Consider the following 126,712-nt stretch of genomic DNA (forward strand, 5'->3'; position numbering starts at 1 on the left):
TCATATACCCTTTTGATACCCAAATGGTAAATTGCATATAATGGTTGATAACCAATAACCAATGATCAGTGGCGTCATTACGGGAGGGGCATGTAGGACGGGGCACCTACCTCCCATAGGATCCATGCCCCTGAGTATCACCACCTAGCAAGCCGCAAGGTGTGTCAAGCTTTACCAACTTCAAATGTTTGTGGCGTCTACCAGGAGCTATGGTATTTTACAATCGTGGCCGTCAAATAGGGTCCAAAGCCCTACAACGCTGTTGCTGATAGAGAGTTTGACTGATGGAGAGTCAAAGATGTAGTGTGCATTAGGCCGATAGATATGAAATTCATGAGCAAATGGCAGACACCTAGTTGGGTAACTTGCCGTGAGTTTAATGGCTCTAGCATTTCCTGTAGGTGCTTATTAACAGTATGATATACGGATCGAAAACAGCGGAGTGTCACGATGTCGGACCACCGCCCTATGAAAGTTGTCTTGGTGACAGTTTCTTCAACCTCACTGATAAGTACGATCACGACAGTGTCAATGTGAAGGTTCTCGAAGGTCCGTGACTGGAAGGGGGAGGACAGGTGTCGGTTCGGAAGTTACGATTACCTAAAAATTAATATACAAATTACATCCGTAAACATCGAAATCTGCAAACTTGGTAAGTGTGGAGACCGATTTTTGGGCCGGTATCACTAACTATTACGAGACAACATCTGAAATATTCCAAACTACGTTTAGATAGTATCGTTGATGGTCGGGCATTATCGGCTGTGAATACGTACTGATTCGTGATGTGTGTGCGTTTAAAATGTACGTGTATTAAGTCATAATGGATGTATCAACGACGGTGGATCTTGGAATTCTTGAGTTTGCGCTTAAATAGAAGCTCTCATTGGCTTGTTTTGTATTCAAAGATAGGCACCGCACTAAAACAGTAAATGCAAAGTGACAGACATGACCGAAAAAGTTTGCGTCTAAAATGTTTCTTTCGGGTAATCTGTTTCAAACTGGGGCCAATTTCATAGAGTTGCACAAAATATGCCTAAGCATGCCTGAAAAAGAAAAAACTTTGCTTAAAAACGATGGTTATCAGCTCATACTCTTTCTAATTGTCATTCTAACCAAAAGACAGCTAAATACGATCCCAAAACGATATACAACACATGGAGTTCTGGCTGTTTACCGGTACCTGATTCATCAAGCAAGGTTTTCTCGTGCTTAAGCAAATTGGCCTCTGATTGTGGAGCTGAAAGACGGAGACAAGGAACCAGTTCTTTTTAGATCCCTATTTGCCCGTCTGAGACATGGCAGACGCAATAGGGGGGCGCTATTCGGTATGGGTAAATTAATGTTCTGTGTCCACTCCTTTTATCTACTTCAAATGGCGCCCTCCTATTGTGTCCACCAAGCCTCAAACAGGGTAATTACTCTGCACTAACCTGCTTACTTGATCACATACAGTGTAATAACAATTCTTGGCTCTGGCCGTTTTATGGAATATTAGCTCTTTGCAAGCCAGACCTAAGTTGAAGCTACCCCGGTCTTTTCACCAGGGACGTAGTGTTGCATCCGTCCGCACAGGAAAAGGGTGACTCAGGCAGGCCGCGTGATCAGCTAGTCCCGCTAAATGAACAGCCAATGAGAGATGTTGTTGCCTACACAAAAGTTGAAACCCTGAAAATGACTCTAACTGAACTTGAGGTAAAAGACTTGACTGGAGTGATTAAAATCAATAAGGGTGAGATGAACTTTGCTAAAAGACCTGTTACCGTAGAATTGTAAGGCTTTGTGTGTCTGAATTTGTATGGAATATAATTGTAATTATAATTACAATTAAACATATAACAATATTACATTATAATTATATTATAATATAATTACCTTAAAAAGGTAATTGAAAATAGGTGAAAGGGTTAGACGAATATGAATTTCGAACAAGAAGGGAAATCCCACTGAGGGGTAAACTCTTCATGTACACGAGAAGGCAGACTGGGAGACGTGAGAGATGATTGTCTTAGAGAAAGAATTGATTATAACTTAACGTCGCAACCATTTTGCAAGATTTTTCTCCTGCATGCCACATATAAGCAGGATGAAGCTCAGTCAACCTTTGAAGCGAATAATATGAAAGATGTGTTGGTTTGCATCTGCCACGGTGACAAGAAGATCATTAAAACTATTGTTGTGGGCATCAAAGAAGATTCACAGCAGTTTTTGGCTGCACATCCCAGATATGGCAATGATGGAAATCACCATAATGCTGGCTCCCACGTAAAAGTTTTTGACGATTTGGAGACAAACTGTGAACTAAGCTATTGTAACGTCTGTATTACATTTCATGTTGATCGTGCCGACCTGACACCAACTGATGTGGTGGGATCTTGTGAGAAGGAACTCGAAGAAGGAATCGGTGAGAATTTCTGCAGCGAACAACATTCATTATGAAACAGCCGTGTTGAAAGGTGACAGTGAACTCTTGTCGTCTTAGTCACCTCGGGCGATTCCTGAAAAGCAGGAGCTTAGCTTCAAGCTAGACTGGATTGCTGCATTATTTGTTTAATATCGACAATTCATTAACTCTTCAATATGAACAGAGGGTGCTGCTGATATGACGCGATAATAGTAAAACTGTATTGCATATCACGTTGATATCCGTTGGTTATGCCTACGTGAACCAAAACAAACGCGCGCAATGACCTTGCACCAACCTCGTCCCCATGGGTACGATCTTGCTGCGATATGTTTGTTCCCACCATGATATGCCTTGTGCTAAGGACGCGCACCCAGCCCATGGAGTTGAAGTTGCCCTTCACAGATTTTAGTGAAGGAAACTAAGTACGTCACGCAAGGTAACAGCAATAACGACGCGCAGAGCATTGTGGGTAAATTATTGCTAGGCGCGCAAACTCGCTCAATAGGGCGGTTATCAATTGGACATTTTTCCCCCTCATTGCTGAATATATTCTCACTACTTTATTACTTCAACCAAAATTGATTAAGATAACTAATGATTTGAAATATATCGCCAAAAGACACGTGATCAGTTAAACTTAGTAAGAAGGTTAATTACCGTAATTGTACAAAGGCCATATTTTTTTTATCATATAAGCCGACACTTTGACTGCATCGAAGCATAGCCATTGGCTAACCAAAAACTTAAAAGAACGCTTCGCTAACAGGAAGTTGTAACCTCGCGGTCGAAGGTCGTGCATGAAATAGCCAATCACAGTGCAAACCCATCAGCCCTTCCTAGTACCCTGCTAGGCGGATTTTTGGACCATTTTCCCTGATGGGTGTCTTCCTGCTGGCGCACTGGAAAATATGGTTATACAGAAAGTCTGCACCTACAACTGTTTCATTCGATCAATTCCAAGTATATGCGACTTAATGACGGCTTTCTATGTCAGCAGACTCAGTGCTTGCTTCTTCCGCTTCGGTGGCGTTTGCACATCAAAGTAGCTAATTTCTAAACACAACAAAAATTTAATTACAATGTTAAATATAATTATTGTTCAAACCTGAATATTAATTGTTCAAACCTCGCCAGTTGAAGGCAAACCATTTTCTAAACTTTGCAACCTCCGTGCGGATGTGAATTTATGTACTTTCTCAGAATTAACTCCCTTTCAAACAAAGTAAAAACAGGAACTGACAGGAAACTCCACCGTGACCTCAGGCAGAGCTTTTAAAGTTTACAGGAATGCAGACGAAACTGATAACATGAATTTCAGCCAAGAAAATTTCGGTTTGCTGGCACAAATCGAGTATATTTAAGACCTTTTCATATAGTAAAAAATTGAAATAAACATGGACATTAACAGAAGTGAAAGATTTTTCCTTCTATACCGGGAAAGTGCCAACCTCACTCGCAATGTTTTCCTTTCTACGAAACTTCAGAGAACACCGAGGCAGACTCTAAGGTCACTTTCGATATATGAAATGGATATGTCAAACCCTGGAATTTGTCAGAATACTGTCACGTGATGACGCGAAACATAACACTGAGCATCCGGCACGACAAGCCTAAAAAGAAATATCTTGATTTCATTTTTGTACCACCAGTGTATAACGGATATGCCGAGGCATATTTTTACAGTTTTACAGTGATTTTTGAATTAATACAGTGTGCCTGTTGTCAAAAGGCTATAATGCTAAAAAAAGGGGTAAAAAAGGAAATCATGAAGTGACACTTTAGTTTATCTAATTAGACATCCACATTTATTTAGTTTGATACTATCTAGCCGAGACGGTCAATTCTTGTTGCCAAACTTTCTCGGCGTAGGCCTATAAGGTTTTTAGTTGACTCGATGCGTACGGGATCTCAAATCCCTTACCTGAAAAGATGATTTACAAAGAGAAAATGCATTTGAAATTTGCTTAAAATCCCATTTAAAGAGCATCACTAAAGTGGATATAAAATGAGCAAATAATGCAAAAACAGGGTTTGTCCACGGCTTGGAATTTTGCACGACCTCGGTTTAGTCACTTTAAAGACCACGGTCTCGTGAGGGCGCTTTGAAAGCTGGCGCGTTTTTCCAAATTCATCATGGCGCACATTTCCAATGTTGTCGACAATTCAGCTCAAGTCAGTTTTCATGAAAGTATATATGACTGTAGAATGAAGGTAATGAACAGTATTTGTCCAAATATTGTAGAGTATATAGGGGTGAGCAGAATCGTGCAAAGAGGGCTTTAATGGATAATTTTGGACCCAATTTAATGACTGTTGTCGTGTTGACACCCACAACAAACGTACACTGCAGCACAAGTTATACTGGGCCACAAACTTTCCACTGGGGGGCGTGTAGAGGTTTTTCACATAACATAACATGGAAAGAATTCCATATACGAAGTTCACTTTTTAGGAGAAATTTTTGCTCCAGGACAGATTTAAAAAGGGGCGACATTTATTTTTGGGGGATAGAGATGTGAAAGGGGGTTCAGTAACTTAGGGGGACAGGTTTAAAAAGAAGGGGCCCCACGCAATAAAACGGCAAAAAAGTGAGTCCTTTTGCCGTTCTTTTTTTCCCTACTATATCCTCTACTGTTTCCTCTTTCCTTCACTATCCCGTCCTATTATTTCTCCACAGTTTTCCTGTCATTAGTACAAGGATTATTACAGTTAGTATACACATTTAAGACATTTAATCCAAATTGTGTCGTAAAGGGGAAGCGAACCTGCAATGAAGAGAACTGTTAGGTATAGAAATACAGCAGTCTAACTGACCACGCCACACGAGCGCTTGTTGCCGGAGAAAGTCGATATGTTCCATATAAAGTTACGGTTGAATTAAGGAGAGGTCAAGATGAGGTCAAGATGAATATTTAAAAAAATTAAATATTTATGAAACTGAATATGTAATTATTCACGAATATTTGTATAAATTAGAATATTTAAATATTAATAAATGTGGCTATCCGTTGTTAATATAAGTAGGTTGTGCCAAAGGAAATCAACTAGGTAAGGTACATGTCTGAGCACAATTGACTGTATGACGTGAGTTATCTCCGTACGTCGTATTATGTAAACCAAGAGAGAAAGAACAAGTAGAAATGCAGTCGGCCGTACGAAAGAAGGAATTTCAGTCCAATGCTGTATAAGAACTCAGGCTAGGTGGAGTGTTGCTTCATCCATTAGCAATACATGCACTATGAGCGAGAATTGGAGTCGCGCAATTGGTGAGAGAGGTGACTATCCACACCATACAGTGGAAGCGACCAGTTTGGGTTCTACCCGGCCGAATACATGTGGCGCTGCCGACATGCAGGAGTAGACCACTTCAATCAAATCCTTAAGGATGTTCTTCTCCTGTACAAGCCTACCCTCACATTTTAGAGCGCAGATAGCCACACAATAATCTAAAGACAGGTTTCAGCTCCCTTTTCCCCTTCCCTCTGTATAAATATAGAAAAAAACTCCTCCAACTGACAAGCACTCTCTAAAAGACTGAAATTTGCCCCTTTTTTCCTTCTAAACAAATTGTCCAACTTACAAACTGTCTGTAAAAGAAATTGGGCCCATTTTTCCTTCTAACCAAATCCTCCAACTTAAAAATTGTCGCAAAACACGCACTATTTTCCCCCAAGTAAAAATTGTACATGTACAGTAGGGCACATTGCGCGGCACCTCGTGAACTGTGTAGATCCATCCAGACAGATGACGGCCCTCTGCACTCCTTGTGTTGCGGATTCATGCATAAAATTACCTCAATGCTTGTGGCAGCCCAACCCCTTCCGGATATGATTCGGTTCATGCGCACACGTCGTGCGCATTCGCCATGTTCTTCAGAAGCAAAGATGGCCGCCTGTCGATGTAAACCTGGTCCATGTGTAGCTCCAAAAGTGTGCCCAAAACTCCACATTTCTGTCCTATGATGTTCAGCTCTTCAATGCCTATTGGAATCGTCTTCATTCAGCGATCAAAGTAAGGATACTTTTGTAGTAATTACGCGATATTACAGTGGACTTCGTATATGGAATTCTTCCCCATAACATGATGGGCAAAGGCATTTCAGGAAGTGTACCGTGTGTTTGGAGGCACATGCATTTTTCGAATCTGTATTTCTATAGGCCTACACTAGAATGTTGAGAGACTTCGAAGGCACACACGTTTCATTCTGTGCACATAGGCCTAGGCCTATGTACACTTTGTACAGGCCTAAATTAAGTGTCTTACTGTTACAATCATGTGACCGAAAATCCTCTATAGTGTGGATGGATGCAACTTTATGCATTTATCTTGAGCTTTGCATTAAGGTCACAGGGAAGTGAAAACACTGTTGACTTCTTGTTATGTAGCGGTTTGTTTTCACTGTAAAGGGTCATCAAGTTCCCGACTATCATCAAAACTTGCCTCTTCCAACAGGGCCTTCTGGTTATGTAGTTGTTTGCATTTACATGAAGCATAATCAATATGACAACTTTGTGTTTTATAATAATTAGTGAACTTAAGTTCCGCTTTGGCTCCCTTGTATTAAATTCCAATTTTGAAGGCTATTTTTAGAGGCATTTTATTTACCATATAAGTTAAGGTACCTTTCAAGGGAAAAACTGAATGTTTGTTTTTTGGTTCAACAGTTTAAAAGAAAAGGCACATGGCCTTCTGGCTAGTTTACAGTTGTACATTGTAAGTCGAGACCCTTAAGACTATTATGAGACCCCACAAATCTTTACAAGACTAACACAAGACCTCCAGTCTGATTTGAAATCACAAGGCAAGGTACTCTTGTGAACTGCCACAAACCCATTCATGGAAAGAATTCCATTTTTGGACACCACTTGACTCCCTGTGCGTAAACTCTATGAGACTAGTCTGAGAAAATCTATTTTCTAACTAAATACGTGTACCTCAATATTTTCACCACTAGATTTGATTGTTTGGCACATTTTGTTCCCTTCTAGTTAGATTTTTTTCGCATTTGCATTGTTCATGATGTTAGTTAAACCTATGAGTAAGGATCTCTGCTACATCTTTGCAATGCATCAGTGTCACTGTTTTAGTGGTTACTGTGAATTGCTCAAGCATATCCATGCTCATTTTGATCTTAACATCAACATTCTTGGTAGTGAGCATATGTGTGTAAATTCTGGGGGAAGGAGGGGGGTATGCATTCCCCTCCTGTGTTTTTTTACTGGGAAGACTGCCCGTCTTATCAGTCTCACTTTTTTGTGGTGGGGCTACTGTGAGAAATTGAAGATGCAAACACTTTGAATGCCCCATTTTGACATTTATGGCATGACTGCTTACAGTACAGTGCCTGTATGGGGGGCATGTGGCCTAGTGGTTAGGGTTCGTAGCTTTCATAGGGTCGTGGTTCTAATCCAGCCGATGGCAACATGTTGTGATCTTGGACAAGTCACTTTACCCCAACGTGGTTCTCTCCACCCAGGGGTAAATGGGTATCTGTGAGGGTAGATAAGGTTAAATGTAGCCATTTGCCCCTGTATGGCAGCATTGCAGGCTACCACATGTATACTGCAAAGGGGGGCTGATTGGATTTCAGGAATGTGCAGATATTGTGAGTCTATTGAGCGGGAATAACAACAATAGATTGGCATTTTTGAATTAAAGATACTGTGAGATACTGGTCGCCATATAAATGCTTTGATGTAACAAGGGGGGAATAAACACAAGCAGTAAGTAAACAGGTTTGGCCATATCCACTCCATCTGTCGCTGACACAGACTTTTCCCACTGTCAACTTGGTCTTTTTGAATGCCCTGTTTATCTGTTAACCTTTCTCCCTCAACCTGCAGATACCGTTTTGCGTATTCTTGAATCCCACGATTGCACCTCCGTCTTCCATGTACGAGTTTACTGCTCATCAAGGCTCATTACTGACCACCTCAAGCAACCTGCTGGTAAGTTTCTTAATTAGATTTGTGGTTACAATTACATGTTAGTCATTTTGTAAGCAATAAATGTTTCCGCATCGTATTATGAGGAGAAAGTGTTCACCAACATAGTGGTAGCCTGGCAGCACACTAAGTCTTGATGTCTCCAACCATGTTTGAAATCTGACCACTAATGTAATGGCAATTTCATGAGCTGCAAAATGAATTATTAGTAATAAACACTTTATTTCTGGGAAGCCTTTGTGAGAATATGCTGTTTTTTGTCTCACAAGGACTGTTGGGATCTCCAAAATATTTCACAGTTCTATGCATTTCTGTCTACAAATTCACATGGGACTAAAGCACAAGATGCAGAGTCTCATTCACAGTTTCTGGGCTTTGCAGTTGATGAGATATTAAAATAAATGTCAGGTGAACCACTCTGTTTTGTAAAGAAATTGAAGAATTTGTATATCTGAAAAGCATGTGTATCAAATTTCATTTAGATTTTGTTTATTATGCTGTTTTAAGTGATATGTTGGTCGGTTGTAATTTTTTTTCAAAATGTCCTTTCCTGAATATCATATTTTTTCCGAGACTAAAAAGAGAGGAATCACAACCTATTGCTTATCGAAATAGCACTACATGTTCCAGTAATCAAGTATAAATAGATTGGAATTGGGAGATCAGATAAATTCATTACAGAAGTCGAGTATGCCATGCAAATGGTAGTTGTCCTTTCCTGAAGATACATACTCTTTTACAGGAAGTCAGAGATAATTTGTTGAACATAACCGTGTACCATACATAGGGGTATAAACATGATGTTGTACTAACAGTGCTTTTCTTATCAGTGTTGGACAGTGAGCGTATTTTGTCCATAGAGTTGGTTTTAAAATTCACACCAACAACATGGCAAGGGGGGGGGCTAGTGTTTTGTTCTCACAGGCCATTGTGGACTCACAATCTGAGAAAACATGGGGCACATACATTTATCTATCCAAGTCACATTGCAATATCATGTTTGTCTGGAAATGGATGATTTACAGTTTGATGTAAAATACATGTATATGGGTTGAGTCAGTTTGATTAAAAGTTACAGTTTCAGTCTAGCTTCGGTATATGACAGTGTTCAAGAAAGGACACTTCAACATGCCTATCTACCAACATCTGTTATGTATTGTTTTAATATTTCTTTGCGTGTACAAAGCCATTTCATTAGCACAGGTATGAAAACTGAAAGAGTCGAGCTTAATCATTCACTGATCATGCTCATGTGGCTGTGCATAGAAGACCAGTAAAATGTTTGCTTGAAAGGTTAACTTATGTGGACAACAATATTGTTTAAAGAATTGTGGAAACGAGTACAAAAGATTACTGATTATTTTCTTGGAATAAACTTGGAAGTTCCCTGATAGAAATTATTTGAACAGTAATTTATAGTGGCAAAGAACTTGTGACACATGGAGGGACTGTTTACTAAATATTTGACCACAGACTTTAAAAGAATAGAGTACTCAAAATTAAGGGTGTGCTGCATTTCAAAGGATGGCACTTCCATGTGAGGCCATCAATAAAAAGGGGCGTGGCAAAGACCAGGGGAATTCCCCAGCTGGGAGTGCTGTCGTTACTTCCCAAAATAACCAACGTTTGGTGATGCTTGGCGTTTGTTAAATCTTCATCTTCATACAGCATAACCGCTGACCTAAGACTGAAGCCTGCAACTGAATATCGACCCGAAAAGAAAAGAAATGAGATCGGATCTTTTCCATTAAACCCTTTCAATCTTTTTTCTTTTTTTCAAATTTCTTTATTTTCCTGGAGTACGCTAAAACAGAGTGTGTTAGATTTCAAGCTGATGTGTTTTATTTCGTTGAATTGATAATGTTAATACATATCCCACATGGTCTTGGCCCGTTTTCTTTATTTCTGTGAACGTGGGTTTACAATTCTGCAACTTTTCAAGTTCTCTATTATCACTTGACTCCCGCTCTTTACCTTATAGACATTGTTATTGTAGACTCTTCTCCAGCAGTTACTACCCTCCAATACCCCTCGATTCAAGTCTAGTGCTTAACCTCAGTCATAAACCTCTGACTTCCCGCATCCTGTTAGTGGTGGATGTAAGGGTCTCTAAGCAAGCAATACAAAGGAACTGAGATCGGAGTAACACTTCCGTCAAATTTAATTACTCTTTTTGCTAATCCGGGACACTCAGTCTCGCTTGTAATAGTTATGTAAGTTTGCCAGTCTGGTTTTACTCGGTGAGGGGTGCGTGTTAAGTGTTCCTTGGGGACGTAGGGGCAATAGAATTAATGAGTTATTGTCTCTTCTGCTGCCTAGTTTCAGAGATTCAAATTTTTAAGTAACTGTGAAAAAATTCCTATCCTTGACAGTAGAGAAATGCCCTGAGTTGGCTGAGACAAAACAACCAAATATGTATTTGAAATAGAAATACTTAGTGAATTTAGTTAAGTGCTCTGCTGAATAGGGACGTCCAAATTTGATGTAAAAGTTCAAACCCAATAAAATAAGTCTGATTTTATCCACGATTTTGAGTTGCATCACCGACAATAGCCAAGGCAAGCCTGAGACATTTTGCCGTTTAGGGATAGAACGGTGGCCCGCTGAAGTTTAGAGTTTGTCCCTGGCGATCTTACGTGGGAACTGTATTTTAAATGAATTTTCTGTGGAACTCTGTTGAGAATAAAGTAACCATGCACCTAAGGAAACGCTCCAATCTTGTGGAGCAACAGATTCTGGAAAATTTAATGCAGGATTTCCTTTTGATTAGACCGTGACCTCTTTTGTCTGTGCATTGTAATGCAAAGAGAAGCGGAAGCACGCCACTATACACGTGGTTTCGCAGCTGACCTCAGACAGTGCAAAACGGAAAGCAAAACAGATAATTGATTGGCATTGTAAAGTCAACAAGTCTTTGTCTGAAAGCTGACAGTTAAAGTCAGCCAATAGTCATTGAGAAAGTAGACAAACAAGCTTCTTACTTTAATAAAAACTTCGATTTTATTCATTGGTTGAGCAGAACTCGTTCGACGGGGAATATAAGGAGGGAAAAATACTACGAGCATGGTGTGGTACGGCGGTGTTGTCTTTGTGACCGCGTTCTTGTCCTTGGCGGCAGCGGTGAATTTCCTCAGTGGGCCGAGTAACACGGTTGTACCAGTCGGCGGCACAGCTCGGCTGAAATGCGTCACCGATCTGCGTACCGTCCGCGGAACAGTCACGCTGTACTGGTATAAAGCGCAAGATGGCGGCGGTTACTACATTACGGGTGGGTCGGACATTTACTCCCGGAATCTTGGCGCCGAAAGATACTCACTTGAGACAAGCAGCGTCAATGGTGAGTATTCGTACACCTTAAAAATCACCTCAGTGGAAGCTGTTGACTCCGGACAGTACCAGTGTATGGGCGTGGATTCTAGTGGGCATACTCGCTCTCCACGGGGAAGCCTAAGTGTTGTACAGGCTGCGACGGACGAGCCTCTTACCTGCAGTTTCTACCCGCAGTCTCCCACCGTAGGCCAGACTGTAACGTTCTCCTGCATCGCGCCCAGGGGCATTGCTCCTGAGATGCTGTCCTGGTGGATGGCACACTCAGTCAGGATCCAGCCGTCAGCACACCTGTCCAACAACCACGGTATCTCGTTCGTCAAGACACTAAGCAACGCCGACAACTTTGCTGAATTCACCTGCCTTGTGGGCTCGTCGTTCGACACCACGAACAACATGAACTGTAGCGTGACGCCTCTCGCCGTACCTATACGGGCCGAAGTCACGGCCGAGACCGCCTTTGTTGTTGCAGACAGAACTGCTACCTTCCGATGTCGAGGGACAGCCATTCCACCAGTAACAAGATATCGCTGGATCTACGGCTCAGGCAGGAACACCATCAAGATTTCGACAAGCAGAGGAAGGTACACAGTTATTAACAATGGAGACTCCTCTACCCTAACTATTGCAGGAATAACAATACAGGACAATGGCCAGACCGTTCGCTGTGTTGTCTTGAATGAAGTCACTAAGACCATTGGTTCTTCTACTCTACGAGTTACGAATCGCATCCAGACAACACAGAAAACCACAATTCTTACCTCATCATCGACCTCACCGATGTACAGCACAGTCCTCACAGAAACACCAACAGCATCCTTGGACCCATCCCAACCCACAACTTCAGTCAGAGTCACTGGGGACATTTTGGTTAGCACCAACCAACAGATCCACACGACCAACGACCACGGTGACGTCATCAATATCGTAGGTTGTAAGGACTGTGGTGGCAAGATCTCACCTCAGCAGAATCCTGGTGATGAGGAGAAATCTAGTAACAGCACCCTCGCTGTAGCACTTGGCATACTCGCTATTTGCGCCCTAGTCGCTGGAATCATTGCCTACATTGTTTACACCAAGAGAGGGCGCACCAGCGGTCGGGTCATCAAGAGGAAATGGAAGAACAAGCCACTGCAACGTCTGAGATCGCTACGACAGTCTGTGAGCAGCTCTAACCAAGATGTCGTCAATCCTAACTCTGTCCGGCTAAAGACCATCGAAGTAATTGTCAACCAACCACCTCCAGAATGGCAACTTCGCGTCAAAGACGTGGCAGGTGAAGAGAAAGAACCAAGGGAACAAGACCTCCCCAAGCTTGGAAATGACCAATCACCAGTAATACAGGTGACGCCAGACTGCGCCCTCCCCGAGAACTGTGATGCCTTGTACGCCAAACCGGATAAGATGAAGAAGAAAAAGCGCCATCATGGGGATGAGGATGGTAATGACCCCCGCCCAGTGACCGCTTCTCCTACCGTCCCCGGACAGTATCTCACCGCAGATGCCGACGACTGTTTCTCGGATGGTGTCTCTGATGCTTCGACTTGGGATATGAGCAGCGTGGACTCTGGCTGTGAAGAGGAAATGGATGAAATACGCCAAGATGCCACGGCCTACGCCGAGCTTGACCTGACTGTAGTGGCTGAAAGGAGCAAAGAATGCACACCACCAACTGAAACTGTTGAATATGCAAATACCACGGTTACCAAGACCTCCCTCCCCCGCAGTTAATACATTCAGACTTAGCTAGAAATGCTATGTGTTGCTACGCACATAAGGCTGAACACACTAGTGATGACTAATATGTTATGATGCACATGTATGTTCCAAAGTAGTGTCAAAAAGTGTCATACAAAAATTCCGTGGGTCCTTGGTCATCAACATCTTATAGTGTACTCAATAGTAGTAGATTATCCTTGTGACAAATTCTTCTTGAGATATGGTTGTAAACTCTCAATGTTGTTTATAAACTAATATTCCACTGTCAATATCTGAAGGTTACCAAGACAACCAGGAAACCACTCACAGGAGGGCGGTCAGTTTCAGGCTTCAACTTCCCCTTTTTTGTTTCCTCCGCAGTCAGATCCAATCGGATTTGATGGATTACCAAGGACAACTCAGAAATGCCAACCGAAATTTCCTGACAGTTGGTTTCATAACAAGGGTTAAAGCAAGGTCTGTGATAGAAATCATGGGCAAGTTCGGGTATTCTAGGTGAGATAAGCAGAGGTGAAAAATACAACTATATAGGACTTAATTAATTTGAAAAAGTAGAAAGTAGCATCAAAGGGAAAGGAAACTTTGCGAAGATTGTATCAGAAGGGGCCCAAATTGTGAAAATATTGAGAACAGTTTTTCTATAAATACATGTACATTAGCGCTGCATACTTATGTTAATCATAAAATGTAAATATATCATATAATAAAAAGCATGAAAATTGCTTAGGCAATAAAAAAGGTTTACGGCTTTTGGAGTTGTCGAACTGCGAATAGTTCTTTCCCTCGAATGCCACACATTGTTAATGCGTAATACTGGCATTACTAAAATATGTCTGCAGAGGGCGCTGTAACATTAAGTCAAGGAACTGCAACTCTCCGTTGGTGGCGCTGTTTGGTCTTTCAAAAATTTAATCAATGCCCTATTCGAGCACGGACGTATGTAAAAAAATCTGCACTGCTTCTGCTTTTCGGAGATCCTTATACATTAAAATCATATCTCATGGTTTGGGCATATTAACCCCTTTCCTCAGGGTTTGGTTTTTTCTGGGACACCCTGTAGAGATCGATGGTCGAGTTCGGGCGGCCTGTTCTTGACACGGGTTTCTTGTTCTCGCGCTCGAACGGCGGGAACACGACTCAAGAACACTGTTTTCGGAACAGGATCACGCACCACCTCCTCGTCAGGGTTTTACAGGAACACACGGAAAAACTCGTGAGATTTTGATTTTTCAACAGCTACAAAAATTAGAGAGATTGTTTCCAAAGCCATAGACCATGTAGACAATGGGAAGTTTTGCAAAATAAGCATTAATTATTTTCCGAAACTCAGAAATGAATGTTCCTGTTTATATAAAAAAGAATTCAGCCCATCCAAACCTTAAGTCTCGAATAACGTACATGGACGCCGCCATGTTGCATGTTGTCTGTGATAACCGGTTGTTTGGCGTTCGAGCGGCCGACCCACGAACAACAAATCGAGCTGTTCGTGAACATACTGGAACAAGCCGCCCGAACTCAGCCATTGAATCCACTAGCAAGCCGAATACGTGTACAAAGCTTGCCCAGCAATGACTGCCTTTGTTCTCCCTGGCTTCAATAAAAGCGAGCCAACCTGCGCATTTGTATTCGGCTCGGTAAATGGCCGCTGGTTGGCTTCTGTTTCATATACAAAGGCGTTGCAAGTGCAGGTTTTTTTTTATTTACGTCCGTGTATTCATGCCCAAAGAAAATAATACTTTTGATTTTTACCGCAAGAGGGCGATATATAATAAAATAAATGAGCATTTTTTTTACAGTCATGCAAAATTAAAACTAATGCTACTTTTCTCAGTTCTGTGTTTGTTTTAATACAGACCCGATAAAAAAGTAAAACGAGCTCTAGAATATTTTTCGTTTCTTTTCTTTTTTGTTTTACATTTTGGGGTTTGGGTTTTGTTTTTTCCTGTAGCCTAATTTCTAACCATTGAGAACTTGTTCGTATTCCTAACCAAGGGAAGTATTAAACCTGGCCGCCTGCCGTGTTTTGCTTGGTTCCCACCATGTTTAAAAGTAGCCACCAAACCTTAAAATCTGGCTGGCACGTTTCAAATTGTGGCTACTCCATTTATCATAATCATAGCATAATCGTAATGAAAAAAGCTATCAGAATAGCTGTGATTTGCAACTTAATTACTATTAAATGGTTTATTATATCAGTCTTCTTGCCACAAAAGCGGAATTGTGTAAGACTTCAACAATAAATAAAAGTACATTACATGTAATTAAAAAGGACATACAAAATAATCTTGACAAATACTATTATAAAAGAAGATACACAATTATACTTAAACTCGAAAATATAATTAAGTTAGATTTAATAAAAATAAATCATCGATTACGTACGTTTAACACACAAAAAGGTTAAACATGGGAAATAATACATGTGAAGGAAATAAAACTGGGCAGGATTGAAAAGGTAAATATTGGGGCATTGTGGGACGGGGTGTAAAATATATGGGAAGGGGATGGAGTCGAGGTAAGTAGGGTTGGATTTGGTGGGGTGGGGTAGGGAACATAGTGTTGGTTAGGATGGGAATTGAATCAACAGAAATATATATAAATGTATATGAGACAATACATATAACCACAGTTTAAAATACACACATATCCAACGATGCAAAGATCCTCTACACAGTCATATGGATCGATTCATAGAGTTAATTAATCGAGATAAATAGGGGATAACACTGTTCCTAAATCTGTTTGTTTTGCGTCTTGGTTCGGATACTAATTTAGACTGACGTAATCTGCTTTCTTCTGGCTGTGGAATGACTGTAACCCGTGCACTGTAACCCAGTCAGACGTGAGACCCCCGTAGCGCACATACCGTTTGCGGTTCGTGCGGACGTTTTAAGTCCATTGATGTCCAATGATGGGTTCACATTCAGATTGATCAGTTTCTGTATGGCAATGTTGTGATCGATTCTGTCGAATGCCTTACTGTAATCAGTCAAAACCAAAGTGGATGTTGCTTTCCTGGTTTCGGCATGTTTGTACAAAGTATGCAATAAATCTATCAAGCAATGTGTAGTAGATAAACCCTTTCTATTTCCGAACTGTTGATCATCCATATAAGTTTTTAAGTCTTCCAGTCCATTTACCATCAAAACCCTCAAGAATTTTAGCAAAATGGTCTGCGCATCCTATTGGTCTTAACTTGTCAACCACTGCAGGAGAGCTTGTGGGGATGGGGACGATAATAGCTCGTTTCCAAACATAAGGGACAATACCAAGTTGAAGTGAAGTATTGAAAATATGAGATAGGGGGTGGTCAACTCACAAGCAAATTCTCGAATGATATGGACTGGAATATTATCTTCAGTTGCAAAGATGGCAAACGTTACGGAAAATAAAGAGGAACTAGATTTTCACGAGGTCCTCAAGTGAACTATTACCCCAGTTTTACCCGCTTAGTCTTGGTTCCAAGACCTTCGTTTTCCTCCTTTTAGATTGACAATTCTTTTAGTGGTGGTTCGTATCGCGGAGGCTGGAAGGTCCTGGAATTAAGACTAATCCCCAAGTTCAAGATTCGGACTTTAGAGATTATTGCGTTAGTTAAAACATGCAGAAGTCAGGTTAAATAAATAAACACGAGTGAAGGAAAAGGTTTCCGCAGAAACAAAAGTAACAAAAACCTGGAAGAGGAACTTGACCGTGCCTTTTACCAGCACGTCTCTTCCGCTTTACGGGATGACAGACCACAAACAAGGAAATGATTTCACTGCCAAATGTATGCTGATTGAATCAATGGTAGGGCATTTTGAACACACTAGCATTGAATCAAAACTTTTTCAGTACATTTTGTCGAGGAAACATAACTCATTCTGAAAGTTTGATCCCTGTCCTATGAGGCTGTTTAAACCCTAAACTGAACAATAAAGAGCGTTGCAGTATTTTGAAATTACAATTTGAATTGGCACATTTAAATGCTAACAAAAGTGTTTTGGACACTCAGCAATAGTTAATAGGCCAGTAAGTAGCCAAGAACGGTTTTAAATAGTGAAAGATATGGTAGTCCACCACGAATCATTCACACCAGAAGCTATTCAAATATACTTGGACAAAATCATTCAAGTATCATTAGTCACCCCTTTACTTATAACAGGCCCTTTGAAAGGGCTTATTGCTGGACTTGTGAAGATTTCGATCAGAACACTAATGGTAAATATATACTTAATAACCTATTGCTTGGAATCTTCAGCGAGGTGTTTAAACAACTTTTCGAGTTTTTAAAATTAATTTCTGAGCTTGATTAATAATATTGAATACTTTGACTTAGTATTTTCTATGTACCCCACGTTATAAGTTTTAAGATGCCTACTGCCAAGCATTATTTTGACGCCCCCGGCTCAACGTAATAGTTTTAACACACTATGACCTTTTACACCATCTCTAGCTAGATAAACTTCGGGGAAATAAATTCCCTGAGAAATCTTCAGCAAATTCATTTCTGTGTTAGTTTCTAAGCATCGCTTTAAGTGTTGACGAAAATGAACGTAAAGAGTCCAGCTCAATTTGCGTATGATTCAAGAACTAGGCCTGTGCAAGTTGTGTATGATTGACCAGTCAGTAAAACGCCAATACATGTATAGGTGAATTTGCTTTTTCCTATGGATCATTGTGTATTTCAGCGTAAACTGTGTCTGCAGATGTTTCAGGTACAGCAGTAGTACCTCCTTGTTGGCTAGCTCTAGTCTTTGAGGAGGTATCTAGGTCTAGATCAGCATAATGCATTCCCCTGGCGCTGTCAGTGTCTTTGCCATCTGTAGCCTGTGCTGTTCCAATACTCTCCAACGGGTCGTGGCTACCCCGGGCTTCCGATCTCGACGTTGTGGGGGTTTCGTCGTCTCCGAAGGGCATGGCGTAGATCACCTGCTCGCTGGCAACTTGATTTGACGCTGAGTCGTGTTCATCGACTGGCGTTAGGTCGGCCGCCTTGTCATTGGCTGAAGTCGGTACCAGGTATCTTCGGATCCTGCCGCTCCCTGTGTGACCCGGAAGGGTATACATGACCCCTGCTGCCTCAGCGGGGTCATCCGTCGATGCATTTGTGCTCAGAGGGTGGGAAGATTGTCGGCTGTCCTCTAAGATATTTTCGTATGTGGGGGCATTACCAGTGTCGTTGGTGTAGTCATTAAGCCCGTCCTTTCTTCCTCGCATCTTGATCAGATTGTCTGCTCCCTCCAGCGGCGGTTGTTTGAGTTTTTGCTTATTCTTAACCCAGTAAATGACAAGAAGAGCCATACCAACCAGGGACAGGACGACAGCAAGGGCACCACCAATTATTGCCCCTGCTGATGATCCCTGTGTCGTGTCGTCGTCTGGTGGCGTAGCTGTTGACGATAGAACTGTCAAAAAAGAGTCATTGACACTCTGGAATTGAGCCCCGTTCACAATTGCGGAACATCTCACCCTAGACTCATCGAAGTCTTCGATTGTGAGTTTAGGGATCTCAAGAGTTTGTCCCTGGGGTGTCAACTCAAAGCGGTAGTCATTGTCCTCTGGACTTATATTCACCTTCCATTCATCCTCTCGGTACACCATCCACCGAAACTCGTCCACATCTGCTGGTGGAACTGTCTCCAAATTGCAGGTGAACACCGCCCTTTCACCTTCGTAGCGAGTTAGGAAGGAAGGCGAGACGGTAACAAAGGGATTAATTTGTAGAGGGAAGAGGGAGCAACTAGGACCAGTCGTATGAGGTCCTGCCGTACAGGTGAACTCCAGCATGTTGTCAGTCGGTTCCAGTACCTGCTGGATCGTATAGCCCTGCCCCGGTTGGGTTTTCCTCGATTTTGAAATTGCAACCTGTTCGTTATTTGAGTCAGCCTTGTACCAAGTCAGGAAACTGACTGGGTCACGTTCAGAGAGAGTACAGGTTAAGGATATTTCTGTGCCGATAGAGGGTTCTTCTGGCTGTACCTCGCACGAGGGAGAGAATCTTGGGAGAAGTGGGTTCACAGTCAACCAAGCTTTGGCCGATAATCGGTTGTGGATACTGCCCGGTTTAAAATACAGTTGGCACCAATATTGTCCACTGTCTTTTGGCTGAACAGTGGGGAAATCAAGGCAATACTGTGTTCTTTCAACGCCCGCCGTAATCATGCGCTGATTAAAAGGATAATACACCTCGTTACAATCAGCGACTCGCATCGAGGGACTTGCCTCGTCTTGTCTGTGAATCCAAGATAGCCTGTAAGAATCGGGGCATGTGTTCACCGTGGCATAGGGTGAGCTGCAGGTGAACCGTGCACTGCCACCTTCAAACGCGGTCGTGTTCCTCGGGTCGCTTGTAAAATCCTGACAGTGTCCAACAATAAACAGGCTGGCAAGATGTAACACGGTTAATGGTGATATATCTATCGCACTCCGTCTTGCAGGAAACGCCATTCCGTTCTCGCAAATTGTTATGATCTTGTCCTTGTTTTACAACAGAAAAGCTTAATCAGTGTTGTAACTCAAGTGTCAATGTCAGTCCCTAGCTACCTACACCACTGTACAGGAGAGTGCAGCGCTGTACAAAGTCTCGTGCGGTGAATCTTAGTGGGTACTGATCATGACGATGTTGCAGTTGAAGGGAATTTCATCAGTCAGTGTGCAAAGGTCGTGGTTTTTTCTTCTGCGTGTTGTTCTCTATACCAATGCATCCGGTGTTCAAGGTAACTAGAGAGGATTAGAGGAATGAACATCCTGCCCTCAGAACATAAATCTCGTTCTTTCTTATGATAACGTTGACTGAATGACTCGTATTGACAGACGTTTTGTAGAGGACTTTGGACGCATTGCGGCTTTACAGGGGTGGATGACCTATGCAATAAAGGGTAACTGCAGTGTTTTTTCAACAATAAAAACCTTCAAAATTCATCTTTGTGTCTCAGTTAACCTCAGTTTTCAATGTTTCGTTTCACTATTTCAAAGGGTAGTTTAATGCCTTTTTGTTTTTTAAGCCAGTTGTTTTCCATATTCATGAGCAAAACCGTGATGTCATTCCAGCAAGAAATCCTCATTGTTCCAAAAATTCCAGCGTTTTGAAGGATTTCGCTGGAAAGTAAATTTTCTGTTCTTTGGTGATTTTTTGCTAAGTATAGCACTAACCAAGTAATCAGCCCTTTCAAAGAAAAGAAATGTTTTCAGTGAGTAAATTCTGGGTTCACATTTCGAGCAGAAAAATGTTTTTTGCTGAACTGCCGTCCCTGGATGCCATCACAGCAACAGCGCCATCAGTTGTCCAGGGAACCATGGAGTTAAAAGCTTAAAAAGGAAACTTTTTATGGTTTGTAACCAAGCACAGAAGTGAACTTAATGTATTGAAGAAAGGTATACTGTTACAGAAAAATTGTGTCCAAGATAAATTTGTTGCACTACACTCTAAGAATAATCAGGCTTTGTCATCGACATCCTTTATGCTGAAATGCGCAACAAACATTTTGCGAACAGCGAGTTGTTAATGGCAGGAAATAGAAAGAGTAACGCCAGTTTCAGACTGTGGAACCAAAATGGCTGTTCACCACGTGCTGCGACACGTGATAACTTCCATTTTGTTTCCACATTTGGGGCACTCTGATTGATGGGCCTTCATAGCGCCCCCATAGCAGTGGTTAGCTTCGAGTGGAGATATTTGCAAGGGTAGGACAGTGGTTGTTAGTTTGGTTGAGTCCGCTCATTCATGCCACATTTCCGAGGGGAAGGGGTAAAGCACTGGTAAGTTAAAAGCTAAAAAAATATTTGAAAAAGGCATAAGGGGTCAATTTTAAAGTTCTGTTAAGTATAATAGACTGTATTCGCGGCGTCCCCAATTTGAGTCGTATTCCTGAACGTACAGTATAAATTTTAAACCCGTAATGGGATAGTACCAGGTGATTTTTTTGGGGGGGGTGTACCACAACAAATAAATTCCCATAGACAGCAATGATAAATCCCCATACTTCACAATTATTTTAAAAATACTCACAACTCTCACAGGTGTCCAGGCTGCGCAGAAAAGCGATGATCGACATGTCCCCTTTCATTTTCCTTTCAATTTTCAGGGGGTTGACCAATGAATTTTTCAGAATTTTTCACCAGAAGCAGACCACCCCTAAATTGAAGAAAATGTCCCTGCCCAGAAAAGTAGCCATTTTGAAAAACCCTCCTCTGCAAAACGGCCAAATAGTACCACTTTCGAACCCGATTGCACCCAAATTGCTCAGAATTGAAAGCCCAAAGTCCGGGCCAGAGGTTCAGTGCCATATTTCTCCAATTCGTCAATTTCATGGTTCTCAGGACTCTCTAATATAGAATGTTTTGAGAGTATAACTTTTATTAATGAGCTCGGCGGACATATTTCGGGCCTTTTTGCGAGGGTGCACCCTTTATGCGGGTCGGAATGAAATTGTAGAATATAGTCTGGTTCTTTGAATTTAACGTTTTCCAATAAATACACTACGTTGGGGAATATGACCGAAATTGTGTTTGATTCAAGGCCAAGTGCCAGAGTTCACGCATTATAATACCTGTGGCAGTTTTTTTATTTAATGACTGGTTTATCATTCCAATAAGGATCTAAAAACTCCAGAGTGTGCCTAATTTTACACCTTGGAAGAAGCAGAGGTTGTTCAGATGATACAGACATACAAGCCACTTTCCAACGCATAATGAGGAAGAAGAGCACTCGGTCCCGGATACAATACATTCATGCTCGATAAAGAAAAAAACAATGATAAAATGCCCAATTTTAATGGTGAAATGCTATTCCATACCACCTAATTAAAATTTCAATCTAAAATAATGCTGTTTAATACATTCATCTAATTATCGTGCCGATTTTCTTTCCTTTATTGTGCTTGCTTTATAAGCTTTAAGGTAATTATGTTGAACATGCAAAGTGTCTTTCTAGTCATAGCTCACCTTAGGCATTTATACAAACGCTGTTACTACAAAATTACAAATATTAATTACAATAAACATGAGGCCAATATAATCCAACGATCCACATATGTTCACAGCTAACGGAACTGACCATCTTCTCACAATTAATAACCAACATTTGCCTTGCTGTGTTTGTATCGAAGGTTGACTGTAATTCAATCTGTTTCATGTTCCTGGCAACACTAATGACAAACATGAGCATTTTGTTTCTGTTATATCCAGGGTTATCGACTCGGGGATGATGCCAATCCTGTAGCCCATCGCTTAGCCGATTATGAGGGGTAGGAGTAGGATTGGCAAACGGATTGAACATCACAAGATGCTGGAGAGAAGATTGTGGCAGACAAGAGGAGACTTGACCCAGATTTAGACGGAATTGGAAAAAAGTGTGACAAATGCGAGGAGTTCACGATGATTGCCTCGTGTCCTGTGCTTATCGCTGACAAGGGACCTAAAAGAGTAAGTTTCCTTCTTGGAACTGATTTCCTGTTTAAGACGTAGCAACATAACAATATACAATAGTGAAATGATTTTGCCACCTTCAATATTGTATTGTGAGCTTTTTAACAGAGATCTGCAATACCAAATTACATTTAAGCTAAGGCCACCCCTAGAACGGGTTTCTAGATCTACAGCTACGTCTGCATGCACGTGGCTATGCAATCACGACAAGCAAAGATCACGTGTTTGGTCAACTGAAAACCGGTACTACATTCATAAATAAGTGATATTACATGTACATGTACTTGCAATGCACAAAGCAAAAATTCTGGATCGTGAATAACTTTTGAACTAGGCATTATAGGTCTAGATCTTTGCTTGTCGCGAATGCACAGCCACAGTCATGCTGACATGGTCAGGGTATATGCCTCGCCCCATGAAAAATCTTTGTTCCCGTCACCCCACTGAAAATTTTGAAAAGAAAAGAATTAAGTTATAACAAACGGTTCCGCCCCCTCTGTGATGCCCAGCCTGCCCACCCACTCTTTTCTGGCTACGCTGCTGGTTTTGCCATAAGCTTTTTACATGCAAGCAAGCAGGATAACTTGGCAGAGTAAAACTTAGCCACAAAATATTCAGCATTTAATGAGCCCCCTGTGACAGTCTCTGATCATTATATTCTTGGACTGATTATTTAGTACTGCACTGACGTGATATGGATGGCAATTACGGATCCAATCGCCCAGGCTAAAATGTCCATATTACCGTCTTCTGCCTGCCCTGGGCTGGCTGGCTAGTTGTTTCCTTTACGCGGCTTGGCGTAGATTGGTTCACTGTTGGAGCTGACTCCTTTGGCAGATGTTTTTCGATTCATTGCAGGACGTGGAGAGGGTGTTGTCACCGACATATCGCTGCAACTGTTTGTGCTGTCGGTCGATGGTGCCGTGTATATGTAATGACGGGTCACGCCGTCATTGTTTTTTTCAGGTATGGCGTATAAGGGTCCAGTCCACTAATTCAAGCCCCATTGAAAACAGTACAAAATCAGCACCGTTCAGGGCTCAATAGCATGCACGCCAACATCCCTGAGATTTCTGAAACACAAATGAAATTCTTGTCTGGTCACTTATCTTTCAATTTCTTTTCAATTTTTTGTGGGTTAACCAATTACATTTTTAATTATTCCCACAAAACAAAATCACCCCCCAAAAAGTGATTTTTCCGAAGTCTGATTGCAGCCATTTTTCAAGTGGCAACCCTCAACTTTCTCGGGCACTTAGGACCATTTTTCAACCGTAGTTTTCAGCCCTTCTGCCCTCATATGAAAGCTCAAAGACCCAGGGAGTTGATCCTGGCAACGATTTACACAATCTCACCATTTTGGGGGCCAAACAATCTCCTTTTTCAAAAGATACTGTGGGGGCACTTTTAATGCTAATGAGCTGGTCAGAAATTCTCACTTGAATTAGTGGTCTGCACCCATAACACTTCTTGACCTGCCTCATCAGGTGGCGTGAGGGTTGCGTCTTGTGGGTCAGGTTGGTTCCCTGTGTCCTGGGCGAGACCCTCGTAGATGGGATTGACTATTAAGACGGACGAGATGGCAGTCTCTTCGTCAGCGGTTGGGTTACGTACCTCTTCCTCCTCCGATTTACTTGATCTCTTGACCCTTCGAGTCTTTATTGCTATAATTTGGGCACAGGAAACCGAGGCAATTAAGAGGACGGCGAGGCTGAGGGAGCATCCGACGATGACCCATAGTAGGTACTGCTGAAAACCATTGCTGCCATTGTCATCGTGGGGGTTGGCATGTTTTTCGTTAGTGGTGCTGGGTTGAGTCATATTGGGGCTCGAGAAGTTTGTGGGTGCTGTGCTGATGTGGGATTCTTGGACTAGTCTTGAATCTTCGTTGCTTTTTGCAGTTCGTGTTGATGTCACTGTTTCTGCAGGTGATGGGTTCGTGTTTGTCGTAACATGGTCTCCCGGATCACGTCTTGTGTTGAAAATGGTGGAGTGATCTGGTTGTATGTACACGCTTTGTCTTACAGTGCTTGTGGTGTTGGTCTCTTCTGAGATTTGAGTAAGTGATGCACTACCAGTGGATAAGATGTCAGTCTCCTGAGTCGAGCTGTCTGTGCTGGGAAGTTCGTCCGTCTCCGTCAAATTGAAGACAGACAGATTGTCCATGGTTGTGCCACCTTGCATGCTTTTGGTTGAGCGAGGTGGCTCTGTGGAATGACTTTTTGATGAAAACCTCGGTTGATTAGGTTCTACTGCCAACCGGGCGCGGTTAGACTTGTAGTTAGCTGTGTCATCGTAGAACAGGTAACACCAATATTCCCCACCGTCTTCTATCCGCACATTGTTGATATCAAGCCGATACGTTCCATTCTCGAAATCAAGCTCAACTGTCATCCGCCTCTCCGATTCCAAGTTGGGTTCTACAGTGGCACATTTTGTAACAGAGTCCAATCTTTGAATGTACCTCTTCCACTCTATGCCTTTTCCTTCTTGACAATTAATCACAGAAGTGGTGCCGCAAATTAATGTTACGTTACTTCCCTCCACCACGTTCTTGCTTTGTGGGTGGAGGAAAAAGTGATTGGCGTTAGCAGCTGCGAAAAGCTGATAGGCAACAAGCAGTAATAATGTAAGGAGGCACATGTCGGTTTGCTTCATAATTACAGCTACAAGCACTAATTATTCCCGAAAAGGTCCTCTTTATTTGTATAGAATGGAGCAGTTTGTGTGTCAGACTTAAATAGAGATAGGAGTGGACCCACTGCGTCAGTGCGTCAACTGTTTCCAGCCAGCTCTTCACCATAAATGTGGCGTTAATTGAAAACAGATTATCTGACGCACGATCGAGTACTGATCAGTGTTGTTTCAATCAGATTGTGGAGCTCGTCATAGAAAAACAAATGGGTTCCCTGTCAACTTCCGTGACATGTATCTGGCACAAAATAACTAATTCCCTTTGGATAACAAGTTAATATATGGGGCGGGCATGTTACCTGCTATTTCGAATGCGTTCAATGACTCGAGGAATGGTATCACCGTATAGATTCACAATTGAATACCTACTTGAATGATTTAAGTTTCGTGTTTTGTGTCTGTTCTGATTTTTATATCCAGGGTAATCGACTTGGGGATGACAACAATCCAATAGCCCATCGTTTAGCCGATTATGAGGAGTAGGAGTGGGCTTGGCAAACGGTTGGAACATCACAAAATGCTAGACAGAAAATAGTGGCAGAAAAGAGGGACCTAAAAGACTAAGTTTCCTTCTTGGAATTGATTTCCTGTTTAAGACGTAGCAACATAACAATATACAAACAGTGGAATGATTTTGCCACCTGCAATATTGTGTTGTGAGCTTTTTAACACAGATCTGCAATACCAATTACGTGTACAAGGTTAAGCCCCTAAAACGGGTTTCTAGATCTACAGCTACGTCAGCATGCACGTAGCTATGGAATCACGACAAGCAAAGATCACGTGATAAGTCAAATGACAAACCGGTACTACATTCACAAATGAAGTGATATTACATGTACTTGCACAAAGCAAAAAATCCGGATAACGAAAAGCTTTTGAACTAGGCATTTATAGGTCTAAATCTTTGCTTGTCGCGAATGCATAGCCACAGGCATGCTGGCATGGTCGGGATATGTGCCTGGCCCCATGAAAAATCTTCGTTCCCGTCACCCTACTGAACATTCTGAAAAGAAAAGTAAAGAATTAAGTTGTAACAAACTGTCCCCTATCCGTGGCACCCAGCCTGCCCACTCACTCTGTTTTAGCTACGCTGCTCAGTGCAGGCTTTGTGATAATCTTTTTACATGCAAGCATTCAGGATAACTTGGCCGATTAAAACTTAGCCAATAAGTATTTAGCATTTAATGAGCCCCCTGTGATTATTATGTTATTGCACTGATTACTGTACTGTACTGGATATGGATGGCAATTACGGATCCAATCGGCAAGGCTAAAATGTCCATAATACCGTCTCCTGCCTGCCCTGGGCTGGCTGGCTAGTTACTTCCTTTACGCGGCTTGGCGTAGATTGGTTCACTGTTGGAGTTGACTCCTTTGGCAGATGTTTTGGATTCATTGCAGGATGTGAAGACGTATCGCTGTACCTGCTTGTGTTGTCGGTCGATGATACTGTGTAATGATAGGTCACGCCGTCATTGGTTTTGTCAGGTGTGGCGTATAACTCTTCCTGACCTGCCTCATCAGGTGGCGCAATGGTTGCGTCTTGTGGGGCAGGTTGGTTCCCCAAGTCTTGGGCGAGACCCTCGTAGATGGGATTAGCTACTAAGATGAACGAGGTAGCAGCCTCTTCATCGGTGGTTGGCTGTCGTTCAGTTTCCTACTCAGCCCCAGTTGATCTCGAAATCTTTCTTGTTTTTTTTCACAAAGACTCTTGTGTAATAAACGACAGCAACTAAGAGTAAGGCGAAACCCAAGGAGCAACCTAGAATAACCCATACTGGATAGTGCCGATCAATACCTCCCTGGCCTTTGTCATCGTCTGGCACTGATGTGATGCTGGGTTGAGATTGATCAGGATCTTGCATGCTTGGGGTCTCTTTACTGGTGGGATATTTTTAGTCTAGGTCTCGATAATCTTTGTTGTTTGTGGCACTTTGATGTAGTGGCACTGTTGCTGCCTATGAATACTTTCTATTTGTACTGATATTGCCCTGCACATCGCGTACGGTTGTGTTTGATGTGAGTGGCGTCAGAGGCGCGGTCGTACGCGGTGACATAGTATCAATGATCTCGTCTTTCACTCTTTTACGTGATGTACTTTCTGTGGATAAGATGACATAGTTCTGATCTTAAATGTTTGTACCAGGGAAGTCATCTTCCGCTGTCAATGTAGAATTAGATGAAGAATGGCCAGTTGGCGGCACTAAAAAAGTAATAAAATCCAAAGTTAACTGCTTGCGGCGAAAGATGTCGTACACAATTTGTCATCGTTTTCACGATGTGTAACACAGACACTGTGTGTGGTAACTCTGAGAAACTGCGTACCGTAAATAACAGTTTTGATGAAAGGAACTGATACAGGGGTATCCGCTCGCATTGCGATTCCTGACGATCATTGTCATTGACATAGGCCTATCTTCTGGAGGAGGGGCTCGGCCCAAATTCACAGAATGTTTCATTGATTTCTTCGTATTGGTTCAAAAACCTCATACTTTAAACCTTTTGACTTAGGAAATTAAAAGTTACCTTAGAACAGAAGTTCGCTCATGAATCCACTTATTTTTCATCTTGAAACTTTCTGCCTTCACACTGACAGAAAGGAAATCACGTAACATAATATTGCAGGAAAAGTAAGCATTAGTTTTATTTAAATATACGCTAATTTGCACCGCACCGGCATATTCGCTTTTCCAGTAATACGACTGATGCCGTCACTATACAGTAAGACACGCCCTTACGTAGTAGTCTCAGACTCGTGTTCCGAGGCATGACTACTACCGGCTACCAGTGAACAGCTTGCTAGCCACCTTGGCTACAGCCAGGAAAAGATCATGGGTCTCAAATGGAAGAAGAACGAAGAGGAAAGATGTTCGTACTTGCTTTTTAAACTTGATCCGAGCAATTCTACTCCAGTCATGTTTTTTCTCAAAACTGATAGGCATATGAACAGCGGCCACGCGGAATAAAGTATCGAAAGTGAAACACAGGTGAGAGAAAGAAAGCAATAAATGGCCTTTTTAACTTGGGTCTATTCATATTTTATGAAAAAGATATCCTAGTTTATTAAATAAACAAAATAGTTTACAGTGTACCATTTCTTTTAGTTGAAATTATGGCTTTTCTTTGCATGAAAGTATAAAACAGAGTTACAATTAAGTTGTGTAAGTAATGTAAACATTTTAAAAGCTTTCAACGTTAAATTACCAAAGACCTAGATAGTAGAGGTTATATTTAGAAAAATCCATTTCCATTTTTAAGCACGTGAACTGGAGCTGCTTTATAGAGTACTGCTTTAATCTACGTGACTTCCAAAACATTGGTGTATCTCTAGAAAACGGGAATTTATCATGTACTGTCATTTGATTGTCAAAATAGCTATTACGAAAGAGTGAGCCCGTTGAATAACATTGGAACTCATGAAAAGACACGTTGTAACAGTTGTTCTCTTTTATAAAATAGTTATGGGAGTGAAACTCTTCAAGATGACTCAGGTTTTGCTTTAACTTTGTGGTACATTGTGCTAGTCATGATTACGATGCCATCTTTACCGAATAGCTAACATAGTACAGATTGCTATCAACACAGTTGCCCGAGATTTCTTTAGCATTGAAACTCTTGAAGCTTGCAACAAATGTTATACAACTTTATTTCAATAACAAATTAGCTGCTGTGACTCACGGTGAAATGAGAACATCTCTAAAAATTACAAAAAAGACGAGTTTCATAGTGGGACTTTTCGTTACCGTTAGTGATATGACAAAGGCCCAGATTTACAGTCGCCATGGAAAATTATTTAATTGTTTCACTAAAATTCACTTTCATTTCCAGAGTTGCCATGTCATACATACCTATATATGATGCATACACAAATATTTAACTCAAATTAAGAAAGATACGCATTCACCTTACCCTTCCCAATAATCAGTTGGAAACCTCTTGACCACTTCGATTGAACATATATGATCGATATGATACATCCAAATACTTCTTCAATGTGAACAAGAGGCCCTCCTTGACATTTGCGTGCCTTGTCAATTACATGTACTGTATATCATGTGTTATTTATCGTCTATTCTCTGTTCAACAAACCTCTGATTTCTACCATGTCACCACGGATGGAGGCGTAATTGATCGAATCATCTTCTCGCTCGTTCTCTTCTTCTGTCGCTTGAGGGCGCTGCAGATCCAAATCGGCATAGACCAATCCCTCCACGTTTTTCAGTTTTGGGTCTTCCTTGTGTTCAGAAGACTCGGAGGCCCCACCGACCGGCTCTGGCCGAGATGTTTCCCGCTTGTCTGGCACGGCGTAGGGTGATATGCCGTTGGAGACTCTCTTCTCCTCGCTGGCAGGTCGAGGGAGGTTAACATAACCCGAACTGTTGGCGTACGTCGGTGATGATGTGCCAACCTCAGTCTCCTCATGCCTAGCCTTGTCAGGAGTTGCGTACAAACTCGACTGTGCATTGACCGTGTCATCAGCTGACTGCGCTTCTCCTGCTTGTTCATCATGTCCACTCAAGTCTTGTGGGACTTCTTCGTACGTAGGGGACGCCTGTACCACCGTTAGGCCTACCCTCTCGTGGCCTGGTGAGTTTTGGAACCGGGCCCCAACAACCCCCTGCTTGTGCTTGTTCTTTATGATGTAAAAACCCAGGCCAGCAATGACAATCAGTAAGAATATCACACCTAAGACGCTCCCTACGATGATGCCTGTACTAGGGCTAGCGCCACCGGAAGTGTTGTCTGTTTGTCCTTTTTCAAACGTAGTAATCATTACCTCTGTTGTCACAGTGGTTGTTTCCAAGGGGACGACGATCAACAAAGTCACCTCGCTGCTCACTGATTCTAACGGGTCGACTGCAATACATCTGACCTCAGTGTTGTTGAATGTAGCAGTTGTTACGCTCACAATCTCCAAGTCTTGTCCAAGATCACTTAAACGGTATGTACCTTGCAGCTGTTGAATGGTGTTCATATTGACCTTTATGTCCTCCTCGTCTCTGCGCAAGCGCCATCTGAATTCCTGAGCTGCTGGAATGGACTGGGAAGAACACCTGAAGGACGCCACCTCGCCCTCTGACACAGCCAGCGAAGGACTTGGCGTGAGTGTGACATTCGTCGGTATTTGTAGCGGGCTTATGGTGCACCTGGGTCCGTTAGCAAGATCCTGGCCGACTACACAGCTGAACTCCCCGTTATTGTCATATTCTGTGATCTGAAAGTTCACGCTAAAGTAATCTCCGGGATTGATTCGTCTCGTTGGTTCTGAAGGGACTGTTTCATTTGATTGTAACTTGAGCCAGGTCAGCAGGCTTGGTGGATCGAGTATTGAGAGTCTGCATCGGAGCTCAACCGTTGTTCCAACATTGGGCACTAGAGGGTAAAATTCACACCAGGGTTCATGTCTTGGTAAGGCATTAACAGTCAAAAGGGCATTTTCTGACGTGTAAATGTAATCACGGTTGTAATATATGTAACATTCATAGTAGCCCGTATCTTCAGGGCGAGTTGGATCAATAGTGAGAGTGTAACGACCATTCCATTTTGAAACTGTCATTCGGTCACTGAAGTCTCTGTAAACATTTGTACAGCGAGTGAGGTATTCCCGATGTCCAGTTGAACGGGTGCTCCTCCGCCAATAGAAATCATAAGAAGAACAGGATGTTCTGTAGTTATAGTGGTATGATTCTTCGCATGTCAGTGTCACACTTCCTCCCTCATTCACTGTCGCTGCTTCGGGATTTTGTATGAATTCCGCTCTGGCCATCAAACAAATGGCAGTTAGAATAGTAACAGATAGCATGATGAAAACCCAATGCTAAAAAGTCTGTCTTCACATCATGTTCGTCCTGGTCGTGAATTCGAACAACAACTCACACCTCGGGAATCAGATTCCGTGGGCTTTCATCCACGGCCAGCAGTTAAATATGAATAATTGGATATCTACACCGTGTGATGTATCATAAATATTGGTTACGTTTTCCAGAACGACGAGATCGAAAGTTGGCTGTTTATAATTCTGAGACAAAAGAAGAGGAGGTCATTTAAGCGATGTCGAACACGGGCTTCCCAGAGCACGAGGGCTATATCCTTTGAAAATGCTCTACACATCAACAACCAGGAAGATTCTGTGGAGTAATTTAAATGAAATGCAATGTCCATGCGTACACACAGTAAAAACGTACCTCAAAAGTGTCCTGCGCAGTGGGTATATCCACCATCAAATCGCGACCAGTTTCTATATGCTGTTTAATTGTGTGTTCACTTGATAAGATCTCCTGGTGCTACCATTTCCGGGAATGCATTGTGGTCTGACTTGATTGCTCTGTTGCATCAGCACAAAAGGAAATCATATGAATTGGTAGCACAGGAAAAGGTCAACTTTTATTTGTTGTTACTTAAAGCGACAGTTAATTCCCACCGCTCCGCTGAACGATATTTAGTGAAATTTGAAACTCGAATAAAAACAAATCGTTGATTATAAAGCCCATGCCGTATAACCGTAGTAACACAACAACACACGTAGACTTTGAGATGATGGAAAGTCAACAACGTCATTTTGGCTGTCTCAGATGTCAACGAAAGTGAACAACTTTCCATTCTAACTCTTTTCCATAGAGTGTGTGAAATGGTGTTTTAAAATAAAAAAGTGCACTTAATTTCAACGAACCAGGTGTTTGAGTAAATTATATACATTATCAAATATTTTGAAAGAGATTTTAGGAAGACATATGGTAGAGTTGTTATGTAGGCCATTCGGGCCATTGTTATCCTGTGTTGCCGAATACGGATAAATCATGAGATTTACATTAAATCAGCTGTCTTCCGTCGATTGTTGTGTGCTAGGGCAACTAGGATCGATGGCTGAACAGTCTCGAGTCTTAGAGAAATGGTTAAAGTGCCAGTAGGTCGCAGGAAAATAAATGTACACCATCCTTCAAGCCGAGGTGCATGCTTTCTGATTTCCTCCCTAGGCTATGACTAAATGCCCATTTCGTTGTCCTTGGGTAAACTTTTGGTCCAGGGGTGCTCTTATCATAGACTTATCGTTTGCTACGTCACAGTTACAAGGGTAAATTTTGCCAACCATGGCAAACTCCGACTGGCCGTTAGTGCAAAATCGAAATAACTGCACTCATGAAACTTTTGCAAAATCTGATACAAAGCCATGTACCTTGACTAATACTTCTGCCATACCAAATGAAAATGCCTCCAAGCCTTGGCCATCCATGTAATCAAAAATAGCGGTTATTGAGCAAGGTCTAGCTAAATTCAGCGACTACACGCCTAACCTAAGTTTGGGACCCTTTCGTGGCAGTTTGGCTGGTACTGTGGTGCTGGTTTACCTCGCTCTGTAGAGTGGATTTTATTTCTAACGTCTCTCCTGATCCCTGCACGCATCATCAATGAGCAGCGTTCGTGAACCTCATGTCCTGCGACGTTTTCATATTGGGTGAGTTGAAGCGCTCTCTTTAGTTCGCTTCACGTAAGTTCACCCTTCCACTTAGTTTGTACGCATGCGCTAAAATTCGGCAAAGTCGTAGTCTTTTTCTGTGCTTGTTAAAATGGCGACGCCAGCCAGCAAACGACTATACCAAAGTTCATCTGCGGAGATCTTCTTCAGTGTTTAAAAGTTTGCTGAATTTATACATGAGAAATATAATCAGGCTTTAGATTTCATTTTATGGTGTGTTTCTTGTTATTCATAAGTTACATTTCGGAGAAAATGGGGTGAAAGATGTCTGTGTACGTCACATCTGAACCTAAAAAAAAGCCATTTTAAAATTGAAATTTTGAATTGTTCTCCAGTTTTTCCACTCATGCTACATGTCTTGGTAATTGAAAGAGTATTTGAAAAAAGGGTACCATATTTAAGCTACTGCGAATTGCCCATCGAAGGAAGTTGAAATTGATAAAACTAAAAAACGTTAGTTTTCTCAATACTGGCGTTTCACTATAGTGCGCCACCAAGAGATTGCAATGCGTTGACCAATCACAATGCGCGAAATTTGTCGACCCAATGCGCGTTCGGAAAGGGTCGACAAATTTCGCGCGCTGTGATTGGCCAACGCGTTGCAAACACATGGTGGCGCACTATTGTGAATCGCCCCTATTTCAACTTTGGGTTTCTGTCGATTGATCGTCGGCCACGATTTATGTGTGCACATGTGCAACACACATGTACATATATATGTACTCCATCAACGCACGTATACATGCACTACTACGGACAAATGATTCTCGTTCAAAATATTAAATTTGCAATAACTGGAAAACACTACCGATGTTTTTTATTGGGTCTCGTTACACACGACACTTTATTTCGTTTGTTTGGATATGGAGAAATTGTTTTAAAATGGGAAAGACCGTAGACGTATTTTCTTTCAAATCTGATCGTGTTTATTTTTTAAAAATCAGTTTTTCAGAATTTGTTTCAGATTTTCTGCAATTGGGTTCATATAATACGATGGTGTAATGTTGTCCAATCAATTTTTAATTATCAGGTTATCCCCGTGAACTTTGTATTTTTCTAAAATAAATTATAGTCTCCATCTCCGGAAAGAAGTTCGGAACGGTGTCCTAAGTCGCCTGTCTCAAAATCCACAGTAAAGTGATCGAGTGCGCATGCACTAACTCTCAACTAACTGGTGCACAAAGACATGAGAGTGAACATACGTGGCTTACTTATCACACGATCGTGACGTTTAAAAGCCCTCAACGGTCTTAATGAGAAAGACGTCCAGTCTCACTCTTGCCCAAAAGAAAAGGTGAGCGACCTTTTTTGCAGGGCAGTCTGTCCGCAAATCCTTTTACGACATATCTCCCTGAAGATATTTTAGGTGAGCAACTCATGAGCGTGTACATAAACCAATGCAGTATTTTTAATTGAGTAAAATTGTTGCCATCTCCCGCCTAAAGCCACAGTGAAATCGTCTGCACGTCATGCATGAAACAGCACGATTTGCAATATCCGCTCAGGCTTAGCTCGGCCGCACGATTTCCCGAGACAATACACCAAAGACTTCCCATACTCGAAACTCCAAAATGATTTCACCAATAGATAGCTTATTGGGATAATGAGTCTGTCACACAGGCTAGGTGTCTCTGCGGATGATTAATCACAATACCAGGGGGCAGGATTTAGACATGTCTGGCTTTGTGGCTTGGTTTCAAATTGTATCCCCGACAACAATGGAAGGCAGAAACATAAAGTCATTGATCACGTCTCCTTAAAATGAAAGTAAGATCGAAGTAGAAATGACAACACTACGAGAAAAATATTTTGGAGCTTGGTCTGTGTTACTTTGCCTTCCTTATACGGCCGTTTCACATTAGTGCGCCACCAAGAGTTTGCAACGCGTTGGCCAATCACAATGCGCGAAATTTGTAGACTCAATGCGCGTTTGGAAAGAGTCGACAAATTTCCCGCATTATTATTGGTCAACGTATTTTACAGCAGTTTGGAGTTTATGAATATTTAGCAGACTTACCTTTCAGGGATTTGAATAGTGAGTGTTATTTGAGATGATCCTGTCCACCGGGGAGTAATGATATCTGTTTTTTCAGTTCATTTTGTGACATGGGCGTTGCAGCAAGAGGCCATTCATTGTCCACCTTGTGGAGCTTTCTTCCTTTCATTCACGCACCGCATTCTTTCGCTGTTTTCGAACTAAACTGGACCTCGGTGTGTCACTCAGATTCTAACGTCCTTCACATTACTTCTCCACGAGGGATTGATTTTATTATATTTTGAATGATGGGGTGGTTGAGATTGGCTCCCGCCGCACATTTCAATGGAGCGATTGGGAACCAGCGCATAGCCTCATTTGTTTTTGTATACCTCCGAATAGCCAGCCAGCTAGCTGTGCATATATTTTTAAATTGAGATCAATCTCCCTTCACAAGTACAGTAGTATAATGTATTAATACAAGTATACCGAGCCACTGTAAAAACACACTCACAGGAAATGGGTTAATATGAGCATCATTCAATCGTGAAAGCAATTTAACTAACCATGAAGTAATTAACTCTAACGATACGGAGCTAAGGTCATAGTTCGGGCCACCATTATCTTCATACATCGACCCGCGGTGCCACCGTGCAGGTTTTAACAAAGACCTTTCCTCAAATTCGTTAAGGGCAAACAGAGAAATAGTGTCAAGAAAGTGCTCAACAATTTCATCTATGTGACAAAACAGAACTCACATCCGCACTCGTTTCAGATGGAACTGCAAGAACGTTCGGCAGGTACAGCAGTGGAGTTTTTTACCCGCTGCTTGGAATTACAGAGGGCGTCCTATTCACCCAAAGGAAACTAATCTACATGTATTGCATTTCACGAACGAACTTTCAGAAATGAACCTTGCAATGTGTTCATTCTTCATATCAATGTGATTTAGACTACTAGTGATTATTAATTTTGCCTCAACGTCTACAGAATTAACACATGCAAATTAATATTTACTGCGAATCATGATTGTCTGCTTCATCTCAATATTATTGATTACTTCCTAATTGACTATACCCAAACGGATTTCCACCGTCACATTTTCCCTTTGCCTATGGAAAAATCTTTTTTCCTTTCCACCTGGTTTCGATTCCGTACATTACCGTGACACCCCTCTTTTTCAGTACGTTCCCACCTCAGTTTCATTTTATTCATAATGAACCACAGTTAACTAAAATTAGAATTGCATTGACGTAGATGTTTGTCACTGGCTGAGTGCAGTCTTTTTGCTGAAGGATGTACGAATTAACGTCGGTGAAGTTCTTGATAAGCAAGACGCTAGTTGCTACCCTGCGCGGGGGGAAGCTAAGTGTGGTGAGTCATGTTTGGGGATTGTCTCGAGAAACTTGGAAGCGTATGCGTGTGCTGTAGTTTATGTACACGCATGCTGTGGAACCAGTCGCCATTTTGTTCCTGTTAAAGATTCACCCGGAGAAAGTTAGATTGAAGCTGAAAAGACTTTATGTAAAAGACATCTAACGAAGACATTCGGTATGGAAACAAGACTGGTTGTGATCGGTCTGTTTATGTTTCTGACACCTGGCTATGCAGCCAAATTTCGAGTACAGCCGTCAGATTCCACAGTAACAATCGGTCAACCGCACACACTAGAATGCAGCATAGCCGGTGAATACCAGAGGGGAAGACATCGTATCTACTGGGCGTGGTCCGGGCCGCAGAACCAACAAAAGTTCCTAAGCGTTGACCGTTCACTTTACGGTTCCGTTGATGCTGATAAACGAAGCAGGTACAGCATTACTGGGAATATAAACGATGGAGAGTTTAACCTCCATATTTCGTCGACTACAGTAGACGACCAGGGGCAGTACCGGTGTATCATTTATGACTCTGGCAGTAGCATCCGAAGCTCAGCGATGCTGAATGTCCAGGAGTCTCGCTTGCCAGACCAAGGTTATCCAAAGTGTTCCATCACACCCGCTAATCCACAGCCGGGGGAGTACGCCACGTTCTCGTGCGTATCAGCGGGGGGTGTGCCACCGGCCACCCTCTCTTGGGCTCGGCGCAAGAAATTGAATCTCCCCGCACACTTCAACTCGACAGGCCAGCAGACCGGAGCCTATCTACATCGACTGCTCAGCCAGTACGACAACAACGTCACGTTCACTTGTTACTCCAGGTCTGGCCACTCGGCAGCATTTGGCAGTTGTTCTGTGACCCCCTTCTCAATCCCTACTCATGTCACCATTATGCCTCCTCAGATGGTCACTGTTGGGGACTCAGCAGAATTTTTCTGCCTGGCCACGAGTGTGCCACCCTCTAACAGGTACCGTTGGTTTGTCGGACGGGGACAATCCATGACAAGGGTATCAAAGACAAAAGGACGTTTTGTGATCGCCAACCAAGGAGCGTCTCTGCGGATTCTGAACATCACCCGAGAAGACAGCGGGATGCCGGTGCGATGCGTTGCCAGAAACCCTCTTGACATGAAGGGAATGGACGAAGATATGTTGCAAGTTTTAATCCAACGGGACCCCATTCCCACCACAACAATAGCTCCCACTAAGCCCCCAAGGACTACTACGAAGTCCCCGCCCACCCCGTTGCCGACGACACTTCCTCTAACTGTCCTTCTTAAGACATCACAACGGATTCGGCTACAAACCTTACGAGCCCAAGCTACCAAGGCACCAAGTCTGGCCCCACCTGAACAACCTACTCTGCGTACTGCATCAAAACAGCAACCGCTAACGCAGTCTCCCGAACCCAAGAATCCAGTAACAACTGTGCTTGTCACAACAAATAAGATGGATGAACCTGTAAGTGCATCACCACCGCTTCAAGATGTTACCATTCCGCACGTGCCCCCTGATTCTGTCCTCCAACCCGGTCCCAAAGGCAAAGGTTTCACGGCAGGTGCTGCGGTAGGATTCACGGTTCTTGTCCTCATCGTCCTCGCACTGACTGGAATACTGATCAAAATCAAATTCGTGGACAAGCATGAGAAACCCGTCAAAAGGAAGACTCTTCGCCCGGCTAACAAGCCTCGTATCGACAAGTTGGACATTGTCGTTGTGCCGAATGCCACCCCGGAAGAAGATGGCAATACAAATAATGCTCAGCCGTCAAACAATACTGATGCTACACCTAAGCCAGCCAGATCGGCCAGACGACAGTCCTTTGTCCATCCTGATTTCCTGGAGCAGTTGGCCTCCACCATTCGATCTAAGAGCCACTGTTCATCCATGTTCAAGAGAGGATCATTCAGTTGGCGCAAGAGGAAAGCCTCCACTCTTGACCGTCCTCACACCGTCAAATCTGAGGACCCTGCACTGGACACTGAAGCCACCAGCACGGTCAAGAGGTACTCGGCGTTCTTCAATGCTGTCCCTCAACTGTCGAGCGACGAGATGCCAGTTGCCACTGCAAGGCAAGTCCAGAAAACCGAGTCAGTCTACGAGAATACTGAGATCGGCTTGAGGCTGCAGCAACAGGTGAATCGAAGAAGCCGAGATCGAGAGTCGCCTTATGAGAATACGCAGTGTCCTATGAGAGATGCTGCACCCTTAAGCGACCCTGACAGGCGCAAGAGTGAGGCAAGCAGCTTGCTGGATTTAGTGTACGCTGATTTGGACTGGACAGGGTTCTCCTCCAATCAGGATGAGGTTAATGACACCGAGGAGAAGACTGAGTATGCAGCCATTAGAACCTCCAAAGTTCTGTCGTAATGCATTGTCATGGTTTCCGTCACCAGGTATAGAGGGCGCTGTTCAGAAAAAAAATCACAAATGAAAACTGTGACATGGTTTTTATCGAACATTGTTTTCCGATGGATATGTATATTATAAACTTTGAAGGTAGGAAGAAAAAAAGAATCGATATGAAGACATTTGCCGTTTAATGTGCACTGTTGTCATCCGCCGAGACTCAACTGATCGATAAGTTTTTCAACCGATTAAATGGTACACAAACATAGAGAAAATACGCGTCAGGGCATTGGACTCGAAATGGTACACTGTATGTACCTGTTGTAAAATATGGCAAGGATACAGAATATTGTGTTGCCTTTGTATATCGTCAGTATGAAGTGTTGGCATTATAAAACAGGAATCGTAATGCATTATTAACAAATCATACAGCCTACATAATCCGTAATTTGTCATTGGAAAACTGGCTGGTTTCGATGTTTCATATTTCCATGTTGAATTAAATTGTCAACATATCCATCCCCATGCAAAATGCACTAAGCACAATCTTGCTAAAGAAATAGCTTTCAGTTAAGGTATTCGCTTTCGTGTCCCTTTTGGAATTTCATTTTTTGTGTAATAGGCTTGACAGAACTCGTGCTTTTGCCGTGCATATTTATCCTAACTTTTTGCTTGTACATACTGGCAGGAAAACGATGATACACCATAGTTGTTAAAATAAGAAAGTTGCTGAGATTTAAAAAATCAGGGGGAATTTCAGATTAAGAATTTTGGATAAAACAAAGTCGCAAGCCGATTATTGCTGAACGTGTAATTGCATGAAACTTGAGGTACTTAAAAGAATAAATTCGCCAAATAGTTTTCATAAAATATTCTAACCGATCTTGTCCATGATCGTTGTGATGCATTTTGAGTTACTGATCAGAGAAGTTCCTCACGACAGACAGTGACTGTTTGCTGTGTGTTGATTCTTCGGAGAAGCTCCTAACGACTGTTTGCTGTGTCTTGATTCTTCCGTCCTTGTAAACCTGTGTGCTGCTTGGTCAGAATTTGTGTTTGCTTTAGCCAATCACGGTTATACAGAAACTTCGTTAATATTATATGTACAGCGTATTATGACAAGCAGAGACAGACCTGTCACATTTCTGCTGTGTCTTTGGGTTGCGGTTTATTTTCACAGCATTCACGTCGTTTCAACTCTACTGTAAGTATAGTGGTCGTCTTAACTATACTTTAAAAATAACCCATGCGGCAAGTGAAAACCGGTGTTACTATGTAAACGGAAAGTAAAACCGCACGTGCTGTGGAGGATAGAAGGGGGTCTTATAATCAAGGATGGTGTGAATTAAAATATCCGCACTTCGACCTTTTAACATTTCGCGTCTTTTTGCACCAGACATTAGTTTTTTCATGTACCAAAGGTGTTTCAGCTGCATGGGGGAGGTGTTTACGTACCTTTTGGAGTCCAAATTCGAGAGACGTACGGAAAATATTCAAAACACGGAGCTCACAGTGAAAAGACAATAAACAGGGGTGCTGGTGGGCTCTAGAGGTTTTTCCATTAAAAATTTCCCATTATTTTGAGTTCGTTCATAGAAGGGAACTTTGTAAAACATTTGAAAATAATAGTTTTAAAAAATAATGTATTTACACATAAAAATGGCCGGCAACTTTTTTGAATTCTGTTGCTGTTGGAGATCAGGATGGTTTTGGAGAAAGCACCGTAATTGCGATAACTTCCCTTTGATCAAGTTGCTTTCCGACAGGAATGATGGAAGTACGTGGATGAAATAGTGTATTGTATGGAATATCCAAATGTTGTATTCACACAGCAGGCAAAGCCGACTGGAATCTGTCACTGAATGAACTTAATCTGCCAACAAATGTGAAACGCCCATCATCAGAACGACTGAATACATCCTAAATATATCCCAGCGTGCTATTAAACTTCCCCTTGAACACTTATTCAAGTCAGGCGAATTTCTTGTGTCTGAGCCGAAGGAACTTCTTTGGTGGAATCGAACCTCTGCTTTTGCGGTGTGGCCGTGACAGTTGGATGTGGGGCATTCGTCTGTGCGTTGTGTGACTGTAGTTATTCGGGTCACGTATGTTCAAGGTTTTACTTGTTAGTATGGCTCATGACGCATACTTTGAGAGCGATAATGTAATATTCATGTACCAGTGCATGCCATGTCAGCTGTCAAGATTTCTCGATGGGGAAAGTGGGTCAGGGTTAAAAATATCACGGCATTGAATTGACGGAAGAGCTATCCGAATTAATGCTGCAGAAACTGCTTACGCTCAAGAATATTTGGGAGTGAACCTTGGCAACAGAGGTGTGGAAATCTGGGGTATTTACTATACATATTTAGATTGCATTGTAAAGATAATGTGACTGTTGAAATTAGATTAGGGTTAAGGACAAATTTACGCAGAAGTGGAAGCAGATGAAGCGTGTTTTGTCCTCTTTGGTCACTGCTTTTTAAGTCAAGGTTCTAAGATTTTAATCCTAATCACAAACACTTCAGTTAATCAAGAAAGCATACACCCTTAATTTAGTGGTTATTAGGACTATTTTCGTAAATTCGTGAAGCAGCGGGATGGATTTGTTCCTTTTTCACGAAAGCGCAATAAAAGAATTTCGCTTTAGTTTTTCTTTTTCCCTTTTTAGGGAGTCATCTTTTTCAGAGTGCATTATTCATTACTTCGTTTTGAAACCGAGGACTCTGGGTTATAACTTATCAAACCTGACCCGATGAACGGATAGCAGTAATAGCGCCCTCACGTGGGTTAGACTTCTGAAGTCTGAGGTCGAGTTCGGGCGGCCTCTTCTTCGGGTTTCTTGTTCTCGCGGTCCGACGAACGGCGGGAACAGGGCTCAAGAACACTCTTCCCGGAACAGGATCACACACCACCTCCTCTTCAGGCCTCAGGGTTTTACAGGAACACGAGGAAAAACTCGTGAGATTTTGACTTTTGAACAGCAGCAAAAAATAGCGAGATTACCCACAAAGCCAGAAACAATGGGAATTTTTACAAAAATAACAATAATCATTTCCATAGCAAAGAAATGAATGTTCCTTTTTAAATAGCAAAGAATTCAGCCCAGCTTTCTAAAGTTTACTCTGAAAGAACGCACATGGATGCCTCCATGTTGCATGCAACAACCAGCGATAATCGGTTGCACGTTCCCATTGTTCGAGCGATTCGTGAACATCGAGAACAAGCCTCCCGAACTCAGCCAGTAGTTTCTATTATAACCAGATGAGTCGAATACCAGCTCCGTTTTTGTGACATTAATCTCATTACCTTACATCCACAAGCCACCATTGGGCAGGGAAGATCGAAAGCAAGGTGACTACTTGCGATACGAGACACGCGTATAAGTTAGACCTGAAAGGAAACTATCCAGGCTTTCACGTGACCAACGTTCTGACTGGCTCTCGCAGTGTGAAGTCAGTTAATATTGAAGGGCGACCCCGTGCGCTTTACAACAGCGAACTTTAATAAGCTTCGGGGTGTGTCAAGCCATGGTTCCATACAAACACGCACTGTTGTGAAAGAATTTCTTGGAAATAATCTTTTTTAATTGATTCAAACTCCTCTCTGGAGAGTATTTCGTGTTAATAATAGGACCAACGTCAAACTGCTAGTTTCTGCTCTAACAAACTCCGTCGATTTTATCTGGAATCCGTAGTAACAGGAGAGACAATTAGGTTGGAATGTGGTTGGATAAAGTTGAGTACTGAGAAGGAAAAATCGGAGCGGAGGATTTTTTTTTTAATTTTAAAGAACTATAGTTATAATATTACATCGACAGTTTTCCTGTTTCTGTGCTACAGCCATGACTATCTGGGGTTCATGGCTGACCAATGTTTTGAGAAGGTTGCCGCCTTTATAGCTTGATTAGCACTAGAGCTGTCAGCAGGCTGTGTCTTCGTGTCTTATACACTACTTGTTTGAAATCAGCAGACGACATAAATCGCCCTTAGGACCACCCCCTAGAGACCGAAGACTCATCGGTTCTTCCGTCCCCCCAGGGCGGCAAGACAGACCCCTCACCCACCCTCATCGGTCACCCGTGGATTGACACCTTGAGGACGCTAACCCGGAAGTGATTAAGCAGAGTAGAATTTCAAGGGGCGGGGGGTTGATCAGCTGTAGCTGGTGCTCGGCGTTTAGGGCCCGGTCGCTGTGTGGGTAGAGTGTTTGTGTTACGTGCAATGAGCCGGATACCCGAGTGCGCTCTTCACATTATTGTGTACGATCCTTCATGCGTGCTAGCTGCATGTAACAGTATTGCATAGGCAGTACACGTGCATACACACAACTCGCTGAAAAAGAACAGCTTGTTTACAACCGGCATGTCAAATGTCAATATTTGCATTGCCGTTCGGCCGTCGTCTTACTGATAGGATTGGAATGAACTGATGATGTGCTTATTCTCTGGTAGGTGCTCCTCACGTGAACAGTTGATGAAGTGATCATCAGTGCGATATTACGGAGTGGAGTTAAATTTCGACTCGTACTTAGTTGAAATTTGAGGTTACAGCAGGCTTCAGCCAAGATGCACTGTGTTTTATCGTCAGTTATTCAGCTGTGTGTTGCGATATTGATCGGCAGCGGGAATGTATATGCTACCGGTCCGCTACGAGAGAACCCAGCTGATGCTTTCACCACGCCGGGCTCTACTGTGGTTTTACGGTGCGCTATAAACAACCGTCCCGGTCAATCCCCGTATATCGTGTATTGGTATCGTCATAGCCCCAACGCTGCCTACTTGACCAAGGGAACCCGAGTCTTTCGCCAGAGCACTACGGACGACTCATGGCGGCGTCTTTCCGTGATAGGGGACACTCCAGCCGGGGAATATTTCCTTCAAATACGGGATGTCAGCATGAGTGATGCTGGCGATTACGGCTGTGTGTACTTTGAAGGAGGTAAATACTTGGGGGAGTCTCGGATCGTCACTATCACGGTGTATGAACCTCCCCATGAGGGGTATCCACAGTGCAGTATGGAACCGGCCGGGGTGTACCTCGAACCGGGACAAAAAGTGGTGCTTACTTGTATATCTTCTGGGGGGAATCCTAAGCCCCGTCTTGACTGGATGAGTTGGCATGAGATATTGCCAGGGAGAGTAGAGGAGGACCCCTACCCTAAAGCTACCTATGAACTACAGCTCATGGAGACCGACAATGGAGCAGTATTCACGTGCGTGGAGAACACTCCAGCTTTGCCTCGGCTGGCCCGGACGTGTAGTCTAAAGCCATTTCACCGGCCAACCAATGTTTCCATAGTGACTTCCTCTGTCAATGTAGGAGAAGATGCTGTGTTTACCTGCTCTGCAGTTGGTATTCCCAGTGTCACTAACTATACCTGGATAATTGCTGGAAAAACTCCGGAAAACTTTGTCTCTGCCTCAGGGGAAAAGATCGTCATCCAAGACAATAACCAGGTTTTACGGATTGTTAATGTTCTTTCTGGAGATAACGGGACAGTTGTTAAGTGTTACGCTAACAATGAAATCAATGAGAAAGGGGATACTAGTACAGAAGTTTTTATATCACAGCTGCTTCCTAGTCGTCCAAGTGGTAAGAATGCGAGCGCGAGGGATGAAGATAATGAATCGGGGATGAATGCTGGCATCATTGTGGGTTCAGTTCTTACTTTACTCCTCTTGGTCATCATCATCGTCCTCCTAGTGCGGAAGCTCATCTGTCTCAACATAAAGCAGGAGTCCTCCAGAGAGAAGGAGCAGGAGATTGGAGAGGCGGAGAGCCAACCTTTGAAGGCTGAAACTACTGATACTCATCAACCAGTCGTTAATATACACGCCAATCCACGGCCTGTTACGATCTGCCTCACACCGCGAGATGCAATCGTAGAACATATACGAGAGACAGAAGAAGCTGGTGGCCAACTTCTGAGACCATCCGATAGTGGTTCCCGGGTAACTGTAGTTGGTCGACTATCCTGTGCTGGAATGACAGTGGATTTTGGAGATATTGGACAAATGTATTCAAAGCCCGCCAAGAAGGGAGACACTACGAAGCACGCAGATGTCGTGCCAGATCCAGAACCTCAGACCTCCAAACCGAAACCCAAACCTGCTGCCAAGCCCGCTCTGCTCCCAAAACCTAAACTCCTTCCTAAACTAGGAAAGCCCCTGCCCGTCCAATCGAAAGAGGAACCAGTGTCTCCGAAGGAGGACGACCAGCCGAAAGATGAAAATGGTGAAGTCATCTATGAGAACACCCACCGTAGACCAGACATCACCATGGACCTAGGGGAAGAAAAAGATCCCCTGAAACCCAACTCCACCCACTGGAATGGGAAGAAACCAGAGCTGTTATAAAACTGAGTGTTATCCTCCCACTGGTCTGGGAAGCGACCAGAGTCGTTATAATTCAAGATTAGTAATATGTTCTCACAGGAATAGGAAACAACCAGGATTGTTCTAAGATATTGTCCACCCACTGGATTGGGAAGCGACCAGGTTCGTTATACATGTACCTCAAAACTAGTAATATCCTTTCACCGGAATAGGAAAAGCCAGGGTTGTTCTAAGTTATCCATCCACTGGATTGGGAAGCGACAAGAGTTATGAGACCATCATCTTCTTTTGAGTACATGGAAACATATTTGAAATTATTCTTGCAAACAATTTATATACATTGGTCTATACTGTTGAATTCTGTAAATACAAAGAAAAAGCCATTTATCCACATTTGTATCAACATAGAACTTAGAATGCCCTATCTTGGTAAAAGTTTGGTCATGGTAGCCTGGCAATATAAACTTAAAACTGATAAGTGATATCGGTGTGCACGGCCTTGGCATAAGTTTCTGAACAAATCAATCCTACATTTGCACACGCAAATATTTTAATAAAGTTTCTCCCACTCCCATGCTATTTAAATCTCATTCAAAATAATTGAATGTAATTGGAGCCAACACTGGTTAGAAGGAAAACAACTTGCTGATTTTTCAAATCAGCAAGTTTTAAAAAGAAATTGTTAAAACTAAAAGCCATGATATTACTAGAAAAAAGCCACCTTTTGCAACAGTTTTATCCTCATCAAGTAACAAAACATAAGTGTAAATGTACAAGTCGAGTGCATTTCTTTGGAAGATGTATTGCGCATAGGGGATTATCTCCATTTTCGGGAAACCTTTTCGAAATTGATTGATTCAGCACGACGCTAGTGATTTGTAAGGACACAAATTTTTATGATACAAGTTTTATCATTTACTTCACTACATGTACCTGTATGTACATGTACACTAGCTGTGGTTTCAACAGAGCAAATTTCATTTCTAAATCTGAAGTGAAACACAAACAGGTGTAAAAAAGTGAAAAAACGGGGGGGTGTAGACATTGTTCTTGTGGTCAAATTTGCAATACTGCTGAACACTGCCGATAATACTAGTTGTATGCGTCAGTAGTTTCATCTGTTATAAATATATGTAACCAGGTGTGATCGGCACACAAAATCCCACTTCACCCAGTCTTGGCTCTACACAGACTTCTGAACTCTTGTCATGTTTGTCTTGTCAAACGTAATCTCTACAACTTGTGTAAACCGAGCCGTGGGTTTAAACACTTTAAGTCAGTGTACAAAAGTGCATGCTTTAATGGAATTGGAAGGAAGGGTTTCAGTCGGGAAAGTTGGGTGTTGTGGGTGCTTTTTGAATATGACATCAACCAAGTTTTTACAATTTGACTTGATGTGGAGAGCTGCTACCCTTTAATGTAAATTTCGTATTTTATATTTGTCTTTCATTTTTGTGCCTTTTTTCTAAACAATTAATAATCAGTTAGTTTGGATACGAGCAGTGGCGTAGCTAGGGTTTTACTAAGGGGGGGGGGCAAAGGGGGCACCAGCATCTTAAGGGGCACCAGCATCTTAAGGGGCACCAGCATCTTAAGGGGCACCAGCATCTTAAGGGGCACCAGCATCTTAAGGGGCACCAGCATCTTAAGGGGCACCAGCTTTCACTTCAGTGGTGTGGTTTTTTGGGGAACAAATTTTTGTTAGCCTTGTTCAATATCCATCCATCCGTTCTTTTCAGTGTGGGGGGGGGGGGACCGGGAATTTAGGGGGTACGTGCCCCCAGCCCCCCCCCGGCTACGCCACTGGATACGGGGTATGATGGAGGGTTTGATGGGATTGAGGTATGATGCCACTGCAGCTATGGTTGGTAATAATCTTAATTTGAAACGTTCGAGTTGTGGTGAAATATTTAGGGTTTTAGTGTCCGTGTGGGTGCCTGAACTTTTGAAAGACATATTACCCTTGACCTACAAATTCAAGATTACTGAAGAATGCCTGACCCGAGCAAGAGGTTATGAACGTTTCAACTTCAAGGTTCCTCTGTGCAGGGGGGAATTGGAGAATTATTGCATTCCTTCAAATTCTAATTGTAGTTGTTTATTAGGGTTGTAAAGCTTGGACAGGATTTGGTTATAAACAAAAATTCATTGTAAACAATTGTTATTCTGTTGGGAGGTCTAACACATTTTTCCATAAAAAGTCTTAAAAAGCAAAGCTTGGGGGAAGCCATGGCAAGATTTTATGGCTTTCAATAGAACAGGTTAGTATAGAAGGCATAACCTCAGTAATCACTGTCGGTAACTGTAATGGTTGACCTTAGAGTGGCAACCAATTAGTGGATGTCCGAATTTCCTCCTCTGCTTTGAACGGCACAGGTGCTTCACAACCGTCCATAAAATGGGGGCTCCATCAGCTCTCAAGAGTCGTTGCTTATCCAGCATGTTTGTTTACCTGTGATGTTAGTGCCCTTTTACTTTAGAGTGCCAACATCGCTGTTGTCTTTTTTTTAATCGTATCTTTTTTCCAGTCCATCTTTCGCTTTTAACACCCCTGTATTTGCAATTGAAGTTGCAATTGAATTCAGGGTTTAAGTCAAGAAAAACGCACTGACACGGCTGAAGGGTTTGCTAAGGCTCGATAAGGTTACCAAGTTTTAGAATGTGCAGGCCTCTGGCCATAAATTTCTGTATCAGCCACTCTGATGAGAAATCTAATACATGTACACGTATTAGATCATCAGTGCTTTGTGCTGGATGTTTGCTCGTAATGATGTAAATACGTGTAATTCAACAACTCCATATATGACGGTAATGGATTGATGAATAAATGGTAATCACGCCCCTACAGATTCATTTTGCTCACTTTTTCTGCTTCTTTCCACATCACTTGTTGTCCACCGTGGATTTTTAGCAGTCTGTCAGGCAAACATAAAAAGATAAAAAAAATAGTCACTTCAGTGACAAAGAAATTAATCTCCCTTGCACATTACTTGTATATGAAGTGTACATGTGATTTTAAACATCGAGTATTATGTGTTAATGTCACGAGTATCTTTCTATTGATTTGTGTGTAACTCATGCCCTGTAGCCTGTAGGCCTATGTCATTTTTTCCAGACATATTCTTTTGCATTGGCCTTTTGTAAATGGAAAACATTTCCTGAATTCCCATTACCTCCGGTCAACATTCCACCCTTGCAGTATTTCTCCCGCGTAGGTAAAAAGGTATGTCACAATGTACATGGTTACTTCGGTAATGATTTCAGGTTTGAGCGAAGCCGGGCAAGGGGATGTTGGCAATCTTGGATCATAATGAGGTCTTCTTATCTTCGTTCGAGGTTGCACTAGGCTATTTCCCGCCCGGATACTGGGAACGCGTTCTCGTTTGTGTGCGCCAAATAGGGGTGCCGAAAAATAGAGCAGGATTTGCCAAATGCCATGGTCCAAAGAGAAAGAGTCGATTTCAGTTCCATTTGGCCAGTCAGCCACGTGGTTCAGACATTCAGAATTATGATAATATTTGTCACACTGTGTGAAAGTACGGGTGAAATGAAACAGAGAATATAAGATTGTAAACTTCATTTTGAAGTAAAGACTTGAAGTTTGAGCCGTTATAGTTTCCGTCTGCCTAAACCAGTCTGGAAAGACCGCTTTAGGTTTGCACTTAATGCTATATCGATTACAATAAGATTTAACTTCGAGGAGTAAACATGTTGTGTCAACTGTTTTGAACGTGACTTTCAATTCCATTTTTTCGTCTCTGTGATACATTGACCCCTTGCGGAGAGCGAGGATTGGCCAGCGGATGAAGTGCGGAAATCCGGGGATGTTGCAACGGAATAGTCTCGACACCCGAGGGTTCGTTAAGCAAACAGCTTTGTGAACTTTCCCTTTCACATGATCTGAAAAGGAGATACGTGAACTTTTACTCGTGCCATAAAATTAAGCATGAACCTGCCATGTTGTTTGGTTATTTTTTAATGATAGGGCTAGTTGTCAGCAGAATATTGCTAACTTCCATTCCACAAAAGTTATCCCGACTTGCTGCAAGAGGTCATCAAAATTTATATTTTAATTAAGAGAAATATGCACATAAAATGTAGGAGTAAGAGCAGTGGCTAAAAAGTTAAGGAAAATAGCGAACATACAACGGCCAATACGGTCCGTAAGGCCATGTAAACCGACTACCGCTGCTTGAACCTGGACAAGGTCAGAAGGAAAATCACGCCTTGCTGCTCAGGTTCCCGTGAGGACATTGACCTCGAAATGAAACGAAATCAGCTGTAAAGACCTAACTCAAACCTTCATTAAACAATGGAGGGAGAAATGTGATATTTTCACTTTAATGCCTGACGATTGTTCACGTGACATGTTTTTTTGCGCCAGTCATGTACATGTACTTCGTGTCATCGCGGGCCTCAGTATTTTGCATCACTGTGTGTACGGAATGGCGTGAACCAGCGTAGGCCCTTACTACACACGGCATATTGTTTCAGCCATGCACGACGTATTCAAATACACTGTTGGTTCGTTATTTCGAAAAAACAAATCAAAACAAACAAACAAACAAACAATCGTGCCCGATGTGAAAAGATTGTTCAACATATCGCGCAAACGGAATGAACCCTTTTGAATGCGCTGTTAAATAAATCTGTACGTCCATCATGTTTGTTGTGGCCACCGTTAACAAAATTACGACGGTCAGGACCACGACAGCCTAGTTTAGTCCTTTGATTTGACGTCCCGATAACATTTTGTTCCCATGTCTCTCGGTACGTCATTTTCTTCCTGTACGGTCGGTTTATTCAAAAACTAGGAAATTATAAAAGTAAAAGCTTTCCTGGGATTAATTAAATATCCCTAGAATCTGCGTCAATGCATCATTCTAAGGCATTGAATTTAACACCAAGTTAACAGCACGGATTTGCAATGGACTTGAAGCACGCACGACTTCGAGTGCCCATATACACGTACATGCACATGTACCTGTACTTTAGAATCTATTATGTTGCGGAGAAGTTGAGCCTTACCGTGGCCTTCCGGGAAATGAGGAACAAAGGATGGTGTGTTTTGTACTTTCACCATCACGAAACGGCTGACTTCACTCTTTAAACCACAAATATGCCACACTTGCTGAATTTCATTTTATTATAGTTCGCCGCAAAAGTTTTCGATAATGTCGTCATTCCATTTCAGCAAATGTGTGCATTTACAGTTTTCAACAGTGTAGATTCGTTGCACCAATTGACTAGTGTAGTGACCAGTTAAATTGATCAAGTTGGTCATCTACTCCCAATAGATGCTGTATTTTAGACTCTGTCTTCAATATCCTGATTCAGTAAAGTTACAATTCATATATATGTCATGATTCTTTCTATATTCTTTTAACAAATGTTAATTTTATAATGCATTACTATTCAAAGTGTTCTGACGCAGGTTTCCATTTTCGGCCAAGCAAACTGTGCGAACTGCTCTTTAAAAGCTAGGAGACCACACGGTGTATTACTCACGATGTCTGGGTTTTCCATCGGTCATGGTCCACCAACGTGCCGAGAAACGCGGTAAGATCTTCCCTAATTGGCTACCGGGAGGCTCCACATGGGGACTGGTTACATTAAATCTGAGGATTGAGTATCATTCTGTAGTGTTAACGTCAAAAACTGCATTGTAAAATCGACACTTGAAGGGATGGTTCAGTATAACAGTGGTGTTAATTCAACACACTGTATTACCATAACTGATAGTGCAATTATAAAGCAGAAGTTATTACATTTTGGAAATGGTTTCTTGTGGATGATTATTGATAACATACATGTACATGTACAATGTACATAATTCCGGGCTATGGACGTGATTTTCTTTTCGACTAGTTTGCGGCGCGGCCGGAGCATTGCGGGTGGTCTTGGCTTTTCGTAGTACATTATATTAATACATGTACATTATAAGGCAAATATTTAAATGAGCATGAGGGAACGAGGAGAGCACGTAACAGGCTGTAGTCGATTTTATTGAAACACGCAGTTATTTCCTTGGACCTGTGTAGAGACCAGCGACCCCGTAAGCTGACTTGTAAAAACACTCGAATGGACAGACGGGAATTGATTGAAGACCGTCTATCCCAAGGAAGAAACCGTGACCTTTGACTACTAATTACTTTCAAACATGTACTCTAAACTAAATATCAACAAGGATTTCTTTGTCGCTCTGCAACCTGACGTAGACATGGAAGATCTCAGCAGAGAGTGCATAAAGCAAGTATTGTCCATGCTGAGGACACTGACATCATATAAAAAAATTCGAGGGCTGGAAATCACGGACGACTGTTTGTCCCACAGCTCTCGTCTGATTCAATTCTCATATCAAGTTTTTTTTTGTGGCCAGTCGAGAGGGTTCCGTTGACAGACACCAGGATTACTGTTGAATTACTGATTGGCTAAAACTTGATTGATCCTCGATATGGCGTGACAGAGGCAGCACTAAGCACTGAACGTTCACTCCAACACTATTATACATTTTACTTGAAGAGGCAAACGACAATTCTTTATGTCTTCTTTCCATTCCTAATGTGATTAGTACCACAGGAAGATACCCCACTTTTGTGATTGCCAGTAATTGCCCAATTATCGAAACTGTTAAATTGACCCGGGACATGTGTTATTATCTTAAGCAATTAGCTGAAAGGGCTACCAGGGATGGGATTATAAACCAATTATGTAAAAACTCCCCATAATTCACGTGTGGATTTGTTGCAACTTTTCACGGTGCTTAGGAACTAAACGAATGTCATTCCTTCAGTTTTCACTAATTGTTGAGGAAAATGTGCACGCCCCGTCACTCAGATCATTATTTTTTGAGGTAGTGTTCTGCATTTGATCATTTTGTGCATTGTGCAACAATTTTTTGATGAAAAAACCCAATAATCTACATTAGGGTTTCACACTGGGTCTCACCATTTTTACAAGCAGTCCTTCTCATTTCAGGAAAATCATCGTTGTCAAATTGCAGAGCGACGAGACAGATCCTGGCCCGTCGCAGAGCTAAAACTAGACCAGTTGAGGGCTAGGCTGTCTCAGTTTCTCCTAGGCAGGGAAATGATGTCACCATCCAATTTCAATCATGCAATGCCATGTTTAGCATCTGTTAGTGTCAAGACTTCCCCGCGACCTCTCCTGTTCACTTCGTCCTGAATACTCGAAGGATTACAGAAGAAATCAAGTCAGTCTGGTATTCTCATCTTCCGTTAAAGCAAGAGTTTTTGCTCGATGGTTCGTGAAAAAAGCTTCCTCTCTGCTTGCATTCGGTCTGGGAAGTTGCCAAAACAGCAATAAAAATAAACACAGAACGAAAGTTGAAGATAAAGTCAGGCATTCGTCATCTTGTAAAAATAGACTGGGTGGAGGAGGAGCGAAGAGAAAGTTCTTTTATTTAAAGTAAATAAAGCAGTTTGCTACGTCTACAATTTGTATGATTGATAGACGACAAGTTCATCTATACAAAACCAAAGTCTTCGCTTACTCCAGGTTTGATAACGCCTCCCTGCACACGCAAAACACTTTCAGCCATTTCCAATTGGAAATGACAGTTTTGACAGTCATATTGATTTCATGTCGCAGATTATTTTATCCAAGTTTTCATTGCAGATTTAAGCATTACACCATCACTTTTTGGGCCCAATTAATATTGTAAATTTACCACTGAGTAACAACTGAATTAATTTTTTTTGTGTGTGGCTTCCAAAGCCCAGCTTTTATGTATTAAGACAACTTTCTTATTCTCTGCTGTAAAAGCAGGACGTCAAGAACTTTGAAAGCGATAGGGTCTGGATTTTCACTTGGACTCATAAACCCATATCTCTAATTTTCTTCACAGGGTGGTTACTGTCAAGGCCCAAGCTGATGTAAAACAGGCCGAGTTTAGCGCACAGGCTTCTGCAAATCACTCCGAAGTTCAGTCATTCCGTCTAGTCTTGCGGCCTACATGATAATCGTTTACAAGGGGTCTCCTGTGCCTGGATGACGGACCGTCGGCGGGGTTTAACCCGGCTGGATAAGGCCAGGGGATTACACGGTCGAGGGCCTAGCATTTCCGATCAGGGAGATTGAAACTAGCGAGGACTCTCAAAGAGTCAAGAAATCGAGATGGACGGGTGTGCGCTCAGGGATATCTCAAAATATCATGCACTTGGAGGAAACGCTGGTAAATTGCCAAGTTTATAGCTAAGTTTTGCTGCTAGATTTCGGCTGAAATCTCCTATGTACCTGTTATCTTAAACAATGATTTTTTCCCTGGTGAAGAACAATCAAACTTCAAGTAGGATTTCTTGGATTGGAACATTCCGGAAGTTGTCCTTTTCATCTTAATCTTTTTTTCTACTTTGGGTGCATGCCCGCTGCAATCATACCCTTATCAAAGGGCCTTTGGAAACTTAAAATATGAACAAACTCATGTTCCAGGCGGCTAATTAAACGATACATACGAATTGCTATACTTATTTTTTCAATGATGTATAGTTCAGTTGCGTTTTTAGCCTCGTTTGGAGATGTAAGTTTTTCTGTCGACATTTTGGCCTTCTTGTATTTGCTAATTATTGTGTCCATGTTGTGTCCACATTCACACTGGTTACTTGTATTGTTGACTATTGTGTCCTTGTTGTGTCCACATTCACACTGGTTACTTATATTGTTGACTATTGTGTCCATGTTGTGTCCACATTCACACTGGTTACTTATATTGTTGATTTTATTGTGTCCATGTTCTGTCCACATTCACAGGGGTTATTTATATTGTTGACTCTTGTGTCCATGTCGTGTCCACATTCACACTGGTTACTTATATTGTTTATTATTGTGTCCATGTTGTGTCCACATTCACACGGGTTACTTATATTGTTGATTATTGTGTCCATGTCGTGTCTACATGCACACGGGTTACTTATATTGTTTATTATTGTGTCCATGTTGTGTCCACATTCACACGGGTTACTCATATTGTTGATTATTGTGTCCATGTCGTGTCTACATGCACACGGGTTACTTATATTGTTTATTATTGTGTCCATGTCGTGTCCACATTCACACTGGTTACTTATATTGTTTATTATTGTGTCCATGTTGTGTCCACATTCACACGGGTTACTCATATTGTTGATTATTGTGTCCATGTCGTGTCTACATGCACACGGGTTACTTATATTGTTGATTATTGTGTCCATGTTCTGTCCACATTCACACTGGTTACTTATATTGTTGACTATTGTCTCCATGTTGTGTCCACATTCACACTGGTTACTTATATTGTTGATTATTGTGTCCATGTCGTGTCCACATTCACACGGGTTACTTATATTGTTAACTATTGTCTCCATGTTGTGTCCACATTCACACGGGTTACTTATATTGTTGATTATTATGTCCATGTCGTGTGCACATTCACGCTGGTTACTTATATTGTTGACTATTGTCTCCATGTTGTGTCCACATTCACACTGGTTACTTATATTGTTGATTATTGTGTCCATGTCGTGTCTAGATGCACACGGCCCGGGTTACTTATATTGTTCATTTTGTCCCAGGAAAGGAACACGCTTCACAGCCCCACGATCTGTTCCTTGCATCACTTCATTGGTTTCATCATTGGAGACTCGGACGCCTGAGAGCTGCTTCAGTTGAGGAATATTGCCATCACTGCAGCTGTGATGCAGGTCTCCAAAGGCTCGCTAGTAATTGCACGGATACAGGCCACCGCGACAGAATTATTTTCTCAAGGTAACTGTACCTTCAATATTATTGATACACCCCGAACATAAGTCGCTTTGTTCTGAGCGTGGATGTGAGATGATATTCGAACCACATGTGATTAGATTACAATGGAGGTCCTGTACTTTGTTTAGACGTTGTGGAGTAATTTATCAGAAATCATGACAAGCTGCCCAACCCGTCTGTCCACGCTGGAGATGCAAGCATAAAGCACCCCAGCAGGCAGCAATAACCAAGCCAGCCAGGGGCACAGCAGGGTGCGGTACTAATCGGTGCAAATTTTTACCGACAGACCATCTCGACACAAATTGGTTTAAAGTTTCTACATCTTTTTTCACCGCGTTCATCCACTTCTTTGGCTGTTAGTACATCATGATGGCTTTCTTATAGGCAAGGTGAAAACTATACGCAGTAAAAAGCACAAATAAAGTCAGTGGCTGAGCCATTGAGGGAAATTCTTAAACAGCTAAAACTCGCCAGCGACCAAAATACATGTACCCCTAAACTTTCTGTCGAGCTAATTTTCACACGATTGGAAATACCTGTATCGAGAAAAATTCAGAAATTTAGTTCAGGTGGTTCCCAATGCTCTCCCAAGTTTGTCTAATGAAGCTCTCAAAGAGGACAATGTTGGGGTGGGGGGTTCTTGTCCCTAAGCTAAACAGTTCTTTTCGATGCTATAAAAAGCAGCTAAACAATATTTTCCTTTTTACTGTAGCAGGTGGAAGCATTAAGTGAAGCCAGTTGAAACCCAGCGCACTCTTGACTCTGCAGTAGTTCACGCAACCTTGACTTCTGTCTCCTCCCTGTAAAATGCTAATTGTGATCATCGACCTACAGTCGGCGCCTCGAGCGAGACTTGCCTTTATTGGCATAATAAATCACTCCACTCTCCTGGGAACCAGACTACACGGTCGCTTGCTTCAGACGGTAACGTCAACATCACAGGTCAAAGCAGAGGCATACGGGGGCTTATAAAATGGTGAACCGAAAAGGTTAAAAATCGTTGAATGAAAGCAGAGGTTCACTTCTGCCTGTTTTGAGGCTTTCTGAGACTGATTCATTCATGCTCATCAGACCACCTGTATTTTTAGAAATGTCTTTCACCAACTGAAGCCCGTGTGAGGTTTAAATGTCATTTAAAACAAGTGCTTTATGTGCTCTTGCTCAATGGTTTATAGAGTCCTGGTCCATACTCCGTCCATGAATACAAAATGTCCCTGGAAGGCTGCTTTCAGAGACTGGAAACAAGGCCACGTAACAGGCGTAAGTTTTACCCTGCTATCCCTGAACGTATCAGTGAAGGCATCAGGTCCCCTTAGGGCCTTCATAGCCAATTAAAAACAGATCCCGACTTCCAGTCGTCTTGAGGTGGTCTCATCTCAACCTTCCATCCTAATTAATGCCTCTGGTCAAGCAGACAATCCTCGTTTGTTTTCCTTTGATCGTCCTTTTCATTTCCAAAGGATGTAAATCGTTGGCCGGGAGGGGAGTGCATGTGATTGAAAGATGTGAAGCGCCTTCTGTCTGTAATTACTCTTTTAATGATGAATTCCCACAGGAAGCAGAAGTAAACAATTACCAAAAGGTACACTTCGATTGTCTGATTCTGTGTTCAATTTATGTCCCTGATCTTATCCAGTCAACCAAATACATGTACATGTCTCCTTATGTAAGGGTGCTCATCAATATTTATTTCAAGAAAAAGCCACATTACTAAGCGAGACTCGGAAATCAGTGAGAAAGCAGGAGAAACTATTTTGATCATCTACAGGGTATGTATTCTGAAGTCAAAACAAACGTATTTTAATCATCTCTGAGACATGTGGATTACAATTTTCATCAATACTCAAATGTGAAAATTTTTACAAATTCCGCAAGGGGTTAGCCTTGCAAAAAATGAAATTTTGGCCAAAATTTGACTTTTCTTTGAATCACTCAGAAAGCATTCTAAAAGCAAAACAAACTTATTTTGATCATCTATGAGGCATGTGGATTACAATTTCAATAAATATTCAAATGTGAAAATTTTTACAAATTCCGCAAGGGATTAGCCTTGCAAAAAAATGAAATTTTGGCCAAAATTTGACTTTTCTTTAAATCAGTCAGAAAGCATTCTGAAGTCAAAACAAACGTATTTTAATCATCTCTGAGACATGTGGATTACAATTTTCATCAATACTCAAATGTGAAAATTTTTACAAATTCCGCAAGGGGTTAGCCTTGCCAAAAAAAATGAAATTTTGGACAAAATTTGACTTTTCTTTAAATCAGTCAGAAAGCATTCTGAAGTCAAAACAAACGTATTTTAATCATCTATGAGGCATGTGGATTACAATTTTCATGAATATTCAAATGTGAAAGTTTTTACAAATTCTTCAAGGGGTTAGCCTTGCAAAAAAATGAAATTTTGGCCAAAATTTGACTTTTCTTTGAATCAGTCAGAAAGCATTCTGAAGTCAAAATAAACGTATTTTAATCATCTCTGAGACATGTGGATTACAATTTTCATCAATATTCAAATGTGAAAATTTTTACAAATTCTGCAAGGGGTTAGCCTTGCAAAAATATGAAATTTTGGCAAAAATTTGACTTCTCTTTAAATCACTCAGAAAGCATTGTGAAAGCAAAACAAACATATCTTGATCATCTATGAATCATGTGGATTACAATTTCAATAAATACTCAAATGTGAAAATTTTTACAAATTCCGCAAGGGGTTGCAAAAAATGAAATTTTGGCCAAAATTTGACTTTTCTTTGAATCACTCAGAGAGCATTCTAAAAGCAAAACAAACCTATTTTGATCATCTATGAGGCATGTGGATTACAATTTTCATGAATATTCAAATGTGAAAATTTTTACAAATTCCGCAAGGGGTTAGCCTTGCAAAAAAATGAAATTTTGGCCAAAAATTGACTTCTCTTTAAATCAGTCAGAAAGCATTCTGAAGTCAAAATAAACGTATTTTAATCATCTCTGAGACATGTGGATTACAATTTTCATCAATACTCAAATGTGAAATTTTTTACAAATTCCGCAAGGGGTTAGCCTTGCAAAAAAATGAAATTTTGGCCAAAATTTGACTTTTCTTTAAATCAGTCAGAAAGCATTGTGAAAGCAAAACAAACATATTTTAATCATCTATGTGGCATGTGGATTACAATTTTCATGAATATTCAAATGTGAAAATTTTTACAAATTCTGCAAGGGGTTAGCCTTGCAAAAAAATGAAATTTTGGCCAAAATTTGACTTTTCTTTAAATCACTCAGAAAGCATTCTGAAGTCAAAATAAACGTATTTTAATCATCTCTGAGACATGTGGATTACAATTTTCATCAATACTCAAATGTGAAAATTTTTACAAATTCCGCAAGGGGTTAGCCTTGCAAAAAATGAAATTTTGGCCAAAATTTGACTTTTCTTTGAATCACTCAGAAAGCATTCTAAAAGCAAAACAAACCTATTTTGATCATCTATGAGGCATGTGGATTACAATTTTCATCAATATTCAAATGTGAAAATTTTTACAAATTCCGCAAGGGGTTAGCCTTGCAAAAAAATGAAATTTTGGCCAAAAATTGACTTCTCTTTAAATCAGTCAGAAAGCATTCTGAAGTCAAAACAAACGTATTTTAATCATCTCTGAGACATGTGGATTACAATTTTCATGAATATTCAAATGTGAAAACTTTTACAAATTCCGCAAGGGGTTAGCCTTGCAAAAAAATGAAATTTTGGCCAAAATTTGACTTTTCTTTAAATCACTCAGAAAGCATTGTGAAAGCAAAACAAACATATTTTAATCATCTATGTGGCATGTGGATTAAAATTTTCATGAATATTCAAATGTGAAAATTTTTACAAATTCTGCAAGGGGTTAGCCTTGCAAAAAAATGAAATTTTGGCCAAAATTTGACTTTTCTTTAAATCACTCAGAAAGCATTCTGAAGTCAAAATAAACGTATTTTAATCATCTCTGAGACATGTGGATTACAATTTTCATCAATACTCAAATGTGAAAATTTTTACAAATTCCACAAGGGGTTAGCCTTGCAAAAAAATGAAATTTTGGCCAAAAATTGACTTCTCTTTAAATCAGTCAGAAAGCATTCTGAAGTCAAAACAAACGTATTTTAATCATCTATGAGGCATGTGGATTACAATTTTCATGAATATTTAAATGTGAAAATTTTTACAAATTCTGCAAGGGGTTAGCCTTGCAAAAAAATGAAATTTTGGCCAAAATTTGACTTTTCTTTAAATCAGTCAGAAAGCATTCTGAAGTCAAAATAAACGTATTTTAATCATCTCTGAGACATGTGGATTACAATTTTCATCAATATTCAAATGTGAAAATTTTTACAAATTCTGCAAGGGGTTAGCCTTGCAAAAATATGAAATTTTGGCAAAAATTTGACTTCTCTTTAAATCACTCAGAAAGCATTATGAAAGCAAAACAAACATATTTTGATCATCTATGAATCATGTGGATTACAATTTCAATAAATATTCAAATGTAAAAATTTTTACAAATTCTGCAAGGGGTTAGCCTTGCAAAAAAATGAAATTTTAGCCAAAATTTGACTTTTCTTTAAATCAGTCAGAAAGCATTCTGAAGTCAAAACAAACGTATTTTAATCATCTATGAGGCATGTGGATTACAATTTTCATAAATATTCAAATGTGAAAATTTTTACAAATTCTGCAAGGGGTTAGCCTTGCAAAAAAATGAAATTTTGGCCAAAATTTGACTTTTTCTTTAAATCACTCAGAAAGCATTATGAAAGCAAAACAAACATATTTTGATCATTTATGAATCATGTGGATTACAATTTCAATAAATATTCAAATGTAAAAATTTTTACAAATTCTGCAAGGGGTTAGCCTTGCAAAAAAATGAAATTTTAGCCAAAATTTGACTTTTCTTTAAATCAGTCAGAAAGCATTCTGAAGTCAAAACAAACGTATTTTAATCATCTATGAGGCATGTGGATTACAATTTTCATAAATATTCAAATGTGAAAATTTTTACAAATTCTGCAAGGGGTTAGCCTTGCAAAAAAATGAAATTTTGGCCAAAATTTGACTTTTTCTTTAAATCACTCAGAAAGCATTCTAAAAGCAAAACAAACCTATTTTGATCATCTATGAGGCATGTGGATTACAATTTCAATAAATATTCAAATGTGAAAATTTTTACAAATTCCGCAAGGGATTAGCCTTGCAAAAAAATGAAATTTTGGCCAAAATTTGACTTTTCTTTAAATCAGTCAGAAAGCATTCTGAAGTCAAAACAAACGTATTTTAATCATCTCTGAGACATGTGGATTACAATTTTCATAAATATTCAAATGTGAAAATTTTTACAAATTCTGCAAGGGGTTAGCCTTGCAAAAATATGAAATTTTGGCAAAAATTTGACTTCTCTTTAAATCACTCAGAAAGCATTATGAAAGCAAAACAAACATATTTTGATCATCTATGAATCATGTGGATTACAATTTCAATAAATATTCAAATGTAAAAATTTTTACAAATTCTGCAAGGGGTTAGCCTTGCAAAAAAATGAAATTTTAGCCAAAATTTGACTTTTCTTTAAATCAGTCAGAAAGCATTCTGAAGTCAAAACAAACGTATTTTAATCATCTATGAGGCATGTGGATTACAATTTTCATAAATATTCAAATGTGAAAATTTTTACAAATTCTGCAAGGGGTTAGCCTTGCAAAAAAATGAAATTTTGGCCAAAATTTGACTTTTTCTTTAAATCACTCAGAAAGCATTCTAAAAGCAAAACAAACCTATTTTGATCATCTATGAGGCATGTGGATTACAATTTCAATAAATATTCAAATGTGAAAATTTTTACAAATTCCGCAAGGGATTAGCCTTGCAAAAAATGAAATTTTGGCCAAAATTTGACTTTTCTTTAAATCACTCAGAAAGCATTCTAAAAGCAAAACAAACCTATTTTGATCATCTATGAGGCATGTGGATTACAATTTCAATAAATATTCAAATGTGAAAATTTTACAATTCTGCAAAATAATTCAATTTGCGCGAAAATTTGACTCCTCTTTTTACGACTCAGAAATCGTGTTTGAAAGCAAAATAAACATATTTTAATCATGTGAGACATGTGGATGGTTATTATGAACATGGAAATTCGTGAGAACTTGAAGGGGCATTCCTTGAAAGGTTTGTGATTATTACTGAGAATAGCATCCTGTGGTGATCTTGTGATGGCTTTGCATGGTTTTTGAAACTTAGTAATGATGGCTGTTGATGCTGCCACTGGACAACCAGGCCACCTCCATTAGAGCCAACTCTTTATTTGGAAACCATTTACTTCATCTGGTTAACTATTCTTGCAGCAAATCAATCACTGCCAAGAAGATATTAAACACAAAGGTGAGAGAATAAATTAATAAATATGCACATGGTACAGGTGGGGTTTTTAACAAACTTTGAAGCCTACAAGAATTCTTGCTTTTAGGGGAATAAACAAATTTCTTTGGAAGTTACTTTCACTTATTGTGAAGGCACCACTCAATAATGACCTTTGAGATTCGAAAGCATGAGTGGGGCTTGGGTGGGACTGATACCAGGGCTGCCAACACCCAGATATTGATTGTCGGCCTCAAGCATTTTGGGGTACTCTCATGTTCCAATATGGGACTTCTTGAGCTAAAAAAAATTACAAGCTCAAAATGCAGCTTCTGTTTGGTTGCACAGCTCAGAATAATGATCTTTTGCTTAAACAAACTGACAAATGCGGCCAGAAATTGTCTTAGATTGCATCACAGATTTTCTAGAATCCAAAATATTTTCTCAGGGCTCTTGGCCTGCCAAGACCCCCAGGCTATTATGGCTTCACGTTTGTATGCTCTGCTGCCAAATACATGTACATGTACGCACTCAGTCTTTGCTCAAAGTTGCAAGCTCAGCTGATATGTACGTTAGTCTTGGTCCATGGTTCAAGACAATCTGCAGATGAATGTAAGCTCTGCCGACAGGAAAACAAGTATTTAAAAAATATTCATTTTTCATCCTTTCTAAAAAAATTAGACACAAGCTGGTTGAAATGACTATTTCTAAGCCAAAATAGCTGCATGTTTGTTTTCTTGTAATTACATCGTTTAGAACAAAATTGAAAAATCTCGGATTCCAATTAAAAACTTCATTATTGATGACTATTTAACTAATTACAATTGTGACCAGCTCTACAAAAATGGGTAATAAGTCGCCAGATTCAGATAAGATTTTGACATGACTGGATTCTGTACGTCAAAAACTACAATTTGATACATGAATGACTCCTGTACTGCGTTGCATTCTGGATATATAGATATTTGCATATCCACAATTTTAGATTCAATAAAAGCACTTTTTGAGAAAAAGCTCTTGAATTGTAGCGCTTGGAAACTATGCCATGTAGGATTCCCTACTGAAAGATCAATTTTTTTCTTTATTCATCAAGTATCCATGTTTGTAGTCACAAATTCTGGAAATACAAATAGAAAGCAGTAAAACTAAAAGAAAAAACACAAAATCACACTTTTGAGGAAATGTTACCCTCTCCAAATAGAACAAGCCGTAACATACTTTGGCATTGCACGACTTATTACCCTTTTTTGCAGAGTGGGTCACAAGTAATTACATGGCCCATTTGACATGTATCTGGAGTAGCACCTACATGTACCTGAGCATTAGATAGTTGCTTCAGAGAGTCAGGTGCCAAAGGGAAACGTGTCAAGTTTCAAATTAAGGACCAGTGAGTGAAATAAATGAGCCATTGTCAGCGTGTAGAGCATACAGGTACTTATGTCACATGTTTGTTAGCTAGTATTTTAATAATACAAAAGAAGTGGAGCCCGGTTTGGACAAAATCTGTGGAACAGCACTGACTTACAAATCATTTGCATGTAAACGTTTGTGTAAGAATTTAAATGGTTACACATTCCACAGACAGTTATAGAGCCTGAAAGTAAAAGGTCACCCAGGTTGTCCTATCACATTTGATAATTTTTGGGAAAATGATTTGTAACAGGAACTACCCCAAGAAACACCCTTGTGGGAATTTTACTTTTGTCTTCTTTAAGTAATATTTTGTATCTTGTTCATAAACGTTATCATTCCCTCTGTTAACATGAAGATGTGATTGTACAACGATGCAAAGATTGATCTACCTGCAGTCCATGGGTTCTAGATTCCATTGAGTTGACCTGACGTCAGTACACCTTAAAGGAACCAGGAAAAAGAAATATTTTTATAAATTTTACTAAAACCCAGTGCAATTGCATCTTTGGGTTTCAATTAACCTTACTTTAAATTTTTGTTTTGCATTTTTTACCCATATTCTGATGCTTTTTGGTTTTTATGCTAATGCACATTTGCACATTCATGTGCAGAACTACATGTATGATGCCATCCAAGGCACTGAATCTCAATGTTGCACCAATCTGTGCAGAGAAAATTTCTAGATTTATTCAACCCCTGCTACGGCAGATTTCATTTTCTTTGGCAAGTTATTGCTGTGTAAGTATATGGCAATAATGCAGCAAAAATCCTTTTCAAAGAAATGTTGCAAGATAGCAAATTTGGGGTTCACAATTTCAACATAAAAACATGCAACGTGAACCATGTCTTCCTGGATTTACATCAAAGCAAAAGCGCCCTCACCTGTCCAGAAATGCTTGGTCAATTGTTAAAGTTTGAAAAAGTGCACTGTTCAATTCATGTAACTCAAAAAAGATATAAAATAGTCTTCATACATGGAAGAAGAGTACAGAAATTCACAAAAAGTGATTCTAAGAAAAATTCATCTCCTGGATCCTTTAAATTAAACATCCAAATTTTTGGTAAATGCAGATTATTATTATTTATATTATCTGGTGAAGACTAACATAAAGTATACTTCAGTGACTTTTTATCTGCATTCCAGACCACTAAAGTCAAGTACAGTTTTCAGAAGTGATAGGTCAGTTTTTGGCAGGATATTTCTGTTTAAGGTTGGGTAATTTTCCAGTTTTTTTACAATGGGCTTTTTCCAAGTTGAGTTTTTCAGAAGTACATAATGAGAAATGTTACAAATTATAAAACATTTTATATCCAAGAGTTCCAAAAGTGCACCATCAAGGGTTTTGTTTCAGGCTCTTTTGGATTAGCTGGTTTATACTGGTTCTTGAGCCACCAAATGAGGGCTCACTTCACATAGCACAGCTAATGAGACTGGGTTTAGTGAAACCAGAGTGATTTAACCACTTGCTGCCGGGAGACCTGTTTTTGAGCATATAGGCTTTATACTCGAAGCCGGGAGCCCAAAACTGAGACAAAAGAGCTGGGCCTTGTAACAAAAGACTGTGCTCGGCACAAAAGACTGAGCGGCTGGCCATTACCGACATTTTTTCACTCTCAATAGTGGAGATAATCCAGCCTTGTTTTGAAACAGTACACCACGATTTTGGACATTTAGTGCGAGCGGATTACCACCAGGGACAAAACCGCTCCACCAATCTAATCCCGCACCTATTCTGGCCCCTATTGAAAAGAGGTCAGCAGCACACTGTGCCAGGTTCGTGAACAAAAAAACAGTTATATAAACCGCACAATATGGGCTCTTTTTACAAGGCTGCAGTCTTGGCTGAAACACTCGGGCATCAATAGATTTTATCTGTCAGGCTACAGTGGCCACCAGACAGTAATTCATGTGGGTGTAAACGTCCATTAATTGAAATGATGAATTTTTGAAGGTTTTTGAAAACTGAAAATCTTGAAATTCCCCTGTACACTGTATGTGTGCACTGCATTTTTCAAACCACCCAATAACATGTGGTTAAGCTATGGAATGTTTTCACACTGCAGTGGTAAACAAAATGTTACAACTACATGACAGCACAGAAATGTGACTTAGAGTTGTTAATCACGAACCTTGATTATCTAGAAATACATTGCATATTAGTGTCACCTAAAGTAAATAATCTTTATTTTGTAGCCTGAGTTGTAAGGTTATTCTTCAATTTGTCCAAGACGGAGGTTGATGGCAAGAAAAAAAGTCAAACTTATTTTAACATCATCATAAACTAATTTCATTTTGTCAAAAAATCAGGAATAAAAACACTGGTTAATAAAGGAGCTATAAAAAAGGAAATTTCTTGGCGTTCTAATTTGAGTGGTGCTCAACGCTTCTGCACCACTTGTGTTCAGTTTCCCAAATGCACTGTCAGTCAGTTCAACATAACAAGATGTGTTGTTTATGAAGAAATGAAATTCCTACCTGCAATAACACCACCAGTCAGAGTTGTCACAGCCTATTCAACTGTCAGGTGGCCCATCTCACTGATTGTACTGTAGGTTACCACAAAGATCATGGAAGGAAAAAGCAAATAATTTTGATACATGTATTTTGAAATAGATCAGTTTCAGTGTTCAGGATCGTAAAGAGGATATGGAATACAAGATCAGTTTATTTTAAAGGGGGCATTTAGCACAAATGTACGACACGTATACTATACAGGTTGTCTCAAAAAAGGAAAGCAAGATGAATTTGTTTGATTCCATTATTTTGGTAAAATGGAAACCATAATCAGTTTCATTATGACGTTCTCTTTTGTATGACACCAAGAAATCCAGATTTTCATCACAGATGACTGAGCATGCAGTGGTTTGGTGGATCAAGTCAGAAATGGCGTAGCACCAAATAGCTGTTTTGATGTTGAATTCATAGATGAGGGTGCCATTTAACAGGATCTCAATTATCGCATTTATTTGTAAGCCTTGTTCTTGCTGTTTTTGAAATATTTTGTTTTGATGTTTTGTTAGTTCCTGTGCTAACTTCTCACTGTCCATTTTTTGTTTTAAATTATATATGTGAGTTATATATTTTTGTGTTTTATTTTTAGTGCTGTGTACTATCAGACTTTTTAATTATTTGGCGAGTAATTCATAACTAATATTAATGAATATTTAATGATTGTAATTTCTGGGCACGTGTGGAAAACAGTGCTTGGACACTGATAGGTCTCCCCAGGGTAAAGAAAAAATGAACTAAATAAAAAAATAAATTCGTACTGTCCAGAGATGGCTTCTTTGTTTAATATAATTACACAATGTTTGCTAGAATCTCCAAAATGCATGATACCCATTTAAAAGTGCCGAGAACAAGGGCTGAAGTTTGCGATGAAAGAAATGTGGGGCATGTTGAAGGATACTGGGGTTAGGTTGTGGCAAGAATAAAGCCACTTCCTGTGGTTGTCTTGAAATGAATTAATGATATTGGTAGTGTAATTACATGTAATTCTTTACGCTGAACAAACCTACGATGCATCTGGTGCAAAGCACTTTTTTACACGGTCCATTACACCACTTTGTGCTCAGTCAGGTGTAATGGAAAGTTCAATGAATTATGTTTTCCATTTACAAAAATAATTTATCACATTCAAGAAACAGATTAATCTCAGTTTCCTTTTTTTAAGACACCTTGTATAGAATTCATTTGAGGCCTTTTTAAAAAACACTCACTAGTGTTTTGGGCACTAGAATTTTGGCAAAATTTGTTAGACCACTTCTAACAAATTGGTACCCATCGGGGGAACCATGCAACCAGTACAGTGCAATTAAAATGTTACAGCTCCTTATGTGAAAGCTATTTCAATGCATCAAACCACCATCCCATCAACCCCTCCAGGCCAGGAGGTGCCTAGACACGCCGTAAAAATTGAGATCCTCAGCCCCCTTTTCAGCTATTATTCTCGTCGTAATTGGTCTTTGCACGTAGCCCAGAAATGAAAAGACCGAATTTGCATCATAATCACCAACTTCAAAATAGTCCCCACTTTGAAAAGAGGCAACGGGAATGTGGAACGGTGAGTAAAGCCACATGCCACCGAACAATCAGCCTTTTCACCGTGTAATTCCAAGCGTGCAGAGCACACAGGGCCACAAACCGAGAATTTGCGGTTTGGCAGGAGGCCTTCATGGCCAAGCAAGGCTGGAATTCTTGGAGTCCGCTTTTGGCAAGGGGGTAAGGTTTCCTATTACAAACTACAACTATGGCTTCTTGATTCAGCTGTTCTGGCAACATCCATTTCATTTGTCATTTTATAAGTTACAATTCTAGGTTACATGTATTTTAGTGATCCATGTCGGGACTTATTTATTTACCTTGATGGATAGGATGAAGATTGCCTGTTCATAACTTGCCATTCTTGATGACACCAGATGGTAGTGTTGACATCATGCTACCTTAGATAGCGGTCTAATACAGAATGATCCATCTTCTGTTGGCCCTCCTGTTTGACAATAAACAAAATACTATTATTAATCATTTCTTAGATTCCTCAAAAGCACCTTAAGTACTGTAGCTCTCCAGCCTGCGGAAGCCTGTAGAGAGGAGACAATGACAAGCAGTTAGAGGTGGGAGGAAAACCCAGCGGAATATTCTGGGCAAATCATCACGAAATCAGGTAGGGACTGAAAACCTGATTCACATGTGGATCGAGCTGGGATCCGAACTCGGGACCGCAGAGGTGGAAGGCGAGGAAAGAACCACTATGCCACCTTGTCTCCCCAGTTGTCTTATGCAAGGTTGGATTGTAAACTTAGAAACCAACACTTTCTTAGTACACCGAGGACTGGCGAGGAAATATCCCTTTAGGACGAAGGCATTGATTGTGGTTGTAAGAACTTAAGTCTCAACATTTCAGACAGAGAAACCCTTGTAACTTCTCTTCAGTTGCACAAAATACATGTACACTCCTCAACGGTAATGGTCTGGATAGACATGCTAGTCTTCATTATCCAAAAGCAGGGAGATCGTGACCAATTGGAAATAATTATCTGCCACCTTGCCTGTGATTTACAACCACGGACTACATGTATAAAACAAACATTGGTCTTCACCAAAATGCAATTTGGAACGTAGGTATGGATCTGGACGCGGACAGGGGTGGTTTGTTTACAATAGGGGCCTAATACTTCTAAAGCTTGGATGACCCCCTAAAAAGCATAAGCCCTGTAGGGGTCGTATTTTGGTGTAAGGTAGAGATTAAATGGCTTTAACTAATGGTAATAATTCCAATTTCTGGATCTGCCCTTGAAATGTTACCATTCCTAATTTGTCTTTTGTCCCCATTGAACAAATGCCAACTTATGGCCTTTCAATACATAGATCTGCATTATCCTGCAGCTTATCGCAATCTACACGTTGCTTCTGAAAATCAGCCAATTGGGTATTTCAAAAACACATGGTCATTTGCGAACAAAGCACATGCTGCACCAACAGGACAGACATAGCAAGTGCTTCTGAATATCCTCAGACGTATTTCATTTTGGGCATACTCTGTTGGAATACTAGACGGGCTAAACGGAAATTTAAAATGCTTCTGCTACAAAGCAAAACAGGTTTTGTAAAAATTTGAACAGTAGCTTACCAGTGCTGAGAATAAGGGCTAAAGTTTGCAATGAAAGAAATGTGGGGCATGTTGAAGGACACTGGGGTTAGGATGGGGCAAGAATAAAGCCCCTTCCTGTGGTTGTCTTGAAATGAATTAATGATATTGGTAGTGTAATTACATGTAATTCTTTATGCTGAACAAACCTGTGATGCATCTGGTGCAAAGCAATTTTTGACCTGGTCCATTACACCTTTAAACACATAGATCTGCATTATCCTATTAATGGCCTAAACGGAAATTTAAAACGTTTCTGCTACAAAGCAAAACAGGTTTTGTAAAAATTTGAACAGTGGCTTACCATCAAGAAATCTCTGAAGAATTCATCCTGACATTTGACCTTCCCCTCCGGATCAAGACGAGATTGCAGTAGACTTTTTGCATGTCAGCAACTCCACAACTCCCTTAACAACCTCCTTGATGTGACCAAACATAAATACCATCTACATGTACTTCATCTTGATGGTTGCTCTTATGCCTGTGATAAAAGAGGGAACCAAACATATCATGACCAAAAATATGAAATGACAGCTTGAGTTCCTCGTCTGGATACCACGCAATTTATAACAACTTTCACTCCAAGGCTTGTTTTTTTCATTGATGACAATTTATGTAAGCTAGAGAAAAACCTAAGAATAAGTACTATCTGTGGAAGAAGCGTAAGGCCATGTCTGTAACTTCTGTAGATCACGGTGGGTAAATACAGGACTGTACTAATTCTACAAACATCCCAAGTATCAGGTCTTGAATGGCTAGTTTTTTTTAAATATTTTATCCATTCATACATGTGTCAAAAATTTTTATGGTGTGCTTTCTACAATTTGCACTAACTACCACATAAAATGAATCCACCAGTCTACAACTCAATGTAGTCACAGCTAGTGAAAATTGCTCTGCACGGGAAAACAGTTGTGGATATGTGCGTGTGCACACAGACACCACATGCTCATTGTGAATGGTCCATTAGCTCAGCTAGCGCATTGTGATGTCATCTCCAGGTACATTAGCATCCAGTTTGAATCACAACATGAAAGAGATGGTAACTTCCAGCTCTGCCAACAAGAGCATTTTCGATTTCAATGGGAAATTTATCTTTTCTTCCACTAATTATGTGAGTAAATCTTACCACCATCATTGGAATATCCGATTTCCACTGAATCCCGAGGTGAGTGCATAAGCTGCAGAACTCCAAGTCACTTCTCCATGTGATTTGGAGCCCAATGGCTTCTTATGGATTCATAATGTAGTGGGTTTTGAATGCAGAGGAGTTATGTCAGATCGGGGCACATTTACATGTAAAAATTCCACTTTCTCAATCAAGTCTTCCCCTAACAAACCATCAAAACTGGTGCATATCTTTTTAAAATCCTCTGACCTATGTGACTGTCTATTTCGTGAAAAAAATTTGAGCTTTAACTCAACACCTTCTCATTTTCCTAACGGAAAAAAAAAAATGACCCAAACAGATCGCACACGCAGCGTGCATCACGCAGTGCACATTTGTCGGGTCAATGGCCGACCTCTATTGGCTCTACCATTTTGGGAAGCAGGGGGAATGGAATCTTGTTCTCCCTGTGTGTGTCTTGGCAGGTGTGCTGCATGCTGCACTGTAAAGCTGTGAAAGGAAGGGATCCACACTTTGATACAGGTATGTGGTTTCATACATGAAATCAGACTTAAAACCTGTTTGTTTACAGTAGTACAGGATGATTGCACAATGAAAACAAGATTTTATCCCTGCTTCCAAAAAACGGTTAAACTGATGTTCAATGGTTGGCCGAAACCTCATGCCCATAGGTATGATTTTACCACACCATATTGGTTCATGGAGATCAATGGTTGGTTCCCACTATGCCTTGTGTAATCTTCGCAAATGTGCATGCAGCCCATGGAGTCAAGGTTGTGATCTCCCATCAACCCAACACACACGCACTGTGTGATGCAAGCGGAATGGGCGATGTGCTTGGGTCATTTGTGTCTAGAAAATGAGTGTTGAGTAAAAGCTCTGATTTTTTTCAAAGAAACAGTCAGTCGCATGGTCTTTCGACCATAGGTCTGAATGATTTACGGGAAATGCATAAATTCAGTTGGCTCTTTGGGGAAGATTCCATTAAGAAAGCGGAATTTTTTAAATGTAATAATACCCCAATTTGATGTAACTTTCAAAACCCACAGTATTACCAAACTATAAAAAGCCCTTGGGCTCACATAATTATGGGAAGAAAAGAGAACTTTCCTGTTTAAATTGGAAATGCTCTTGTTGGTCCCGATCTGTGTCCTCTCTCTTTGATTTGATAACTGGGCTGCATTCAAAAACCTGTCATTACCATAGCGTTACTAACCCATAAAAAGTTGTTGAACTCCAACATGTCCACGTCACATGGAAAGATGACTTAGAGTTCTGCAAGCTGAAGTAGGTACATATATTAGACAGTTTCAGGACCATTTTGGAGGTGAATTCTGAGGATTTTGATTTGGGTATAGACAACGCAGGGGCCATTTTGAGTGAAATTATTGAATAGAAGCAAAAGCCTATGAATGGTACATGGACTCTCTAGTCCTAGGCCTAGGCTATCGCCCGACCATTTCCAAATGTGCACGAAGGCTTTTTGTAAAAATTGTACTAATGGTAGTGTTCAAATTACTCAGACCACGAGGGTCCCGAGTTAAGCAGAGGCAGTTGGGACCAGCCTACTTGCACAACTCAAGGTGTTTACGTCTATTTCTTCAGGAGAATGAGGTCATGGGGTGGTGAGTAAAACTTCACTAAAAGAAGTCACATGGTCTTAAAACCACAGGTCAGAAAATGTAACAAAATATGATGTTAATTGTTATGCATTAGTTTTGACGGCCCTTGTGGAAAAGACTGAGAAAGAGGGGTTTTTAATGTTAATGTAGGTCTACCCCGATTTGACATAACTGACCTGGGCTGCATTCGAAAAAGTACAGCGCCGATACGAGAACATAAAGGAAAAGAAGTCGCATGCAAGTCACTTGGAGTTCTTGTGCAAGTAAGTTGGGACGTAACAACATAAATTCAACTTGACACTGCATGTACATGCGTACAATACTCACTTCGACGAAATTCACTTCGAAAACCCACCCACAGCATGATTTGGGTCCAAATACAACTTCAGCAACCAAACCAACGACTGAGGAACTTTGTTCGTAGGTACAAAGGCCTACGTGTTCGCACGTTAGTGCTTATCATGCATGTCGTCGATATGTCAAGCGTGCGTTCGCGTTATGCGCCCTCTAGTGATCACACTGTGCAATGAATGCCTCGTAACTTCGTGCGTACAACCAAACCACATAGGCCTAATTATTTTCAGACAGACCTGCTTCAATCACTTACTGTCAAAAATTCAGTTTCATGCAAACCCGTACATAACTATAAATTGAGATCTGAGTTGTAATGCTCTGCTCTTTGTTGTATATCAAGCACCGGAATGCTTCCTTGGTCTCCGTTGTTTTCTTAAATTATTTCTGGTCATGTACATTTGCCTTTCATCTTCTGTTCGGTATTTTGCGAGATTTACTTGTGGTTATACACGTGTACAGAGTACCATGTATTTCAGTGCTACAGGCAGAACTTATCCAATTAGACGCCACAGCTGCGGTTGCATTGCACTTACATGCGCATTCTTAACGTGCGCGTACCACCTGTCGACAAGCGTTGTGCCACTGCAGTAAATGGTCAAATGACCATGCTACCTCCCATGCTGCCGCCACTTTGTTTGGCGCCCTCTAGCAAGCCACCATGGGGTTTGTGCGTAGCCAGTGGGGTCCTCAGAGGAACGGAACACTCTTCTCGTTTAAGTGACATAAAATTAAAATTGCATTATAAAATTAGGCCATGAAGAAACCAGCTCATACATGTACTGTTCTATTTAGGAATATTTTGTAACACCTCGGAATTTTTTTTTATCTATTGTCATCATCCTGGCTCTGCATCAATGACCTGGTTTCACGTCAAGAGTTTAATTCAGCTTAAATTCTTATCTTACCGAAAAGACCAATCGGTCCAAGTTACTTCGGATTTTTTACCTTGCCAAGAGCAAGACTAAAAAACATTTCTGATGGAGCATAGGACTCGGGCACCTTAGACCTCACAAACCTCTATAACTGATTTAAACTAATCTGCTTCAAATCGTTGTACTCATATTTTGGATCTGTATTAATAACAGCGAAGGTGAATACATGTAAAACGATACACATAAATGAGAACTTCCAAGGTGTGACAAGACAAGCGCTTGTACGAAGCGAAGGAACAAGATACTTGTGTTTATTTGCCTAGCGTGACGAAGCTTAATTTGTCAAGTGGAATCTGCCAGAGTTCCCAACACTGATCGAAATTAAAATCCCCAGATTCTCTCGTGAACAGTTTACTCGCTGCAAACAGCCTCCGTGACTTCCCTGAACTAACATTTCGCCTCGCAATTTTTCGGATCCATCCCTTTCCTCTATTTTGTACAGGGTGACGTGGTAGGCCTTCAAAAACAGCTTCAAAAACTTCTTTTTGTAAGAAAAAGGAGTTTAATATCGCTGCCCGGTGCATCAGGTGTGATGTTAAAAGCTGTGTTTTTTTCTAATACACGTTTAGTTATTTACGGCAGGTTAATGTCGCTGACAAATGGTGGTGTTTAAAAAATGTCTTAATGTGGTGTTGTAACTGATGTTCAACTTCTTGCCCTTGTGGCTAACATGAAAATATCAATTGCCAACAACAATTCCTCCGGAATGTGCAAATTTCGCTCAAACTGACTGTCAGTTGTAGCTTCATTAATTTCAAAATGCCGACCATTATTACTTCATGTTTTTGCCTACAGTGCAAAACCATAAGCGCATTTAACCTTTTGAGGAAGTCTGCCTGCCTTCTGTTTTGGTAACACACCATCCAAGTAGATCGCTCATTACCATTCATCGGAAAGCTTGAGCTTGCACTTTCCAGTAATAAAAGTCATTATCTATACCTCAGGGACATCAAAAATATAATTATCGCCAAACTGTCAGATTGAATGCTTCTTTCTACAGAACATATATCTGTGTTTCCATGGAAACGTTCATTCATGACCAAATCCTCCTGTAGTTACTACCGTAATGTTGATCCCTTTTTTATGAATCATTAATTATCTTCTCATAATTCTTCTCAAAATAACCAAATAGCTTTGCGGTTGTGGACAAGCGCGAGATGTGCTCTTTTGCTACAGGTCTTATTTTTAGACAAGGAAAGATTGGGGTTAATTTTTTTCATTGTATTTTAAATCCAATACAGATCAAAAAGGAATACAATAGAAATATAACTTTCTTGCCTTTCTCTCATTAATACATGACAACACTTTTGCTCAGTTGTAACATTTGAAAGATCCAATTATTTCATCAGTGTGACCTATTTCATTGTTGAATTTCATAAGGCTAAGGCCAGAGTGGAACATTAAAACGCCCCATTGAACTGTTTTGGTGTGTTATAGTTTTCTCAAATCGTCTTAGAGTACAACTGCTAATTAGAGGATAATTTTTGCAACGGTTGGTTACAAAATGCAAAAGTCGAAATATCATGGCCAGGGCTATTTAGATGGTCCCTTAAACCTCCTAGGGATAATGTTGGAATACGAGGTTAGTATACCCAAATGGCAATGTATTGGCATGACCTCTGCATGTGTCAATTTGGAAACCTATGTAGTATTAGTAAGAAAGGCTTTAGCGTAGGGCACGCGACCCCGGCAGAATGCGGTACACGCACGTGTTACACCTCGTTACGGTGAGATCCCGCCACGCGCTACTGACAAACGTGACGTCACCAGCGCATTCCAAGGCACGCTTGTATGAAACTTGAAAGCACAGGGTCGAGAGGCAAATAACCCCTTCCAGAAAAGAATATTTTGTTGATCCATGATGCACCTAATGGATTTAATTATAATGAAATTTTTGTCTTGGGACTTGAAAACGTTATTAAAATTGAATTTTGCATTTCCAAGAGAACATTTGTTCTCGGTATAAAGAGCACTGCTACAATAAAATGCTGTTGCGAGGAGTACATTCTGAGAATCTCAAATTCTTGACTTAATGTGTTTTCTTAGTTTTCCCACTCTTTTATACAGGGTCCTGGTATTACCAAGTAATTTGTCTGGTCCCTGCAAACCTTTTATAATGAGAGTTGATTGTATTTCAAAATCCTGCATTCATTTGGCTTAAACTGTGTTTATTCTCCTCTGTCATTGCTTTTATTTAGATCGCCATTCGTGTCGAAATTTAATATCTAAGAATCAATGCAGAATCGTTCTATCAGCGAACAAATGTTGTCTCTCTTCTCGCCTGACCTCACTTTCCTCAACAACATTTGCCGACTTGGGTGCATTCTAAAGTCAATTTCAATACAACGAGTTCAGTAAAAGAGCATCAATGAGCATCATATGAGGTGAAGATTTGTTTTTCCATGCCTCTTATAACGGTGATTGTGCTTATAATCGCAAGGACGAAAGAAACACATTTTCGATTTAGCCCAATGTTGTTCGAGAAACAAGACCTTTATAAGAGAAGGCGTGGAAGGAGGATGTTCCTGCATGCTGTAAGCACGGCTGGTGATTCCTGCGTGCTTTCAACGAGATCTCGCTAGCAAGCCGTCGTTAACGCGTCGCTGTCACCGCGTGGCTTTCTCACCACCAACAACGTACATGTACATGCGCACCACTGTAAGACACATCTGCTCATCACTGCGCTGGGAGTTCGTCAAGCTTGCAGTATGAGATTTGGCAAGCTATCGCAAAGATCTGCCCAACGCATTCAATTACAAGTCGGGGTCCTCGGCACACTTGGATGTGCGTACGTGTCGCTGTGCCACTCTCTTTGTGTCTTTACCTGTCACTATCTGGAATATAATAACTTCGCTGTCATCTCTTTCGATGTGCCTGTCACCAGGTCTGCAGTGTGTCAGTGACTGATAAGGTTATATGGTCAACCCCTCTATACCCTGCGAAATGATTAACTTGGATATTTATTACACACAGGCAGAGATGTTGGTCAGGCTGTGGTTTTCCACCACATAAATCCGAGCGTTTTATAGGTAAGTGGTGCCTCTTTTCGTACCTGCTTTCGTATTACAGTCAACAACTTTTCCTTGTTTTGACTTTTACACACGTGTCAATCCCAATTACTTGTTTCACTGCTGAGGTTAGGCAGCTCCGCAGCAGTAATGTGCCGCCTGTTTCAATAATTCACACTCTGTGGGAATGTGCGAATTGTCAAGCACGCAGGCCGTGCCGGCAGAGCATTCGCCTCACGCGTTTGGATATCCAATGCCATTTTGTTATTTGATTTGCTTCCTCTAATTTGAACAAAACGATGCCCCCGAATGTGTTTGCATACAGTTCTATTCGGCCTTCGTACTTCTCATCATGTACATTTTTATTCCTGTGTTGATATAACGGAAGTAACCGCATATCCAAACATGACCACGCTAAGTAAATAACAAACAAAATTAACAAAAACGAGTATGGAAAAGAATGTTAGAATCGAAAGTTCGAATTCTCCGTCGTTTTGCGAAATATTTTGTAAGCTTCCAAAAGTTGGATGAATTTATTACATGAAAAGCCCACTACCTTTGCGCTGTCGAACATCACGTGGTGTTAATGTAAATAATATCATAAAAAACAAATGGAAAATGTCAACTATACGCCAAGTGTAAGTGTGGTCATTTCGGTGATCTCGTTTAAAATAAATTACTTTTAGCTATTCACACACATTCTGGTGGCTTATTTTTAATTAAAATGCATGCTCAAATTATTTTACAGTCTGACAACAGGATTGGAAGATTTTGAAACAATGTTACACTTGTCTTGTCGTAGTTCATATACGGGGTCTACAAAAATACCAGGGATGTAGCCTAGTTTGCCCTTGGTAAACTTCAGGAAAAATTGGTTTTTTATTTCATTATCCAGGAATGCATTCCAATGTTCCCTCCATTCAACTTGAAATAGTTACACGTGTCAAGTTCAACTTGAAAGAGTTTGACCTGAAAAAGGAGGTAATGCTTAAGAAGTGCCCTTTGCGTGTGTGAATGTGAACTTCTGATCAAATCTTTCAAAAAAACAGTCAACAAATGTATTTTGAACTTGGTCAAAGAATGACCTCCCCATTTTTTATGTTAGAAACTGGAGTGAAAATGCGGAAAATAGAGATGCTTTAAATTAAACGATGCTTTTTACTCTGTGAATTTTTCGCACAAAAATGATTCCATCCTTAACTAACACATCCAGCACTAATGTCATCACATTGACCCATCTGTCAAAACCTTAAAACCAACACCATAAAGAAAAGATTGACTTCTATTCGACTTTCAAATCCTAATGGCTTTTCCTAAAAACCATATAATGACAAAGAAATAAAATTAAGAAGTAAAAAGTAAGCTTCCTGCATTGCCAAACCTGATCTTTTCAAAGACTGGTGCGATCGTGCACCTTCCGCGAGAGATTTTAAAAGCTTCTACCGTTAAGAGATGATAATGGGTGATTTCCATCAGTTGGACATGTCTGAGTTAGAACTGAATACTAAATATCTTAACCTTTACGAAACCCCTCGTTTTTACTCTGCTGATTGTTGTTCGGTTGTTGTAAATTATCCCCCATTAGTGACAGATCACGCATGATCAGTTGCTGTCCGTGACAAATCTGTTCCTTTCTGAATTCAAACAGGAGAATTTTTCCGGTCAGAGTTTTCAATGTCAAAGGAACAGGGAAAAGAACTACACGCATTCCAAGTCCCGTAGGAATATATTAACAATTCTGCAAAATAATGGTATAAATGCAGAGAAAAGAAAACGTTTGGAATACGCTAAAAGTCAAGTACGAATCATTTGTGAGAAAACGGTTTGTGACAAATCTCTAAGACACAATACGAGTTATCAACTTGGATGAGTTCGTATAAGAAACAACAGCCTGACGGTTACTGTAACTGAGAGTGTAATCATTGGATGTGATAATCTACTTTGTTGGTATTTCAAATTAATATTAAAACAAAAAGTACCTTTAAAGTTTGGCAGTAAAGACTACCAAAATGTTGATATTTTATTGTGAGTATCTCTTGTAATGTTGCTTTTGATGTTCAGGTGCACGTGTTGTTGTTGACGTAAATGTCATTAGAGTGGATATTGCACCTGCTGTGACTTTTCATGATATTACTGCTTGTCGAGGATCAACTGCTAATTCTTATTACAAAATGGTGTTGACTTATCTGATATCTGAGTGGATTTCCCACCTCTTAACAAGATTTGATTGCTCTTCTAACACTTCACTTTCAGATTTTTTTTTTAAATTTCATGATGGATACTTAGCGAGCATATGGGTGATTTGAAATGTGTCTTAGTGTTCGTTAAAGAATCTAATGTGTAATGAACAAAGTTGAGCTGAAATGGGTATTTTTTAATAAGTGGTGCTTTAAAGGAACCCTCAACTTGAAACGGTGATATTTGAGTGTTGTCACAAAAATTGGAAAGCACTGCCCAATATCCTTTGCCTCTCTTTAATATAATATCGCAGAGCTGTGAGAATTGACATCATCAGATAGCTGTTCGCTTGACCTTTCTATGATATTACCTTGACCTTGAATACAGTAATGGAATTAGGCCACAGAGATTGAGGATAATGACTTCATTAACTGATGGGTATGGAGCATCCTTTCCTGTCACTTGTAATTAGAACACGATGAACTTCACACTTCTTCCAGACAGGGCTGTAATTAACGGAATGGTCTTGTTGTGACGATGTTACCGGTATGTCCTCCAGCAATTTTGTTTGAGACTAAGAAATGTCGGTTCAAACGTCTTGGTAATACGTATACTGCTGTCGTATTTCTGTTAGCGCTGCTGTTGATATAGTTTGTTTGTTGATGTTGAATGTTGTTAAATGGTGTTGACACCATACATCGATGAAATTATTTAAAATGTAAACTGTTCTTGCGGTGCTTTGTCTTTGATACTTATACGAATATCATGATTAGCATTAAGTTATTTTAACAAAAACACACTTTTTTCGCAATTACAGGTGGGTATTAAAGTTTCCTATTTTGCTATAAATAGAAATAGGGAAGTAAACTATAAGCACTTATTGACAAGGTTATATCCTCAATTTAAAACTTTCTAACACGTCTTTTCTTTTCCGTATTTGATAACCACTGTTGATATGTTTACCATAAGGATCATGGAGTCACCAATGGACATTAGCCAGCGCTTTGAGCATACAACGTTAGTTCCTGGGGTTGTATATATGACACAGCCTGTAAATAGCTGCCAATGTTGCAGTGTTATGAAGTGCGCTCACGCTGAAACGGCATAGTAATATGCAGGTCCCCATGGCTTGTTTTCATACCTCCAATAAAAATATATAACTCCGCTTGGGTGTGTAACTTAAAGTGGATCACGTTAATATTTAGGTTCACTGACTATACCAGGGTTGCCAAGTCGTAATTGGGATTGATTTACGCATGTGACGGAAGGGTGCAAAATATCAGGATTTGATGTACATGTTTGAATATTTTGCCGCGTACAACTGCACTCTCGTGTGTGCGTCTTACACTAAAAGCTCGTATAAATGACGGTGCGGTTCAAGTTGACCACATGCCCTTTCAAAAATAGCTAAGTCTTATGATCTTGTGCACGTCGTGCGTGTGTGTACACATCGGCAATGCCGTGAGTGCAGTTCATCAGTTAGTGTCGTCTATTTGTATTCTGATGGTAGAGACTGTCTGCGTGAGCAGGTAAACACATGAGCCAAGGGGCGATGGTGTAAAGTCTTGGGATATTTCTCTAAAAACATGATGGGAGAGAGGAGTAAAGTGCTATCGCTTTTGATTAAAGTGCGACACACAGCAGATTAGCGTAAGGTTCTCTATGCTGACGTAAACTTTGGATAGATTGATACAACACCAGCCAGTATTTCCTCTCTGACACCGGACGCGGTATGTACGCCATATGCCAGCATCATTGTACAGTTCACTTGTCTGGTCAATAGTTTATTTTAATCAATTATCTGGTTTGCATTATGCATGCAAGCTGGGGTTTTGTGTCAACGGGCAAGGCTGTGTACTGTACGCGTGCATCATAAACTGTGTATTATACATGATACATCTAGTGGTACCCTGTAATCCTTGTCCTCACGTCACCTGCAACCATTATGCATGTATAATATTCAGACATTCACTTCGCACGTGCATGTGCGGGTAATTGACCCACAACTTTCGCTCGCTGCTTAAATCATGTGGGATATCTTTTTTTGCTACGTGAGATTAGCTGTATTACTATTAATATCCGGGGTTCCGTCATCTGCAGGCCAACCCATTCAATATAAATGCATTAAAACTGCACTCTGGAAAGTTTCAGAGATCACAGGTACAATTATTCTTTACCTCTTATAATAAGATAACAGCTATCTGATGTACACGTACGACGGTATGATTTTTACGCTTCGTTACAACAGAGGATGACCGTAAATAAGAGGCATTCAAATATTCCCAATTAGGTGAAAGGACTAGTAAATAATAATAAACTACTTAAGAGCTTCCAAGTGGATTGCAGCCCAAAATATCTGCGTATCAAAATACAAATAACGGGCTGCAACGTTCCAATTATAAAACTAACTGTATATATAATATTCCTAAAAGCTCAACGATCAGGGCTTGACATTTTCCACGCACCCAGTTAAACAAACCACATTATAGTAGATCTTACACACCGGATTTATTTAAAAGAAATAATTCTGTTCTTTTCAACAGTGATTCATCGTCATTGTTTATATAACGTGGCTAGCTTCAGTGCCGTAAACATTTCAGTTATCTCCCTCATTCATTCTAATCAACCAGACAAAACGTGAGATACCGGTACATGATGTGCGGACTGTAAACCATCTCAACCAACACTGATCGTGTTGTGTTTGTCATATGCAAATTACACATGATCATTTGACAACTTCCACATAAAACCAGACTGATGAGTAATGTTTCTTAGAAACTATTTTCCCTATAAAACTTGGTCAATATTTAAGGAGAGAATTGTGGTTACCCGTGTGCTGTTTCACTCTGAACTTCGGCCAATGGTATGGATTTTTTTTTTTTACCAAGCGATGCATACGCTTCATCTCAGCAAGGTCGATCAATGTACATCCTAAATAAACACTGACGAAACGAAGGCAAAGCCTTTTCACCTAAAGATCACCAGAAAACCAATACACAAAAGGCCAACGACTGGAACCGGTTTAATTAGTTGAATTGGGAAATTAGTTACATGCTCCGGTATTTGTCCTCAAGAACAGCAAATGCCTTTGTGTGGTACATGTGCATTTGTGATCAAAGAAAATTGTCAAGTGCAGTACGAAACAGTATTTTCAAGGGCCGGAGTTTGGTTCCTAATTTCCTGCTTCAACTTCAACTGTGAGGAGTACAACAGACAATTCAATAACACGATACGAGTGAATAACAAAAGCGCCATCAGCAACTTCAGGACTCAGGTCGCGCCATCACCCTCATCGTCAAAAATAGCACATAGTGTCAACGCCATGCCACCAAAAATAGGCAGCAGCGAAGCAAGAAAAACAATGGCCAGGTATCATCTCAAGGCAGGAGCATAAGGAGCAAATTTTCTGTACCATGAGAAGAATCAGTTGAACCTACAGCTATAAGTGTACATGTGGACTGCAGCTATGTAACCACCAAGCTCAGAATATTCTATTGGGAAGACTGATGGAGATTAGCCTAGCTAAACTAGGCGGGTCAATGCATTTTTAATTAAGGGTAGAAAAGTTGAGAATTAAACATATCATAAGCACATCTATGCTTGCCTAGATATGGTAAAGCAATGCGAATGAAAAAGAATCCCCTGGCAATTCATTCTTCAAGCCTCATGAATACTATAATGGAAGTGATATTTCACGGGATATTTCACGTAAAGCAGTGAGCTGACAGCAAATGGATATATTAATATCAATATAGTCTTCCGTGGTCATCGACATGTCACGAACACATAACCTTCACCAACAGACTCCCTTTCTAGCTCATGAAATGCTGGACTCAAACTGAGTCAAATTGGTGAGTGGTGAGTTGATGAACTTTGTTAAGATTTCTTGAGACTTGTTCAATAGGGCATATCACTTTTTGTACGATTTAAAAACGATGAAAATTATTCGTTGCAAATTTTATGGTGAGAAATGTATACCGTGCTCCCCATCCTTCATGATATTAGTAGTCCATAACATCTAATCGAGGATACTAAAGGAGATCGAGGTAGAATTTTAAAACAAAAATTTTCACCTGTATGCAAAGAGATGCTATTCAAAAAGAACTTAACGCACAAAATATTTATAGTTAGCAGTAAGTAGTTACCAGCCAGAATTTCGCACGCTGTGTGTACCTTATGTAGATGGTCCCTGTTGTTTTTAGCTTAGCACAGTATACAATGTGCTGCGTAAGTTCCTGCAAAGCGGTCCAAAGAACTTGGGCCCAATACAAGACCTCAAATGGCATTAGGGGTTACCTCAACAGAATACATCCTTTGTTATCCACATTTTATCTCCCTTTTATAGCTGCCAACAGTCACCATTTGGTCATGACTTTATCTCTTACCAACACTGGCAGCTTTGCACCTTTCCATTATGCTGGATATTATCTTCTTCACCACTGTCTACTCTCATTACTGTATCATTCATGTCACAACTACAATGCATGTCACTTTATGAACTCCGATATGCAACTTTAGCTACATGCATTTTGCATACATCTGTACATCTTATTTACGAAATCGTTCCGTTTATTAAAATTACATGAGTTGAAGGACAGCATTGGCCTTCGCTTCCATGACAACAAGCTTACTTTTTCATAAATGGTGAAGCGGTGAAGTTCCCTGTCCAATGTGAAGTCAGTCATTACCATAAGATTACGTTGTGGGTACGACAGAGGTTACCACTGCTAGCAAACGTAGCTTACTTCACGCTTCATCTGAGAGCGTGTTTATGAGCAATTACCTGCTTTTTGGAACAACCATTAAAGACTACAAAGAGCCCTCCGCCCTTTCTGCATGAATGGATCACATGTAGAAAAACACTACGGTATGGTATTTACTGCAGAAAACAATACAGACATTCAAAAGGTAAGGGCAGACAGCAGACTGATAAAACAAAGACAGATTTAAATATAATCAGATCGTTCTATAGGACGAAAAAAGAAAAAAGAGATGTTTAGGAGAATGATTTTATGAAAAGATTTTCTCTTGTGACGGTCGTTCTAATGGTGTTTTGCTTTCATGTAAGAAATATTCAATGCACATGTCCCAATATACATATTCATTACTATTTAAGAGAACTGTTAATTGGCGACAGTGGACTGAAAACTAAGAAATGAACCTTTTTGCTTATGACTGGCTACACATTAACTTTGATGTGATATGTTTACACAACGTCACGGGAGAAGCTACTTATCCCACCGGAGCAATATCCATGTATCTTTAGAAAAGGCTGTAAGAGAAGCATTTGTATTTATGACTGAACCCAAAGGGTCATTTCGAAAGCGCCCTCATGTAGGCTATAAAACATCAAACCCATCGTTTTTTAAATAGACATATGTGAGTTTGACATTGCGGGTTTCTATTATTGACAAGCGTTTCCTTAATTTCCAAGGTAGCTGGTGAGATATGCAGGTAGGAAAGTATCAATAATGTTGACGTATCAAAGTAAACAAACAATAAGCTAGGCTTTGGATAAGTGATGATGAGAAATGGTGTCTCTGAATAGTGAATTGTTAACTCTGCATTTTGGAATGTATAGGTGGTGCGCCTGGTATATTTGAAGGCTGTCTGTAAAGGCTGGCAAATATAGCAGAAAAATCTGGGAAAACTGGAGATCCATTGGGATAATGAAGACCAAGAATTCGCTTTACTCTTGCATTATATCGCATGTTAAAGAAATCATTAACTGTGTTATTGTTGTTGTTTGTTTGTTGTTCATGCTACCCATTATCTTCTTTCTTCTTTCAAGCCGGAAATCAGGGGTTCCCAGAATTATTTCAGGTCTGTCGAAGTGGACAGACTCTAACATAGCACCATGACACTTACCTAGAGGGCCTATGTACTCGCACTGCGAGCATAACGTCCCATTTCAATGGGACGTTACTCTTTGATACATCACATAAAAAGCTGTCACCTGCAAACCCGTGAAGAAAACGAATAGTATAGGCATGGTAAGAGTTACCAAACAAAGACATGGATGGCGTTAGTTTTCATCATTTTCATCAAAACAAAATGATATTTCGCGATTTTTTCACTCAATTCATTCCCTGTTGGATTTATCTTTTTGGTTTGTGAACACATCCTTGGCAGCAAGCAAATCACGAAAAAATATAAGCTTGTGAATCGGCCAAAGTATATGAGAGCTTCCTTTCTGCAAAGCAGATGGCCTGTCAATTTTAGACCAAATATTAAACTGACGCGCTGATGAAAGTGCTTATCGATCCACGCGGAAACTACCCCCATTGTATTGATGCCACGCACGCCGGCTCACTAGTGCGAATAGTTGCAGTGTGTTGCACAGTGCATGCATCGGGCCCCGTGTTGATAACGGATCTCCGCACTTCAACTCATGTAGCGACACACTCGACACTGTGGTCTCTACATGACTTGTGTTTTAACGACACTTGCTGTCAATATTAACGGCAAGAAAGGTGAATCGTGAGAACCATATCTGACCGTGAAGAAATGTTTCATTTAGAAAGTTTGGATAATGCTGATTACAGCATCAGTTGTCAACAAAATGAGTGTTCTCCTAGGCTACACATCGTAATATATGTCTGGTAAGCTGACCTTCATGTGTATTGGTTCGGGTTTGTTTTAGTGATATAAGCGAGTTGAGTTGTCACTACAATGAATGCAAGTTGTCACTTGCATCTACATGTACATGAAATGACGGAAGCCATGTCTGCCTTGATTTTTGAGATTTCTTATAACTGTGACACGACTTTTTTGACATTGTAAATTAATTGTGACTTATCGTTAGTTTTGCAGTACTGAATACGAACTGTCGAAGTGGACGTGCTTTAATGAGTGGGGAACCAGTTGGGTTAATTTGCAGTTGGCAACAGGAGCAGTGTTTTCAAGTGTTTATAAATGGTAGAAAGTAAGGGGTACACTTATCAGTCTTAATGGTGGCAGTTACTAATTAAACTGTCAAATATAAAAGGCAAATATATGCAGACGAGTGCCAAATGGCATGTGTTACTGATTAGGAGTAGGCCTACACGAACCAAAGTATGAATGTCGTTGGCTCGCACAATCCCAGAATGAGCAGAAAGATATCAATAAATTATGTCGATTAAACGTAGCTGCTGCAATGTTTTTTCTTTCCATTCTCAAATAAATCTGTTCAACTCCTGTAAGTGGACAGGTATAGAAACATTTTGACAAATACAAAAACGAAATCAATACTGAAATGAAATAAGGTTTCCATGGGGGTATCTATATCTGATAATGTCTGCAGGATACGTGAATCGAAAGTTTCCTTCTTGCAGTCAATTTCAATCATTTTCTCTGCCCTGATTGCAGGCAAGCCTCCACACAGCCAACATTTCAGGCGGGAAACCGTATATGTCATGTTTAATTTTGCAAAGTGGTTTCTACTCAACCGATGCACGTAGTCTGACTCCGCTTTCTAGCAAAGCCGTTTGCCGAAGTATTTTAGTTTAAAAAACCAGATAAACTAAGGAGTCGTGCTAGCGGCATGAAGCTGATGACCAGGGACATACAGGAGATTGCGGATTCATCTAAAGGTGTTAAACCCACAAAAATGCCCAGTTTGTTGCATGCGAGGCATGGGACATCTGTGACAATCTACGTGGACATGGCTGTGACACGCATATCAAGAAGAATACCACATTGTTTATCTCAAGAGATATTCCTTCGGAGTTTTTCATCGACACCGGGAGCTTAATTTTGAAACCGTCGGGAATGGTGCTTTGCCGATTTAATCAGATTAGCGACCGTGTATGTTGTCAGTCCATGATGATGCGGGGCCAAAAGGCGTTTCAATTCAAACTTTATTGGAAATGTCTGTTGCTGACAACTTTACCAGCGGTGTAAGACAAAAATACCTCTTCAGCTTCCACTTCAGAGTAGGCCTACTGGAGAAAAAAAACCAGAGCATAAAACCTTATGAGGCAAACGTAAAACAGACCAAAATAATAAGGAAAACCACCAAACCAAGCACACAAGTTTATACATGTCGGCTTAAGTTGGACTCAAGTCGAAAAAATCGCGAGATTTCTTTACATAGGCCTACCTTTTGAGATCTTTAATCGACATATTGCTTTGAGCAATTAACATCATTTGAGGCCGAAGCAACTGGAAGGTTGAAAAGGACCCAAGATTAATAATGAGGTAAAAAATATGTAAAAAAGTGGCATGACACTGTTAGTTAATTTCTCCTGACAAAGAATTACACGGTTACCTTGGAATGAACCCTGAGAAAGTATTTGGAATGAAATAACATTAAAAATGAAAATGACAATAACGGTATACTGGAGATCTTAATGCACTCTGCTCTTACAAAACGTATCAGTAAGCGGCTGTAACTCACTTGTCTACTAATTATGATAACTGATGAAATATCTATTCGTCGATTTTGTTGCAATAAAATTGCGAAAAAAATATCATAACTCACGGCTCTTACACCGAATCGGCTTTACTTCCTGGCATATAGGTCTGTCGTAATACACAATAGATTGTAAGGTAGGGGAAATGACTGATGTAAAGGGTTAAAATGGTGATTTTGTTTTAGTCAAATTAATACAGTCGAATGTAAGCGCATTGTATAAAAGGCTACGCAATATAAATAAACGGAAGACTTAAAATAACATGCTGGTAGCCCTAAGGTCAGGGTCTCACCTGTGCATACTTAACTACAGCTCATTACGTTCATTTACCTCAAGGGTCTTCAGGGATGGCAGTGTGATTTCTGTAATGAGGCTCCTCGTCAAACCAGATCACGCATTACTAACGCGCGTTGGGTTCCAACACCTGCCGATCAATACCTTAAAAAATTACTGTCTCAATAGGATTCCCGCAAGACTTCCGTCATCTCACCTGCCCAAGGTGGTGTGCAAACTATATCAAACCTGCCCCGAACTTTGCTCGGTGTCCTTATTTATCGATACTCAAATGGACGCAAGCAAAGGACAGCTGCTTCATGATAGTCTTATTTGTGTCTTGGCCTTCTTGGTACACATCACCTATTGAATTTAGTCTAATTATGTTTGCATGCTATTTGTTTTTCATGCAGGGTGCATCGGAAACAGGTATAGCGATCGGGGAATATCTCGATCTGTACAGGTGATGGGATCCTAACGTAAAGCATGGGAAACCAAATTAGCTATCTGTATCTCTATTCGTCCACTGCGAGGAATTCAGAATGGAGGCAATGAGAGATTTCAACAGACGCTGCTTGCTGAGACGTAACCAGGTTGATACTCATTAGGTATGTAGAGGATAAGATTCAACTGTTGAAAATAGTATTTCCCACTTGGGATATAACTAAACTAATCAACGATTGAGCTACACATTAGCACATTCATTTCACTTCATTCTCTGCAATATTTTTCGCATGATTTTCAGCTACATCAATAAAAAATACGATTTATTAGTCGGTAAGTCCAATGTTTACGTGTACCATTTTCCTGGCAAAAAGCAACATTTGGCAGGAGACCCATAGGCGTCAGAAAAGTAGAACCTGCTTTTATTACCTTGTTATAAATGGTTTTTGAAGAAACATGCGGGTTTGAATATCAACTGTCCGGATGTTTCTGTAGAATGTAAAACAATATGCAAAGCAATTATAACGCATGCATTGCAGTTATTGCATGCCCCAGAAGCTACATACTTTGTTTCATGTACAGCAATGTTATACGGGCAAATTGGTCTTGTAATAATCCCGGTCCTTTCAAATATGCACCTTTTCATCATGAACAATCAACAATGTCGTTCTTATACACTTCTGACGAAATATCAAGTCAAAATAGCAGCGCCCTATATTGACACCTATCAAGCAGTGCATTTAATGTAATTGTAGTTGAAAAAAATGACTAACCAAACAACTAATTCCACTGCAAATTTGATTTAAAATGCTTCAGACCAAATAGACTATGCTTCTGCCTGTATCTTTCTTCCTGAGCGAGAAATAATAAGTAGATGTTGTCAACGACACGATATTGCACATCATTTTGCAGACAACTCACGCTTATAAACGAGCCCGCTGTTAGTCTTTGCGCGTCAGTTTCAAGCATGCCTTCATGATGAGCAGATACAACGTAATCAAACCACTGGAATGAACGGAGCTCAACTATAGCGACAAGACGAAGCCTTTGAAACGGTCGACGGGTACAGTCCTCACCGGTTGGCATTCCAACACTCACTACTGGTTAATAATGAACTCACACAACGCGCTAGTCCCTCCGCCCAGCCGTTCTTGGCTGTCGGAACAAGTCATTTGTTTTTTCAGCACCGGCGGCATTCGCATAATGTGACTTGTGGAGTGCTACTCATCCACTCGGCAAGTCTTATCAATCAGTGGCTGCGGTAGAAATTTAATTTGAATGTCATTCTGGATAGAGATCGCCAGGCGGCAACAGGCCTCACGTGTATGCGTAGGAATTGGAACTCTTTATCATTCAAGACAGCATGTTACAGATATCTCCAGCGAAGAAACGTTGATATTCGAACCAAATGTGAAGTGTAAATCGATATCCAGAATTAGAAGCTGTTTCTGCGGTGGCACAACGCTCATTGACAGGTGGTACGCGCGCGCGTCACATGTCTCTCCAAAACCAATATGGTGTCGTGATTTATCAAATGCACGCGTGTGTCAAGCTTAAGAACGCGCGTGAGCGCGGTGCCAACGCAGTTATGGCGTCTTTTTAGTGTATAAACAGTATATACTCAATTTATTTTGCATATTCTAAAATGGGTGCATTCGATTAGCTTACACGTGTAAGTCAAACTTACACGAGAGCGTTCGTTTAGCCATCACGTGATCCTCGTGCCAGCCCCAGTGTCAGCCACTACTACCCTGGTTGGCGAGCAGGTCTCTGGAGGCTGCCCGAGTGTAATGACGTCACAGATGGACTGTTCGTGCATGGACGTACATTATGGAACTTGGCGGGGACTTGACCTTTTTCCCAGACTGCCTTGGCGAGCGAGTACAATGCAGCGTTCGATTACTCATTTCGAGGCTTCCCTTGGTGTAACACTGGTGTCTTCAGGGAAGCTAATCGAACGCACCCAATGTCACCACATATCATGTGGCTGTTTTCACAACCCCGATTGGAGACCAATAACAAAAATACCTTGCCATGCTCAGACACGGGGTTGTACACATTGAGTAATCTACGGGATTGATAAGAACTGTGAATAAACTATAAACTATGACGATAGTTGATAACGGCACTCTGCGTACACCGTCTCGCCATTTCAAACCACGCAGATCGTATGCACACGTAAAAAAGCATTTTTGACAATAGGATATTTACCAATAATTACACATTCGACATGTACATGAGAGTACACATTGTGCCGTGGATTATTGTCATGTGTTCATTTGGAATTTGCGCGCTTGCAGTGATTTATAAAACAGCTAGTTTAGACGAAAACACTGGCCGGTTTCGTGATATTATTGGGGTGGGGATATGGAAAGTAGATAAATTCTATTTGGTAAGGTTATATTGCGCCTTTATTGCGAATTTTAATAGTGATTTTGTCTCAACGTGTGAACACGATGTGTGTAGAGAGTCAAGCCCAACGCTAAACATCCCATTGACCTACTTACAACCGTTTACTTGTCATCAGACTTGATAACAAAGTCGGCCGATAGACGATACTGGATAATACACGACGGCAAGATTGCACAGCTCAACATTTTGTACAATGATGGCGTCATCAGAGCATTGCATTGCCAGTGAATACATAAAAGGGGAGTGTCAGATAGAGATGAGATCATGAGACGAGATGGTCGTTCTTGTGGCGCCAAATTTCCCCACCAAATCTCCCCACCAAATCATTCCCATCAAACCTAGGCATTTGTGCCGGCAAGTGTTCCATTACACTGCTTGTTTCGGGAAACAAATTAATTTGGAGGGAGGATTTAATGCCCACATCACGCAGGGGATTCTCTGGATCCTTGAGGCTACTTTTAAAAAGCCACACAGGGGTATTAAACTTCTTGGAAGCGCCGGTGTAATCTGATGGAGTTTGTGCAAATGCAACCTTACAGTTCCACTGGGTTACGTATGTTCTTGCTATTTAGGGTACCATTGGTGTACATAATTTTATTATGCTATCAATTCGCATGTTCATGAGAAAAGGTGTGATGTTAGGAGGAAACCTCCATGTTTAGAAGTAAATCAACCATAGCTTAAAGAATGTGTGTTATTTTCTGTCCTATGTTCTCCACACCTTTGTTATTTCTGTATGTTTCAGTAGTTGACAGTAGGCGAGTGAGCAAAGTTTAATTCACATAAATCGTCAATGAGCCAATTTCGGGAAACAATTTAAACAGAGGCTCCATGTTGTTTTCCTGAGGTGGCACTGAATCATTAATTATTTCAGAAAAAGCACAGAGGATGTTTGATGCTTTTGGAAAGGGTGCTTAGCAGTAAAATTAACCAAAATTCTGATCATTAGCACTTTCAGAACTGGATCACACATAAACTATCTATACACGTGAGTATAATGACGCTTGCTAAGAACTAGTTCTTACTTTCCACACACGAGCTGGGGCCAAGTTGAGAATATGGTTTCGTCTAAAAGTTCTAGGTAGAATATGTCTGTCGAAAACAGTCGAGAAAAAGTACTGAAATGACTTGTTTTAGAACAATCCAATCAAAGGGTCACTCCGGTAAACTGTGTTCGGCAATCTGTCTGTTTTGTCTGCATTGTGCAGTCTGCTACAATGGAGAAAAATTACACCAAATGCTACAATAGCTACAAATGCTACAAAAGCAAAACCACTTTTAATTGAGTTTTGAGCGATACGAGGGTGAAAATTCAGCTCTTTCCCGCATTGCTCGAACTGATGACAGATTTCGAGTGCCCAACCTGAATATATTCAGCAGCACAAGATAGGCACACATGAAAGCATATCCTAGAGACTCCTTTGAAATAGCTTGGAGGGGGGGTCGCTTTTAATGAGGTTATCCCCAACGGCACCAATGCAAATCAGCATCCAGAACCCAGAACCTTGTCGCTCAATTTGAGCAGTCCAGCCCTTGTGGTTATTAAACCCGTTCGTGCTGTCCTATGTTAAGATATGAATGTAGACGAACACGTAAACACGCTGTAATCGAGACCTGGTTTATGAATCCAGATTATATCGTAGCCTGCGGGTTCGGTGACGTCATACTGTCTGGTGACGTCAGCCAGTATTAGGCGGGAAAGAAAAAACACGACAGCGACAAAGCGCTGCATTATTCAGGTTCTTATGCTTGCGTGCATCTCTTTAAAATCTTTGCACAGACCTTACGAGGGACATAAAATGATCGCTAAGTCTATTAATTAACTGCAATGAACAAAAGGAAGTTGATGGCTTAATGAATGCGCTGTAGATTATATTGAAACCTACTGCACGGGCCATTTTAATGCCAAGGCATAGCTTATGCCAATTTTCTGCACCTTATATTAGATGGAAACAACATTTTACCAGCGAATGAACTTCGGTAAACACCGCGTCTGCTGGCAGATTAATGTGTTTGCTTGTCGGATTTACAATAATAGTAGCCGACGGAAAACGCTTAAATGCCATGATGACCATCTTACATTCAAAATTTCAAAAATATTTTTTCGTATTTAGAATAAATCGACTGATCTATTGGAAACATCTTTTAACCCCTAAAACTGATCGTGATCTTCGATGGGATGTTTTATCGATATCCAGTGTTGCTTCGTTAAGGTTAGATTCTGGATGGATTCGCACCAATATTTCAAGCCAGTTGCAGAGCCCTTGCCAATATAAACCCTGCAGTTTCGATTATTCCGTCTGAAACCAAACAACCCGAGTCAAGCGGGCGTATGAATTTGACAAGCCACTTCCCCACTTTTCAGGATATGAAACGAATTAAAGTCGATTTACCGCGGAGGACTAGAACAAACAATTTTCGATGCAGAGGAAGTTAATTTCTTAGCCGTCAGTGTTCGCTCATCCTGTCCCATGGTTATTTAGGCTTTAATAACTGCTGGGAAAGACGTTTGGTGGGGAGACGTGACATTTGAACATGAGGGCAAAGTTGCAAGAGTATATCGGATATTTTTTATGCAGTTAGAGTTTTTATACATTTCTATTCAACACTGCCCACAGTTTGTTCAATTTCAAATTGAATCCAAAGAGATCAAGCGATAATTGGTTGGGTCTGGGCCATTTTCACACTGGGTTTCTGCAGAAGGAAATAGAAAGTTATGCTCTGTGCTGTTGCCACATTGTTCGTCTAAACTGAAAACCATCACTGACGTCACATAAATATTGTACCAAAACACATATGCTACCTGCAACCAGAATCCTGATCCTGACAGTGGCAGGTGTATAGAGACATTTCACCTCATGTCGAAGCAAAACAAGCCGAATGAAAAGCTCTAAGCACATTCTAGATTAATATTCTGACAATCGACAGGCACAACGACCCATCCAGCTTTGAGACTAGTAAAATGTTCCTGTCGTACACCACATGGCGTCTGCAGAAACTATATATATGCCAGCAATGAACATCACTAGATGTGCATTAGGACGTACATTCATAAACGCTCTGACTAACAGAAAAGACATTTGATGTCTTGTCAGCTGAACTGATAGGTATTTGTTTACAAAAGCAGCCAGAATCTCCTCTTGGTATCATGTTCATATCATGCTGAGAGCTAGCCCGGCGTACTCGCCCGTTGCAATACGTACAGTCGATGGAAACTCCTTTCTCGTGTTATGTATCATGTTTGTGAGGGTTGACGCAGAAGTTGAACGATCTCATCACCAGCACGTACCACAATTAAAGTAAACAGTGCAATGCAGAAAATTGTTGAGCAATACAATAGTGACCCGTAAGGAATTCTGTCTTACCACAAAATGTGCAATACTTTACAGTCTGCCACTGTCGCCACGGGAAACCGTCGGGGGACGTACCATATTATTCTTCAATTGATTTAGTGGAGGTATTGTTTGAGAAAAAGCCATCATCGAGACGAGACGCCGTCTCAAGTTACTTTTCATGCCTTCTACTCCTGTAGTTTCGGCTTGAACGTATTCAGCTCAACGTGCATTAGGTTTTGAGTTCTTACACGACACCGCCAACTTTCCCATAGTCTTTGCTTGCCATTTATGATGTCATTGACACATTTGGTTATTCCTAAGGTTAATGACTACACATAAATAAATAACAATATACAAAATAAACAACAGCCAAACACCAGGCCACCTGCATTACTTTCTCTTCTGACCCTCATAGTCTGGAGCCTGTTATTCTGGTCAGTACCTCACAACACCGTGGAACTAGGTCAGTGGACTAATCCCACCAGATTCCAGTTACTCCAAACCCCTCCAGAAATATCACATCAAATCCTAGTGACGGGACAAACGAAAAAAAATCGATGAAGCGGCATTATATGAAGCGATGACCCTTCCGCTTAACTGGTAATCGTCACAGCAAAATGCAAACTGAGAATACGCTCAGCTGTGAGTAATTCGCCGTTCTGTTTTCCTCTCCCGAGATTTCATAAATTGGAAGATCCAATATTGGGCAAGAGCAGGCTGAGTTGATTACACGTCACGTAACGAAGATATATATATAATCGAAGGAACCAACCTTCCTATCCCGACTTGAGTAAAATGAGATAAGACGAAAGAAGACAACTCAAGCCAAAGACTAGTCCTCAAAAATACAAAATAACTTGACTCACAAAAAGGGCATAGTTTAAAACAAGACTGAGTGATTAAAAAGTGTCAAATTACTTTAAAACTGTTCAGAGGCATTAAATGGTGTAGAAAGTGCATAGAATAAAATATGATTCATGACACTTGTAAAAATCTCTGACATGCTTCCAATCTTCCTTGGTGTTCCAATGAATAAAATGGAACATCGATCAATGAAGGAAATCGAGGCAAACGTAGCTATCATGTACTGTGTAGTTTCACCTGTTATATCGTTTAACATACATTTGTATATTTGATCAGTTAAGATAGATACTAGACCAAAACATTACCCAGCCACCTCCTCTCAATGTAACTTCAAACCAGCTTAACATTAGTTTCTCAACCATGAGATAAATTTAGTGCAGACGTGCTTCGCTGGTATCAAACATTCAAAATAATGGGAACCAGAGCTATCATTTTTCATAACTCGATTAAGGTCTTGAATTAACCTTGTATTGTTCCAGCGAAAAAGTTCTACACAAAGCAGAAAGAGAATTACTACGCAATAGAAGGGTTAGTGCCTGCAATATGGAATCCATGTTTGTTATTCTAAATCTACACCCTACTTCAAAATAAACGTGTCTACAAAATGAACACTAGTTGCGTAACTACGGGAGGGGGAGAGAACAAGTGCCCCCAGCGGAAGTCTGTGCCCCCGTGGGTGCCCCCTTCCACATGAAAATTTGAAATGCACCCATTCTACATGCAATGTAAAGTTGACTTACTGTCTATGACTCTTCGAAAAACAAAATGTGTGCATGAGAGGAAAAGAAAAATGCTACCCTATAGCTACGCTACTGTAAGAGTTTCCACCACTGATTTCTGGTTCCCACAGTAGGAAGCGTGCAAAGAGCCATGACCTCCACATGCACCCAATATAAAACTCTGAGAGTAAATCTAACGAGACGTTTATAACATATCCTTCATATTGCTCATCGCATACATGTACCACTGATTTAAATAATAGTTTTAATTAGTCGGGAAGACACAACCACGAACTGCAGTGCTGGTTGTTGATTTTTTTGTGTAACAAAAACACAGAATATTGAAATGAGTGGTAACAGCAATCGTTCGCATGCATAATTATCAGGTAATAGTTTCAGGTGCACAAACGGAGAAATACTTTATACCATGTTCCATAAGTCTGTTCAGGACCTCGGACGACTACATACTTTTGTCGATTTTTGTCATGTTGTTAGGTGTTTGTGCATGAATAACACTCATTTTAAAACTCTCTTTGAACTTATGTCGCAGGTTCGTACTGGGAATCGAGTTGGGAAGCTCCAAGGTAGAAGGCCAATACACAGCCGCATATAAGCTTGGAATTTAGTTTCAACCCTCCTTCAACCCATGCTTCAACCAACCCCCTCGGCGAACCAACTTGGCTTCGGTTAGACAACAGCTGGTCAGAACATGTATGCCATCACAATGTGCGAATGGATCACCAGTGCGGATGACGTCACGTAACACTCAACACTAGTTCAAGGCAAACTATAAAGTTGTGTGCACCCATGTCGGCGGAATCTATTACAACACTGCGTGCTATTGTGTGCGCACAATGATATTCCACGCATAAGCAGTAAACAATTGATATCTGTGCATAATTTGTGAATATACCAATTTGGGCCAAAGTACACTCCAAGTTTTCTTTATTCAGACGGGTGGTAGTAAGTGGTCTTTGTTTGGAAGCGGTTACAAACATCAGTACATGTACGACGTGTGCCAAACTTGGGAAGAGAGTGCCATAATGGAAACGGAAACTCGACAGGTTTGGGCCTGTAAGTCCACTAGTAGAGGGTTATTTGCACTGCTCTCAAGGACAACAATACCTTTCCACGCTCTATTGAACACACCTTTGTGTGTTTTGACTATAATGCTAGGCTACGGAGTCTGGCGGGGCCATTGTGCACCGTTGGAGGGATCAATGACAAGTGAGGATTTTTTGGAGGACTATTCGGCTGACTACAGCAGAGACAGTCAGGGCTCACAGTCGATACAAAAAATGCAGGGCTACCCAGGACCCGAGGAAGATGCACCAGGTTTCAAGTACAGCTTCAACGCAGTAGCTTCCCCGAAATACATGTACGAAGGTGTAATCATCTGTCTGCTGGCTGTCACGGCGTTCATTGGACTCGTGGTCTGGGTCCTCAAGTCCAACTTTGAGGAGCGACAGACACGACGAATGCGTCGGGAAGCGTCTTTGCGGGACCGGAACTCGAATGTCAGTCCACTCATGACGCCGGATTCGGAGGAATCATGACACGCAGAAATGAAGGCACTGTCTACTGCTGATCTTTGTATATAATCAGTTTCATGGTGTACCTATAATGTCAGACGATTGCTGTACATGTGTGTCTATGGAAAGGCAGCCAGCCAATGTCATAAACAATGACGGAATTTGGAAACTTTCATCAAACTGTTTGGTATTTCACGTTAACGTTTCCCGCCGATTTCTCACGCTTTTTGTGACTTCTTGATCTAAACACCCTCACAGCTAGAGGAATTGTTATCCGGGGAAAATTAATCTACCTTTTGGCCCGAATATCAGGTTTGTTAACTGACTATTGGTACTACTACTAGAAACATGTACAGAAAGAAATCTCCTAGTACTGTACATGTACTCTACTACTACACACACCAGCGCGCTGCACGGGTCTTCAGAAAAATTACCCACTCACTCTGTTAAACAGCAGTAACCACACAGCTGGACGTGAGCCATTGAATTCAACGGGTGCTGCAGAGTACAAGTACATGCGCATGATCTCGGGAGAGATACGGTTCACTGCAACTTGTTTGTTGACTGGGGGCCATGGAGTGCGTTCAGGTGATGTCAACAAGCAAATGAATACAAGCTCTGGCTGTACACGTACATTATATAGGGGATGTGAACGGCACCATGCACGGAATATATCACTCTGTTCAACAAACATCACCGAATAAATGTATAACATTACTGCCAGGTTGAGAATGGATGTACAAAAAATTGGTAATTGCAGCTTTAATGAATGCACCCATCATTATGTAAAAGTGTCTTCTCCAGAGCTTGTTTTCCCCTTATGTTAACTTTTGTCACCGAAATAACGCGTGTACCTGAATCTGAGATCACCGCATCTACATGTACCATATAAACGAAATTTGGCCACTTGTCAGGAAATTTTTATAACTAAAAACCTTCAATTTTCTCCGACAAGCTCCTGTTTATTATCATGCTTAGAAATCAGTAGTCATTTCTCGACCTGTGTCCACGACCAGCGGCTGCAATGTCAGTTAGGTCATAACGTTAGGCTGCCGAGGATCGAGAGTACGTATATACTTTTTAATAGCTCCCCTTAGGCCATAGGCTCGGTAGCAGTCGAGAATCATCTCTAGGGGTGTGTTCAGCAATTAGGACCCACTGTGACTTGCACCAGCCTCTCCTCGTGATGTCTAGGTTATGTGTTAGCACGTCTGTCAACACTTCAAGCTAGCTGGTTTTTATTAGCTTACAGTCGTCACGTGACCTCACGAGGACAACTTCTGTACAGTCAGCACAGTGTCTGAAATGTGACTTCAATCATTACTGCCTGAACGGTCAAACCTGTTCAGTTGTGAGAAAAGCCTAACATTCAGATGTGATCCTTGGATTGTTTAGAAATGGAAACTCAAGAGGGAATGTAATTTACAAAGTCATAATAAATTGGTCTTTGATTGTAACAACCGAAAAAAGTGTTTCAGTGTAGGTTTGTCTCTGAAATCGATTGTTTGGCCCAAATAATCGATTTAAGAGACAACTTTACATTGAAACACATGTACATGTATGTTTGTAATGCAACGTTCAAGTTTGTTTTGATTTAAAGAGATAAACTATGTCTGTCTTGTTACTGTAAAGTGTCACTTTGACTGGGATGGACTTTTAACAGCAATGTAAACAAAGCAAACGGTGTACATGTATACACGTCATTATCGGCCTATAAAAAAATCAAAATATACGCTTGAGTTGGTTTACAACGATAGGAAATAAAATTCCTTGGACTCGGTACCTAATGTTGTTTGCATTAGCGGCGTGGCTAAAATTGTCGCCCCCACTTGATGTTATCACGATTACGTGTATGTCCAACATCCAGTCCCCCGCCCCGTGCTGAGAATCCTGGCTATACCACTGGGACTGTTTAACATAACTTGATTAGCCACAAACAAACCCGTTCTGTGATTTGAAGCATAGCCAGCCTTTCTTTTTCTGGGTCCCAGCTTTGTTTTTCGTCATGTTGATAGATTTTCCAAGCACACTCTATTTCCATTTGCAGCGGCTGTAAACCTACATCTGCGTCCAAGGAAAAAAAATGTTATTGTGATCTTCAAAATCAATTGCCAAAAAGGTTTGCTTCACTTTTTGTCCGGAAAAGACGACGTACGTCAACGTTTGATTACGTCGAAATCGTAACTGGCTTATCCTGTACTAAAATTGAGACTATTGTTTGCAAACAGTAACAAACCGACAGTTATTTGGTTTGCACCACTCAATTTTCAATTCCAAAAATAATTGGCGAATTAACTGTTCATTTTAAAATTGTACACTCTATCTCAACCGGTTTGCTAAGCTTTATGTTTTGCGGGTTGGAAAAGACATCCCACACCTTCCACAGGTAGGCCTAATCGTTATGTAAATATAAGACATGCAAGTACCAAATTATCCTTTTTTTTCTTTAATAATGAGCACAAATAGGCATCACTATTGTACAACTACCCGTGCAATAGCAAGGACTGAATAAACTTGAAATAAATATGCACTAATTTGTAATAAATGGAAATTTTGAGGAACGGGGTAGTGATTATTTAGGGTTTATAGGGTTATTATCCTTGCCTCGTTAACCCATTACGTCAGTGCATTTTTCCAGGACAAAACAATAACGAGGAAAATAAGGACAACGCAGGTAATTCACCGTTCTATGATCTCGCTTATGAACTCTAGGCTTTCAAACACTGCCCAAGGTTTTTGACTGAACTGCTTCCCACATGCCACTGAAATAAACTTTGTAACTGATACTGTCCCGATCTTTAATACCTGATGTTTCAAGCCTGTTGGAATACTCAAAATAAATGATTGTACGAATAAATGCACCGGAATAGGGGAATCGCGCTTAGAAAAGGAATCTTGTGGCAACTGCAAACTGATGCAAGGGGGATCATTCTTTTAAACAGTGATTGGAACTAAAACAAAACAGCTATTGCAAAAATACTGGTGTTATATATGCAGACGTGGAGTAAAATATCGGTGATCGACTGTCCAATGTTAAAGAGAACGTTTTTGGTGTGTTTTGTCTTGAATTTCAAAATAATGATCACAACTTTGTTGATGTCTACGATGAACGAAATAATTGGGAAATGGCAGTCAATAGGTTTCATCTTCTCAGTGATATGGGTTATGTAAAAGAGAAGGCTGTTCTAGTGACCAACTTTCGAGGAGTTGCTGTCCTTAAATTAATCAAGATCCGTTTCCGAGTGTGTCATGGATTTATGTACACTGTATTTGGTTATTCTTTTTTTAATATCCACAACGTTGAAATTATATTGGAAGAAATGACTTGCAAAACAGCTTTACGCTTTCTTGCCCACAAAGAGTATTTTTCATTCTTTTTGTTCACTTTCTCTGCGACTTCTTTGTATTCTCTAGTCTTTTGCAGTTGAAAAAGATCTCACGTGCCATTTTGTCAAACAATGCCACAACTTTCTGCTTGGGGCACTTGAAGCGTACGAGGGCGGTCGTGGGTCACAATACCTAACCGCCCTTTACAAAAAGATCAGAAACATCTCAACCCACTGAGGTGGTAAATGGTCCAGTCCATAATCACAAAAATGTCCACATCCCGATCTTGCCTGTGATCTGACGAGATAATAATACAGTGAAATAAAATGCTCATTTTCATTTTAAAACACAGATAAAAGTACACGTATAAAGATTCGCAGACCCTGGGGAAGTACATGTATGTTCTTTCCCCATGATTCTGAGTGACAATATAGCTTAGTTGCTACATAATACGTACAGACTCAGATATAATGAGTTACTAATGGGCTTTGTTTGAAGTCAATGTTACTATTGCTGCATTACCGTGGCTTAGCCTCGAATCATATCGTTCATGACATGACCGATCATTAATCTTCGTGGACCGTATATGCAGGAGGAACCGCCATTGCCAGCCCCCAGCTATTAAACCGACACGGTCATTAACATGAACAAATATGCGGTAAGCGTTAGGAGTACTGTAGTAAGTTAGACATGCCAAGCTTGAAACATAATGCATCATAACACACGTATGTATTTCGTATTATACATGAAATACATTACAGTGACACTTTATACCAGTGAGTTGGATGGTTCCCTAAAAGAGACAGCAAGATAACAATACATGTATAAAGGAATCAGAAGTGTACATGTATACCATTTTCCTCGGGTCCATTTCATGGGAACAGAAAATGCCTGCTCAGCAAAAGGTTATAATACTAATATGTAGGCCTAGGCCTATATTACGTGGAACTGGGCCACCATGACATTGGAACATGGTTTCAATGTTTTATAGCAGTGAGTTATTTTTGGTAAGACACGAATGGTGGCAGTTGTATGCGAAAGCACAGATGTTGCTTCGTTACCGACAATAACCCAAAGTACCCATGTAATCACCATTCAGGCAATGACTGGCGTTCCCTATAGCTATGCACATTGTATTTCATACCGAGCCAGGTTCCCTGGGGGTATAAATAAACCGCTTATCAATACCCTTCGCGACTTTCATAAATCGAAATTTCAGGTTTTATACTTTGACTTTACAGCTGGATATATCACGATTCTACCCTTTGGGCATTCAACGCTTTGGGCATTTGACTATTAACTTTTCATCGGACGACAGACCTGATTCAGCCGACTACTCGTGTCAGAGTCTAGACTTAATTAGCTTGCCATCCATGTCTAACAATTTTCGTGCAGTGGATATATACAGGTGGTTTTCCGTTGTCATGCATCGCCACCATCTTTGTCTTGTTACCTAACAGGCTTTAGACCAAGAGTTTGGTTTGAACCCGACTCCAAACGTCGCTACTCCATACGTGAGTCTTGGGCTTCGTATTGTCCATTTCTTTGTCAAAACGTGGAGGTTCAATCTCCATGGTCAAACGTGAAGATAGAGACCCACTTTTTAAAGTTGAATGCAACTTTTTGGATGTTGAATCTACCATCGTCTACCTTCAAAAATTGGTGTACAAACCCTCGGGCGGATTCTCGAGTAAAACCCAACGAACTACTAGCTTGCAACCGTCAAATTGGCTCCATAACGATTTGGACTTAAAAAACAATATTTGAAAAATTCAGTCGGCGCCACGGTTCACTTCCTGCCTGAATCTTAGCATCCTTGACATACAACACACGCGGAGGTCAACACTGATTGGCCCACGTTGTTCCAGTGGTCCCAACAGACTGCTCGCGCTAGTCTTAATTACTCCAGATAAAACGACCGCGGACAAGGCGAGAGGTCCCTGGGGAAAGGTCATCCAACTATGCCGTTTGCTGCTGGTTTTCCGGGGCGGTTGTGGAATATCTTGGGCCTGAACAAATGAAACAATTTCATTGAAGATGGGAACTTCCCTTAAGTGCATAATATATACAGCTTTATGATGCCATTTAATTTACTGTGGAAATGAAGGCAAGGCCAGATAACACGAGCAAAATGAGCTTTAATGTGGCAATCAGCACAAGTGAAGAGGAATTTAAAAACACGCGTTTTGTGTAATACGTGTTGTTGAATGCTTATGGCTGTTTGTAACACAAAGTTCGAGATTTCGTTTTTTATAATCTGGCTGACAAACAACTCCATCAGCTACATTAAAATCTAGCGTAGGAGTCGTGAATTGTGGCTTAATTCCAGTGAAAAACAGCAAAACGGTAAAACCTATAAAAGGACGTCCCTAGACCCTGCACCCGTGTTTAATTTTCCAGAAATATCAACAGAATTGCTTTTGTGAAGAATTTTACCAATATTGACATTGATTTGTTCGATGAATAAATTTTCGCTTCACAAAAATGAAATTTAAAATTTTGACAAAAAGAAGTATAGTAATTGCCGTTGTGTTGTTTATGCTTCGATAGAGAACTCCGCATTTTCACGAGTGTGGCTGCACTATTATTGTTTAGTTGTGACTTTTAAGACTAACCTGATTTTGTCCTATGCTTGAGAAGTGGCCCATGACGTAGTGTCATTGGGCAGGTCTCGCAGGTAATATGTATTATCACCCACCCTGGAATCACTAACGCCTTTTCGGCATTACAGCTTAGCGTTGCGGGGTTCAAGTGGGGAGAATCCTGATAATGTTATGACGTGCGACTGCCCTTGATCTAGACTTGCTTAAAAGTCGTTAGTTGTGTTCTGTCTGCGAAATTCAGTGGAAATCTATCGGCGCAGCTGTAGCCCTTTAATTTATTAACTGGCCGAGTTTTGACTTATAATAAGCAAGATGGGGAATGGGGCAACCAACGGCCCCGAGCAAAGATTGAAAAAACGTATAAACCGACTAAATCGTGACGTGTGGAAGGCAAAACCAAACGAATTATCAGCTTGGCACCAAGTCTAGCCTTGATCTTACACTGAACAAGATAGAACTAAAGGGCTAAGATTTGCATGCACTTGGCTGTTGACATGGTATCGAATATCCCTCATGCCATATTTCCCCTCTTGCTAAATGGATTCTTGCTAGCTCCCGTCTCATTTTCAATATTTGTAGAGCTGTTATTCTAATCACGGAGATACGGTATCGGTCTCCCTGGCATAGTTTATTCACCTGTATCCTATTGCAGTGTAAACAGGGGCAGCCATTTTGAAGAGCGCACGATGGGTAGTTTTACCACTTCGTACACAAACAGGAAAAGGTGAAAAATCGATGATGGCAGCATGTGCTTAAATTGGATGCTAGGAATAAGAAAACATTTCTAGAACCACAAAATTCAGCAAATTATTGTGATTAAACATTTGCTTCGGTTTCAACGATGTATCGTATGAAAAATGATTTGTCTATTCTGTTACAAAAAATGTAGTGGTGCATATGACAGCTATTGCACAAAAGTGCAATCGATCCTTGGCAGTGTTTCTGGACAGCCGGGAAAACGTTTCCGCTATTCCAAGAAGCCTTTCTGACGGATACGTATACATTGGTCTCGTTCCTGGACTCGCTATTGTTCAGTGTCCTCGTTACAATACTGTATTGCAAGACTCGGATATTCGGTCAGCTCAGAACACCATAATGAATTCACGTTCAGTGCTAGAGCGAAAGATATATATCTACGGATTCTGAGATCCAGAAAGTCCGGCCACAGAGTTCACAAGAGCCTACAGCTAAATAAATTGATTGTGATTAAAGACAAGAGGCTCTCGCGTGTCTATCAAAGACTTAATAACTGAGACCCGTGCTGACAAATTGGGAGTTGTTTACACAGGTCCCACAAGCCGCTTAGTGCGCATGCACGTGCGTCTGATTGATTGTTATCTGTCCAGTGCAAGGGAGGGCGCGGTTTATCATCACGATTTGATGAGAGGGGAAGGTTGGAAACAGGAGGTATGTTCCCCGAGTCATTTGCCATCAGATGGCGCGTGTATGAACGGCTTCAGCGTTATCGATTTTGGCGGCAAATCGGACGTGAATAGAATAATTCATCACGTGCAGAGTTGAGAAGCTTCTTGTGACCTCTGTCTCGGAGTAATCAAAAACAGACCTGTTAATCGGTAAACAGAAATTAACATGAGTTACTGTGAAGCTCACAATCAGACTGTGAGGTCTACAATTAACAAGTTATCTGTTGTAGTTTGAACATGACTGCATGTCAACGTGAAGAAACGCACAACCAAGATGGTCTACTCACAAATGACGGTTAATCAGTGGTAACCATATATGAGCACGCTCGCTCCAAATTGAAACAGGTGTAAAAATTGAAACGGGTGTAGCAATATAACAGTCGCTTGTATGAAAAACTGAGGTAACTGAATAGGAGCTGTGTTTGTTTGGATTTTAACAAACTGTTTGGAACTTCAAATTAGGAGTGGTTGCGTTTAGAAAAATTTTTTACCAATAATCATTATATAATGAAACAATGGTTTGTGAATTTCAAGGTGTGCGAATTACCTAATCGCTATCGCATTGAATGTAGAGATACTGCATTCTGTGATGTCTTTAAGTATCCCAGAAACATCATTAAGCCGGTATGCTAGTAAGGACAGGAATATGATCGCAACCAGCTGCGGTTGTTATTGGCCATACGCTCCGAAAATTGCCGTGATTGAGTGTTCACTAGTCTAATCCATAAAAAGGTTCCTACGTGATTTGACTTAATTTGCTGTATAAATGGCAGTGTGTTGTCCTGAAAATTTCTAACTAGTCATTTTTATTTGTAGAAACCACGAAATTGATATCAAAATACGGTTGTATCTCAGTTTAAGGTGGGTTTGTTCAACAAACAGGTTCTTCTGTTCATTCAGTTGCCTGTGCGACGTATCTTCATGTTCGTGCAAAAGGCAAGGACTATTGGCATAGTTTGGTATTTTCTCCTTAAATCTACTTGTGCACATTAAAATCGTACATGTACATGTCATATGCTTATCAACTCAGCTTACTTATTACTCTTATCATGGACCTTACAGAATGAAAATAAAAATTAATTAATAAGTAACTACTTTCAGTAATGACAACGTGCAAGCTAAATTGTATTTAAAATGTAAATATATCTATATATATCTGAACGTACATTGCAGGAAAATTGTTTTGTATGAAACTTTAAAAAGAAGCAAATGTATTGTACAATCGTTTTCTAATAAAACAACTGAATGATTGATTGGATTTGCAAGGTACTTGTTTCTCGAATTTGGCTTCTGTGTGACTACTCATGCATCCTACAGTTTGACATTCTAACCCGCCACTCCAACGGTTCGGTCTGTTATAAATTGCTGCAATTTATCGTAGATGTAGACAATGCCTGGAGTCTTTATGAGCCGTGGCCGCGAATCCCGACGATCAAAATAATGTGGTTACTAGAAAGCGTCAAAAGGTTTCAAGTATTCCTAATTTAGAGCAGTGCTAATCAATGCAAAAGTAAACAACTGAAGTCGGGTTAATTTTCTGAAAAAATAACGAAATTGTAACTTTCACTGGAATACGTTTTCACCAAACTGAACCAAACATTATGAGCTCCTTAATGCTTGCGTCAAGGGAATAGCATGACTCACATAATATGGAACTTTGTACCGAAACACTTGCAAGTTGAAAGATGGCAGCAAAGATACAGTTGAGTCTTACTTTAAATCGGCAAACAGACAGGCCACAAATGCTTTTATCGGTTAAGCGGATTTATTGCTCACCATAGACTGTGAACTGAACTAAATCAGCAAGAAAATCCGATTTTTAGGTGATTTGACGAAGAATTGCTTTTTCCCTCAGTTGACCGGTTCAATGAATAAAGTGACTTTAAATGGCGAAAAGTTCAAGCTGGTGAGATTTACCTTCAAACCATGTTCACCATTCAAAGCTCTCTAATTCTCCTCTTTCCCAAAGCTGCCACCCAAAAAGAATACTTTCAGACTCGTCAATCAAAACCAATCCTAAAACATCATCTGGGAACGCTGCGATGAAAATACACGCGTCCCGTCTGAATCATCAAAGATTTCAGTATAATCGTCAAAGTCATTCGCATGGAGTTCACTGCCCGTTATTAACTGAATTCCCGGTCACTGCCCCTTTGTAATCCCCGTCGATGCACCAATGTCCATCTTGCAATTCGGTCGACTGTTTGGTAAGAGCATCCGTCAGTCTCGTCAAGATGAAGATGACCCCTCTCATGTTCCCATCGACAACGTACATTGAGAGAGCAGGATAGTTGGGCGAGGGTCCGAAAGGCACCCGAGTGGCAGAATCTTCAGATAGCCTGCCGTCGTTTCATTGGGCTCTTGGCAGGCTCATGAAAAACGTTATTTGGCTCTACCTCTTGAATAAGCGCGTCGAGGGAGGAAGTAGACATGAGGAAGACGACGCGCTTTGCAGACAAAATGAGATTAAACTTTTGTCGATTCTACCATGTTGAGAGTGGCTTTTGAGATTCCAAATAATTCAGGAGAAAGTGAAGGGACGAGATTAGTGTTATGTAGCGACTGGCTGGTGCTTGCAATTAATGTATTCAAAAGACGACAATACACAAGGTAGAAGTGTACTTACAGAACGGCTGAACTGTGTCGATACGTGTTTGGGATAAGGACATTATGAAATCAAGATGAAAATTGGCATGAAGCGAGAAAGTACTGAAAATGTGACACCCCAGGCCATGGTGATGTACGCAACAGTATACCACCACGAAGCTTTCTTCCATCCTTATTTTTCGAGTTGTTTGCTTGAGAAGAAGGAAAAGTCAAGGACAAGCAAGGATGGAGGATGCAACCACGCGACAGCGAGAGAACCACTTGTGCCTCGGCAAAGCAAGATCTAAGTGGCGGGGAGGCAGCGCCGACGGCTTTGGATGCAAATGGGAAGAGAAAACACAAAGGAGAAAAGAGTTATGGTCACCAAAGAAGAGTGGATCGATGCCTGCCGAGTCTTCAGCCCCATTAAATTGATAATATTTGGCGGTGTGAGATGAAAGAGGGTGGTACAGATTGATATGCGTACTAATCATAGTATGTGTTCAGCCATTATGATAGTGTTTATCCTTACACTTCACTCTACTAGGCAATAACCACAAAATGCCGAGCCTCACATTTCCATTTCCCCAGAGAACAGTAGGCCTAGCTATGCAGCAAAACAGACACATCTTTACAAACTGAACCGCTTGATGTAAATAAACGGAGAAGAAAATTATGCATTTTTATTGCATACAGTTACTTGCAGAGGTTAAAACATGCTATTATCCGGTGTCATCAGGTAAATCAGCTCACAGCGTGAATATTTCAGGAGTGTCGACCCTCTCCGTTGTGAGAAGAAGCCAAAATAATCATCTGAATTTTGGGCTTTTTTTGTAACTATGGAGTGTGGGCATTGTGCAACAGTGGAGTAATTTGTTCAGCGTGAATGACAAAATCAGGGCACGTCCAGTTGAATTCTTCTAGAAGTGCACGGGCATGTCTATTTTACCCACCGCCGTACAAAACGTCCTAAAGTTGATTACAATGCAGACTTGCGCTAAAATTAGGCCCTGTCTCAGAGTCGCCGAGCAAAATGTCTCCAATCAATCGAATAGGGTCGGAGAATGGGCGTCTCTTCAGACCTGCTGTCCAAAAATTGAATCAACGAATCATTTAAGGGCAGAACAAAACGAAGGGCTGGATAACGAAGAAGGGAAAAGAGACACCAGGGAAAAGAAAGGAGGGCATTTGGCCCGAGAACATGAACTGCATAAAAATTTAATTTCTTCGACTGTACCATCTGTGATTTCTCACCGGCAATTTTACCAAGGAGCCCCTTCTGGTCGCAGCGCAGAGCCATGCCGTGAAGATGCCATAGTAGCCCCAGGGAGCATGATGAGACAGCGCCGAATGACGTCGATCCGCCAATGTTGCGTCCCTTTGGAGCTGTGTCTAATAATAGACAGGCTATTTGGGAATTCATTGAGGAGGAGAGGAGCCAAGAAAGGCAAGTATGTCTGCTTGAATCTCCTAGAATTAGACTCTAAGGAGCCCCTTGAGTTTATATATAGAGGCGATAATGAGAACAACTGGCCAGGAGCCAGGATTTGTTCTGCTTTGTGTAGCCAAGAAGACAAAGTCCTTAAAGTCCCAAACCTTATTACGACTATAAAAAGAGACAGAGGGTATTACAGCGGTTTGATGAATATTAAAACTGGAGGAGCCGGAAGAACTTTGCAACAATGTAAATGACACTATGCCTGCCTTGTTTTACAAAGAAACATTTTCAAATAACATCTCAAAGACTGCAACAATATTCCTGATATTATACTGATGAAATGGGTACAATGAAAACGCTTCATATTTTTTTTCTTCAGACCACTCTCATTTTGTCTACAACGTGTATGGGCGGCCAATGGTTTCAAAAATGGCACCTTTTGGTTTGCTTTCGATTTTATCCCAAATTCAATCAAAATGCACATCTGTCTCATTAATTTTACATTGGGTTGTATTTTCATTTAGTATTTGGTAGTACCTGTATTACTATCTGCTGTTCTGATAGCTGAGTGGGATTTTGAATACTTTGTGAATTATTCTTTCACATTTGTACTGACGGCCAGCCGTAGTTTTAGCAGTTACTTGTAGGAAAAACACGACTGTGACGTCAACAGAACAGACCCTGTTCGCAATTATTCCATTTTTTCATCAAACTTGACCAAAGTCATGTGAAACAGAAAAATTTAATTAATGGCAAGGAGAGCAATTAAAAAACACAAATAAAAAAGCAAATAAAAATTGATTCACGATAACAAAATGATCATAAAAACCCAATCCATGAGCCCCTTATACATGTAGTACATGTCAATTCTGTTTCAAGCCCTTTATGTGCTTCATGACAACGCACGTATGTTAGAAAAACGCTTTTGCGCCCTGTTGATGTATTTTTGGCGCGCAAATACGCCGCTGGGTTTGAGGGGGTGCTTGAAAGCCACTCTTGTACGCTGTCTTGCTCCAGGCAGAGGCAGACGTGTGAAAGAAAAAAGAGGAACTCCTTGACTGCGTAATCTTCGTCACCATAGTAACCATGTGAATATAACACCTCCTCCAGAGCAACTTGGAAAGACCAAACAACTTACAGAGGCCTGTGTCAGGGGAAGACGGCAAAGGAGACAGGTACATTTTACACAAGGGGAATAAGCTTATATGGAGACTGCTCTCTACTTCTACAAACGCTGGCTATTTAACCATTTTGCGCGTCATACATATTAAAATTGCAGATTTTAGGATAGTCAGTGCAGTGTGTGGTAAACCGAATCATACATAGTAGATAGATAGGAACGGATTGTTTTAAAATAATGGCAGTACATACTTAAGTTGATTTTTTTGTGTACCTATGGATCATATTAAAAGTTCAGGTGTCATTCACGAATTTTCATCTCACTGAAAAGTGACCGAAAATCCACACACGATAAACTAGCATCGAACCATCAATGTTCGCGCAAGAATATAACAAATGCCCTAACCATAGACTTATCCAACCAACATAAGTTTACAACATTTAACAATGCGGTACTTACAAAAGAAAATACGTCTGTTGTTAAGACAAAAACTGATCAGCAGCCCTGAGAGAAACAACTTGCGAAGCGACCCGAGAATAATCTCCCGACCACAAATTTGCTGGATTGATGAACAGTACAGTTCACTGTTCTCAGCTGTATCAACATATACCTTGAGCCGTGTAATCCCCATCACAGACTGCGGTACCTCTACACAATTACCCCGTGGAGGTTTTTGACACAGAATTGCCCTTGCTCGGTGATTGAATTGAATTTCTCATGAAGGGTGCAGAGGACAAGATGAGATACGATATTTTTCAATACAGCGAAGAGGACAACAGGGGGCAATCCAGTCAGCGGTTAATAGAAGACACAAGGTTACATGTATTGCTTTAGGATTTGAGTTTTGGAAATGTAAAACTGAATAGCGAATCCCGAGACGCATTCGACAGACTGTTTTGAATCCGGCATATTTTGGAATGTCATCATATCAACTACCTCTCAATGTTGTGAATTTATACACTGCCCCGCTTTCTTTCTTTTTTGTCATTTATTTATCATTTATTTATTTAGAAAACTTGCCGAAACAAATTATATTTGTTCTTACCTTTGGAGTGGGGCGGACTTGCAATCTAATAATTGAATTCTTTCCTTATATGTTTCCGTCATTTAGATAACGATGTTATCAGATAACAGGTTACAGTACTGGTTGTATCGGTGCAAAACCAAGGCTAACATTAATTGATGACTCCAGTCGCACGAAATAGGCCAGTAAATAAATAGGGTTATTAAGTTTGCGCCTTTTATACGGCCAATGAACGATTACAGATTTACTTTGCTCAAGTACAATTAACGCGCTCGATTTGAGAAAAAGGTCTGGGGTAAACGTGAGTAAATAATCAGGCATCGAAGGAAGGTAACCTGAGCGTAAAATACGTTTCTATGGATGACTAGTTATTCCAGTCTCCGTACGTAATAAGGTTTTACCAAACGGTCAATTACAAAAGGTGAAACCCCTTACATTCCAAATTGCTCCTTTAATATAATTATGATAGTTTTGGGAGATGCAGTTTTTGAGTTATGTTTAATATAGTATTCCCATACATATCCGATTCAGAAAACCATTTGTCGGTGAGGTAAAATGCCAATGAAATACCAAGAACCTTTGATATCAACGGGTTTACCTCGTGCACTGGTAAGAATTTGTCTCCCCAGATTTCTACATCTGCATGATTGTTCAATTGGTCTTAAAAACCACTTAATAACCGACGATTTACTGAGAGTAAGACGACTTGTTCCCAGTTAATACTGACGTAGAGGTAATTCTATTCGATCTCAAAATGAAGGCAGTGCAAAACAATATGACTCAAAACAATGGGTATGAATTACGTCACGTACAACAGATTCTAAGTCTTCAATAAGCCAGTTTCATTCCAATTAAACTTTGCTTTAATCCCAGTGATTCGCATGTGTGTCGATCAACACCATATAAAGAAGTCTGGTTTCAAGAGGCCTAATGCAGGGGCTAAGCCTTTGTGTGTTTGTATTCTCACCGAGTCTAGCGGGTAGGACACAAAATTTGTAACTATTTTCTAGCTTCGAGTACGAAGATCGAGTACTTGACAGCGAATCTGAGTTTGGATAACGGAGCCATATGTAAAAAGATCATGTACCAGGGTGGTATCTCAGATTTTGTACTTGAATAATTAATATCTCTTATAGCCTTCTTCAAAATTGCAGCATACGAGGCGAAATAACCTTACAGGGAGTTAAATTATTTTCAAACCAAGTCAGTTTTTTAAAATAAAATTTGCTTGGGTTTTTTGGATGCTGTAAATGATCAACTCCACCTTTACAAATTTAAATTTAAAAAAAAAACAAAAGATTTAGAGTGGGGAGTCTTGTGTGAGACTTCTTTGCCCTATAATTCCACATCATGAATAAACATAACGGCGTTCCATTTAGAGGAGGTAAGTAAAGTTTCAAAATTTGAATTATTGAAAGAGCTTTGACCTGTGAATGATCCTACTTTTAAGCACCTATATAAAACATACATATCTGTATGGCATTGACTGACATGAACAAACAGATGAACTCTAAACAATCCACCAGAACATGCCCGTATAATAATAAACCGTCGCTTCTTTAAGGCGCATACATTTATCTTCTTATGAGTACTACAAAACATGCGCGATATATATTTTGAGCATTCAACTACGGTAGTGTATGGCGATGATGTGTTGGTCAACGATTTAAAAGACCACTATTAATTATTTTAAGGCCTAATTTCATACTACTCATGCGCAGAATGCATTCAGCTTAGGGAATTGATGCATGTGGCGGCAATATGCTGGAAACCCGCTTCCAATATACATTGCATGACGTTTTAGCTGGTCACCCGCTTTTGCTATGCGAACATTATTTTTTCTTTGCTCAGTCATGCTCTGTTCTTAGTTGCTCTATGACTTTAATGCCTGATCTCACAAGTAATCAGTCCCACATAGTTTATTTTCTGGAATCTGAACATTTATTTACGTTTTTTGATAATGTAAACACAAATCCCCGTTACAGGCCTAAGTGTGTGTTAAACTAATGAATGGCTTTTATACCAAACCTTGTAAGTATCAGATCGGCTTGGAAAGGATGACGTTGACTAGGGAAATAGATATCACATTGCGTCTGTAACATGAATCTGACTTTGATGTATACCCGAATAATCATATCACAAGCTCAAAGCCAGTAAGACGTAAGACACGCAGCCTCAATGAACACTGACAGGTGCCTGCTTGCTACGACCAGAGTCTACGGCGCCTTAGCCGCTGGGTCGCTTATAGCTCGCTTAGCCTACACATAGACGACAACATGACCCTCATCAATTTCTCCCCAAACTCATACGACAGCATTGCCTTCAAAAGGCAGGTGAAACGACCCGAGCTTATAGTCATTAGTACTGATGTAAGGCCCGCCTGAGGCTCACGTAATACACTCCGTCATCGTCCCTTCGCCAAATTGGAAAACTTGATGCTGTTTTCGGACATGACGTCAACTTTTGTAAGCCAGGACAAAATCGATTGAGATGTTTGCCTGCTTCGGCCTATCCACGTATGTGATTCACGTTAATCGGTTTTCCCCCGCTTGATTATATTTGCACCGGCGCAAAATACAGGTAACGAGTTTGCAGAACGGCGTTAGCCTGGGTTGTATATACGGTAGCTTCTGGCAAAATGGCCAAGGGGCATGATGGCATACATCATCGGGCTAATCGCAAAAAAACACGCAAATGGAAGAGAAATCTTGAGGTAATGAAGCCAAGGGACGAATGACGCTAACTTGTCATCGTGACGTAATAAAATTGAAAGGTAAACAACCATGTACACCTTAGCCAATACTCGTCAAGCGTTGTGACGTCACTCGTTATTTACTCCAGAAAAGAAACCCATTTATGATTGGTTCATAGTCATGCATTTTTAAAGGCAACGGTAAGCTTTTTTGGCCCTGGATACTTATTTTGCGCGAAGTTAAAATCCACTGTAAACGCCGGCGAAGTTGTAGTTGTCAATTTCAAATCAAAACATGGTCATTTATTAATTTTTCTCTTTCGAAATACTGACAGCTGAAAGTGAATGCTTGATTGCACCCAACCTTGCTAACAACTCATAATAAATGATTATAAATTCTCAAGTCTAAAGTGAACAAAATGAAATTCAATGCAGTGCGTATTAATATCGCAACCTTGTGCGTCCTCCTAATAATTCCTTTCTTCATCTTTTACAAGAGGCCTTAGTGAGCAATATAATGAAGACTATAACACTTAAACGAAAAGAGGGGCCATATCCCATCCATATCAAGGCATTTATCATTTTGGCTATGAGAGATCCCGTTTCCAATTTTATTCCGATCAATATTCGATCAATTGGCGGGCGTGAGGCACCGCGCCGTTTTTAATTTGCCGGGGCACGACGAGACCCTGAAGGGAACGTGCTCTGCTATGCAGGACAGAGGACCTCAGTCATGTCTCGGTCGAAGTGAGATGGAGACGTGACTGTGGGGGTTGATGCTATACCTAGGGAATCCGAGGGAGGTAGCTTACAGGGGACATACTGATGGCCCAGGAAACTACGCTGGGAAGTTGTAAAGGTCGGCTGTCTATCCTTATCATCTCCTGATTTTACCTTGGAATTTGCAGCCACGCCACATATTTGCAATCTTGAAATGCGACTACAATTGTGAGAAATGGTAAATAGCTCTAACCTTGACACAACGCGTCCGCAAGTTGTGTGTAATCCCATTTTTTTAGTTCAATTTAGTTATTCGTATCAAAATTCTGTCCGTGTTGTTCTTAATCGGCTACAGCTTCTGCCATCTTAAATGATTATTTGATTTTCTTATATTGATACATCACATCATTGTGAATAGATGTGATTGGTATAATAATATCGTACAAAGAGGAATTTAAAAAGCATTTAACCTAATAACAACCCTTGCGGGCACATTCAGCACCTGAATAAAATTGACCCGTCTGTTTCCTCACTCCTCACTCTGGTATTTGAACCCTGTCTGGCCAGATAAACCCTGGGCCCAAGATCTTTGTTAAATCACTTTGCAAGGCACCGTTTTATTTTTGTTTGAGGCAGCCAAGTACTAATTCAATTACCTTTCGAAATGTAAATCAGGCTGTGGTAAACCTTCTACTAAGCGCGGGATTGAGACCAATTTATTCTTTGCCTATAGCGTAGGTTTATAATGATACTTCAACTCTACTTTATGCGACATAATTCTGAAAATCATAATCCATAAATAAGCAAATATTCAAGTGCTAGTTACAACTGTTGAAGATATGTCAGTCTTTTTATGCAGCCACTATACTGTAAGTATTAATTTTACTATATTTTGCTCAGATAGCTACAAATGAATCCTAGTCCTAATTGTACAAATTACGGCATAGGTAAACTGCATGCACTGTTTTTTAATAAAACATCCAGCAGGATGTTTCGACCAGAAAAGGACCAGCTATCCAAGCCAAAAAAAGAAAATTTGAGTGACAACTCCATGTGCTTTAATCTACGCTACAGGAGCGTCGCAGCGCAGTGTCGAAGACGGGCACACTGTGAGTCTGTACATCGGCGGCACAAACTGAAAAACATCCCGCGGGCTGAACGACGACCGAGGGACTCGGTTTACCACGCGCCGAATTACTGAATCATCACCCTGGGCTGGAATATTGTCAAATTAAATTATTTTAGTCGGTGATACACAACCTAAAAACTTGTCTTGTCTCCAATTCCGTGGGAGGGAAGTCGCTGAGAAACATGCATTAGGCGGTGTATCAGCGCTGCACGGGGGCCATGCATTCGCCGTGTTCGTTGTGTCTACCGTGTAATAAGTCTGAGAAAGACTTCACGGGAGTGACGAAGCGTGATCTCGCGAGGGAAAAAGAGATTTCATTCTGGGCATTCAATCAATAGGCAAGACGAGGGAGTGTTCAATTCCATGTAAGATTCGATTTAGAAGACGCCGAACACTTCATGAATGACGAGGTCACTTTTGTCAAATTTATTCCATGGAAAAAAATGCCTATTATACAATGTGTTTGGCGCGTATCGTTGAATCACAGCGGGAAAGCTTACGAACATTTTGACACAAGGCCAGCTCAGCCACATGTGACATCCATCGTGATGGTGTGCGCCGATTTTTTTTTTTTTTGAATCGGAGACTGTACTAAGTCCATATTTTCACAGACCAACGACGCAAGCATTGTTCAAGCGTGGCTTATGGGAGGTTTACATCAAAGGACAAGACATGTTTTTCAGGAAGTAGTACTTGATGGCGTAGACTGGTACTTAATAAGTCCAAATGGTGTGCCAAGTGTGACGGCGCCAGAAAGCCCGCAAGGAGACAGGATCCATGTGACAGCGGGAAGAAATTGATGTTGATGCTTGGTCTTTATCGTTGTCGCCTACGATATCCGAACGGTCTTCCAAGCTGTTCAATCCAGGTTAAGAGACTGATAAATTGTTACTGAAAAAGGCTAATGATAAATCACCAGAGTCCAACGTCCTCCAGGTACAAGGCTCTTTTGCGAAACGAATGACATTTTGACCCTGCAATTGGCGGATGTGCTCAGGATACTAATTTACAAATCCTAAGTTTTATGTATTTATCACGAATGTCCTTATCCGCTCAAAATGGCGTCAAGTTCAATTACGCATCGCCACAGGTTAATTTGCAACTTGGTTGGAGAGGTGACAAATGATATATCGTGTGACATTATGAGGCAAATAATACACTCGTAATTGGATGGGGATTGAGTTTCCATGTTCAGAGAGCAGCTTATAATGAAAAAACAATTTGGACTGGTCAGAAATTGTTTGAAAAAAATTAAAGAACGAACATCTCACGTGAATTATGTCAATTAGTAACTTCTATGAAAGAAATACGAAAATCAGTCAAAGTTGGCCGGATGTAGTGGAGAAACTCTGCTGAATTTCTGCGACAATTTTATATAACCTACTCACACCAACGCAATCTGGTAATGATATTCACTGCCGTGCTTCAAACAGCAATGAGGAAATAGCTTCTGGATATTCACTGCCGTGCTTCAAACAGCAATGAGGAAATAGCTTCTGGATGGGGCAATCAGACGATGATCGATTTAATGTTTAATTTTGTACAGTCAATGTCTCCTTTCTGTTCGTTGGTCGTGGGCTCTATGTCCTGTCTTGTCCACTTTTGTCCGGTATATGACATATCCACAACTCCATGCATAATTTGGAGGTATTTCTTCATTTCACCATAATTCCAATAGTTTTTTATGTACTATGAACAACTAAGGCTAAAGTTATTTGTCGTTTTTGTACACAGATTCCTTTAAAGCAATTTCATCTGGACATGAAGCCATACGGCCGGCTTCCCCCATCGATCCGACGGTGTAGAGACCGAGCGATGCAGTCAGGCATGCCATAGCCGGAATATGGACCTACCTCATCGGCGAGTGTTGAATGGAAACATTGCGCCAATATGCAGTCGCTAAAGCTGCACATTCAATCTAGTGCCACCCACATCCGTAAAAAATGCATTAATAAATGAACTACCCAAAACTCTCCTACACTCAGTGAATCTTGGCTTTCAATTTAGACTGAGCAGCATTTTTAAAATTGCAAAACTGGTGAAAAATTGAACAAAAATTAGACATCTAATCGTGACATTATCTGCATACATCAAGATATGCTTGATGGATGAAGTCTTAAAGGATGCCTTTCGGTGATATTAATTTGGCTTTGCATTTTGGTATATTCATTTGGTACTAGGCTTTGTCCTTACAGGTCGGTGTAAGGGCAGAACTTAAGTGTGTTGGGTCTAACGGTCTTGTTCAAATTGAATGGCGCCATATGTACAAGTCTATGTAGCGGCCTCATCACCTGCATGCCCATGACAGCTCACATCAGATTCTAGGGTCTTCAACATAAATTATGTTACAATCCTGAATGTGTCTGGACTTCAACAACGGTTAAATTGTCTGATTTCCCATTTGAATAAACTCTGCATTTTAGTGCACACATTACCAGTTAGAAACCAGACGGGTTGTGTTGAGCATATTACAGCACTGCAAGAAATCTTATTACACAATAATGAATCGATGGCAATTCCATTAGATCTAGCACAAAATGAATCAAATTTCTAGACAAGATTTATGACTTGTTAAAATCTACTCACTTAAATTAAAAAATTTTTACTTAAAGAAAATGAGCCTGAAGAAGATAATGGCCTCAGGGGCATGGGGCCAATGACCGCAGTTCGTTCGTTAAGTATAAATTGCTGAGGGATTATCGTGTGATTTTTTTTGTTCTTTGTATCTCAAATCAATCAAATGCATAGACGTATACAGAGCTATCAGCAACGCTTATAACGATTCGTTTTCCCCCGGCCATAAAAGAAGGGAGTGCAAACAACTAATAGATTAGACATTTCCAAACGACTGCTTGCATTATCTATGACGCAACATAATGCTCCGAGACAGACGTCAAATGCACGAGTTTTCCAACCAATAGCGCCACCAAGGGATTCATGCGACCAAAACAGACCTAGCTTGATTTGAGGGAGAGAGACGGCTAGAACACCCTCAAAACTGAAAAATAGTATCGAACACAAGAGCTTCTAAAAGTCACACAAAATCGCTTTCTTTTGAATACCAGCTGGTCCAGGCATGCAGGTAAAACTCACATGTGTTCACTACAGTGTCAAATCCATCAAACTCAGTTACTACATGCTGTGCACAGTAGAGATCTGTTCTAAGCTTGGTAAAACTTCCTTAAAACATCTGTAAATCACTGTAATGGCTACATATAACGTAGGGGGGTTTCCATTCTACGGTTTTAGGAACCGAAGAGGATAAACGATAAATCATTTTGATGTTGGATGTTGATGTTGCCACGCGTGGGTGAGGAGTATGTTTTTAAGACTATATACCGCAATCTTTGTGGGTTCAACTGTCACCCGTCTTATATTGCAATTCATATCTGAAGACATGCAAAAATGAGACAAAGTGCACTTTTACAAACGACTGTGCGAACCCTGATGGCGACGTGGGAAAAGACATTAGGTATCAGAGAATTTAAGTGCACACATCAATTCAAACTGGGTTAAAAGGAAAGGTAGGCCCCGTTTAAAGAAAAAAAAGAAAACAAAAACCTAACACATCTTGGATATAGTACGGATCAAAGACTAATTTGTCTCAAAAAAGCAGGAAGATTAGTCACAAAATTTACAATTTTTCTTCCTGCAATTAAAAACGCTGTAGCCACAAATCAACCTCCACAATACTTTGCCCTTTGAAAGTGGAACAACAACCTTTCGGCTGACTGGTGTGTCCCGCCAATGCCTTCTGGGGCTAGACTCTAAGGTTTTCTTTCTTTTATGTTACTATCGTTCCCACTCAATATTGAGCCTATAAGGCAAGCCCGACCTATTTACTGTCGTCGATAAGGGCTGCACTCGATCTGTACCGACAAGTCGAGTAGGTCTAGTAGTGGGGACAGTCAACACACTCCGTGCCGAACCGATGGAAATCGAGCGTGTAAATGCCAGGTTCCCTCTGCAATGTGCTCGTCGCTACACATCTCCAGAATAGGAAAGCTGAATCAATCGATGCAGCGGATAGCATTTTAAGCGTCGTACCTAAAAGGCTTCGAAGTTGGGAATACAAACCCACTTTCAGTTTGCTTTGATGGCGTCTTCGGGTTGAACATGTCCCTAAACCTGACGGATAGTGTCTCAGCCGACAATGGAAACGCGTGGTTGTGCAGTGGTCAGGTGTGCTAAGAGAATCACCCTTTAACAACTTGCGCAAACAACACGGTACTACGCAAGGAAATTACTTATTCAGTCGTCGTGACTGTTCATGTTTACCAAGTAGTCAAGTTCAATTGAAACAGAAAATGAACGATTAAAGGTGAAAATCAAATGAATTTAAGCACTGAGACATTTATTTCACCAGTCATTTGTTTCTGTGGCAGTCATTTAAATCGATGAGCTGTCGTATGCCGCTGAAGTAGTAAGTTAGTTAAATTGTCCTTACTGGTTCAGTCTGTGTTTCACCGCCAAAGAATAATTAGCCTGACTCAACGTCACTCAATCTACATGCTAAATCCAACAAATGTCTATGTGATCTACACTAAACCTCAATTGTAAGGCTTTCTCAAAGCGCGTGTATGACCGAAAAGTTATTCCACTTGGCAGACTACCATTTGTAACAAACCAGAAGATTCAAATTCATTATAACACGTCATTGAAGCTCATGATGTAGAAATCATTCAATACGTCATTTCTTCGAAATCATGCGCGCGTTGACCCAGGATTTATTCATAAAATTACAGCAATAATCTATTATAATACTTAGTTCATAATTATCTTAACCGTGCAAAAGTTCCCTTTGTTAAGAGTACACGAATATGGTTGGACTCACTGCGAACGCAGCCAGTTTACAGTGACACTAAGATAGATGTGCATGAGATGCCTATTTTGGATGTCTGAAGTTATTTTGAACGACATTTCCTCACAGCTTTGCCTGATACACTAAGAAATGGCGCCTCAGCAGGTTGCAAGTGAAACGAAGGTTACACCTGTCGTTTAGAATTGCACTACAGAAAATTCAGTAGTGCTTTGGACTGACACAAATGAAATTATTTTGTAAGCATTCAGCTTTGGGCAGTTGAGACATTATTCATCCATGTTTGCATCTATTGTATGGTTATCTTCCTCTACTCGTACCATTTGAAGCTTCCATTGTCCGTCAGCTCTTCACGTTGGCCGTACAATTTGAAAGGAATTAACATGCCAGAAGAAAAAAGAAAATGAAAACCACTGCCAACTCATCTATTTGCGATGACAGGAAAATCTTTGGGAAGGTGCTGCTTTCTTATTTACTTGATTAAATTCGGGGGGACAAGGGGAAATGGGCTTTGTGTTAACACTGCACGAACAGCAATAGACAGCGCATTCTTTTTGCTACATGTTCCGATATTAATCATGACATCCAGAAATTCAGAAAATATTTCAATATTACACCATGGCAGATAGTTCCGATTTAATGCTAAATTGAAGTTTCCTCCATTCACATAAAGATATTGCCAGTAATGTGTATGGGGTCCCTTGAAGGATAAAAAAGAGCATGTAGCAAAGGACATAATACTTAGGGCCATTATGCACAGAGCTCAAAGATATTCATGTGCTGTCGCAAATTGCTTCAAGTCATTGTCTTCGACAGACAGGTGTCACGAGGAGTTGACGATCACTATCGTCTCAGCAACGTGCTAGCTTCCCGATCATTCCTTTCGCTGTCAAAATCCAATTGGAAAAGATATTTTTTTCCCGTAAGGCACGACTGAAACCCGTTCACCGTTAAAAATCCTGTCAGATTATATTACAACCACTTTCTTATCTCTCGGCATTAAGACGGTTAGAGTTTGCCGGCGCCACATCTGTTCTCAAACGAGTAAATATCCGGCATATGGAACTTTGTGATTGTTAATACACAACACTGAGACGAGGATTTGTATTTTTGTAAGAGACGAACCCATTTCCCTTATAGTCTGTCCGCTGCTAGCGAGGCCTTGGATGGAAACACGGGAGAGTTAGCAAACATGGACAGAATGACAAGGCATGCAATGCAGTAAGCGCGATCGCTCCAACAGGTAATTTGTCTTTTCCCTTGTCGAGTTTGCAATAGCTTATAATTGTTAGATTGGGTATCGGCAGGTGAACACGTAGGGGAGTAACTCGACGCCGATTCTCACACACGAACCTAATTGGTCGTGGCTGAGACCACAAAAGGGAAAAACGCGTGTGCATTTCCAACTCCATTAGGTGAGTTCGATAAAAAATACACGTAGTTGTGATGACATTGAAATATTGTTTCTCGCAGTGCAATATGCCGGATGGTTATAATCCTCTTGAGATATGGAAGCTCACCATTGAGAGAACTGCGTAATTGTAATACCATCATCTCTTTCTATCAAAATTATAGAATTTGGTTTTGAATTGGTTGCTTTGCTATAGCAAATAATTATGCGCTAAGCCGAATCGTGTTTGTATTTGTAGGAAGGGGGTTAAGGGCACTGCCTTTTGAAAAAAAAAGTGAAATGTCGGATGGCAGAATTACGAAGGAAGGCAAATAAGGGAAAAACTGACTGAATGACAACGGAGATAATAACCGAAATATAAATTAAAACTAAATTGCGAGGGGCTTTTCTTACATGCCAGCAGTATGTTTGTCTTATATTGCAACCAGACAGAGAAATAAGAAATGATTTCAAACCCAACCTGGAAACAATGCGCTAATTCACATAAAATGCACCGTTCTCAAAACGCCACTGAACTCTACACCAAGTGCACATAGCCACAGACTATCCTTCATTTTATCCATGCAATATACGACAAAATAACTCGTATCAAGGCGCTCATTATTAGGAAGAGAGAAAAGATCAAATTATTAACCTGAAGGGTTTCGGTATTTTCTCCAGACAGGTACTGACACGCAACTGACGCTTTCAGGGACTTGATAGCCTCCCGTCAGAAAAAAGGTATCCGCAAAAGTCTCTTACGTACAAAATGACCTTCGGGTCTGCAGAATTATTCGCGATTACTATACGACAGGGCTTCAGCCGTACATCTCCGACTAGTTGCCATGGAAATCGTCCAAATTGAGGTATTTTTGCACTTTTTCATTACATTAGAGATTTTGGTGAGGACGTTGCCTTTGAGAGCTTAGGTAAATGTCAAGATGAATGTGAGATTTATGAGCTCAACTCTAGACAGGTATTCAGTTGAGTTTTGCTGCCCAATGACAGAGAGCATAAAAGCACTGTGAAACCATCAGATATATGATTTCTGTTAAGTGAATTGAGCTGTGAGTTTATATCGAAAATCACATTCACACTCCACCGCACAAAGCACCTGCAAAAGTTTTACTTCATCTTGATAAAAAATCACGTAATCGCTATACTTAAACATCCATCACAAGGCTTTAAAATCAATATATCAATGCCTCTTACTTTCAATTACCATAAATTTTGTTTCGAAATTCTTCTGTATTCGTTAAAATATGTCTCCCGTCTTCGCAAAGCCTCTGACTCTGGTATTTCTTTTTATCTAACAAGAAACACGTCAGGAGGCAAAACGCTTTGCTTTTCAAACAGTCTTTGCGGAATTCTCTTCGCATAAATGACAGCGAGAGGTGGCCAAGAATCTTAACCCCTGCCGCATGATCGGGTGATGGACGGCAGGACGTTCGGTCGGAGGCTGACCTCAGGGAAGTACAGTGAAACTGTCATGGTAGAAGAGAAGTGCATAGAGTAATGTGTTTGCATAAGCGTCTTCTCCTCTGTATCCACAAGGGAACTTTGTGAAAAGTGCAGTTGTTTTCACGTGGATGGTGAAAGAGGTCGGTCTAAGACTACATCTTCGGAATAACAATCACAGTTAAAGAGCGCTGAGTGTTTCCTTGCTAAAGTTTTTTTGCATTCACCCAGCAAGTTGCATTGGAGTACACACCGTTTTGGTTAAATAATTGCGATCACCGTTTAGCCAGTACCAGTATGCTTGTGTTAATTTTTGGATCAGAGTGGTGCAAAAGAATAGCAGGAATATGCATGTATAATCGTCTGCCTGATGTAATAGAATTTATTGCAAGTTTAAAGGAGATATGATTTTTTTCTGACTGAAGTTTATTTCTTAGCCGCCTCTGGGCTGTGATTGCCTAAATAAAAAGAATTTACATCGATACAGCACGTGGAAATGGTCTATAACATGTATGGTTGCCTACGTCATTCTGAATCCATTCCTTTGGATTTCTCTGATGACCAGTAAATTGAGTTATTCCCTTTGAAGCTAACGGACGACAGCTGATATCAACATCAAGACCCACATTCAACCCAAGTGGGCCGTTTCATAATATGACGCCATAAACAGTGCACAGCTGAGCCACTCAAAAGGATGAGGAGAAACGCTTGGCAGAATCTGTCAGCACGCCAAGGTTCGAACTGAACTACATGGAATTCGAGCGTAAATTGTCTGGCGACTAAATCATGATTGATACCATACCAGCAACTATGCATAGCCAAACTGCATGTACGAAGCAAGAGCTGATTAACAAGTCTCGGGATGATAGAACTTGGAATAATTTCACAACTGTCCACAGGAATCGTTGCTTCCAGCTTAATACTCTACAACATCATACTTACTTATCATCAAAAGCAGTTACTGAAGATTATTTTACCTATGTGTTTCAAAGGCGATTTTTAGAAGTATTTTAACAGATGGGAAGTTCAAACATAAATTGTTTACACTAAAACGCCCTTGAGAGCACCCAACTTTACGCCGATTCAGCAGGTCACGTGGCTAAAATGACGGATATAAATCGAAAGATGCAAACTTGAACTCAACTTAAAGACAAAACACCGGTCATGCCAGCACCAGAATGCTCTACGCGTACATTATGCAAACTGTAAGAAACCAGCTCGGCAGCTGAGTGAATCCACCGAGTAACTAAGAGACAGGAAGAGGGAAAAGGCACTTTACCTTGCTTGACATTTCAGAAAACGGACCCTCCAGGTCACATTCAATCACAACTTTTTCCCCTTTTCTCATGTCCAGAATGAATTCACTACCGATATTACAAACCACGTAGGTCGAGTCAGGCAGCTTGTGTGTCGAAGACGGATACGTTGCCTCTAGCATCTTGTCTGAAATTAGGCTGGAGTGCCGGTACAGATCAGAAGCAGAGTTTGCAACTCATGTTTCTGAGGCTACGAAGTGAAAGAAACGTAAACAGAATGCATGTTCCTACGTTGTAGGTGACCAAAGGGAATTCGTATACATCTCAAATCTTCATAACAAGCAATTTCATGCCTAAGTTACTTTGTAAATTACGTGAAGCGGAAATTAGCCCAGTACTCGAACAGCTTTCATGAAAGATTTGAATACAAAATTCCGTACGACTGTTCAACCTTTTCGTGTCATGTGCAAAACAAGGCTCCAAGTTACATGGAAAACACGCGAGGAAACATGACGCCCAGTCCTACTCCCATTCCAACAAAAAGTAGGCCCTACTTACTTTAACCTGGATGTTCAAGAAACTATTAAAGGAAATGGAAAACTGAAAATTATAAGCTACGGTCACAGATTAATTTCATTCCGTCTCAACTACTCCAACGTCAAGTTGACACTGCAGTGGGTTTACATCCTGCCTTTGCAAGAAGACGTGTTCCTACTCGTTGATGATGTCAACCCTACTGCGACTGCTTGATCACTCTTTTTATTTACATCTATGTAAAAGAAACCGTTCATTCACTTCAATCGTCTCCATGGTGCTTCAATTACCCTAAAAATTCTAAAATACATTCCATTTTCATGACAACAAATAGGTGGCGCCACAAAACCATGTTTGTCAAAGCAGTGACGAACTGTTGCATTGCAAAACACCTTCAGTAAAGTGTTTTCATCTGAATAGCGTGCAGAGCTGCAGATGAAACTCTGACCACATCTCCAACCAAAAATACAAATTCAAGAAAGCCTTTCGATTAGAAGTGCTGGTGAACATCTACATACGAAGTACTTCGTGTTTATGAATATCTCGTGAAAAGCCACCGGACAAACATTTCCAAAGAAATATAAAAATATGATTTTGTTTTTCACGCATTAAGTCAACTTGGAGCGTGATTTCATTCTTAAATTTCTGTTACAGATCTCGTTGAAGAAACCTCGCTGAGAAGATATCTTTCCGGGGTTATCTGGCTGTCCCAGCATATTTTTACCTTGCGGTGTAACATTAGAAGACAGATTCAACTGATTTTTACAAATTGAAGTATATCCACTCTGCTCAAATGTCAAACAAGTAACATGCTCTTTAAGATCTTGAAGAGGAACCCCTGGGTGTTGCGCCTTTATAAATACCTGTATTCAGGGTTTAGAAAAGACGAAACCTGGCAATCCATTAATGTGTTTTGGAAAAATCAATTGGGAAAAGCTTTCAGCCTCCAGTTTAATTTGAAGAAACTGGATCTCTGAGTGTGAAGCAAACAAGTGAAATCTGTAAGACTTCTTAGCGAGAGCATATAGGCCCTAAGATGTCACGTGGTATTAGACTTAATTGAATTGCTCATGTGGCGGGAACGTGGTGATTGTTTTGATGACGCCTTTGGCGAATTCGTCATCACTCATCTTCCATAGAGAAAGTCTGCGGAAATAGTTATTAGAAAGGAAACTGTATAACGTCGGATCAACTGCACGCCAAAGATCAAGCACTGTAAGAATCTCGTGACTGTCTGTATGTGTCTGCCATTAATGTTTTATTTTACGAATTCAAAGTTGAATTTTCAAGGGATATGCTTTGTTCGCCTCATTAAAGTTCGGTGGCAAGCCCCAACCCCAAAAACTTTCGATCCTTGAATACTTCTACTGTCGACGTCCGTTGATCATAAGTGAGTCTGTGAGTACTGTGCAGTGACGGTTACATATTGAAGTTACTGAAACTTGAGCAGGAACTTTATAATTCGATTCGGATATAAAAGGCATAACAAATTTGAAGTGTTGGCGAAAATGTCCAAAATTTCGGGATAACCTAACACTTTGAAGGACTGAGTTTTAAACGGCTGTGGCATCTACAAGGCATCATTCAAGTTGGATCTGAGTGTATTGCCCAGCCTTCGCCGGTGTTGTTTTAAAACTACATGTTGGAATGTTGCCATCTCTTACCCTAAATGCAAGGTGATACGATATAAACCTAAATGGATTAATTATTTACTCGCCCAGAGGTGAGGTGAATATTCGGTACAGTTTCATACTGGGAATGACCGAAATACTGACCGGTGCTTAGGCCGCACGCATAGCCATTGGGGTTTAATTGCACCGAGGACTTTTCTTCCAAACAGACTGAATTTTTTAGTTGAAGAAATGAGACTCCATCGTTTCAATGACGCTGTCTGCGCTCCCAGGTTTTTCTTTCTTTCTCTTCAATCAACTGAAGAGGAAGGACAAACTTCTCCTATTTCTGTACCGCCAGTGTGCTCCATCTGACATCATGACGCCTACGGTCATTTTAGCGGGATTGCACAAAACACGGTGCGACGTTTCACAGTGGCCATTTCTTATTCTGAAGGCAATACAATACCCTGATGATGAGGGCCTATTCCTTGGTGACATAGTGGGGCAAAATGGATGCATCTCTGGGTGACTTGAACTCATTTCTTCTGCAACTTTGCCTCCAATTGAAGACCTGTATGATCCATCAAGATGTCTCATCACGTCTGAGCATATTGAAGTGAGAGCCACGCGTACTGGCAGTCAATTTGTGTAATGGCATTCGCAGAAAATGGGGCTCAAGTGTGCTGTCAACAAGATGGCATTCCCCTCCAAGGAACTGACGTGTAACATAACAAATCACATTTTTCTTACACACATTACGACTGCTGCAAAGGAACCAAATGTGAACTCCTTAAAAACTCTTTATAGTTTGACAAAAAAGTTGCTGCCAGACTATACGTTTCAACCAAATTTCATTAAATTTGAGCAGAAACTTCACAAGTAACTATAAAATAGCACATATACAATTTGAAACCCATTCGCTTAACACTGTTCAAATACTCCATGCATGTTGGCAGCATTCAGCCTGTAGCTTCAACAACTCCCAAGTCTACTTGCTCTCAAAGTGTTTATTTTTGTCTCCATCACCTCAACAAAAAGCTTCTGGGGAGTATTTTTCCCCCAGCAGCGAATCACTGATGAATAACACAATGGAAATGTCCATTTCGTACTGGATCTCTTACACAAAGTGTTGGCTGGCTTCCCTGCAGCTGAAGATCTTTGGCAAATCCCTCGGGAGGCCAGCCGGCAGAGCTTCTTAGATTTGAATACAGGTTCATCAGAGTACAGAGATGAAAGAAGATGTTCCATACTTCATCTATAATGGATACAGTGACCAGCTTGGGAATTGCTGCTGCGTGGGTTTATGCTGACTGCAAGAGATACTTGAAATCTGTCTGGATAATGGGAGTATTTTTATACCCTCACAGAAGATGTCTCACCTCGGGAGCTCTATGCGAAGTAATATCCTGAAACCTTTATGCCTTTTGGGAATGGAAAATGAGGACAACCGATCTTCTCGTGTATCTCAATCAGAGTCCAAATTAGACCAAAGCCCATTACACTCAGAGAAAATCTACAGTTGCATGGCTTTGGTGGAATATACGCCACATCTCGTCATTAGAGATTCGTATACAGCAATACATGAATTACTGAAATTACTGAAATTTCCAGTTAGTTTTTAGACGTAAAAATGTGATTGGATCTTTGCAGTTTCACTACGTTTTGTCTAATTATTTATTGCGTTCCAGTCGTGTTGCGTGGATTTTATTTCAGATTAGAATACCAATGTCTTTTACAACTGTGGAAAGAGATGTTCCTCATAACAAACTGTAAGAAATGACAAAGAATCTTTAGTATCTCCGACTTGTCTGATAATGAATATAATAATAATTAGCTAATAAATATTCCAAACTATTTGGGTGTTTATATTTACCACCAATACAATATATCTGGAACTCATCAAAATGCCAAACACATCCCCTCCATTTCACTTAACATTCTTGAATATAAGACATGAAACTAGGGGAAGGTTGTACCTGCTTCTGAGTGGAGTCTTTAATTCATAAGAGTGTTTCTCCATTTGGAAATGCAAGTTTCTGTCCACAGGCCAAGGGAAGTACCCAAGCTACAATCTACATAAGTTTAGTATCACACTTTTAAACCACTGAAAGCGAGATGGGTTGCATATATTGATGTCAGTAGTCATCGATGCCTTGTTGTGA

At 40.6% G+C, this 126,712-nt stretch overlaps 4 protein-coding genes and 4 long non-coding RNA genes across 10 annotated transcripts; 5 read left to right on the forward strand and 3 right to left on the reverse strand.

Annotated features, from left to right (window-relative positions):
• The first annotated feature begins 4,528 nt into the window (after positions 1–4,528).
• On the forward strand, positions 4,529–56,358 carry LOC110978910 (uncharacterized). Its single transcript, XR_002598144.2, has 6 exons — positions 4,529–4,618; positions 8,251–8,355; positions 22,567–22,803; positions 52,882–53,208; positions 54,584–54,776; positions 55,486–56,358. It is a non-coding gene; the product is annotated as an uncharacterized LOC110978910 (long non-coding RNA).
• LOC110978904 (uncharacterized) lies at positions 9,980–14,135 on the forward strand. Its single transcript, XM_087146778.1, has one exon. It carries the CDS (start codon positions 11,416–11,418, stop codon positions 13,408–13,410), a length of 1,995 nt encoding a protein of 664 aa, XP_087002904.1. The 5' UTR covers positions 9,980–11,415; the 3' UTR covers positions 13,411–14,135.
• Positions 15,556–20,272, reverse strand: LOC110978906 (uncharacterized). Its single transcript, XM_022234241.2, has one exon. It carries the CDS (start codon positions 19,825–19,827, stop codon positions 18,046–18,048), a length of 1,782 nt encoding a protein of 593 aa, XP_022089933.2. The 5' UTR covers positions 19,828–20,272; the 3' UTR covers positions 15,556–18,045.
• Positions 28,189–31,775, reverse strand: LOC147796721 (uncharacterized). The gene has a single exon (XM_087146780.1). It carries the CDS (start codon positions 31,304–31,306, stop codon positions 29,573–29,575), a length of 1,734 nt encoding a protein of 577 aa, XP_087002906.1. The 5' UTR covers positions 31,307–31,775; the 3' UTR covers positions 28,189–29,572.
• LOC110978905 (uncharacterized) lies at positions 36,240–47,867 on the forward strand. Its single transcript, XM_022234239.2, has 2 exons — positions 36,240–38,694; positions 43,223–47,867. The coding sequence occupies exons 1-2, from the start codon at positions 36,506–36,508 to the stop codon at positions 45,033–45,035; spliced, it is 4,002 nt and encodes a 1,333-aa protein (XP_022089931.2). The 5' UTR covers positions 36,240–36,505; the 3' UTR covers positions 45,036–47,867.
• A 167-nt stretch (positions 56,359–56,525) lies between the features above and the next one.
• Positions 56,526–72,065, reverse strand: LOC147796722 (uncharacterized). 3 transcript variants are annotated; one of them, XR_015427864.1, is made up of 8 exons: positions 71,298–72,065; positions 70,565–70,630; positions 68,524–68,700; positions 66,934–67,061; positions 65,048–65,118; positions 62,961–63,011; positions 61,690–61,777; positions 56,526–61,156 (listed from the first exon to the last, which is right to left on the reverse strand). It is a non-coding gene; the product is annotated as an uncharacterized LOC147796722 (long non-coding RNA). The 3 variants fall into 3 exon arrangements; XR_015427863.1 differs by having other exon boundaries at positions 56,526–61,777; positions 71,298–72,059; XR_015427862.1 differs by having other exon boundaries at positions 56,526–63,011; positions 71,298–71,913.
• Positions 72,066–74,895: 2,830 nt separating this feature from the next.
• LOC110978849 (uncharacterized) lies at positions 74,896–97,968 on the forward strand. The gene is made up of 3 exons (XR_002598139.2): positions 74,896–75,285; positions 86,525–86,719; positions 94,436–97,968. It is a non-coding gene; the product is annotated as an uncharacterized LOC110978849 (long non-coding RNA).
• Positions 97,969–119,366: 21,398 nt separating this feature from the next.
• LOC147796723 (uncharacterized) lies at positions 119,367–121,186 on the forward strand. The gene is made up of 3 exons (XR_015427861.1): positions 119,367–119,714; positions 120,371–120,555; positions 121,007–121,186. It is a non-coding gene; the product is annotated as an uncharacterized LOC147796723 (long non-coding RNA).
• Positions 121,187–126,712: the final 5,526 nt, after the last annotated feature.

The sequence above is a fragment of the Acanthaster planci genome, linkage group LG15, assembly GCF_054643075.1.
Source record: "Acanthaster planci isolate LZ-2023a linkage group LG15, COTS_SCS, whole genome shotgun sequence".
NCBI classification, from domain to species: Eukaryota; Metazoa; Echinodermata; class Asteroidea; order Valvatida; family Acanthasteridae; genus Acanthaster; species Acanthaster planci.

What these genes read in the sequence shown, in the direction of transcription:
- LOC110978904 (XM_087146778.1), top strand. Translation starts at nt 11,416, where the DNA reads ATGGTGTGGTACGGCGGTGTTGTCTTTGTGACCGCGTTCTTGTCCTTG.
- LOC110978906 (XM_022234241.2), bottom strand. Translation starts at nt 19,827, where the DNA reads ATGGCGTTTCCTGCAAGACGGAGTGCGATAGATATATCACCATTAACC.
- LOC147796721 (XM_087146780.1), bottom strand. Translation starts at nt 31,306, where the DNA reads ATGCTATCTGTTACTATTCTAACTGCCATTTGTTTGATGGCCAGAGCG.
- LOC110978905 (XM_022234239.2), top strand. Translation starts at nt 36,506, where the DNA reads ATGGAAACAAGACTGGTTGTGATCGGTCTGTTTATGTTTCTGACACCT. An exon ending in AGAACCTCCAAAGTTCTGTC is followed by an intron (nt 38,695 to 43,222) that starts GTAATGCATTGT and finishes TTGAAATTTGAG; the next exon opens with GTTACAGCAGGCTTCAGCCA.